This window comes from Bubalus kerabau, chromosome 20 (assembly GCF_029407905.1).
Source record: "Bubalus kerabau isolate K-KA32 ecotype Philippines breed swamp buffalo chromosome 20, PCC_UOA_SB_1v2, whole genome shotgun sequence".
In the NCBI taxonomy this organism is placed as follows: domain Eukaryota; kingdom Metazoa; phylum Chordata; class Mammalia; order Artiodactyla; family Bovidae; genus Bubalus; species Bubalus kerabau.
In genome coordinates, this window is record NC_073643.1 from 51,830,678 (window position 1) to 51,953,319 (window position 122,642).

Consider the following 122,642-nt stretch of genomic DNA (forward strand, 5'->3'; position numbering starts at 1 on the left):
GTTCCTAACAGGCCACAGATCAGTGTCAGTCCTAGGCCTGGAGGTTGGGGAACCCTGCTGTAAGCAACTAAAAGCAACTATACACACGTGCGGTTGGGGCAAATTATAAACAAGATACAAAAAGACCCCCCCCCAAACAAAAGACCAAAAAACCAACTGCCACACCACCACAAGGGGGTGGGCTGACCACCTAAGCCACCCCTACTGCCTGAACCATGGATCTGACCCTACCTCACCCCATTTAAGGAACCAACTCACCCCTCCTGCCCTCCTCCCCCACCCCCCCAACCGCAAGCAAGCGAAAGCACCTGTTGCTTGCTGGGCACCTGTGGCTTATTTTCACTCCCTTGTTCTGCAGCATGAGCCCAGCGAACCCTTTGCCTGAATTTCTCATCTGGCCTCTTATCAACTTCTATTGATTCAAGAGTCCAAGAACCTGGGTCGGCAACACTAAGACCAGCAATTGTCTGCTGGGGCCATTCCAGCTTTGGCTGAAAATGTGTTTATTGCATTAGTACAGTCGGCCTGCCCCACCCCACCCACCCACCCAGCCTGTTCACAGCTTTCTGCTCATTGCCCAAAGAGGCGGTCCTTCTCCCAGGGTGGGCATTCCAGGCACCACTCCCACCCAAGTACCCGGGGAACCCTGCTTCTCTGCCTCCTCCCGACCAGCCGGACCCTGTGCCCAGCCTAGGCCGCCCCTATCGGGGTTACATTCAAGGGTTATCCTCTTGTTAATAAATAAGCCAGCATGGCTGCCCCTTGGCCAGGGCCTGTCGGTCGGTGTCTTCCCTCCACCAGGAAACGCCGGGCCCCTAGCCGTCTCCCAGGGTCTGTGCGCCCCCTCTCCCTCCTGCAGCCTCCTCCCCAGTCCCCAGCGTGGGGACGGCCAAGTCACCAGTCCGCTGCGCTGCGCGGGCCCCGCTCAGCCCGCAGCTCTGGGGCGTGTGTCCTCCGGTTGCGGCCCTTTCTCCGTGACTCAGGGACCTGTGGGCGCGGCGCGGGCTGAGGGCGACACATTCGCAGGGAGTTCGCACCACCGCCGCCGGGCTCCACCAGCTGCAGAAAGTCCCGGTACCAGAGCTTGGGGCCCGGCGGGGCGACGGGCGCAGTATCCTCGGTCCGGGCCAGTCTTTCAGCCTGTGCTGCACTCAGCACGTGCAGGGCCAGGCGACGCAGTGGCTGCGAAAAGCCCTGCTCCACCGCTGCACACAGGTACACGCCGGAGTCCCCACGCCGCAGCCCGCGCAGCAGCAATCCCCTCCTCGTGCGCTCAGCTCGTTCCTCCGCAGGCACCTGCTGATAGATCAGCGGGAGGCGAGGAATTTAAGGAACGGGCGGGGGCGGGGCTTATCTGCACGTGAGGGCGGGTTGGAGAGTTCAGTGGGCGGGGCAAGGGCGGGGCTTCTCTCCGATGGGGCGGGGATGTCAGGCGCCTAGTTAGAGGAATGGGGCCTCACCTGGATGCCGAGTGCGGGCCCCAGTTGGGCGTTAGGGGTCTGATTGGGTTGAGACTCACTGGGCGGGGCTGGATCGCATGTAGACGTGCGGAGCGGGCCAAGGGCCTCATTAATCACTTTCTGGACGTTAGGGTTGGAACAGGGCCTGTTTGGGGAGGGGGTGGGGGGAGGCTCACCTGAGTGTAGGCCGACTCCCCCGCGCGCTGGAAGGTCCACTCCACGTGCGCCTGCAGCGAGCGGGCCTCACACTCCAGGAAGGCGCTACCTCCCTCCACACCCAGCACCTTCTGCTCCAGCAGCACAGGGTGGGATGAGTCTGGGGGCAAAGGGAATGTCAGATTCAGACAAAGCAGGACAGGGTGGGGCAGTCTTTAAGCGCTGAGGGATGAGAGCAGCTGAGACACTCACCCCCGGAACACAGTATGCTGGGGTCACCGTTCCTTACGTCCTGCCGTCGGAACCGCCTGGGGATCGGGGACATTAGAGCCTCCGTGAGTGCGTCTTTTAGCCAGGGATGGATAAAGACTCCCTCCAGGCAGCACGTCCTTGACCCTGCTCACCTCTTGGCACTGGGCTGGAAGCGAGTGCACTTGGCCCCATCCCAGGCACAGTAGGGGTCACGTGCCAGGCAGCATTCGGCACAGGCACGGCCGTGGGAAGCACAGCGGTGCAACGGGATCTGGGCCACCCCGCTGCGAGAGGCTACGTACAGTTGGTGCTAGGGGAATAAGGCTCCAGGCTGACCGAGGGAGGCCCAGTGCCAACCTCCCATAGGTCAGGGATCCCTTCCCCCCATTTGACAAAAGGGAACACTGGGGTCTCAAGTCACAGAGCCTGTCCTTGAAATGGAAATTGGGGCTTATCATCACCAAAAGAATGGGAGTGGGGGCACCTGGGAACACTTTGGGTCCATTCCACCCCCAAGCACTCTGGTCACTTACCCTCTTAGAGGAGATTTGCATGCTGGTGACAGCAGCTGAGTCCTGAGAAGGAGGAGGGGCTCTGGGATCATGGCTCCATGGGGTGAGGGTCCCCCAGGCAGTGGGGGCTAGGCCTCACCTCAAACATGTGTAATTCCTCCAGGAGCAGCCCCTCAGCATTTGGCCAGCCGCCCTTGGGGACGGAGATCACCTTCAGCACTGTGCCTGCATCTGTAGGGATGAGAAGAGGGGGTGACTCCTTGTGCCCTCTGACAGCTAGGGCCAGGGGTCTCCTTGCTTCTGATGCCTCCACCCGCAGCACGGCTGGAGAGGTGAAGAATGTGGGTTGAAGCAATCAGAGCAGCATCCAGAAGGAGATGGGGGACACAGCCCCAGGAAACATATGGAAATGGGTCTGAACACAGGGAAATTCCACTAACAGGCCAAAGAGCCTGCGCTGGGTTTTGTAGGTGGTCATGGCAGGACCCTGACCTGTGCCGATGAAGAGGACGTCGTAGTATCCATCAGCAGCTGCGACACGGTCTGCAGTGATCTGGGTGAAGGTGTACCCGGCACCCACTTGTTGGAAGAGAGGGCGCCCGCCGATGGGCAGGACCGAATTGTACATGAGGGGGTGGTTCCGGGCAAACTGGATGACATCATCAGGAAAGTCCTTGGTGGAACTGAAGGTGCCAAAAGTCTTGCTGGGGCACTGGGAGGTGGGGAGGAGGCAAGACAAGGAAGTGGATAAGAAGGCCGGGTGGGCAGCCCTCCACAAGAGACCACCCAGAACTTGGAGTGTGTATGAGGGGGTGGGTATTGGACAGAGCCCTGCCCTGGCAATCTGAGGGGGAATTATGACCTTCCCCTGAGGAACCCTGTCTGATGAAGAGGATGTTTTCCCAACCATTAAAAAAACAAAAAAAGGAAGAAATCACATTCACCAAGAAGACCCCAGGCCAAGTCCTCCACCCTGCATTAACTGGGTTGTGGAGGCAGTCTCTGGGCTACGCACCATGCCAGGTCGGGGGTAGGGGACACGTCCCTGGTAGGACACCCACTGGTGCATGGGCCCCTCCTTGTGTGCAAAGGGTCCCAGGAAGGCCCGGCGTACATCATTCATGCTGTACACGCACACGGCAGAACCCTGGAAGATGCTGCTGCAGGTGAAGATGTCAGTGGAGCGAAGGGCTCCAGTGGAGCCTGGGCCATCCTGCCCACTGCCTCCCACACCTCACCTGGATGTGGAGAAGACAGCATAGAGCAGCGGGGTCCAGCGATCTCGCGAGGACAACAGGAACACGTCCTCTGTAGGGAAGGGACCACGCTGGGGGAGGGTGCAGAGCCAGGCTCCAGGGTCTGTGCCCCTGTGTTCACTGCCCCCACCCCATCCTCCACTCCTGCTGCTTACGGAGCTGGTCATAGTTCGTATCGCCCTCGGCACCGGGCACCGAGCACACCAGCCGCGCCTTCAGGAAAGTTGTCCACTTGTTGACCAGGCTGCGCTGGCCACCCACGTCGTTCTGCAGGGGCCAGTAGGAGGGGATGAGGGTGAGGCCCTGACAGGCAAAGGGGCGGTGGCAGAACCTCTGAATGTGGCCCAGGAAGGCCTCACCCTGCAGATCTGGCCAACGCGGGACACAGACAGGCGTCCCAGTGCCGGCGTGGCCTCCACCGCAGACTCACGGAAGAAGAAGTAGATCTTGTCATCATCTGGGTTCTCACTCTCCGGGATCCAAAAGACCTTGATAAACTTGGGCTCTGGCCACAGCAGGAGGCGAGGGGTCACTGAGGTCCTGCCTGGCCCTGCCTCCCCTTCTCTTTAAGCCAGCATAAGCCCTCAGGGCAGCCGCTGACCACCCCAACTCCAGAAGCAAGTTCGACGGGCTCCCCAGGACAGAATCAAGATGAGGGCCTGTGAGTCAAGAAGCAGCCACGAGAGGGCAGCAGAGACCGTGGCTACCTGGGCTCACAGGCAGGTGACCTTGGCCAGTAGCGGGCCTCTCACCCCTCCCCTGGCAGTTCTCCATGCCAGTGCACCAAGAAAGGAGCGATCCTGGGTATCTGGGTTTTGCCTTCACTTATGAATCTTCCTCTGTAGCGGGAAGTAGATGCCCTGACTCCTGCTTCAAATACTCCGCTGGGTCCCCTCACTCAGAATAAGGTACTCTGGCCCTACCCTTTCCTCACAGGGCAGGCCCCTTATCATTGCTCCCTTCATGAGTCTGTTCCTTGGCTTGTTCCTGTCCCCAGGGCCTTTGCACTCGTCATTCCCTCTGCCTGGAATGCTCTTCCCGAAATCCTGCTGTGTTCTGGGAATTAGCTCATTCCTCTTTTCGGCAGAGTGGCTTCCTGTCCCCAACCCTCCCACTCCCACCACCACCACTCCCACCTCGTCTCCTCTCCCCTTCTCTGTTCTCTCACTGTATATCCTGGCCATTGGAACTGATCTTATCATGCATTCGTTTTGAGGTCTGAACTCAAAGAGGGCCTGGGTCACACCTATCTGGTCTCGCCCTCTGACCCAGTGCCCAGTGCAGGGCTTGACCCAGGATAGGCATCTGGAAAGCAGGTGCCTTACTCAGCACCTGCTCTGTTGGAGATGAGGGCCCCCTCCCAACAGTCCCCACCCCCAGCCTTTCACCGTTGAGCCAGCGGGAGTCGTGCGGCTCTGTCCGGAGACTTGGACGCTGGCCCAGGCTGCGGAAGATGGTGAAGTCCCGGCCCATGAGGTCCGCAGCTACCCCCGAGTACAGCTCTTCCCCTGTAGATATGGCAAGGCTGCTGAGCAAAGCCAAAGGTTCCTATGGCAGGTTGGGGGACCTCTGGGGGCTCTTGGGAAATCAGTGAGGCTATGGGGAATCCCTGGGACTCTAGGGAGGGTCTTGGGACTTTACAAGATGCTAGAGTCTCTAGGGGGTGGTGCAGGTTTCAGGAGCTCTTCTGGGGTCCCAGCCTCTGGACTCACCCACCAGCACGGAGGCAGCCCGATGCCTGGGGTCATAAGGACTCTTGCCTTTGCCATCCTCCAGCCTTCGAGGGTCCAGCCGGAGCATGGGCTCCTGGGAGGCAGCAGGGAGTTACTAGTACAGGCCCTTCCTCCTTCCTTACTCTCCCTACCTCCCTCCCTGACCAGCTCCAGCCTTACCTCCAGCCGCTGGCCCACCTCCACAAATGCACAGATTGGGTGGAAGGCCCCTGTGCCACAGGCCAGCAAGTGGGTATGGTTGTAGGCATGGAGCAACTTCACGAAGTTCATGCACTCGGTCTAGCACGCAGGCAGGCAGGGTCAGGAACAAGGAGGCATCCCTCAGGGAGGTGGCCTGAAGGGGTCCCCACTCGCCAGCGGTGCCCCCACCCCTTCTTCCTCGGTGTATCAGCCCAGGCAAGTACTAACGTGGGCGACACGGACCCGGATGCCCTTGGTGACAAGCCCGGCCCTCCCACCTCTCCCCAGAATGGGTTCAGGGGAAGCAGAGGCCTGCATTGTCCCCCATGACTCAGAGGCCCCCAAGAAGAATCACATGAGCCCCCACCCTGACTCACTACCTCCGGACTTCAGCCACCTCGACCCTCTTGCCCCCAATCCCAGCCAGAACAGGCGGCCCTCTGTTTCAGCACTGCCCATCGCTAGAGTGAGGGGCAGACCCGCCCCACTCCCACCCGGGCAGCCAACACTCACGCCAATGTCCTTCCCAGCCCAGTTGCACTCCTCTCGCCATTCCACACGGGCCGGCCAGGCCAGCTATGGGGAGGGTGGGAAAAGGCGAACACAGGGCCCGGTCTCTAAGCTGAGGGTGTCCACTCAGGGGACCCAACCTCCCCGGGGCTCTTTCCTGGGGGCCTGGTGCTGAGGCTGGGTGGTGGTGGGGTTTCTGGCACCTTCTTGGCCCTCTTGCTAATGTTGTCCAGGCTGAGGGAGGCCACGTGGTTCTCGGCGCCCACAAACAGGCGCCCACGTTCCTCATCGAGCAGCAGCGCTTCATAGCAGCAGGTCCTCTCCAGCCTGAAGGTCCGGAGACCGTGCCGGGCCTGGAGCTCTGTGGGGTGGGGACACTGAGGATTCGCCAGTCATGCTAGAAGCTTCCTCCAGGCCAAGGTTGTACATGTGACCTGGCCCACACACAGGTGGATTTACATGCGTGTGAGTTTACAACTCAGGAGGACAGGCCCACCCAGGTGCCGGCCAAGCTGCCAGAGTGGGCAGTGCAGCGCCCCCACCCCAACCCCATGGGGGAAGCAGGTGGAGCTTCCAGGGCGTGCTCAGACAAGCAGTGTCTCCAGGCGGGTGCACAGGGAGGCAAGGGTTCTGGGATATGGCTGCATATTGGGACAGCCAGAACCCCAACCCCAAAATCAGGCTGAGGGTTCTCTGCCACCAGCCAGGGTTCAGTATGATGTCGCAGCCTAGTCACCACCCTGTGTAGAGGGGGTGTGGGAAGGCGGCTCTGATGCTCCCCCCCACCCACCTCAACCTTCCTGGGAGCAGGGGATGGAGCAGAGGCAGGATCTGTTGCCATGGGGACAGAAGGGGTCTTCCTGGGAAAGCATGAGGAGAATGTGGGTAGAGAGCTTGGGGACCGAAGCCAGGAGAGGGTTAACTGGAGATGGCCTGAGCGTGCCCCCCAATCCGGGGCTGGGTGGTGCACACACAAGGGTAACAGCAAACACAGTGCCCCCTACCCACCCTGGGCCCCTCTCCTTGCCCACCCTGAGCTGGGGCCTCCCAGCCAGGTGCACCTACCTTGGAAGGAGAGGCGGAGGCGTGGGGTGCTGGGGGCAGCACCCCCCAGCCCTGCCGCCCAGAGCAGAGCCAGGCCCGGGATCATGGCGGCAGCCTCGGCCCGCCCCATCCCCGCGGCTCAGGGAGCTCAGGGTTCAGCGGGCGCGTGTGGAGGAGCCTTGAGCCTCCCTGGACTCTGCCCCGGGATCTGGAGGAGAAGGAGTTGCAGCAAGGGGCGAGGGCGGGAGGCTGGGGTGGGGGGGAGTCCCCAGGGATCAGATTACAGCCCCTAGGGAAAGAGGCTGGGGGGTCGCATTCCACTTCCGAGCCCTCCTCTCCCTCGCAGGGTGCCCTGTCTGGCCACAATCACAGACACACCCACGCTGGGCACACCCTCGGGGTCAACCCCACACTGGCAGGCGCCCGCCCCACCACGTCACCCTCGCCAGGAACCCGCCCTCCTGCATACACACCCACAGGCATTAATTCACCGAGCCAGTGCGCCTACTTCATGCCAGCCAGGGACTGGGGCTAGGGGCATTGGGGCACACAGGCAAGGTCCTCCCTGCAGGAGGAGGCAGAGGACCAACGAGGATTCGGGTTGCTTGCAGTCCCTATAGAGGTGCCAAGTGCAACGAGCAAAACGAGCTGGTCATGGGTATGAGTGTAACAAGAGGGGGTCATGCCTCTGGAGGAGGCTGTGCACCCACGGGTCCTCAGAGAGACAGAGGCACCTTTGGAGCAGGAGCTGATGGTGTGGGTGCCTGTGAGCATGAATGTGCTTCTGTGGGTCCTTTGTATAGCTGTATTGGGCATCTATGTATTGTGTGTCTGCATGCATATCTGCGGATACCTATGTGAGACCATCTGGCATATGTGCTGTATTGTACACATAGGTGTGATATGCATGTGCGTGCACACACATGGCATTGTACGTATGTGTACGCAGGATGTACATATCGGGGTGTATGTGTGTGTATGCAGGATGTACATATCAGGGGTGTACACCTTGAAAGCATGTATATGTGTCGCACGTGTGTATATGGATGTGTGTGCAAGTGTACGCATCTCTCTGGACATGCAGGTGAGCAAATATAACTGCAGCATCCATCATCGCTTCAACTCTGAGACACCCCGGAAGCCCACTTCTCAGAGGGAGAAGCTAGCTGGGAGACCTGGGCCTGGCCGGGCAGGGCAGACACCTCAGTTCCTGATTCGGGAGCTGCGCTCACTTGGACCCAGCAGCCCCAGCTTTGCGCTGGACCTCTCTCTCCCCACCCCAGAGGGCGGGAGGGGCCGATCACACCCAGAAATGCTGTGATCTCAGACTTCAGACCCAAGAGGAATCAAGTGGGGAGAGCCAAGGGCCTGGGGCAGCCTCTCACCCCCTAGCTCGGGGGAGCTGTCCTTCCCTCTCCAGCCTCTGGCGTCTCCCTCAGCCTCTCCATCCCATCTTTGCCTTCAACGGTTTCTCCATCTTTGAGCCCCACCACTTCTGTGAGCCAGATTTCTTCTTCCCTGGACCCCTCACATGGGACCAGGCTCTGGCTGCAGTGCCCACCCTCCTTCCCAGAAGCTGGCTGGGCAGGTGCCGGGCACAGTAGCCCTGGCACGAGGCAAGGTCCTGGGGCACGATCAAGCGAGGGGTGCAGCTGCTGGAGCACGTTTGTTCCAAACCGCACTCCCCAAACCACCCCCCCTAGCTCCGCCACCGCTTCCAGACCCCTCCCACCCCAGGACTCCCACCTCCCTCCTTCCTTCCACTGACACTTGCCACTGCCTCTTCTAGGCCCAGGAGGTCTGCGGCATCTCAGGACGCCAGGCTGCCTCCCGACACTCCACCGAGAGCTCCGGCAGCGGCGGCTCCTCACCCCGCTGCCTCTTCTCACCCTGGAGAAGGTCGGAGAAGCCAAGGGGCCCCGGGCACCCTCTGACGGCTCCTTTAAGGAGCAGCCCCCGCCCCCACCAAGCCAGCTGCGCCCGCCCCGCCGTCAAGTTTATGGGGCGGGTCGGGTGACTGGGCAGGCAGCCGGGACCGGCTGGAGTTGGTGGCCTGGCCAGAGTGGAGCGGGCACGAGGGAGGGGCGGGCAGGGCCGACCCCTCCCCTGTGGGGCTTCACGGCTAGAGGATGCCCCACACAGAGGTCCTGGAAGGTGGGCATGCCGTCCGGGCAAATGAGGAAGAAGCAATAGAGACCTCGTAGCCCCGGGCAGAGCTGTGCAGCCGGCAGAGGGAACGGGCAGACAGGGCACACCCAGGGACTCAGTTCTTTCACCTGTCTGTCCCTCCACAGCCTGGGAGCTGGCGGGGAATGAGGGGGCTCAGCTGCCACCTGGGTCCCCAGGAGTCTGCTAAGAAGGGCTGGTCAGGAAAGGGGTCCTCAAGTCGGGAGATCTGATGGACCCCGAAGACCCAGCCCCCATCCTTTCACAGGGCTTGGGTGACTTAGTACTTCTGCCACCTGGCTGGCAGCGGCCCTGACTACGGCCAGTGTTGGGTGGGAGAAGAGGCCTGGAGGGGCAGGCTGACAGCAGGAGACAAGTCTGACTTTGGCACTGGTCAGAGACCGGTCCTGACCAGTGGTCCCACGTCTGTGTTGGAAGGTGAGGGGCATTCTATGTCACGTCTATGGACTGTCTTTCTTCCAAGGGTGTAGGTGGCAGGCAAGGTCTGCCTCACCAGAGTGAGATACCCCAGGGGGCTTCAAGGATAGGACGGAGCTTCTCAACACCTCAACTGGTAAGGGTCTGGCCTTGGCCTAAAGGTGACTCTGGGGGACACACCCTGTTGATACTGCCAGGGGTACTTCCTTGGAGGAGCTGAATGTCGACCATGGCCAAGGGGGTCCTCAGGTCCACCGGGGTAAACATGCCATGGCTTGAGGGTGGGCGTCTTCCACCCCTCAGTTCCCTCAAAATGCATCCTCTTACATTTTCCCCAAGGCTGACTGGCAGCTCCCCGGGGCTCTTCAAGGGAGGCCATGGCTCTCTGGTGCATCTCCTGCGAGTTCCTGGAGTGGAGGTGTCTGTGCCCAGCCAGGTTGGGGAGGGACCTGCCTCTCTTAGCTGAGCCTCATGCCTGGTGTCTCTGGCCTGGTCTCGCTGGCTGGTTGGCAGTGAAGGGTGGGCATCCGTGGGACAACCAGGGGCCTTCAGGAGGGGGAGTGGGGGGACACAGCCCTGCCTGAGCCCCAGGACTTCCAGCTCGTGGCCTCTCTCCCTCCTCCCAGGCTCTTTTGCTTTGGGTCTGGGCAGCCTCCTCTGGCCCCATGCAAGCAAACAAAATTCTTTGGCTGTTTACAATTTTCCACCCAAGCAGCCAAGATCAGCAAGTGCCTTTGAGGGCCCCACCCAACCCCACGGTGCCCCCTACCTGACCCCATTGCGTTTAGTTCTTCAGGCCCAGGGTCCCAGGCTCTATGTCATGCCCCTCCCCCAATAACCCAGAGTCCATACTGGATAATGAGACCAGGATCCCCCCACCCCACCCCCTGCACCATCTTTCCAACATCCTGGGACTCAACCCCCAGCCAAAAGGACCAGGCTGTCCCCCGGTCCACGTGAGTCCTTGGCATTGCCTTCCAGCTTCCAGATGTCCCCGGAGCAGGGAGATCCCCAGGGGTGAGAGCTCAGGTTGTCCCCATCCCCACAAGGTCTCTTTTCTGCTTCTCAGTCCTGAGTCCCAGAGTATGCAGACCCTGGGGAGGGACTTCATGGAGCCAGCTCTCTAGGGTTAGTGGGTCACACTGGGCTCTGGAAGTCCCCAAGGATTCTGGATTCACGCAGCCTGGGCCTGGATCTCAACAGAGCTGAACCAACCAGGGGAGGCAGCGTGGGTGCCTGGTGCTGCCTGTCAGCAGTATAGCCTGCTAGGGCCTTGGTTTTTCCTTCTGGAAATAACTGGATTGTCGTGCCAAATGCCAGCACCTGCCTCCACAGTCCTCACTCTCAGCTGGGCGTGCCCCTTGCACCCTGCCTGGACTCGGTGGTGGTGTGACTGGGCTGGGGTGGGACATCCATTTATGGAAGACTGCAGCCAACCCTCTCGGTGCCCAGCCTGGGCTGGGTTGAGCCTTGGCTCCGCACTCACACCTGCTTTAGCCATCAGGGCTGGTGGCTCCAACCGCTGGCTCGACCTTTCCCTCTTCTGGCCACGTGGGGACTAGGACGTGCTACCCGGAGGAGGACTTTAGGCAAGGGGGGATAAGCGGTGGAAATCGGGCCCTGGAGAGCCCAACTGAGGCCTGACTTCCTGACACTCTGCTAGCCACGCCAGGGGATCTCCCGGGAAGGTCTGTCTGGCATTGCCCTCACCCACCCCCAGCCTGGTGTCCAAGCTCCCAGAGGAACCCCTGTTGGCCCACCTTTTCGGGAAGATGAGCTCCTCCCCTCCTTGCCTTCTGAGGGCCATGTCAGAGCCGAGGTGGAGGGGTTGAGGGAGGGGCCGCTGGGAAGCCTGGGCCTCTGGCTGGGGCCCTACCCCTATCCGCTCCGCCCCTGCCCTCCGCCTCCTGCACATTCCTCCCTGGCTGAGGTCAGCCCCTCCGGGACGGGGGAGCTCCCCCCAACCAGCCACATCACAGCTCCTCACTCACTTCTGTTTTCTTCGTTGCCCAGCAGGGGGGAGAGGGGGTGGGGAGAGAGACGAGGGGCCTTGGGGGTGGGGCCTCCCTCTCTCCTCCTCCTCCATAACCCGGGGGAGGAGGTGCCAGGAATGTGGCAGGGTTGACTCCGGTGGCACCCAGCCCTCATTAACATACATTAACATAAATGCTACCTTCCCTCCCTTGGCTTGGGAGCTGGGCAGGGCAGGGGGCGTGGGGTGGGAGAGGCCTCCAGGGAGCACCAGATGGGGGCTCAGGCTGTTACAGGAGGGTGGACCAGAGCCTGTCCCAGGAATCCACCCCTATAGTAGCCGGGGAGGTGACTGGGTTGAATTCTGATTCTGCAGCTCACCAGCTGTGTGTCCCTAGGGGGAGATTGAACCTTTCAGTCCCCTCTCCACGCTTGTCCCGCGGTATTAAAGGGTGGGCCAGGCAGGTCTGGCACTCGGTAGGGTACACAGGTGCGCACTCTGGCTGCCATCTCAGCGCTGGGCATCCTGTGGCATGCAAGCCCGTGGGCCTCGAGGGAGACTCACCACTGCCTCTTCCAGCCCAGCTTCACCGGGCCCTCTCTCTGGCTTGACTCCTCTCCTGTCTCCTTCTGTCCCCTTTCTTCCCTTACCCACACCCCCAGCCCCCAGGACAGCACTCTGACCCTCCCCAGCTGCCTAGGATTCCTTAGTCTTCCTCCAGGAGTCTCCAACCCACCCCCAGCAGTGCTGAGAAGCCCACACGCTCCGCCCTCCAGAAAGCCCCAAGTCAGAGAGGCCTCTGTCTCCTTTAAGACAGAACAAGGCCCCACCTCCTTCCCCTGCAGCTTGAAGCCTGACCCCTTCACCTGGGGGTGGTCCCCATGGTCTTTCTGCCAGATCTCCTCCCAGTGCCTCCCCTCTGCAGTTACTCTGCTTCTCGAGCTCCTCCAGCTTGGGGACATCCAGGCTCTTAACCAGGGATTCACACAGCCCTCCCTGGCTCAGCCCTGGCTAACCCTGCCAGAACTTCAGCTACCCCATTTCTGGGAGGTGACAGCTGCTTCTTTGCCAGGACTTAGCTTAGGCTGTGCCCTCTGCCCTCCCCTTTGCCACCTGCTGGACTTTTCCTCATTACTCACTACCCACCTTTCTCCGTGAAGCCCCGGATGCTTGTAACACCAGGTCCGGGCCACTCTGCAAGGCTTTAGGATCCCCAGCTGCCACTATCACTTGGGAAGCCACCAGGCACAGGGAAGCAAGAGATAGAGGAAGTGCCTGCAGGAAGCCCTGCCACGTTCCTGGGCCTGCTGAGCCTGGGTGAGGATGGGGGGTTGATGGAGAAGAGAGACTTCAGGTCCCTTCAGGCATCAGCCACTCAGGCCTTGACTCCCTCCACCCACAATGAGGTCAGAAAACAGGATAAATACCAAGGAATGTACAACTGATTTTTCTCTTAAAAAAGATCACCTGTGAGGCTGCATCTCCTGCAAGGGGGGGAATCAAAGCGGGGAAAAGAAAGAGAGCCATAGCCTTGACCTCTGACCCCCTAACACTAGTGCCCATCGCTGTGTGGTTAATGGAGGCGCTGTCTGGCTGGCAGCCAGGGACATACTTGCTGTCACACTGCTGCACACAGACCTCAGCTGACTTGAGGCTCTCCTTGGGGGCATGCAGGCTTCCCTTGTGGCTCAGCTGGTAAAGAATCCGCCTGCAATGCAGAAGACCTGGATTCGATCCCTGGGTTGGGAAGATCCCCTGGAGAAGGGAACAGATACCTACTCCAATATTCTGGCCTGGAGAGTTCCATGGACTGTATCGTCCATGGGGTCACAGAGACACGACTGAGCGACTTTCACTTTCACTTTTTCACTTTGGAGGCGTGTTAGGACCTGGCTTCCCCTCTCCGTGTTCAAGGGGGGTTGGGGGAATGCACAGCCCCACGGCAAGGATGAGGTCCCCTGGGATCTCTTTTAGGGCAACAGACCCAAGGATTGAGGTCAGTTGTATGGGAGTGGGCCAGGACCCAAAAGTCAGCCAAGAGATGTTGCCGCCCTGTCCCTGACACCCCAGGGCAACCAGGGTCTGGCTGGCCATGCCACAGGCCAGGGAGCTGGAGTCAGGACTTGTATTCTCCAGCCTTAATAGCTGGCTTGGCACTCTGGGTGGGGAGTGGGGGGATGATTCTGAGGGGAGTAGGATTTTCTGGAGGAAATCAGGAGCAGCTCTGGGGCTTCCCTGAACACGGCCAAGGGGTTATTCTAGGTCTTGGAAGCTCCTGCAGCCTCAGAGGCTCCAGTTCTAATGGGGCCTCCTCCCCTTTCTGCTCCTGGCATCTGGGCCTCCACCCACCTGCTGGGGGTGAGGGCTCCAGCCCAGGGGAGTTGGGAAGTGACTGCAGGCCTGGACTGGCTTCTCCCACAGGGTCTCCCTACATCCTTCAGACCTCTCTGACTCTCACAGCTTGTCTCTCTCTTCCCAGCTGTTTCCCCACCCACCCCATCAAAAAATGGGTTAAAAATAGTCTGCTACCACATCAGTAGTCTGAGCAACTATTTGGAATGGGACAGGCCCGCTGGGTGGTGGATGAGCCTTGTGGCAGTCCCCACTGACTGGAGACAGTCTGTGTCATACTGGGATCCATGGCTTGGTCTGGGAGCAGAAGCCTGGGTCCTCTGCCTGTCTAAAGGTCCTGAGCCTCATAGATGTAGCTGCCTATGGGTGGGGCCAGGAAGATGGGCTTTCTAAGGCTGGGAGAACTCCCGAAGACACACTGCCAAGGAGCACTGAATCTCTGGTTCTCCTTGCCCAGGGATGTAGGGTGGTTGGGGTCCAGTCCCGGACAGCTCTGGGTAATGGGGGGAATCCCTTGGAGTCAACTTTAGGGAGTCCCTCCTGTTGAGGTATAGGACACCTGGGATGTATCATTCCCTGCCTACCGCCCCCCATGGCTGGGAATTTCCCAACCACTAAAGACAAGGATGAATTGAGAGGCTGCCCCCGGCAGTGCTGGGACAATGGAGCCTTATGCTCTCAAAATCTGAGCAGGGGTAGGAGGACCAAGGGCAGGTGGGGGCCCAGCTGCCTGCACCCAGGGAAGCACTGCTTGCCAGGACCCCACCCAGACCCACTGCCAAGCCGGGTACAAGGGGATCCTGGCTAGAATCCTGCATGGCCCACTCAGGGAGGGAGACATTGGGTTCATCAGGCAGACAATGCCAGCTCCTGAATGGTTCCTCTGTGCAGGGTTCCCCCTCAGGATGAAAGGAACTATCTCTGGCTCCCGTTTCCTGCTGGGCGGATATCAGGGCATCGGAACTCGCACTGCACCCCACCCGCTCATCTGGGGTTCAGCGAGGTCCAGGGCTGACTGCTGAAGGCAAGGGATCCAGGCTTGGGCGTGGGATTCTGTTCTAGTCAGTTGGTGCTCCCTAGCCCTCAGAGACAGGGATAACAGGAAAGGCCCGAGGGACCGGGGAGGGGTTGGGGGGTGCCGCTGAACTCCTTCCGAGGGGGGCGGCCACAGCTTCTCATCGCCTGCCAGGACTCAGGGGCCCGGAGGCCGAGAGGGGACTGGCAGGTGTGCGGAGGCGGGTCCCCGGCCCTATCCTCCCACCCGCCCCGCCCTCCCCGCCTCGGAGGCGCCGACCCCGGCCCGGGCCGCTTTGTCCCGCCGCCGCCCTACAAAGCTGCCTTTGTGGCCCGCGGCCTCCGCAGGACCCGATGACGTCAGCCTCCGTGACCAGCCCGGCGGGGCCAAGCACGGACTGCCGCGCCCTCTGGCGGCCGAAGGTGGAAGAGCTCGTCTACGAGCCCCGCCCGACAGAGGCGGGCCTTTCATCGACCCACGGACTAAGCAGTCTCCCGGCTCCGCGGTGGTCCAGGGCGGAAAAAGTCTAGGGACCTTGCCTGGCTCTCGGGGCTCACCCACAGCCACTGTGGGTCACAGTCACCGTCATCTGCCGCTCCCTCCTCCAGCAACGCACGGGCACTTCCCATAGCTTCATGAAAGCCTCTGAGACTCACTGGACACTCCTCCTGCTCCCAGTGTGGAAGAATCCCTTAGGAAATGAGCTCCTTAAGAAATCGGCCCCACTATTCCAGAAGGCTGCTCCGGACCCACGACTGCAGAGGCGCTAGGGGTCAAGGGGGAGACCTAGAGGCCCCAACACGTTAAGATGACTAGTCCAAGTGGGAAACTGAAGCGATGGGTACTGGGCCTCAGTATGACCTGGCAGTTGAGTACCCAGGGCCTTGCCATCAGTGAGGACCCAGGGCCAGACCACTACCACCTTAGCACATCTAAGCCGGGGTCTCTGCTGCAGGAGAGAAGAATGCCAAGAAGGTCTTGGAATCTTTTTTTTTTTTTCTTTCTACGTTTTATTATTTCAAACCAGGTGAACAATTCCATAAAACATGTGAAAAAAGCAAGGAAGTGTTCAACGCTGAAGGACCCGGGCCTGGGGCGAGGGCATGAGGGGCATGGCCCCTCAGCAGGCAGCGGCGGTTCCTAGGTTAGCGCTAAGGAGCTACATTTAGGTTAATGGAGCCAGGGCCCAGGGCCACTGGGGTGGGGCCCTCAGTGATGTTGGCAGTTGTCTGGAACAGCCCTTGGAACCCAATTCTGTGGAGGGCAGGGTCAGGCTGCCACCCGCACAGGGGGCAACCAGCAGAGGGATGGGTGTAAACACGTAGACACACTCAAGGCACGGAATCACCGGAAAGGGGCTGGGTGGGTGCTGGTCAGGATCTGACAGTTTTAAATAGTTTTTTCTAAAAAGTTTTCTAGGTTTGCAGTTTTCTCTTTTTTTTTCCCCCTTTGACTTTCTTTTTTTTTTAATAAAAAAAAAAAAAAAGCTACGAGAATGAGCAAGTGGACTGTGGTCTTCAGGAATGGTGGCGTCTCACGCTTCTTGTGCTTTTTCCTTTGGGGCCTCCAAGTGCCTTGGGGCGGGGTTGGGGGGGGCAGGCTGTGGGGGTGGGCAGGAGGCTCCCTGTAAACATTTGGACTCGGGTTGGGTCAGGGGCTGGTGTTGGGCGAAGCCAGGGGTCCCAGGCTGGAGAAGTGGGTGCCCCTCCAAACACAGGCCGTGGGAGACTCAGCATGGGCTCCCCTCCCCCATCACAGAACAAAACAATGGTTAAAACCAGAATGGAGGCCAGAAGCGGCTATGGGCACTCCCTGCACCTGGGACAAGGGCAGGCTTCAAACAGGGAGGCCTGTGGCAGCCCCTCCCCCAAGTCTCTGGAGCTGAGGGTGGGACTGCGGGGAGCCAAGAACAGAGAGGAAAGAAGGGGAAAAGCGGCCAGGGGACAGGCGGGGAGCGTGGTCCTCTTGCCCCCATCTTCCTCAGGGGCTGGGGTAGCAGAGTCGGCGGTGGCCCTGGAGGTGGGGGACAGTCAGGGCGTGGGTCGGGAGGGAGGTAGCCAGTGTGGGTCTCTGTGCCCGCCTCCCTAGACGATGACCCTTCTCCAGTTTCCCCACCCACTTGTTACCAGGGACATGGTGGCCGATGTGTGTTGCTGGGTTACACACACACTGTAACCCCTGTTCAAGAATGAATGGGAGGGGAGACTGGAGCTCTGGGAGAGCCCTCCCCACCCACCACTCCCAGGGCTGGTGAGGCCAGCCTCAGCCCCGGACCCTCAGCTGGGTCCAAGGGAAAGATGGCAGGGGTGAGCACGGAGCTGGTCGTGCTGAGTGGAGGGCGGCTGGGCCCCTTCTGTCATCTCGATCCTTCAGGCCAGGCCGGTGGCCTTGTGGGTGGGAACGTGAGTTTTCGCCAAGGAAAATGGGGACAGCCCTCCAGTTCTATCCCAGGACACAGCCCGGTGCTTCTACTGTCTGGACCGCTGGGCCTCCCTGTGCCCCGTCCTCAGTGCCCTACCCTGTCACCCTCCCGACTCAACACCCTGCACCCCCCATGCCCCGCGCCCTGGTCTTTCCCAGGGTCCGAGCTCGCCACCCCCTGCTGGACGCTCTGGCCCTCCCTGGCCCTTGGCCGGGCTCAGTGGCCCTCCCTGGCCCTCCCGGCCCGCCCCCCGGCTCACCATCCTGCCAGGCCCCGCTGCCCCTCAGAAGAGGCCGCAGTCCTTCAGGTTGTTCTTGATGATGACGTCGGTGACGGCGTCGAACACGAACTGCACGTTCTTGGTGTCGGTGGCGCACGTGAAGTGCGTGTAGATCTCCTTGGTGTCCTTGCGCTTGTTCAGGTCCTCGAACTTGCTCTGGATGTAGCTGGCTGCCTCGTCGTACTTGTTGGCCCCTGGGGGGGTAGGCAAAATGGTGAGGACTCATGCTACGTGTGCGGCAGGTGGGCCCACCCCACAAGTCCAGAGAGGGTTCTGTGCGTGTGAACCAATAAGCCTGGATGTGTGACAACGGTGAGAGTGCACAGGCACATGAGTGTGCAAAGAGGGGCACCTGATTGTGTGAGGGACGATGCCCAGTGACATGTATGGGGTACATGCCCGAGTGTGTTAAAAAGGGCCCTGGGGTGTACAGACACAAGTGTGTAAGCTGTGTGTGAGTGTCCCACAGTTTACCCTCCTGTCCAGTGGGGGGCGCCCGTGGGCCACCTGGTCACCACCAGCTCCTCCCCAGAGGCCCAGACCCCACACCTGTATACTCAGGGAAGCAGATGGTCAGGGGGCTGTGTATGATCTTCTCCTCGAACAGGTCCTTCTTGTTGAGGAAGAGGATGATGGACGTGTCCGTGAACCACTTGTTGTTGCAGATACTGTCAAACAGCTTCATGCTCTCGTGCATGCGGTTCTGGGGGCAGGACAGCGCTTTCAGCACCAGCCACCCCCGACCCCTCACCCCGCCCTCCCTTCCCCGTGGTCCCTGGGCCTCTCACCATCTCCTCGTCCTCGGCTAGCACCAGGTCATAGGCGCTCAAAGCTACACAGAAGATGATGGCTGTGACGCCCTCAAAACAGTGAATCCACTTCTTTCGCTCCGACCGCTGACCGCCCACGTCAAACATCCTGCGGACACAGCGCCTTAGCTCCAGAAAAGGGAGTTCTGGGAGAAGCTCCCTGCCCCATTTCAGATTGACCGACTGAGGACAGAGGCCTGCTCAGGGTAAGGCAGCTGGCTCCATGGTATCACCCACACTGGCCCACTTTCCCCCGGTTCTGGCCCAGCGGAGTGAGTGAGGCTGGTCAGCAGGGCAGGTGGCTGCCACATGGGGCAGGGTCAGCAGAGGCTGTGAGCTGCTGGCCACTACACAGCCTTAAGGAACTCAGTGTGGGGCTGGGGGATCCCAGATGAACCCTCTTTCCCAGCACAGCCCTCAGCAGACCCCGATGTGAGGATCTCTCCCCGTCACCCCCAAGGCTGGCTGCTCCTGACCCTGCTCCCTAGCCCACAAGCTCGCTCACTTGAAGTGTAGGTCTTTGAAGGTGAAGTGCGTCTCCACGATGCCCGTGGTCTTCACTCGAGTCCGCAGCACGTCCTGCTGCGTAGGGATGTAGTCGCTCTGGGCGATGCGCTCCAGGTCGTTCAGGTAGCTGCAAAGAGGTATGGGGGCGGGGGGGCATCAGTGGGGGCCAACTGGCTCCTTGCCCTTCCATCCCTTTATTTCTCAGGCATAGCTTCTGACTCTTTATTATTTATTTTTAACTGAAGGATAATAGCTTTATAGTACGGAGAAGGCAATAGCACCCCACTCCAGTACTCTTGCCTGGAGAATCCCATGGACGGAGGAACCTGATGGGCTGCAGCCCATGGGGTCGCGAAGAGTTGGACACGACTGGGCAACTTCACTTTCACTTTTCACTTTCATGCACTGGAGAAGGAAATGGCACCCCACTCCAGTGTTCTTGCCTGGAGAATCCCAGGGACGGGGGAGCCTGGTGGGCCGCCGTCTATGGGGTCGCACAGAGTCGGACACGACTGAAGCGACTTAGCAGCAGCAGTAGCAGCAGCTTTATAGTATCATGTTGGTTTCTACCAAACATCAACATGAATCAGCCATAGGTTTACCCGTGTCCCCTCCCACTTAACATCCCTCCCACCTCCCTCCCCATCCCACCCCTCTAGGTTGTTACCGAGCCCCCAGGTTTGAGTTCCCTGGGGTCTTACAGCAAATTCCCATTGGCTCTCTATTTTACATAGGCCCCTGACTCTTAACCCTTGCCTGCATTGCATTCACCGCTCAGCCAAGGGGCAACTCTTGAGGCCAGCCAGCCAAGCCCCAGCACCCAGGTCGGAGGCAGGCCTGCCCCACACAGGATCCAGGGTGGTGGAGTTGCAGGAGAGGGTGGTGGGAGAGGGCAAATTAGTCCTTTGGTGAGGGATGCAGGATGCTAATCGGCGCAATTACGGCACCCGCCGCAGAGCAGCCTGGCATGTCCCCTGACGCGGGGCTGGACAGGTTGAGGCCTGCCAGGCCCAGTGGGCTCTCTGCCCAGCGCCCAGTAAAATTTGGGCTCCTCAGGGGAAGGGCATAACCACTTGCTTGGCAGGGGTCCCAGGGGCTCCCCACTACCAGCTCTCTTAATTAGTATTAATGCCGCCCTGGCCTAGCCCTGAGACTAGCTCAGCTGCCTGCCTCAATATCCTTGCTGTGCCCTCAGGGTTCGGGTCCAGGCCTCCCAGTCACTGCCCAGGACCGATGTCTTGCTCTCGGGGCAGGGCTGCTGGGGCCAGCTCTTGGCTCCCCCACCGGCAGCTAGGCCAGAGGGAAATGACTTCAGAGACGCAGAGACCGAAAAGAAAAACAGGAAGGGCTATGGGGAACTGTGACGCATGTGCTGTGACCTGCAAACTCTACCCCGCGCCCTATGGAGAGCCTCCAGCCTCATGGTGAATTCCACACCAGTTCTTCCCTTGTCTGCTACCAGGGGGCTCACCCCAGGGACCCAGTGCCCCACGGCAGCCTTGTAGGATTGCTGCGAGGAGGGGCTGGAGGACCCCTGGACCCTGGAGTGTTCCAATCTGCTCCCCACCCCTGGGTGATTTCATTGTAGCATAAACCTGCCTGGGAGGGCAGGGCCCATGTTTACTGCTGAATCCCCACACCCAGAACAGCACTGGGCACGCAGTGGGTGCTTAATGTCTGGGGAATGAAGGACAGGGATGATACAGGAGTGGGAAGGGGCCAGAGGGTGGTCATAACCAGGCCCTCCTTGAGTATCCCACACCCTGAGATGACAGGGGTTGATAGGAGCCATCCATCCCTGCAGGCAAGACCCCAAAGCTCTGCTGGCACTGAGAGCTTTTGACTTCTGGGAGTAAACCCCCCAGCCCCTCCACCCCACCGTGTGTGGCTGTGACTCCGCAGCTCCTATGGGGGGCGTGCTCTCACAAGGGCATTCAGGCCGCTGCAGGGAGGGTGGGAGGCTGTCCACGTGACTAGGGCAAGGCTCAGAAATCATGGCCAGGCGAGACCGGCCTCCCACCCAGCTTCGGGGAGGTCCAACAACCCCTCTCTGGGTGGGCTCAGGATGGGAAGTGCAGTGAGAGTGGGAAAGCTGCTCAGAGGGACTGCCTTAGGCAGAAGTAGGAGGCGGGAGGTGAGAGTACAGGGCCCGCAGCCTATCTGGGGGCCCATCCAGAGCCCGTGGATGTCCCCCCACATCCTTCTTCCAGGCCAAACCCCAAACCACCAAGACCCTGGCTGACAGCGCAGAGACTCGTCCTATCTTTCTGAGGGTGCTCAGGCCCTCTGGCTCAGGCTATAGTCCAGGTCTCCCCCTCCTCCACTGCCAGCCCGGCCCCGTGGAGGGAGTACTCACTAGGCGGCAGAGTCGTTGAGCTGGTACTCCCGCGAGCGGCCAAAGCAGGCCTGCACCCCGTGGTCAGCCCAGAGTCTCCGGATGACGCCGGACAGATCCTCAGGCAGCACGCCCTGCTCCTCAGCCGTGCACGACAGTGCGAACAGCTGCCTGGCGTCATCCTGGGCACAGCGGTGAGCGGTCAGTGCGTTGCAGGAGCACAAGGCCACCCCACCGGTCAGAGGCAGGGAGGAGGCCTCCGGAATGGGGCCCAGACTGGGGTGTTCTCAGCTCCCCCGGCACAAGGCTTGCCCTGAAGTGTTATGGGAGGCAGGCAGGGGTTGGGGAGTCCACATACCGCGCGGGAGGGGTCGGCAAAGTCAATCTGCAGATTGCCCATGGCTTTGACAATGGCCATGATGGACTGGATGGTGTTGCTGTAGACGACCGCCCGGTACTGTCGGCACTCCTCCTCCGAGTAGCCATCCTCGTGGATGATCCTGGCAGCCAGGGGGCCGGGGTTAGGGTGTACCGGGCACGGGGACCCCCACATGGGCGTCTGGAGCTACGGGGGCCTGCAGTAGCTACTTCAGACAGGAGGAGACTGCCTCTGAACCACTGGGGAGCAGAGGATGAATGTGGCCTCTGGCAAAGTGCTGGGCCCATCCCTGGGGGCAGTACAGACCCCGAGGAAGAAGACGGGAAACCAAGGTTTGCCATCCGTCTCCCCACACACAGCACTTACTTCATCTGCTTGACAATGGTGCTCTTCCCTGACTCCCCAGCACCTGGAACAAAGGACACAGTGGGTCAGGAAGCAGGGCCAGGGGGGACACAGAGGCCAGCAAGTAGTGGCCCGGCCATGTGGCCAGGGAGGCAGGACCCATCCTTTCCATCAGGTGCAGATGGAAGCAGTCAGGCCTGGTGGGCAGCAGAGCTACCAGGGGTGCGGCTGGCAGGGCCACGAGGGTGAAGGCAACCTAGGCCACCCAGACCCCATGGAGGACTCACTGCAGGCCCTGGCTTCCCACAAGGTTTGTTGCTCAACATGGCTCCCCACTGCCCTGGCTGAGTCCAGGGGCTTTGGCTGAAGACCTGAGGCTCAGCAGTCACCCTGTCGTTCTTGCACACGCAGGCTCGCCACTCCACGGCCAGTGCTCCCCAACGTGGCACTGGGTCATAGCTGGCAGAGGAGCCCTGCTTACTCTTCTCCCTACACCGTGAGCCGCAGCTGCCATGGGGCCTGGATCCGGGCATGGCATCATACCCCTGCCTTCCAGCCAAGGCCCAGCACCCTGCCTGCTGGGCCGAGGTCTACCCTAAGCAGGTAAGACACCAGGACCTGGGGGACAGGCAGTGTCACATACACACATGCACTGACTCATGATGCTTCTTCTCCAGCCTGGCAAAGCCCTATCCTGTATTTCTCTTCGACCAGTGCTGAGGAATTTGCTGCCACTCTCTCTGGTGACTGTCAGGGCAGCCCCACAAAACAGGTACTATTTCTCCCATTTTACAGATGCAGACACTGAGGCTCAGAAAAGTCTTGGCCCAAGACCATGTAGCCAGGATTCAGAAGAGCAAGGAGGTATGTAGGATGATGAGGCCTGACCTGCCCAGCCCTACTCAAAATGTGGCTCAGATCTTGCAGGACAATGTCTTGGGTTTGTTTTTTTTTAAACAAACAGCTTCCCGGGCTCCATCCCAGACACAAAGCCAGATCTCAAGGGGTGCAGCCCAGAAACCTGCATTCCCCAGGGAGTGTGTGCAGGGAAGTATGAGACCAGGAAGGCCACTTCTCTCCTGGCTAGGGGTGGGGACAGGGCCTTACTGCTTCCCTTTTGCCGAGCGCACCTCACCTGGGCCCAGCTTTCTCCCAGCCTTTGCCCAGACTGCACCCTCTGCTCTGCCCCAGCACTGTCAGGCACTACCTCTTGCCAACTCCAGTTCTTTGCCAAGGAGTTCTCTCTGCCGGGCATACCTGCCCAGTGTCCCACCTACACGTGTCCCAGCCCTCCTGATCACTGTGGTGGGTCTGTCCCTCTGACCAGCTCAGCAGGGTGGGTGGTGGGGTCTGTGGGGGAAGTCACCTTTGGGAACTCTCGGCCCCCGTATATCCCTCAGGGATGGTTAAGAACCTCAGAGGATGAGGGGGCTAACACACAAACTGCCATGAGCAGCGTGAATGTCAGCAATGATGATCTCAGCACGGCCGTGAATCATGCCCCCTACATGTCAGTCACTATTCTAAGACTATCCCGTTCGCTAGGTGGTCTCACAGCAAGCCCCGGGTGTAAGTCAGCTTTACCCTCATCTCCACCTCACAAATGAGTAAACTGGAGGATTTCCCTGGCGGTCCAGTGGTTTAAAACTCCACGCTTCCAATGCAGGGGGCATGGGTTTGAACCCTGGTCGGGGAACTAAGGTTCCATATGCTGTGGGACACGGCCAAAACATTTTTTTAAAAAAAGGTGGTGGGGGGGGAAACTGAGAGACACTGCTGTCATGGTTACAGCCCCTCTGCATGTGGCCCACCTTGCCTCCTAGCACTGTCCCATGTGCCCAGGGAGCTTCAGGTCCGAGTCTCCACACTGCCCTCCAAGCAGCATTAGACCCTGCTTGCCAACTCCGGGTCTTTGCCCACCTGCATCCATCCTACCTCCCACCCCAGATCCACACTGACCAAGAGAAACTGAGGTGTGGCTTGCGGCCACAAGCCAGGAGCCTCTGTGAGGAGGCTTCACAAATGCCGCCCGGAATCACTGGGCTTCTCTGACCATCCCAGGCCTGCTTCCCAGGATCGGGGAGCGCTGCAGGGGGAGCAGCACAAATAGGCAGGCTCTGGGCAGGCTGGGGTGTGAACTCCTCTACTGGTCTGACCCCTGGACACTGGAGGCCCCAGGCCTAGTGTATTTCCCCGGGGCGTGGGCTGTGGTCAGGGGCAGCATTCCTCTCCATAGGGCTGGCAGGGGAACGGCCAGGACAGGACCCCTCACTTAACACTCCCCACCTCTGGAGTGGGCCCAAGGGGAGAGGGCCTGAGAAGGCCCAGTGGTAACGCCGAATCACGGAGGCTCTTCCCCCAAGGCCCAGAACATCCACGGGGCAGGGGGGACAGCGCTGGACTGGGTCACCACGAATGAGGGCCAGGTGACACCTGGTTGTCCTTCCCAACTAGTCACTTGCTCCCAGAGAGCAGGAGGGAGGGTGGACAGCCTGGGGCAAAGACCCAGGAGCTTCGAGTCCCAGCCAGGACTGGGGGCCCAGTGTAGGAGCGGAGGCCGAGGGCATGAAGTGATGGGTCACATCGATCACGCTGTCCTCAGGTGATCCGAGACTCAGAGTGGGCAGCTCTCCGGGGCACAGGGGACCTCAGGTGGGGGTGATTTGGGGACCACTGTGCACCTGAGGCATCAGTCTCCTTGTCTAGTCCTGTGATTACTCTCTTGGTAAAAGGCGTGGACCACTCCGTGACTCTGCCCAGAGATAAGGACGCCAGCACAAACTTGCTTTGCATCGGATTTTCCTAGCAGCAGTGGACCGGGCAGACCTTGAGGGCCCTTTCCCTGTCCCCCTTGAGCTTCAGTCTCGCTTCTTCTCCCTTCGAAGAATAGGACATAGTCTTTGCCCCCAGCAAGGGACAGATAGACAAAGTCACAGAGCCCCCATCCTTGGACCCAGAACAGTCCCTTTGTCTTTCCCACAGCTGTGACTCAAAGAGGGAAGGAGTTAAGTGGCAGGACAAGGACGTGGTGCTGGCAGCCAAGCAGAGAGCAGGGGAGAACACCAGGACAGAATCACAGGTGTGGCCCAGGAGGAGCTACAGTGGATCATGGGGGTTGGGGGCAGAGTTGGGTGGAGCCATGGGCTCTATCCAGTTGGACACCCTGATTCTCAGGCAGCCCACAAGCGAGGTGTCCTAGAAGTTCCGTTTCCATTGGCGCCTGATGATGCTTCCCTATTAGATAGGCTGGCACTTGGCCCGGAATTTGCTTGTACCTTGCTGATCCCAGGCACCCAGTTCTGCCCATCCAGCCCTGCACCTTGCCTTCAGAGAAGGGGACGTCACTAGCTCTATCCAGATTGCTGTAGAGGTGCTGGGGTTGGGGGTGGGGGATTCAGCCAGAAGAAGGCAGCAGGAGTCTTGTACCCACGGTGGGCCCACCAGGCGCTCCTTTCTCCAGCTGAGTGGGACCAGAGGGACCTACAGAGGATCCCTGCAGTGCCCTCAGTGTTCCCACTGGGCCATACCTCTTCCCACCACCAAGGAAGAAGCCTCTGCAGCCCTTGCCCCGGGGCGCAGCTGCAGGGCCCCCAGCGGGCAGGCGGTAATCGCCAAGATGTGCAGGGTAACAGTGGCTGCCCTGCACTGGAACATCTGCTTCCACTCTGGGAGCCCTGGGCCCCAGCCGAGGAGGGAAGAGACGGGGGCGGGGGGGTGGGGACGGGAAGAACGGCTCCACCTGCCTGAACGAGGCCGGCAGGGCCTCTGCGGGCAAGACAGGGCCCCCGGTCCAATGGCATGATGCTGATCCCAAGCCCCTGCATCGAGTTTCTGTTGTAGTCTATGTTGAAGCCTCTACCTCCCAGACCTGGCTTTGTCCTGCTGGGAGGCCCTGACTTGCCGCTTTCCTCTCTGGCCCCACGTTCCCTTCTGCAGAAGCCGCAAAGCCTTAAAAGGCCAGCCAGCCCATGTCACGTTTTCAGCTCCTCTCCCAGAGGGAGGTCCAGACCTACCACAGCCCTGGTGCCCACCTCGATCCTCCCCGAGATCTCCAAAAACGGCTGCCTGATCCTGCCCTGGCTCTGGCACCTCATCTGTGCAACAGGATACCACGAGTATCTCATCCTAGGAGACGGGTGAGTGCCCGGCACACGGCGAGTGTTGAGATCAAAGTTATTATCGCTGTTTTCTTTTACCCTTCAGAAGAGGACAGAGTTCCCCAAACCTCTCATTTCCTGCAACCCAGTGACCACGCTGCATAGGTCACTGCAACCACAGCGTGCAGAGGAGCCTGCCGCGGCCATCTCATTTTGAAGGCGTTGCTGATGCTTTCAGACAAAAGCACAGCCCAGGGCAGTGACCAGGGGTTTGAGAGGCTGACTCAGCAGTGGTGGTGGTTCCCTGCTGGGACTTGTGTAACCTGGGACTGGAGTCAGAGCCACGCACTCCTTTGCTGGCTTTCTGCTCTCAGTTCGTCACTTCCCCTCCACACAACCTGGCACTCCTACCCGGGCAGGGTACTCCTTCCCGCCCAGCATGGCTCACTGCAGACACCGCTCCCTGGCTCTCTCTGCATCCTGAAGGCTGGGGAGCAGGGCTCCCTGCAGACGCCCTCGAGCTGGTGGGCTCCCCAGGAACATGTGGGGCCGGGGCAAGCTGCCAGCTGACGTGGCAGGCCTGAAGGCAGAGATTCTCAGAAGCAGCCGTGGCTCGGACCACAGGGTAGACGTGGGGAGCAGCCCAGCTCAAACCCACAGCCGGGGCCCGCCCCCCACTGCGGCCCTCCCAACACAGCTCCCCGCCCCCATCACTGGCCTACCCTGGTGGGCCGCTGGGGGAAAGTCGGGATGCACCCTGGGAAGCCCACCCCAAAGGCGGCCCTGGCACCACCTCCCACTCTCATCTCAGGAAGGTGCCACGTCTCCAGACTCCAGCCCAGCCCGCCGTTTCTGGGCTCCCCCTGCTGCCGCCCCGCCCCGCCCCGCTCCGCCCCTGCAGCCTTAGGGTCCCCGGCCCGCCACCACCAGGGGGAGCCCGGCGGCCAGGGACCCAGTGGAGGAGGTGGGGGTTGGGCGGCGCAGAGGAGCGTTTGTTTCTGGAAAGCGGCGGCGGCAGCGAGGGGCAGCTGGGGGAGGTGCCTCACCCACGGCCCCCTCCCGAGCCTGGGAAGCCCTCGGCCAGCAGAGACTCGGCACACAAGGGAACAATGGGGACGGCGGAGGGCCCCACCAGACAAAGGCCCTCCAAGCCCCGCCCCTGGCGTCTCTTCCTTCCTCCAGGTGCTGCGCTTCACTCCCTCCAAGGAGGCTCGGCAGGGGGCTGGCATGGGGGTGGGGGGAGGGTCTTGGACGGACCCCGTGTGACACCCCCACCCACATGTGTGACCTCGCCTTCCTCCAGGTGCCCCAGCAAAGCCGGAACCTCCCTCCCTCCAGTCTCTGCCGCTTGGGAAGCCTCCAGCGGCTTCCTGACGCCCATCAGGGCAGCACTAAGGACCAGGGCCTGGCCAAGTCTTTGCTCTTCGGTGCAAAGGAAACAGGCCTCAGATTCTCCCAGGCACGGAGAGGGATTTTCCAGGGCAGGGCTGTGTCTCCTGCAGTGGGGCCCTGCCCACCGTAGAAAGGGAAACTGAGGCACTGGGTAAGGAAGGCCACGCTGGAGGAGAGGAGGCCCTGAGACCTGCTCCTCACTGGCCACTGAGGCTGCATCCGGGTTTCACCCTCCACTGCCAGGCACTGCTAGATGGGGCCCAGGTGGTACACGGAGCCAGGCCATTTGGCACAGCCCTCTTCCTGATGCTTCTTCACTGGAGGAAATCACCTTGCTCTTTTCAAAGAGTCTGAATCACTGTGGTAGACCTGGGGTGAGATGCCCATGTCTGGGCCTCATGTCCCCATCTGCAAAATGTACTCCTTAACGAGTGTGCCAGGCGCAACGCCCGCCTTGAACAGCCTCCTTTGGGTCTTCACACCCACCCCAAACTCCACCCGGGGTCCAGCCCAAGTGGGCAGTTTGTGTGCCCACAAGCCAGGAGCCAGGCTTGAGAAGCGTGACGTCACGGGACCCAGCACTGGGCACAGAGAGGGGCGGCCAGCCTCAGGTCACACAGTGAGGAAGGTGGGGGAGAGGGCACTCTGGGACCTGGAGTCTGGACTGGCCATGAGGATACCACGTTTGTTCAGCTTTGTGTTTGGCCTTGATGCTTCTGCCGCTTCTGTTCTTGTTCTCTCCTAGGTCCTTTAGACTCCGCAGTTCCCTAGGGCCTGGCCTGACAAGCCAGAGCAGAACCCTGGGAACTCCACGGGGAAGGGCAAGGCAACTGAACTTTGGATTTCGGAGGCCAAGAAGGATGAGGGCCAGCTGTGGTCTTCCCATGCTGTGGCCAGCCCACACCATGGACACATGAGTCGCCATACAGGAGCCCACCGCAGCCTTTGCTCTTAGTGGGGACCCTCAGCAGGACCACTCTTCCCTTCTCCTCATCTGGATAAGCCTCAGTCTCCAGACCAGGCTCAGGGCCCCCCACACCGCACCCTGACAGCCTCCGAGCTTCCTCAGGCTGGGACTTAGTCCTCTTAAGCCAAGGGGTTGTGGGAGGCACAAACATGTTAGGGGAAAAGCAAAACACTAAGATGCCTGAGTGTTCCTGTGAGGGGACACAGGCTAGGAGGGGAAGTGGGAAGCAAAAATAGGGGCACCTCTATTAGGACGAGGTCACCCCATGGCCACACAGCAGATTTCTGGCTTTAAGCAGGAAAAAGATTCACGCACAGTCTTGGGTCCCACTATCTAGAATAGATGGTCCCCTTAGAGTCCCCTAAAAGAAGAATCGAGGCCCTCAGGCATATGCAGGACACAAGTACACCCAAAGCATCTGCCTGTCACCCTGACTGAGCAATACTTGCCAACTGGGCACAGACTCCTGTGGGGTGACAACAGTTGGGGACAGGTGCTCAGAGTCACCACCTGGGTTGTCCTTTGGTATCTCCACTTACTGGGTAAGTCACATGATGTTCCCGACCCTCAGTTTCTGCATCAGTGAAATGGGTATGTCAGTCCCAGTTCCACAGGGTTAAACACGAAGAGACCAGCCCTATGCAATGGTCACAGCTCAATCCAAGGCACCTACTATTATCACCGGAGGGGAAACTGAGGCCCAGTGAAGGCACCCACTACCCAGGCCCAGTGGGTAGTGGCGTGGGGGAAATCCTTAGGCTGGATCAAGGGCCCTTCTGTCTACCTCCAGGCAGGGGAAACCCAGAGTGAGCTAATCCCAGGGCTCCTGCTCCATTTCCGGGCATTCATCTGGGCCTGCAGCCGGCCTTCCGGCTTTGGAGGGCAATGGCTGCTCGGGAACATGGGAGCAGCCCTCTGCTTTCCTGCTGCCCCCCCACCCCACCCCGCCGGCGTCCCTCTCCCAGCCACCACTTCCTGTGGTCAAAGGAGGGGCCTGGAATCCTTCTCAGAGGCACCACCTTCTCTGAGATCCTGGGCCCAGTGGCCACTGGGGCAGGACAAGGGACAGAACTGTCTGGATTGACTCCAACCCGGGGACTACCAGAAGGGGCAGCCCACGGGGGCCCCGCACAGGTGGGGCTCACCTTCTAAAGCCCCCCGCGTTGACCTGCCTCACACTCCCCACCCCAGTGCACAGTGTAAGCGGCTCTCTGGCCTCTTCCTCTTTTGGGCTCCTCCTCCTCCAGCTTCTTCCTCCTTTTCCTCTGGTGTGGACACCACTTCCCCGAGTGGCCCAGCCCTGCCGTGCAGACTTCACCACCCCTCCTCCAACCCTGGGACTCGGTACCCGCTGCCATCAATACACGCCCCCCGCCCCCCCCTCCACCAAACCGGAGATTCTGAGGCTGTAGTAGCCTTGGCACCCCAGGGTTCTCTGAGCCACAAGGACACCCTTCTCAGCACAAACCTTGTATGATCCCACCTTTAGGCTTTGGCTCAAACGGGCCTGGCATTTACTGCCAAGCCTTGAAAGTGTACACAGGAGGCCAACACTGAAGGGCCAGCCCAGGTTAGAGAATGTGTGGCTGCTATTCCAGGGAGACTATTCCCCCAGCTACCAAGATGATCAGAGCCCCAAGGTGCAGCCTAAGGGTGAGGGTGGAGTGTTTGGGGTTTAGTAAGAACAAGAGCTCAGGGGAGAGAGGCTGGGTGGGGCTGGGCAGAGGAGCCCCACCCTGCACCTGTGGCTGACGGAGAAGCTGTCTGCGAGTATCAGGTACTAGGCCATCATCAGGGGGGCCCAGTCCTTTGCCCTCCCAGGGCCTTCTGAGGCAGGGCACATCAGTGGTGGCCTGCCAGAACCCGTTAACCCCTTTCCTCCACTGACCTTTTAGGTTAGGACTCCTGCCCCCGAGATAGTGGGAAGATGAGATTAGAAGCTGGCCTGGGTCCTGCCTTGGAGACAGTACTCAGGCTCTGGGTTGGACTGTCTCATCCTCTGCTGGGGATGTGGGAGGCCAAGTCCTTGGTCCCTCAGATGCTAAGAGCTTAAGTGGACAAAGCTTCCTCCATCCTGTTCCTGCCTAAAGAATGGGTGGCTTTTAGAGATGGAGACAGAGAGCCAGGGATGGAGATCAAGGACAGGGTGTACAGGACCTGTGTGCCCCCGCCTGTGGCCCAAGCTGCTGCAAGTGCCAGCCCTTGCACCGCTGGAGCCTGGGACCTCGCTGGGATCCCATCAGGTCCCACCCCCAGCACTACCTGCGGTCACTTGCTGGGTTGCTGTTAGCAGGATTAGGATATCTATGATGCTAGCCAATGACCCTGCAGCTCAGGCCAGCCCAGGGCCAACCCAAAGAGGCCCTTGACTGTGCCAGTCCCCATCTGGCAGCACAGGCTCCAGCTCAAGCACAGTGGGTGGCTCAACGCCGCCTCAGGGTCTGGCATGGAAGCCTGAGCTCCCCAGCTGGCCTCACTTCCACCTCCAGCCACAGGGCCAGGCATTCCCTCTGTCCCCACCACCTGCTCTGCTCTCTGTCTTGGGGTGCTCCAACCCCCACCCCTCCTGGGATGTCTTCAGCTGAGCTCCAGGGTCACTTCCTTTGCAAAACTGCCCCATTCACCCAGTCTCCCAGCTCAGGGGTAGCCCCTGAAGGACCCAGCTTCACTCCTATCCTAGAGGTACAACTGCTTTCGTTGGCTGCACCAACACTGGGGTCACAGGCAGGGGCTGAGCCCAGGGGGACTGGGAAGGCAGAGGGGGAGTCAGAAACGGTTTAGACCCCCTACTCACTCCCTAGCTTGGGAACCCCAGCAGTGAGGCTACTGACTCCCGAAGACAAAGCCTGGCCTCGCCTGGGGGAGGGGTGGGAAGAAGAGACTCACAGGCTCAAGCTGCCCCGCCCCCCATTCAAGTGCTAATGAGCTCCAGCCGGATGGCGGGAGGGATAGAAGGTGGTGGGGCGAACAGGGAAGCTGGAGGCCGGCCTGGGTACCAGCCCACTTGGTACCCCAGGGCCCTGCCACACCCCCAACCCTAAGCCCCCCCAGGAAGGTAGCTCAGCCCCCAGAGATTGGGCGCAAGGTCCCCAGGGCAGTGGGTCACTCCAGATACCACCAAATACCTACAAGTCTCAACCTCTCACTTGCTGAGAGCAGCGGCCCAAGGGCAAGGGTCAGGGTTCCCAGGGCCTCCATACTAAGGCTAGGCAGCCTGAGCTGGGGAGATTCCTCCCCATCAAACTCTCAGCTCTGCAGGAGTCAGCGGGGTGGGGGTGGGGGGGGGTCCCTCTCCTGTTCTCACACCCACAGGTCTTGGTGTACCATCCCCACAACACGTATGGCTGCAGGCAGGCACCCCATCCCAGGTTGTGGATGGAGAGCAGAGCATCTACCAGGATTTCACCTGTAGCTGGGGTTCTCAGCCGGTGCACTAGGTGGAGCAGGGATCTGAACCTAGGTTTGTGTGATGCCCTCAGGAGGGTGAGCCCTCCTCCCCTCCAGGCCAGGCCTTCCTACTTCAGAACCCTTGCTGAGTGGGTCCCTCTGCCCCCAGTGCCTGACCCTGGCAAATACTGCTAATTTTTCAAGCCAACTCAGAGGACCCCTTCCCAGGAAGGACTACTCCCCCACCCCCAAAATTCACCCGCAACACTAGACTCTACCCATTACCCAGCCAGCCAGGATCCCAGGCTAGCCCTTCCCACTAACTCCTGCTACACCAAGCCCCAAGCAACAGCTTGAGAATTCCATATCCCTGTTCAGGGATGTGTGCAAATAGTTTCATTCTTTCCACACACACTTAATAGGCATCTACGGTGTGCCAGGCCCCTTGTGAGAGACAGAAAGGACTAACATCACAAAACTCCCTTCCTTTCATTTGATAAATCTCACTGAGCCCCTCAATGTCCAGTTTCCACACGGGCCAGGCCAAGAACTCCCACAGTACTGTTCTGGTCTGAGCCCCATGGCTGTGGGGCAGCTCCAGCCCTAAGAGCTAGACAGGCTCTACTGCAGCAGCAGAGAGAGCAGGCCTGCAACAGTCTCCAAACAGTCTGAGCTAAAAGGAAGAATGCAAAGCCGGTTTTCCCACATGAATAGCTAGAGTCCCTACTATGTGATCTGCAAGGAGTGGATAAGGACTGTCTCTGCAGCCTGGCTCAGTCGGCAAAGGATCTGCCTCGGATGCCGGAGACCTGAGTTGGATCCTTGAGTGGGGAAGATCCCCTGCAGAAGGAAATGGTATTCTTGCTTAGAGAATTCCATGGACAGAGGCAACTGGTGGCCCGCAGCCCATGGACTTGCAAAGAGTCAGACACGACTGAGTGACTGAGCATGCACTGAGGTGCCAGCAGAGCGTGATGAGACCACAAGGAAACAGCTTGAATTCCCTCAGTCTCTCCTTGAGTCCTGGTCATTGGCCTTACATAGTCCTTGCCACCTGCCCATGATATGGCAGGCAATGGCTCACTGATCGCTATCTTACTCCTCCATCTACCCATGTCCAAGACCAAGTTCACACCAGTAGCGCTTCTTTCATTCAACAAACAGACAACAGTTCCCAGGCTCCATGCTTGGCATAGAAGGCTCACAAATGAACAGGACACAGTCCTGCTCCAGTCGTGGGGGAGGGCAGCTGTGACACAGACAAATACCTCGCTCTAATGGAGTGGCATGGGGGTGGGGGGGTGAGAGGAGGTGCTTTACCAGCCTTCGAGAAGGGGGTCAGGAAGGATCCTGGGAGGTGATCCCTGGGCAGAGTCTTGAAGAACAATCAAGTAGGAGTGAAATGGGGGGAAAGTACATCAAGTGAAGGGAACAGATGCCAAGTCCCTGGGGCAAGAGGAAACTGTTGTATTTATACCATGAAGCCTTCCTGGAGCCATCTCTCCTTTCTCTGTAGACTGCCCACAAAAGCTCAAACAAATCAGTCACCCCTAAACACACACTCTGGCTTACTTTACCCAAAGTGCCCACGCCGAGGCCCCAGATTCTACCAGGGGATAGCTGGTCAATCAAGCTGAACTGGGTGGGGGTGGGGGTATCTCTGAAGTAGAGCTGGTATCAGCAGCCCTGCTCCCCCAACCCAGCTGCCAGGGAACACCCTCTCCCCAGTGTGTACCACATCTGCCTTTGCCCCGGCGACGGACAGTGACTATGCCCGCCGGCTGGCAGAGCTACCCAGGACAGGAAGGAGCCAGTATGCGGGTGGGGCAGCAGGCGTGGTTGGGCTGGGAGGGAAGGCTGGCAACTGCCCAGCCCGAGTCCCGTTGCCTGGACAGAGTCTTTCCGCTACGTGGGACAGGCGCCCAGCTCTCTGAAGCTTCCTCAGCTGGGCTCCCATCACCTTCCCTGTAACTGGACAGGCAAAGGACAGCCAGCCGGGACCCTTCTCCAGGCAGTCTGGACAGACTGAGTCCTCAATTTCAGGCAAAGTTTGGTCTCCCAGCCCCTTACAGTGAGTGCGTCCTCTGCAGGGTCTTAGCCCCCACTCCCTATCCTGGGCATGGCACTCCTCTGGCCCAAACTCAGGAAGCCCATTTCACAGTGGAAGCAAAGGCCAGAAGGACAGGATGCTGAGACGGACTTCCCAGCCTACAAAGTTTCGAGCATTTCTAGGATACCCTGTACCCCTGGTTGCTGCCAGCTTAGTATGAGAGGGGTTGCCAGTCCCAAAACCTGAGCCGGGCTCCAAGACTGGTGGGATGGAGTCAGCATAGAGAACCAGGCCAGGGGCCCTGTGTGCCCCAGCCCCACATCTCTTCGGGCACCATCGTAAATGTGATTGGCCTGGGAAGGGGCTGGCTAGTGACCCCCTGGCTGGGCACTGGGAGGCAGCAATATCCGAAGCACCCTTCCCAGGCCCAGCGGGCAGCATCGATGGGCATTCCGCCGCGTCGACACCCACTCGCTGCCGCTGCCGCACTCGCAGCAGAGACAGGAAGAGGCAAGCGCCCAACGCAAAACAGCCCAGGAGGCTGGGCCGCCGCCCCTTCCCGCCCCTTCTCTTCCTCCCCGCAGCGGCAGCGGATGCCATTTTGAAACCTCCGGGGCTGTGCCCCTGAGGCCAGGCCCCCAGGGACAGTCAACAGATGGGCCGAGGACGGAAAACACGCTGTCCCCTCGGCCACACGCTCAGCATGAAAAGCCCCACTTTTCGCAGCCTGGGGACCCCAGAGCAGCTCCGGGGCTGAGGGGCCACACCCCCCCACATCCGTAGTCCAGCCCCCAACACTGCCGCGAGAGCCTCCTTTCCCACTAGGTTTGAACTCCACCCCACCCCCAATCAGGCTGCCACTGGGCGCACCACACCTGCTCCCAATGAGAGGCTGGACTGGGGCAACTACCAGGCCCCCAGCCCCTGCACAAGTCCACTTCAGATGCCCACCCCCTAGCAGGCCCCCCACTACTCAACCAACTAGTCCACCACTCCCCCCTCGCAGGGCCTCAAGGTCCGATAGGCCCACCCACTCTCAGAAGCCACATCCTAGGCCTTTGGGCCCAGAAAGGGTGCGGGAAGCCCAGCAGCCGTCAGCGGCTCTCCTTGGCCCGCCCGCCCGCCGGGGGCAGCAATATGTCGGCTGTCTCACCACTTCCACTTCCCCCCACCCCTCAAGCAGCCACCATCTTTCCTGGCCTTGGAGCCGACGCAACCCAAACTCCTCCACACTCCCTCCTAACCCCAGATCCCCGCCTCGCTGGCCCAGACAGGGCTTAGAAACTGGGAAACAGATAGCCAGCAGAACTCCCGGGGCAGCTTGAGGCCTGGTCCCCTCCCCCAACATGACCAGCGGAGCCCTTAGGGGGTCTGGAGCCAGTCCTTTCAGTCCAGCCCACCTGGTGCAGGAGGCGGGTGGGGAAATCTGGAGAAGGCTAGTGTGGGAGAGAAATTAAGAGCAGGGGAGCAGAGGGTTTGAGAGATGCATGCAAAGAGGGAGCTGGTGGGCCAGATGCCAGGAGCAGGGGTCTCTAAGGGTTTGGGGGCTCTGACTGGAAGGTGATCTCCTAAGCAGTCATTCCACTTGAGAGGTGCAAACCAAAATTCCACCTGAGAAGTCCCTTGGGATCAAGGTGCACAGGTGGAGGATACAGGGTCCAGAGTAGCGATGGGGCACAGAATGGGAAGGAGGGAGGGAGTGGGGGCCTGGGAGGGGCCCTGGAGATACTCAGGCCCAATAGGAATAAGGGGAGAAGTGAGGGAACAGGTGGTGCCTGAAGGTGGGGGCCGAATGGGATGGTAGGGGGTTGGGTAAAGTCTAGGGAAGTATGGAAAGACAGGCAGGGGGCTCTGAGGGTCTGTCAGGTTGGACAGTAAGAGTGGGCGGTCAAGCAGAGTTCTGGGCAGCGGGTGTTGGGGCACTGGTGGCTGTACTTGGGGTTTGGGCTCTGGGATGAGTTGAAGATGGGACCTATGGGCTACGGATCAGAAGTCTCGGCCAACCCAGAGTTTTGATCCATTTTTTTTTGTTATGTCCTTGCCGGGCGGGTCTAGGGGGTTCAAGTCCAGGTGTGGGGATCCAGGCTGAGTCTGGGAGTTCGAAGCCCTAGTCCTCAGGCCAAAGCTGGGGATTTGGGCGGGGAATCGAGGGGTCCCAGCGTAGGGCGCGGCCTCACCCAAGAGCAGCAACTTCACCTCCCGCGCCGCCTTCTCGCCGTCTTCCCGCAGGTTTTTGTCGATCATCTTGGAGCGCTCGGCCGCCGCCTTGTCCTCGGCGCTCACGGTGCAGCCCATCCCGCCGTCCGCCGGCCCGGCCGCTGCCCGGCCCCCACAAGGCCCCGGCCCGGCTCGGCCCCGCCCGACCCCACTCCGCTCACGCCGCCGGCCCTCAGCGGGTAGCTCCCGAGTCGGCAGTTCCGAGCGTCTGCGGGCGGTGCCTTCCAGGCCGCCGCGCACCGACGGCAGGGCGGGCCGGGGGTGGGGCCGGAGCGAGTCAGGCCTGGGACTGGGCCGGGGCAGGGCCGGAGGCGGGACCACAGGAGATCTGGGGCCGCTGATTGGCTCGAGGGCGGAACGAAGGCGAAGTTAGGCTCAGCCCAAGCTCGGCCCGGGCTGGAGGCGGAGCCACGCCGAGGGAGAGCTGCAGGGGTTGAGCCTAGCCCAGAAGGACTGGGCGGAGGGCGGGCTGCAGGCGGGGCCGGGCTCCGATTGGGTGCGGAGCGCCCGGAGCCCCGTTGCTCGACGGCGGGGGCGGGCAGATCTCGTAGCCTGAGGACCGGGATCCGGTGCACCTCAGGGGCCGAGCAGGAACCAGTCCTCTGAGTTGGGCGAGCAGAGAAGGCGTGTCTTAAAGTTAATGAACCCAATAAACTTGTCTCGGGATCCACAGAATCCCGGAGGCTCTCCGGACTGCTTTCTTCTTCTTAAAGCGGTTTTGACCCCCACCTCTGTCTTTTGAAGTTAAAAAAGAAAAAATTCTATTGCCACCTCAATGCCTTTGCCCAGGCTGTCTCCCTCAGTTGGGGGTAACTTCTCTAACCATCCAAGAGTTATCTTTCTCTGATCCTCTAGAAGGGAGCCATTCATCAGGGAGCCATTCTGGGCTCCAACCTGGGACCCAGCAACCATGAACAAGGAAGAGAAAGAGAAAAAGGTGCCACCAGACTTCTGGAAACATAAGTGGCCATGATCTTATGGCCTGTCATTACTGGACAGTGGCTGCAATCCCATGGCTGGACAAAGGTGGGTGGGGGGGGGGGGCCAGGTAGCAGCATTTCTAGCAGGACATTTCAGTCTTTCTGACTCTCTTCTCCATAAGAAGCCCACAGCCCTGACCTCTATTGGACCGTTAAAAAGTCTGCCAAGGGTTACCCAGGAAGGTGTCCTGTGTGTCTTGAGCTGGGGAGGGCCCAGTCCAAAGACGAGGAAAGTCCACGAAGCCAGGAAGCGAGCTGGCCAGCAATGGTTGGCCACCCACAGTCCCCTGTTAAGCACAGACTCCCTCCTTACCACCTTGACACACATCTTGTTTCCGCTCCCAGTTCTCAAGCTGTCCGCTCTCCCTGGAATGTCTGGGTATCCCTATTTGAATGGCTCCCCTGTTGAGGAAGCATTGGCCTGTAAATCCTCAAATGGTTCCCCCAGGACTCTCTCCCGCCTGGAATCAAAGCTCAGGCAGGCCCTGCTACAAGCACGCAGCAAACCTGTTGAAAACACACAATACCCACCCAGGGACACAGACGTTCTGAGATACACTCTATACATCCATACATAGGCTCAACCTCCAAAATGCTTTAAATCCACAGAACACATTGTAAACATGGATACACACAGTCGAGAACACAGCCTGTCCACAAAGGCTACAAACCCAGCTCCAAGGCAGGCCTCTTCCCCCAACAGCCCCGCCCCTCACTTGAGAGCTGATCCTCCCTCCTCAGGCCTCCCCAGCCTGCTCCTAGCAACAGCCAACAGCTCTTGCAGTTGCCAGGCAACAGGAGAACCTGTCAGCCCCTGGGAGGCCAGGCTCACCAGAGGTGGGCAGACACAGACCCCAATCAATGGAGGCCAGGCAGGACAGGGCCACTGGGAGGCATGGCCCCCTCGCCCCAAGTCAGTTCCTGTGGTATTTGTACCAGTTAGTCCCTCCTTCCAAGTGCTCTTCCTAGAGTCCAGCGACCCCTACATCCAGTGCTCCTGGCTGCTCCCTCCCTGTCTCCATGAGGGCCCCAGGGCTACTGGAAAGAAGCCTCCCTTTGCTCCTCCCGTCACATACCACTCCTGGGGCTCAGAACCCCACAGCACCATCTCCAGCCCAGCTTCTCCCTGAATCACCAGCCCCATGTTCACCACTGCTCTGAAGCCCAGTCATTTCAAGTACCCCCAATAATCCCTATTCCTGGGCTTTCCACCTTGTGGCCTGTTGACCAGCCAGAGCCATGATCCTTCCTCTACATCCCTACATCCTGTCAGTTTCTTCCCTTCCTTTCCTCCTTAACTCCCACTCAAATATGGCCCCATTGTTCCTTATTCTAGGCCTCCAGCCTTCTCCCTGGCTCTCCAGTTTCCTCTACATGGCAGTCAAGGGAATCCTGCTCAAAGAAGCCACATCACCGTCTTGCACACAAACCTTCTGTGGCTCCCCAGTACCCTGAGGATAAACCCCATGCACATTGCTTTGGACCATGCAGGGGCAGAAGCCCAACAGTGGTGGCTGACAGCAAGGACTCTCTGAGCAGCAGTCTGCAAACTGGCTGGCTGCATATGACTCTGGACACGTATCAGAAACTCCTTGGGTCTCAAGTCTTTTTATCAGTAAAATGGACCTAACAGTCATAGCTACCCATTGTACTGGCAGAGATCAGGGCTAAGGGAAGAAATGTAGGTAAATGTTCAGAATGGGCATGGTACATGGAATGCCCTCAGTATGGGTGACTTGCTATAACAGTAATTTCTGCCAGGCCCTGTAGGGGCTGTCCACCAGCAAGGCCCACATCATCTCCCTCCATCTGTGACACCCTAGCACTCCAGCCATCTGACTTGCCTTGCTCTCCCCACCCTCTTGCATGTCCTCCTTTATCCCTTCCTCCATTTCCCTCCTCCCTATCTTTCATTCCCTGGCTGTAAACTGGGCATCTCTGACTCCTATTGTCCTGGGGCTTCCCCTCCCCCAACAGATCCTACCATGCCTGGTGGTGAGTCTCTCCCCCAACTCAGATCTCTGATTCCAGACCCCTTACAGCTTAATCCTTGGGGCTGGTAGGTAAATCTTTGTTAAATGAAATGAATGAATCACATAAACTTTAATTCACCCTTTCCAGGGGTTCCCCCACCCTGGAGCAGGGAGAAGTGTTAACAATTAATCCTGCTGTTGCTATAAAAAAAATATGCCATAGCTGTTTGTGGAGAGAGGGGAGAAATTCAAGGTACCTAGGAAGGTTGGGAAGCCTTCTTGGTGGAGGTGGTGTGGGCAGTGTTAGAGGGAGATCACTGAAGGAAGAGGGAACAGGGACTGGGAAGCGGGGCTTCAGGAAGAGGTAGGGAGAAAATCGAGGGTCAGAGCTAGAGAAACATCTGGCTTTGCAGCTGAGGTCACTGAGACCCAGAAGGGGTCGGGACCCATCCATGGTCATCCAGTGAGGGACATACAGGCATGCTGCTTCCTTCACACTTGGGAACCCAGGAGTTCTTTTATCCTTTCATGAGACACTGTTCTGGGGGCAGAGGATGGTTGCCCAGCCGGGGCCTCCTAGGCACCAGAGGAGCCAGGACTTGTCTCTCTGCGCTGCACGTTGCTCCAGCAGCCCCTGAACTAGACTGTAAGGGACAGCGAAATGACATTCAGCAGAGATGAGGACAGCGCCCCAGCTGGAATGAAGGGCCAGCTACCGGCTCCCTCGGAGAGCTAGGACAGCCTTGGGGCTCACCACAGGCCACAGAGCAGCTCTTCTGTCCTGAGTTCCTGTCATGTACCAGGCTGAACAGGGTGAGGAATGGAGACCCCCTTAGTGGGCCGTGACACACCAGCCCACGGGCTCCAGGAAGGGGAAGCTGCCAGTACTTCCCCAAAGGCAGTTTTGTGGTAGGCGTGTCTGCCTCCAGCCCAGAGTCCAGGAACAGGCAGAACCCCATAGGGATGCCGAGTCCAGGATTCTGGCCACCCCACCTCCATGGCTCACAGATGGCAGGGAGTCGCCAGCAAGACTCTGTACCATTAAATCGCAGCTTTACAGATAAAGAGTCTCAGCGACTTCTGCCTGTAGATCTCAGTGGCCCGGGCTGGTTCGACTTGACTTCTGCCTGTAGATCTCAGTGGCCCGGGCTGGTTCCCTCCCTGCAGCCCTTGGCCAGGCTCCACCTCCTGGTACACCCCCGGCACTTCCTCTTTCCTGCTTCTGAGCCCAGCAGCACTTCTGAGATTGGAGTCAGCCACCTCGTCCTCTCTGCCCCTTTCTTCCAAACCTCCATTCCCAGGCTTCTCTTCCCTCCCCCCAGAGAAACAATCCCAAGCCTGGCAGGTCTTGGGGTCCAGGGTCCCCCTCCTTCAACTGGCTTTGGTGCCTGGAGAACTCAGGCCCCCAGCACTCCATACCAAAAAGTTGCTTGATAGGCTAGGGGATTCCACCTGATCCAGGGGCAGGAGGCTCTCAGAGGAGGAGTCATTCATTCAAAAACTGTGTGCTAAGAACCTGATGGTGAAGGAGGCAGCTGGAAGTCTGCCCTTCAGGAGCACACGCCAAACATGTCAACAGAGAAATGAACTCCAGGGTTTCGGAGGAACTCAGCAGGGGACACGAGAGCCACTGGGAAGTGTATGTATGAGGAACAGTAATTTGTTCCCAAGGAGGGGAACTCTGAATGATGAGAAGGGACCAAGCATGTGACAAGCTAAGAGAAGAGGGTGATAGGCAGGCAGAAGCAACAGCAAAGACACTGGGGCAGGGCGGGAAGGGCCTGGGTGTTCCTGGAACCGAAAGGCCAGCCTGGCCAGAGCAAGAGGGTCTGTGGTGTGAGAGAGGGCAGCCACGAGGCATCAGTGAGGTGAAGTGCAAGCAGGGAGTTCCCAAGTGCCTAAGAGATGCTGAGGCAGGACTGTATATGAACCTGCAGCAGATTCCAGCATCTCCAAGCCAGTGACTCATGTCTGGCCCTGAAAATCCGACTTATCTTGGCATTCACAGGGTGCTGCTGATACGACTGGGGGAGAACTGTCCAGGGTATCCAGGCAGCCCTCAAGGCTCTGGGTCCAGGACTGAGTTGAGACCCCCCTCCATATCCTTGAAGAGCTCCTGTCCAACTTGCCCCTGTGTCTGCCACCTACACAGCCTCTAAAGGTCACCTCCCCTGAGAAACCCAGGATCCTTAAGAGGGCCTGGGAAATGTTAATCAGCCTTATCCCCAGGAGCCACTCCTCTGCTCGCCTTGTTGCCTTGCCTTCCCTGTCAGTGCTATCCAAAGGCTGGGGCTAGAAGCTTCTCCCGTGACTCGTTAGGGCCTTCATTAGCACCGCTTCCTGGAATTTAATTTAATGAAGGATCAAAAACAGCCCTAATGAAGGTGATGCAACAGCAAGCAGCCTGTGAGGTGCCTCCAAGGCCGAGCCACCAAGGCTCAGGAGCTTCTTGTAGGTGGACCAGCAGTAGAGGGGGAAGAGGAACGGGACCTGTTCTGGGAGAGATGCTGGTCACTGGGCCCTGAGAGCCTGGGACATTGCTCTGCAGAACTGCAAGGAGCAAATGCTGCCCTGAAGCCAACTAGACAAAGTTAGAGGAACGAGCCTGGTTGAGGATAGCTACAGGCTGTTGGAGAAAAACTTCTGAGATGCTCTGGGCCAACACAGGCCCAGCTGTGGGCTAATGCCAGCAGAGAGTAAGGACAGGTCAGGTTATCAGAGCCATAGGGCAGGAAGACGTTCAAATTTCATTCCAAATGTGATGAAAACAACTGGAGGTTTTTAGGGAATTCCCTGGTTGTCCAGTGGTTAGGAGGTAGTACTTTCACTGCTGGGGCCCAGGTTCAATTCCTGGTCAGGGAACTAAGATCCCACGAGCAGTGCAAGCCTAAAACACAAACAAACAAACAAACAAAACCCAAAAACAATTGGAGGATTTTTCGGAATGGGTGACATGATCTGCTATTTTAAAGTTCCCCATGGGGGACTTCCCTGGTGGCTCAGTGGTAAAGAATCTGCCTGCCAATGCGGGGGACACAGGTTTGATCCTTGGTCCAGGCAGATTCCACATACTGCGAGACAACTAAGCCCATGAGCCACGACTACAAAGCCTGTGCTCTACAACAAGAGAAGCCACCTTATTGAGAAGCTGGCAAAATGCAACTAGAGAAAGCCCATGCAGCTACGAAGACCCAGCACAGACAAAAACAAATAAAATTATTTTTAAAAATAAAGTTCTTTCTGGCTGCTGTGGACAAGAGAGAAAGTAGGAAAGAAGGCATGGGGTGGCCACCATGTGGTGCAGGAGATGAGGGTGATGGAGTGAAACCTATGGAGACAGGATTGTCCCACATCCTCTAGGAGAGGGTAGCTGGGGACGTGGTGGTGGTGGGGGGGGTGGCCGGGCACATATAACTGGGCTGAGCTAGTTTCCTCCAGCAGGTTTGGGCTGACTAGTCCCCTTTCAGTCCTCTCCACAGGCTTGGCCTCTTCTCCAAACGGACATTGCTCCAACATTTAAAGAAAATCTGCTGAAAGTGTTCCCCAGCCGCCTCTAGCTGCTTCCCCAGCTCTGAGCACCTTTCTACTCCACTGCTGGAAAGCCTTCCTTGCCCTGTCCTCAGGTCTTGGGCAGCGCCAAGCCTCCCAGGAGCTCCAGGATTGTATTTCACAAGGGAAAAGGCTGGAGGCTTAGGTGGGGGCCAAGAGCTACCAAGGGTGCAGCCTTGCAGATCAGAGCCGTCCCTCGGCTTTGGCCTCCTGACGCTGTTCCCCGCCCCGATCCCCGCAACACTGCCTGCCCTCGGCCCACCACGGCTTCCTCGCACACTTCCCTCTCCCTCTTATTGACAACGTTCCCCAAGTTTCGGAACCCAAACCCCCCAGAGTCCCTGCGCACCCCTATCTCCCACACCCCGCCCCCCACTTCCCCGCCTCCGGTGCGAGCTGAAGCCGGAAGCGGCCCCGGAGCGCCCCGCCCCGCACCTTCCGGGGCTTCTCGAGGCGGGAATGCGGGGTTTGGGCGGCGCCAGGGACCGAGCACGGCTTCGCGGGACAGCGGCGCCCTCTAGCGGGTCTCTAGCGCAACGCGGGAGACGAGGCTGGCCTAGGGCCCCCACCTCCCAGCGGTCTTCTAGTCTTCTGACTGCCGCCCGCGCCAGCAGCATTTCTGCCTTCCAGTTTCGTTCTGCCTCCAGCCCTGAACCTCTGCCTCCGTCGATATCTGCCCACTCGGTGGCCAGCAAGGCTCTCTCTCCATAGGGCAGCAGCCATTCGGCGTCTTCTTGCTCAGAGCCGTCCGTGGAGCCGCTAGGCCCTCACCTAGCTCTGACCCCAGCCCTCCCCGCCTGCCTCCAGCCTTAGCCGCCCAGCCACAGAATGTGCCACGACACGTGTGCCTTGCTTCTTCTGGTCCCGCCTTCTTCATCCCCTGCATTCTAGAACGCTCTCTAACCTCCATCTCCCAAGTTCAGAGCAAAGATTAGAAGCTGATTTTGGTTGATTATCCTGGTGGGCATGTCCCTGCTTCCCGCGGCCGGGGTGACTCAGTGCCCATACATAAACTAAGCCGGGGGCCGCGTGCGGGTGCGATTTGGGGGCTCCGGGTGCCTTGATGAGCTTGACCCCAGGAGAGATGTGGACAGGATAAGGAGACGAACTGGGTGATGCTTGGTGGGGCTCTCAGAACGCACGGTTAAGGGTGAGTCTGGGACTCCAGCCCCTTCCTCTGCGCCAGGAACCCCTCCAAGGTCAGGCAACTCATGGGGAAAGGGACCAAGGCCTGGTTCCCTAAGGACCTGGCCAAGCGTGAGAGTGGCAGCTTACTCACTTGCCCAAGATGCCCAGTGTTGAATGAATGAAGCCCCCACCCCTCCCTTGGCCGGCCCGAAGCCTTCTTGCTTGCGTCCTTCCCATGCGCCAGCCAGGATTTTTTCTTGGACAGCCTTGGAACCTCAGGGCTCCCTGAACAGCTGCAGCTGAGCGTCCCCACCACCAGGTTCTGTAATGTATGGGCTGTCACCGCACAGCCCACACTCTGGCCGTTGACCGCCAGGGGGCAGCAGAGACCGCCTTGTATGGACATGCTGGGCTGGGAGTCGATGGATGTTGGGGGTTAAACTTAATCCAGTCCCAGGACCGGCTGCGCGTGGCAGGGCAGGTTTGCAGCCTAGTATGGTTTTGAAAGCCGTTTGTTCTTTCCGATATTTCCTACGTTTTCTTTATAAGTAGCATGCAGTCTATTATTACTGTTCCACGATTAAAAAAAAAAAAAAAAAAAAGGCAACCCGCTCCAGTATTCTTGCCTGGAGAATCCCATGGACAGGGGAGCCTGACGGGCTGCAGTCCATGGGGTCGCAAAGAGTCAGACGCGACTGAGCAGCAGCAACGATGTTTGAAAGTTAGTCGGTTGCTGGATGACTTTAAAGGAAGTCAAGGCTGAGACCTGAGTGAGTCTTCTGGGTCCCTCCATATGCTCCTTGTGGGGGCTTCCCAGGTGGCCCAGTGGTAAAGAATCCACCTGCCAATGCAGGAGATGCAAGAGACACGGGTTTCATACACAGGTCGGGAGTAGGATCCCTTGGAGTAGGAACTGGCAAACCTGCTCCAGTATTCTTGCCTGGAAAATTCCATAGACAGAGGAGTCTGGTGGGCTACAAGAGCCTGGTGGTCGCAAAAGTCAGACACAATTGAGGAACTAAGCACATGTATTTGTTCCTCGAGGTCCCTGGCTTCATCTTGGACCCAGGATGCTCCTTGTTAGCAGCGCTTGGCTTGGCCACGCTGCGTGCCCCTGATGCCACTGTCCGATCTCCATGTGCTGTTTTCCAGGGCTCTGGCCCAGAAGTCCTTCCGTTGCCTCCAACCCACCACCCTGCCAGCTTCTTCCCATCTCATACCCTCAATAACTGCTGCTTCTTCCCAGTCTTCCTTAAACGTCTCTGTCAGCCCTGCTCCTCTAAGTTCACACAAATTGTCTACGGTTGTTATTTCCAGGTCCTACCTCTCCTTCCTCTATGCTTTCCAGAAAGGCTTGCCTTTCCCTCCACAAAAAAATTCCTGGTCAAGGTCCTTAGTGACCTGCACATTGCTGGACCCACTGGTCTGTGCTTCACCCTCAACTCCACGAGCAGCGGACGCTTGCCTGTCTCTCGGGAGCCTGTACTCTCCTGGGTTTCCTCCCATCTCCTGGCTGCTCCCACCAGCTTCTTTGCAGGTTTCACCTCATCTCTCCTACCTCCCGACAGAGAAATGTTCCAGGGCTCAGTCCCTACCGCTCCCCTCCTCCTTCCAAACCCAGACTGTCCCCATCACATCTAGAACCCTGGCTTCAAGCACCAATCCACCCTCTTTGCCTCCCAGAGCCAAGGCTTCAGTACAGGTCACTCTACTGAACCTGAGTCACACACCTTAGCATAAAAATGGCATTTCCACTTTGATGTCCAGTCAGTGTTTTAAACTTTTCATGGGCAAAACTGATCTCTCTCCCAAGACTCCCGTTCTTCTAGCCTCCCTCAGCACATACAGTAGAAGCTTGGAGTCGCCCTGGACTTGTCTCTGCCCTTCCCCTCATACACACGTACCCAAGCCATCAGGGAACCCTGCCATCTCTACCTTCCGGACATGCCCGGCTTCTCACCCTAACTGTGCCCCTACCTGGGCTGAGACACCTGCCATGCATGTCTGGAACATCTGTAACAGCCCTTGTCCCTGTCACCCTTTTGGCTCCCTGCCCTCACCCCAGAGTCTAGTCTAAATGCAGCAGCCAGAATAATCCATTTGAAACTTAGAGCTGCTACTGAGTCAGATCCTGCCCCCTCCTCTGTTCAGGACCTGGCCTTGGTTTTCACCTTTTCTAGAGAAAAATCCGAAGGTGGCTGACAAGGTCCCACAACATCCCCTCCGTAGCCACCACTGTCTCTTCTGCCCCCCTTCACCTCACTCAGCGTTAGTCTCCATGGCTTCCTGGCTGCCCCTCTCCCATGCCAGGCACATTCTGCCTCAGGGCTTTGCACTGGCTGATCCTCCTAGCTGGAATGTTCCCTGCAGACATCTGCATGGCTTCCTCCCTCTCCAAGCTCTGATCAAAGGTGCCTTTCTCAGTGAGGCCCACCTGATCCATCTCCTAACCTTTTTTTTTTTTGGCCACACTGCATAATATTCATGATCTTAGTTCCCCAACCAGGGATTGAACCTGTGTCCCCTGCATTGGGAGTGTGGAATCTTAACCACTGGACTGCCAGGGAAGTTCCCCAACCCTTGTTCTTCATTGCCCTTACCACGCCATCTTTACTCCCTGTACTACTGATCATCTTTTTACAAATGATATAACTTAACTGATTATGTTTCATGTTTCTGGTCTGAATCTAATCCCCCACCTAGAATATAAGTTCAAGAAAGGCAGGGGTCTTCACTTTGTTCATTGCTGTATGTACAGGTGCTGGAAGAGTGCCTGGCACATAGGGAATCTTAACAAATACTTGTCGAATGAATGAACAGTGGATTCTTTTTCAGTTGTTAGGCGCATCTGTGCATGCGCACACGGGCAAGAAGGGTGCAGGCAGAGGCAGCTGCTGGTCAGGGAGACCAAGGCCCACGCTTTGGCCCTTTTTCCTGGTCTGTATCATCTTGTTTTCCTGCTGCAAGCAGTCATAAAGAAAGCGGTGGAAAGAAATATAGACGACCTTTGTGCTGCTCTAATTTTTTTTGGCCGTGCTTCATGGCTTGTGGGATCTTAGTTCCCCGACCAAGGACCACGAAATGAACCCGGGTCCTCAGCAGTGAGAGCACGGAGTCCTAACCACTGGGCCGCCAGGGAATTCCTGCTAATTTGTTAACATTTCAGATTAAAAACAATTTTTTTTCAGAGCAATTCTAAAAAGCAAGAAAGAAGAAAAATGTCCTGAGAAATTCTTCCAAACACATAAAAGTGCTTAGTGATGGCCAAGGCCCAGCAGACCCATCCTCACAGAGGCTGAATGGCTTAGAACTTGACAGCCAGGGCTAAAGAGGTCCTCATTTGCAATCCATCTTGTGGGCACCCGACTTTTGGACATAGTGTAGTGGCCATAGTGCCTGCCCCCTTCCCCCTGGAGCCACTGCCCACCCATCAGTCTGGAGGAGACCTTGCTGGGCAGGCAGAGATGGCCTCCAATGGGCCAGAGTCCTTGGTCCACCCCATATGTGTATATGTGGGTGAGTGTGTAAGGGTGGTGGGTGGGAGGGCTGGGTGGAGCTACTGATCTGAGAGGCCTGGAGCCAGACCTGGGGTTCTTAAGGGATTCCAGGCGGTCCTGTGGCTGCTCTGGCCTGCAACCTTCTTTGGATGGAAGGAGTGAGACAAGACTCCCAGGGTCTGTCAGCAGGATGGACCCTGGCCTTTATTGCCTCCTACTCCCCAGGAGCCCAGGGTCTTGGGCAGGGCTATGGCCCCAGCAGACGAGGAAGAAGCCAGACATTCCCATGCAGAGGGTAGCCCTGCTCACTGGGGGCACTCAGGGCTGCAGCCACCTCTAGGCCAGTGTCCAGTTTTTTCCTGGGGCCACGGGGCTCCTGGGTGAGTCCCCAGGCTGGAGTCAGGTGCCCGGGACTGATGAGAACCAGACTCAGGAAGCCCCCCTCTGATCAGCTGGCACTGCCGTGGGCCTAGCAGCTACCGACTTGAGGAAGTTCTTTCTTCAGGGGTTTCTCAGGCTGGCAGCTGCCTTGCCAGTTCAAACTGGATTTTTCCTGCTGCCCCTTTCCCCGGCCGCCTAGCCGGGTACGGGGTCTTTCCTAATGAGGGTTTGATGCCAAGGCCTGGGCAGCTCCATCCTGCTGGGTCCCAGCTGATTCAGGCAATGGGCAGCTTCCCAGCCAGCCCCCTGTTCCAGGCTGGGGCACCTGGGGCCACTGTATCCCTGGAACTCTTGCCCTGCCTTGGACTCCCCCTCTCAGAATTCAGGCCCCACATACAGGCACTTGCTAACCCACCTTTATTCGCAGCAGGTTTTACTAGTAATAAAAGATCCAGACAGGGCCCAGGATCCCAGGACTTTTGTCCCCAGATGCAAGCCATTGACAGAGGGTTGACATGGCAGCCAGGGAGGGTAGGGGGCCCTTCTGCGGGGCTTCTGCAGGGCTCAGCTGCCCCCAGCTCAGACCCTCCCTGAAGCTGCTGAGGATGCGCCTCACGTTGCCTCCTTCCGGAGGCCTCTCTCTGTCCCATTTCCTGGGGCCTCATTAATTCCTCCCCACCTCACCCCGTGAGAAAGCAGGTCTGTGCTAAGCCTGGCCCAGGCCCAGCACTGGGTCTCAGCATGCTGCTGCTTGGTTTGGGAGGCAGGGGATGGGGTGGGGTAGGGGACTCACCCTGTCCCACACTCATCCCAGGGAAACAGGCAGGGTGGGCTTCCATCAGCATCCATGTCCCAGCTCCCACCCACCTTCCAGGAACCCAGGCACCCTGGAGATCAAGAACATAAAGCACAGCTGGTCTTATGTATAATATTTATAAAAGGGGGCTGCTAGCTTCTCCACCCCTGCCCCAGACTGGCCCCTAGGGTCTTTGGTTCCCAGGGGCAGAGACACTCTGGGCCCTAGCCTCTTTCTTCTCCCAGCAGTGGAATGTGAACTGTGGCCTAGGCTTGGGGTGGGGGGGAGTCCCAGCCTCCCCAGGACTGGCAAAGGGCCAGAGAAGAGGTCCCTTGGGGGTGCCCATGCCCACCTCAATTGAAAACCAAGTTCTGGCCTCAGGGATAGGGTGAGGCCAGCGCAGGGGTTGCAGGGGTCAGGGGGGTGTCTGCTCCTGGGGCAGGGGGGAACGGGCAAAGAGAACTAGATTATCCAAGGGCCTGAGCCCCAGTGCCTGAAAGGGGCCTCAGGGACAGAAGGAGGAAAGGCAAGTGGGCTGAGGGAGATGAGGCCCCAGGGTGCAGACCATGGCCCGGCAGCAAGGTGGGGGGTGACTGCAGGCTGATTCAGCTCTGCGCACCCTCTACAGGCTGTGGAACCTGAGGGGGCAGCCACTGGGCCTCAGTCTATGCACCTGTGCAAAGAGGATAAGGGGCTTGGGTGGGATCTGAGGCAACAGGAAGGGAGCAGGGGTCCAGCCCCACCCTGCTCCCAGCTCAGGAAGCCCCTGCAGCCCAGGAGCTCAGTGGGGTAGTGGCCCGAGGGCCTTGGTCCTGGTGCTAACAAACTGGGCAGGGCCAGATGCCAGTGCCCAGCATGCCTTTCTCCTCCCCCCTGCCGACTGGCCACTAGGTGGGAGCAGGGACTGAGGAGTCTGGGCAGGAGGACGAGGACGAGGAGACAGGAGATGCGGGGGTCATCCTAGTGGCTCCCTCCGTGCCGACTGGTGCCCGAGACCCAGTCCATGATGATGAAGCTCAGGCTCATGGTCATCAGCAAGATGCCAAGTGCAGCAAAACAAAGAGCCTGTGGGGTCAGAAGTCAGGGTCAGGCCTGAGGTCAGGGCAGACCCCCTCAGCCTCACACCAGCCCACCGACCTCCAGGCCCTTCGCACCAGGATTTTGGGGGTAGACCTTGCAGGTTCCTTCTCAGTGGGTATGATGCGAAAGTAGAAAATAGCTGGGAAGATGAAGATGAGGCACGGGGCAGATGTGGCACCTGCAAAGACATGGCCACTGTTGGCTCCTCACAGAGGATGAGATAGTTGGATGGCTTCACTGACTCAGTGGACACGACCTTGAGCAAACTCTGGGAGACAATGAAGGACAGGGAAGCCTGGCGTGCTGCAGTCCATGGGTTCGCAAAGAGTTGGACACGACTGAGCGACCGAAGATCACGACTGCTGGTTCACTTCCACCTACTGGCTAAAGTTCAGGGCGGGACACTTCAATGAGATCAAACATTCCTTGATGAGGGAGTCTCAACATGAAACTCCACTTGAGAACTCTGCCTGATTCTGGAAAGTCCGTCAGCCCCTCCCCTTTTTCTCCATCCACCAGGATAGAAGGCTAGGGCTTTTGGTATCTGAAGACTCTGTCAGTGAAAGATAGCAAAAAGACAGGCCAAGAGATAGAGACAAAGCTTTGAGGATATTGGGCTGCTGGATACAGCTATTCCTGAAGGCATTTCAATCAGCTGAGCCCATGCATTACTTTATGCTTAATTCATTTTGAGCCAGATTTCAGACATATAGAACCAAGAGTCTTGTCTATGATATAAATGCTACTCAGTCCCCAGGTGAGTGTGTTGGTCCTTGCAGAGTTGAAGAGTCAGCCTCCTGAGTTGAGTCACCCCAAAGATGTCAGAATTGTTTGATCTTCCCGCTCAGAGCTCCAACTGGGACAGTTGGACAAAAGCCCAAATCTAGAGTTCCATGATCCTGGGGCTGAATCAAGGCTCTCTGCTTAATAGCTATATGGCTCTCCCTTAATCACTGTACACTTCCTCATATGTGGGGTGGGGAAAAGGCCTGATGAGATCCTTTGTGGAGGCCCCTTGACCCCTGGGCTCCACCCCATCCCCCAACACCACCAGCAAGGGTAACTGACCCGGTGGTTCTGAGCCCTCAAAATGGATTAAGAGACCCTGAAGAACAAATCTCAGATGGGAGGCCAAGCTGTCTGTGCACATGGCAGGCAGCCATCTCTTAAATGTAGGGTATGAGCTCAGGAATCTGCCAGGGTTTGCAGAGAGGAACTTGCCTGGGGCAGTACCCTGCCTCCATTCACAGGAGGGCCAGACCCCTTACCGATGACCCCGAAGATGCCCAGGATGTTGGGGGCAAAGATGACCAGCAGGTTGATACACGTGAGCAGGACAACAGCAATGAGCACGTGGCGCAGCCAGCTGAACTCGCGGTTGGGAAACAGAATCTGCTGGAGGGCGCGGCGTACCTGGGAAGCGGTGCGGGGAGAGTCATCAATCTGTCAACTGCCTCGGTCCACCCCCGCCACCCCGCCATGGGCCTGGCCACGTGCACATTGGCTCACCGGGAACAGAACGATGGGCACTGTGAGTGTGACTGCCGTCAGCACAGCCACGCGCACGCACAGGATCAGCACATCAAACGGGTCCACCTTGCTGTAGGTGTGCAGCAGCTCGGACTCTACCCCGTCTGCGGCAGGCAGGGAGGGTGGTCAGCAGGAGGTCCAGGGAGGGGGCTGGGCTCTGAGCCTGGGTTGACCCTGACACTGTGGGGAGTGGCAACCGACTCACCTCCACAGCCGCAGGGCACAGACAGGCATCACAGACCTAATGAGCGCCTATAGTACGCAGGGTGCTGTGGCCACTGGCCAGCCCCTTGCCCCCCAGCCTGGCCTCTGCCTCTGCCCCCCATGGTCCAGCCATACCGTAGAAGGTGAGGTAGCCGAAGAGGGCAGCCAGGAAGTACATGACATACATGACGGCGATGGAGAGGTTGGAGATCCGCTGCATCTTCCTCTTGGAGGGGCTATGGGGCAGCAGGGGAGGGGACTGGTGCCAAGCTGGGCAATACTGGGAAACCCCCGGGTGTCCTGGGGGCTCTCTCTGGCAACACACTCTCACCATCTGGTAGCTCAGGGAGCCTCCTTCTCGCCCCCGGTCACCCCTCTGGCAGCCACAGAGACCTTGGATAAAATGACTTGGCTCCTAACATTCCTCCCTGCTTAGGACCACCTCCATTCACTCCAGGGAGAAGAAGCACCTTCCCGTCTCCCATACGTGGATACCTACTCCTTGAGCTCCGTGTAGATGGGCAGCACCTCAGGGTGGCAGACAAAGGCAAAAGCCATGATGGGGATGGTGTATGCCGTCTGAAGAAACACAGATTCTGTGTCAGGACAGGCCACCCCCCTCACTAGTCCTACACTCTCCCCAGGCCTACACTCTCCCCAGGCCTGCTGCCCCTCCCCTGGCCTGCTGCAACCTGAGTGTTTAGCGTGAAGTAACTTGGGGTGCAGAATGCCCCGGCCTCCATCTTGGCCTGCAGCCCTGCCTCGTCTTTGTCGATCTCCATGAGGCTGACGTTGCTTGTCACGTTGGTCACATTGGGGGACAGCGGGCAGGGCACGTGGAACTTTTTGTAGATGACCTAGGTGGGTGGTGGAGAGGGGGCAGGGAGAGGATGAGGGCATCAGGGCCAGGCAGGGGTCCTGGGAAGTCACTGTGAAGCCACGTGCAGATCCGGACGTTTGGAGCTGCCCTCCTGACCCAGGCTGCCCAGAAAGACCTGCCCCCTCCCTGAACCCGGGTGGAGGGTGACTCACTGCAATTAGGAAGAACATCATGCAGCTGAGGGAGAAGCCGCTGGAGTAGCCCAGGTAGCCTGCCAGGTGGGGGAGTGGGCATGTGAGTCGGAGGGGCCCTCCCATGCCTGCCCCAGGCCCCAGGCCCCAGGCCCTGGCGCTGCCACACTCACCGAGCTGCCGCATCAGGGCTAGGGGCAGAATGACAACGACGGAGACCAGGATCACCAGGTAGTTCCCATTCGTGTACCAGTCCCTGCAGGGGCAAAGTGGGGAGCCGAGGTTACAGTGGCGCGGCTGCCTCGCCTTCAGTCGGGGTCACCACTGAGCGACGCCACGCAGCAACCTCTGAAGAAGACTTGTCCCCACCTCCGAGTCTCCCTTTCCCCATCTGCAAAATGGGCCCACTCCCAGCATTCTCCGGGGCAGGGTGAGGACTAGCACACGCAGCTCCCGCTTGGTAACCATCACGGTTACAGTCACTGTGGCTGTTTTTCCCAGGGCGCACAGATCTGGGTCCAGCCTGCCCAGGAAGTAGCCCTAAGGGGGTGGGATGAAAAAACCTGGGTCTGGGGAGGTGGTGAGGCATTTTCCATGGGGGTCTCAGGGACTTGCCAACCACCTGAGCTCCTTGTGGTGGCCCCAGGACCAGGACCTTCATCCTACGTCATCTGGCCCACGCCCTCAATAGACAGTGGGCATAGGGATGAGGAAAGAGACCCTCCTTCCAGGGCAAGTCCAAAGGCCAACTCCACAGGAGAGGCCCCCAGGGCCTGGGCACCGAATCCTGGCTGTTTGTTTCCACCCGGAGCTGCTCACAGCCACACGGCCCCTCTGCCTGCTGGGGCTGTGTTTCCAAGGGCAGGACCTGGCTTTCTTCTCTGTTCTTACCCACAAAACATGGCTATGCCATCAGTACTGGCTAAACTGATGATAGGCAACTGGGACACTGTGGGCTTAATTTCTTGGTTGGGGTGAGGTGGGGGGAAGCTAACACCCAAGCCATGGTCAGGAATAGCAGGAGCTTAGAGCTAAGCCCGAGGTTCTCAGGTCCTCCGTGCTCATGGCTTGGTCCAGGGCTAGGCGGGGCCAGCTTGCTCAGCCTCACCCCACCTCCCAGCCCCACATGGCTCTCCTGGGAAGGTTCCCTGAGGTGAATGTTAGCTTTTCTAGCAGCTCTCTGTCCCCTACTCCACCCTGGCTTGTCTCTCCCACTAATCCAGCCTGAGCTCTGCTAGTGGCGGGCAGGGAGGGGTAGCCCAGAGCCTCCCACCCTCACCCAGCCCCGCCCCACCCTGGGGCTCACGAGGTCCAATCCTCCAGGTTCAGGAAGGTCTGTATGACAAGGGGCAGCTCGGACTTGATGATGTACAGGTAGCTGGACATGGCTGTGGGGAGAAGGGCAGGTCAGCCAAACCTGCTAGCCTTCAGCCTGCCCACTGCCCACTGTCGCCCCGTCCATCAGCTTCACCTCCGATGTTCTGCAGTGTGATGGCCAGGGCGGCCGCCAGCTTTCCTGGGGTCCCAAAGGCACGGTAGCCCAGCTGCTCATAGGCACGGATGCCTGTGGGGTCAGGGAACCATGACAGTCAGAAGAGCTCTCCCCAGCCCACTCCTCCCTGCTACAGGCCAAATTTGGGGCTCACCCACGATCCCTGAGGACTTGAGTAGCAGATGAATGGAGTAGCTGGACAGCAAGGCGACAGCTGTCAACAGGAACCTGGGGAAGGTGGATAAAAAGAGACTACTGGGGCTCTCCTGGCAAGCAGGGGATGATGAGCTCTGGGGAGGGGCTGGATGTGCGGGGTCCACAACCCAGGTGTCTGGACCCCCAACATATGTGGATGCAAACTTGACAGTCCCCAGGGGTGGCGAACACCACCCAGGTTGACCCAGGGTGGTCAGGACTCAAAAGAAACCCTCTGAGCACCACCTCTCACTGATATCTCGGAACAAAGATATTTTCCATTTAGGCTGCAGGGCAGAACTCCCAGGTAAGGACACGTGTACCCACATACGGCCTGGCCACTGGATTCATCCATCACGTGTTAAATGTGGTAGGACAGACTCAGGCCTGTTTGGCTGGCCCCGTGTCATCATCTCAGCAGGTTTACCAGGAAATGAGGTATATTTGTCTGGCCGGGGCTGTTTTGTTTTTTTTCCAGCTGTGGTTTGGGGTGAGTGTAAGTGCCCATCCACTGCAGCCTAGGTCTTGGGATAGGAAACTGACAGGTCCTGGGAGGTCAGGGTTGGTGGCCTGTTTGGGGCTCTTGTCTTTAGAAGGTTTGCTGAGGACACTCACAGGAAAAGGATGATGCCCGTGTTGGCCATGGCATAGGCGAGCCCCAGGATGCCACTGCCCATGATGGCATTGCTGAGGTTGAACACAGACATCCCGAATGACGTCTTCCCCTCGAACTGCAGGCACCAGAGTGAGACGGGAGGATGGGGTGAGTCAGCGAGGTGCAGAGGGCAAGCCAACGTTCCCTCCCTCACTGTCCCTCGGCCTCCCGGTGCGCCTCATCACTGCTCCCATGGCCCTGAGGCCCCGACTGCAGCCCCTGCTCACGTCGGTGAAGTGTGGCTCCTTGCTGGGGCTTTTTGGTAGGAAGCCTTCGCCCTCAACACAGCTCCGTCCAGGCCCCTCGACCCTGCAGGCACAGGCCAGGGCACGCAGCTCAGCTCTAGCCTCTTGCCCGCACCCCACTGACCCTGCCCTGCCATGTGCCACGATGGGGTCTGGCGCTCACCTCTGGCCGCCAGCTGTGGGGGTGGTGACTGGGAGGAGACCCTCCAAGTGCTTGCCATTGGGCACCAACTCCACCATCTCCGTCTGCAGAGGTGCCTCCATGGCTCTGGGACCACCGCCACAGGAACACCAGCCCGCACACTGATGCTGTCGGACGTCTACAAAGCAGACAGTCCTGGTTATCCCCGCTCCTTGGGCTCGCGGCCCAGACTCCCACGGGAAGGCTGCTCTCTAGCACACCTCCCAGTTCACAGAGGACAGAATCGCTCGCGTCTGCCTGCTGTGTCCCTGGAAGCTGCCATTGCAGGGCAGAGCTCGCACCCCCGAGCCCTCCAGGCCACCCTGAGAGGACACCTCAGCCAGTACCTAGCACTTCCCCCTCCCACCACGGCCACATAGACATAGCGGCCCAGGCAAGTCTTTTGGGGGCCTTGCTTTTACCATCTGTGAAGTAAGGGTCAGCTGCATGACCTGACTTGCCACAGCCCGAGGGTGCTGAGTCCCAGGCCTCCAGGCCCCTCTCTAGGGGTGGGCCCTGGACTGACTCCCCCGCCCTGACATTAATACCGGGAGACGGTTTCCTGTGCCCTATGTGCCAGGGGCCTCCTAGCCAACCTAGAATGGCACTGCCCGACGGCTGGAGGCCTCGGGACAGGGCGAGGGCTGTGGGCCCTGTTCCCAGCTGCCCGGCGGGCTTTGCTGGCAGCCAGAACAAAAGGTCCTCTGTGGGCTGAGAGCTGGCGCTGGGAACGGCAGGCGCAGAGACTACCCCCCCGGAGTCAGGAGGCCTGAGGCGGTGCTGGGTGGCTGGACACCTGGGCCCTGCCTGCTCGGCTGCAAAGTGCCCTCGTGGCCTTCCAGGAAATGGGAGCCCCCAGAGCCCAGTTTTCTGGGCCACACAGACCTCACCCTCCACACAGCCCTGGCCTCAGGGCCATGTTCTTTCAAGCCTCTCCTCCCCTGCTGGGGAAGCCCCCACCATCAGGTGCCCACCCTTTGAGCAGACTCCCCACCTCCTGGAGCCCCAGGTCAGGAACTCAGGGCCTTGGCCAGCTGTAGATGGGCCTGGACCACTGGATCAGTCTTCCCTTCCCTGTGCTCTTCTGGACCTCAAAGGGATCCCCTCCTCCCCCTGCCCAACTCTGCCCGTTGCCCAGACAACTCACTGGCTCCTCTCCCATCACTGGGGCTGGGAGCCACCTACCCCATGTCTAGAAGGTACCTGGGCATAATGCCCCCAAGCATCTCTAAGGACATCCTGAAGGCCAGACAGAAGGCCAGGGCAGAGACCAGGGAGGCTGCAGCACTGCCAGGCAGGTCAGCCAGAGCCTAGTCTTGACTAGTCCCTCTGCCTGGGAACCCAGCATCCCGCTCCAAATCCCCCAGATCCTGATGGTGTCAAGTGCGCTCTTAAAGCTAGAGTACCAGGGGTCTCAGACTCAGCATTCAGGGCTGGGAGGGGGGGAGGGGAGACTAAGCTCAGGACTCAAGCCTCAGGCCACAGGCCCTAGTGTCCTTGGGGCAGCAACCACATGGAGTTGACCAAAGGACCTCTTTGTGATTGCCCCATGCAGCCCCAAGGCAGAGTTCTGATCCTAGGTACCTCAGTCCTGAAGACCCCATACCTGGCACCCTTGGACCACTTACCCTGGCTCTCCTTCCTCTGATGCTGGCAGCTATATCTTTCTCTCCTGGCCACATAGGACCATGACAATTTGAGCATCTCTTCTCATGCCCTCTTCCCATGGACCAGAGTCCCCCAGGTTGGCCTGTCCTCTTCATGCCCCTGCCCTGAGCCTCACTGAGAGCACCCCTCCAAGGACACCCACACCTGATCTCCAGAGTCACTCCAGAGTGCCCCCCGGCTCTCAGCTGGGGTTACCCTTGCCGGGCCTCCTGCCTTGGGCAGGCTGGGACAGGCCCTCAGGGTGTGCTGAGTCGGCAGATTGGACAAAACACTCTTCTCTGCCTTAATATTCTTCCCTAGCAGCCAAGCACTGCCTCCAGGGAGACCATAGCGCCTGGCACGGTCATGGCCAAGGTGCCCGAGGCCCTCGATTCAGGTTCCCCATCCCCTCGGCAGGACCTGAGGCCTAGACTTTCAGGTCCTGCCTAGTACTCATGATCAGTCAGTGCTGAGTCACAGGCTGGCCTGAGATCCCAGAGAGGACACAGAATACCCTTCCTCAAGTGGCTTCCAGTCTGGAAGGGACAAACTCCCCACCCCCCATCCCCTACCCAATGGCTCCTGCTGTAACGGAGCCACATAGTGCTGGGATTCAAAAAAGGAGAGAGAGGCATCAAGGAAGGCTTCCTGGAGGAAGAGGTGAGGGAGCCAGTTCTGAAATTCCAGCAAGAGCCCTCAAGGTGTGGAAACAGGAAAGAGCAGCTCAAGCAACGTGCACAGCATGGATGGGCAAAGGCCTCGAGGCAGGCTGTGAGGATAGTATGAAGGTTCTGTGGCCATAGACAAGCCTGACAGGGCCTTGAAGTTGAGGTCAAGGAGGCTGGATTTCAGTTAAGGCAGGACTACGGGCTGGAGGTGGAGGCAGGGTAGAATTAGCACTGGCCGACATGTGGACCCTGAACCATTCCCTGAGGCTGGCAGCCCATTTTTGACTGTTCCCATCTCTCAGGCCTGCCACGTCCCCAGGCCTCTTTGCTTCAGACATCTGGGTAGACTCAGGAGTTAGCCCTGCCTGAGGAAAGCAGCCAGGAGATTCTGAGCCACTGCAGAGAAAGCCCAGGGCGGACACTCTGGGTCTGCGGCCTGACCTGGCCCTGCCTCACAGTAGGATCATGGACAAACTATTCCTCACTCAGGACCTCAGTGTCCTCCTGCCCTCCGGGGGTTCTGTGAGGCTTGACCAAAGGTGGGGACAGAGTGAGGCGCCTCCCAGAGGACTTTGCCCCTAGAGCAGACCACAGGCCCCCAGAGAGGGGTCAGGCTCTTGGGTGGGGAGATCACGGCAGCCTTGAGCAGATCATCAGAACGGCAGCCGTCATGGGTGTAGCATGAGTTCAAGCAGTAAATCGATGGTACAGGCCACTGCCCTGGGGCCTGTTTGCTCTGTTGGGAGATAAGGGCCGAAGTGGAGCGGGGAGCCGGGGGCCAGAAGCCACCGGGATCGCACAGCAGGTAACGTCCGCCCACACAGACATCACAGGGTGAGAATTCGTCAGGTACACCTCCTCGGCAGGCGTTGAGTTTGGCTAATTAAAGATTTCAAAATCCAGGCCACCGTGGGGCCACTGCTTGCGTCAGCCGCTATGGGAAGCATGTCTCTCTGCCCTCATCCAGGTCCTGGGAGTCACCAGGGCTCTGAGCCCGGTTTTCCTCCCCCATGCGCAGGGACACAAGTGGGTCTGCAGCTTAGCTACAGGGAGAATCCACACTGTACTTCTTCCCTCAGTCCGGTGGCCGCATGCGCTGGTGGAGGCACTGAACCCACGGAGCTGGCTGCCATGGCCCCCCGGTTCCTTGAGCCTGGACGGCCCCCACCTCAGCTCAGATCTCAGGGCAGAGGCAGCAGGCCTGGCTTAAGGCTCCACTGTGCTCATCCCTGGGGGCTCAGGGGTGACGGCTGCCCCCAGTTCTAGCTCATGGGTCCTTACAACTTTCCTCATTGGCTGAGAGAAGATGCCCCTCCCAGCCTAGTGTCCACCTGCTTCTCCAGGCTTCAGAAGGAAAACAACCTCCTCAGACCAGACATTAGTCAACAGAGAAACTGGGTTTGCTGGACACATGTGGACTGTATGCTCTCAAGGCACAGCCACGGCGATTGGTGTGAAGCCGACTGCTGAGGTCAGGGGTCTAGGGACAGGCCATGTGGGAGGATGTTTAGAACAGGAGAGGATGCTTAAAAAAAAAAAAAAAGTACTTTGCCCCTCCTCGAGACGCACAACTCCAGGTTTTGACCTCAGCGGATCCAGTGGTCCATCTACTACTCCCTCATTGTCAACAACACTGAGTAAGTGACCAATGTGTGGCTAACCCCCGGCTGGAACTGAGGGGGTGGCAGACAGGAGGGGCCACATCCAGGGGAAGGCAAGTGGTGCAGAACAGCCATGTGCTGGCCACACCAACCCTCACTCTCTAGCTCCTTGGCCCCGTGCTTCTGTGTCTGGGTATCCGGAACCACCTAGGAGGATCTGAGGGCCCCTGCTGGGGCCGGAAGTTGGACTTCCCTGTGACAGGGTACACTTTCTAAACACTTAACAGATGCTTACCCTTGGGCCTATCCCCAGACACCTAGGCCTCCCCTCTTGCCTAACCCTGAACCCTCCTTGCTCAGGTTGCCCCCCAACCCAGTGGAAGCTGTGGTCAGAATCTCTTGGCTCAAGACTCAGCCAAGGCCAGCAGCAGCCCCCTTCCCCCCACTGCCAGCCTGCTGAGAAGGACGTGCAGCCCGAGGCTCAGCTGAAGCAAAGGACAGGACATCACGTGCCTGTGGCCCCCCCAGAGGCAGGGGAGACCCCGAGCCAGCCAGCCCATCCTCCTCCCTGCTGACCCGGAATCCCCTGGAGGCGGCCAAATATTTGGACAGCCGGATTTCTGGCCCCAAAGAAAGCTGGAGCCGGAGCCTGGGGCAGCTCAGGACTCATTGGAGACCCTGATGGGGAGGGGTGGGCGGCAAAAGACAAGATCAGCCTGGAGGAGAGGCACCATCCAATGTCAGGAAGAAGCAGAGAGAGTTGGAGGAAGGGAAGAGAGAGGGAGAAAACACACGCACACATGATATCTGTGCTCATGCAAACAGATCCAGACCAAGAGACAGACAGAGGTGGGGGAGATAAGAAACACAGATGGACCCAGAGGGACACAAGGGCGTCCCTGGTGGCTCAGATGGCAGAGAATCTGCCTGCAATGCAGGAGACCTGAGTTTGACTCCTGGGTCAGGAAGATCCCCTGGAGAAGGGAATGGCTACCCACCTAGTATTCTTACCTGGAGAATTCCATAGACCGAAGAGCCTGGTGGGCTACTGTCCATGGGGTCACAAAAGAGTCAGACATGACTGGGCGACTAACACACACACACGCATACACACAGAGGGATACAAAAAGAAAAAAATACACAGAGAGACAGATGTGTAGACATTCAGACAGGAAGACAGACAACCAGACAAGTGAGAGACGGATTGACAGAGGTGGCCAATCAGTTAGAGATAGCTAGATGTAGAAACAGACAGAGAGCCGGAATTACCAGACAGAGTGCCCCAGAAGGAGCAAGAAGTGGGCGGTGCCAGAGGCCCAGATGAGGGGCAGCAGGTCCAGTGGGACACCACAGCATCTCTGGATTCTTATGAGGGCAGGTTATGCCCTCATTAGCCAGGTGGAGACATTCAGAGGATGGGGCCACAGGCCAGGACGAGCTAGAAAACTCAGAGCCCCCAAGTCCAGCACCCACGGCTTGTGTACCCGCACAATAGGAAAGCTACAAGAGAGAACTGTCAGTTGGAATGACCCCATCCTCAGCAGCCACGCACGTGTGTAGACGTGCCGGCTGAGAGGCTGTGTACAGGACGTGGCCCGCAGAGCGGAAATTCAAATCCAAGCCACCCCAGGCCACAGGCCGGAAAGCCCCTCCTGCCCTGCAGCTGGTCCTTCCCTTTGGCCCCCAGTAACCCTGCCTGGTCCTCTAAAGAGCCCCCACCCTGCATCAGTCTTCTTATCCAGAGTCAAAGTCCAGCCCTCCACCCACCTGACAGTGTGCAGGGGGCACACAGTAGGCACTCAGTAAATATGAAATGAACAAAATGGGTTCAAAGTCTTTGGCAAGCCTCCAGGCCATCTCACCTGCTCCAGGTGGCATCTGGTTCCCCAGCCATGTCTGCCTGAGAACATCCCCCTGCAGCGCCCCTCACCTAGTAGGGTACAGGCTGCAAACCCACCCCAGCTTTCTGTGTGCACAGATGCCACAACTGTACCTTTCTTGCAGCCAACCGTTCCCCTAAAACAGTTCCCGCCTCAAACTGAGTGCCTGCCCCCTACCCAGCCCAGACTTTCAGGGTGCGCTCAGTTCAGCTCAAAAAACTTTCCCTGCCCCAACCCAAGCACCATAAACCACCTGGTCTGTCCTATTGCACTTCAATTTCTCCATCTCTGCAGGGCTCCAAGGCTACTTGGGTTTCCCTGGTGGCTCAGTGGTAAAGAATCTGCCTGTCAACACAGGAGATGCGGGTTCAATCCCAGGGTCAGGAAGATCCCCTGGAGAAGGGTATGGCAACCCACTCCAGTATTCTTACCTGGGAAATCCCATGGACGGAGGAGCCAAGCAGGCTACAGTCCATGGGGTTGCAAAAGAGTCAGACATGACTTAGCAACTAAACAACAACAACCAAGGCTACTTGCTAGGGAGCCTGCATTGGGACAGGAGCAACCAGCTCTCAAGATCTTGCCACTTGGAGCCTCATGGGGGGTGTTTGTGACATGGTCCCACAGAACCAGTACTGAACCAAAGGTGGATTGAAAAGCCAGTGAGGATAGGGCTCTATGAGCCCAGGCAGAATAAAATTCGGAGACATATAGCTCAACCTCAAGGAGCCAGAGATTCTCCTTCCTGATTACAAGTATTCCAGGCCTCTTGGAGATGTGCCAGGTCTGGCCTCATCTACCCCTGATTTTCCCCACCTTTGGCTCTTCCTACAGGAAGCCTTCCATGATTGTGCAGAGCCTCCCCTTCTCAAAGTGGACCTGTCTTTGGATCCCACCAGCTTTCTATGCTCCAGACTGAGAACCTCTGAGGGATTTGCTTCCCTTCCAGAAGGAAGTGAGCCCCCATGCCAGACTGTGCATTAAAGACGAAGGGCTTCTTTCAGGGCCAGCCAGAGGCCCAAGGCAGTCATGGAAGGAAGGACAGGATTGGCAGGCTGAAGGAAGGATGGGTCTGGGTCGAGGTGTCCCCCATGGTGCGAAGAGCTTTCACGTAGTCCCCCTCAGACCTGTCCCAGAGCATATACCTGGACTCAAGGCTCAGGTGACTGTGGTGGGGGTGGGGAGGCGGGTGGAGAGGGTGACTTCCCATAAGCCCCTCCCCTGGACTCTCCACCGGGTGTAAACAAACGCACGCACTTGCTGTGGCCAATCGAAGGGGCCAGTCGGGCTAGGGCGGGCTCCTGCGAACCTAGTCCCAGTCCTTCCCCTCCGCCCCTGCGCCGCTGCCAGCTCTCACACCTCGGTCCCAGTGCGCGTGGCGGGGAGGAGCGCAGACGAAGCCCCGCCTTCAGTCCGAGGAGCCACACTCGCCCAGTGCCCGCCGTGCCCGCTGGCGTGGCTGCAAATGGCATGGGCTCTGGGGCCAACGTGTGTCCCGTAGCCCCTCAGGAAGCCTGGCCGGATCTGCCCTCAAGCCCCTGCCTAAGGCAGCAGGATAAATATACCCTGACGCCCGCCTTGCCAGCCAGGCCGATTTGCTTGTCAGGGCGCCCGACGGGGCAGCGCTTCAGGGCCTGCTCCCGGGCCCTCTTAGGCCCCCCTCTGGGACCCTCTCGAGCCCGTCCCCGTGGGCCGTGCCTCAGCAAGCCCACGGCGCGCCACCCCAGCCCCTGACAAGGCGTCCCGTGACCCTGGCTCCGGGTACCGCCGACCCCGCCGGCCCTGCGAGAGGCCCCGGGACGACGAGGTGCCCCTCCCGGACACCAGCTCAAGCTGGGAGCTGGCGGGTCCCCAGAGCCTGCAGCTCTCCGGGCTTTGGTTTCCCGGAGGCTGGGGCGCCTGCCCGGAGCCAGGGCGGGTGAGGGGACCTGCCCGGAGTCCAGATCCGGACGCGAAAGTGGACAGTAGGGTTCCGCCCGCCCGGTGCCCCTAGGAGGGGGTCGGCGCCCCCAGCGGTACCTGGCCTCGCGGGAGGGGACGCGCGGTGCTCCGCTCGAGTCGGTGCTGTCCGCTCTGCCCACGGCGGAGCTCGGCGGCGCGGGATGAAGGGCGCCCAGCCCCGCCCCCGGCCCGCCCCCGGCCCTCCAATCCTGGGCGGCCCGCGGGAGGAGGGGCCGGTCGGGAGAGAGGCGGGGGCCCTCGGCAGGCCTGGAGCAAAGGGGAAGCCCTTAGGTAGGACAGCAGCTGCTCCGAAAGGGGCTCAGGGGCGTCTTGTTGGGAGAATGCTTTCGTCCAGGACAGAGTCTCTCTAAGGTCTCCGAGTGCCCCCTTAACCCCTGAAGTGCTCTGCCCTCACTTCCCTTGAGCCAGAAGGGGCTTTTCAGCCAAGAGTAATGGCAACAGAGCCATGCTTAACCTCAGCGAAAGGTGCTTTGAATGGGGGACTTTCAGACATCACTTAGGCAAAAGATATCTTTTCTGCCGGCCTCACCCTTCTCAAGCAGAGGCGGGATAGGGTGAGGACAGGGACTCTGCATCAGTTCTGTCCTCACTGCAGATAAGTGAAAGAGACTGAGGGTAGAGTGAGGACTGGGGTGGAACAAGGCTTGGCTCCTGTTGATCCTTGCCTGTGTCTCCCTGGCCATGCCCCCACCCCTACTTCCTTATTTCTGAAGAGTAGGAGACAGCTGTGTCTGCCCATGGGAAGTGTGGTCTGGGACTTGGTGCCTTGGCGGAAAGGGTTTCAGGGTGGTCCTGGTGTTCCTGGCTGAGGGCTCCTAATCCCATCCTTGCCTGCTTCTTAGCCAAAGCCTTAGTGCTCAGAGGTGCATGGTGGGTGTTAAGTCCCACCCCCCCCCCCACCCCAGGCGTAACCAGCAGTAAACTGGGGAAGGCCCTAACCTGGGGAGTGAGCTGGAGGGGGTACGGTACGTTCGCCGAACAGCTGTCTCTCGCTTCTCAGCCACTAGCTCTGATCCGATTAATCCATGGCCTCTGCTGTTCCTAGCCAAGCTGGATGTCTCTGTGTCAAGTCCGTCCCCCTCCCTGGTATTGGGGAGAATGCCCTCAGAAGACAGGCCTCACCCCTTCCCTGCCCTGGGTTGGGAGTCAGGACTCCAGGATTCTCTTCCTACTGACTCACAGCACCACCACAGCCAAGCCCTAGTGTACCTCAGTTTCCCTCTGTGTCACAAGGAGATAGCTGTCTTTTCCCCTGGCCTGAAGGAAGCTGTGAATCAAGGACAGAGGACTCAGCTTTGGCTGGGAAGGCCAGGGGGCTGGGTGGACTAAAGAGAAAGGCATTGGGATGGTGGCAATCCTTGAAAACCTCAAACCATCTAAACTGCCTCCCTGCTGAGGGCTGCAAAACAGGAAGGGACTGGCTGTCCCTCTTAATCTGGGGCTGATGTAATCCCCAGATCACAGCTTACTTTGGTCCTGAGAGACCCTAAAACTCACCATCTGAGGGGCTTTAGGACTGCCCGTGGGACAGAGTCAAATAGGAGAGGTGCTGACCAGGGTCTCAGTTCTGCCCCACCCCCCCCAACCTCCACACATCCTGGGTGCTCACAGAAGCCATCTGCCAAGGACTGGGTGCTCCTATTGGCAGTTCCTGAGGAGCCAGGTCTGGCTTCAAGGTCACCGGCATGTGGGTGTTGGGGTCCTCAATCCAGTCTGGAGGGAGCCGGGGCCAGCTGGGCTGGACTGCTGTGAGAGGCCCCAGGGCGGCATGGTGTGGGGTCCCTGGGCCAGGCCAGTTGTGGCCCAGCTGGGGGAGGAGCTGCCTGTTTGTTGATGCTAGGCCTGGGCCCCAGCCAGGGCAAACACAGCTCAGAGGCCTTTCCTGCCACCTGCCGAATATCCCAGCCCAGCTTGAGGTGGCCGGACAGCTGGCAGTCTTCATGGGGCTCCGAGAGGTACCAGGCACCTTCTCCCAGAGGCTGGAGGGAATGTCCATTCACGCAGCTGCAATGCTGGGGGCAGCCACCTGGAGTGGAAGATGGGGGGGAGCTTTATCTCAACCTGTGGCCCAGCCCCCTACCTTCGAGCCCCCATCTCCAGAAACTGACACACAGCCCCAAGAAACTGCCAGATATATGAGGCAGAACGTAGGGTCCCAGGATCACTCAGACTCTTCTTCCAGGATCCTGGCAGCCCTTTGCTCTGCTCTTCCCTCTTTAGTCATATGTTCTCAGCCTCCAGCTAGGCAGCCTCCTCTCAGCTTGCCAGCACATCCCATGGCATGTTGGCTACACAGCATCCCAAGACTCTCTTCTACCATGAGGCTCCATTTTCATCTTCAACCCAGTCCTCTTCAGAGCCTAGCATCTGTATCCACTGATTCCTCCGACACATTGCAGGCACCTGCCTCACACCCAGACAGCCTCCCTGACACCCTCCCGACCTGCTCCTCTTCCCAGCTGGCCTCTTCACTTCCCCCACTGCCCAGCTGGCCAAGCTCTTTCCTCCTGTTCCAAGAACATGCCAGCCTTCACTTCCCTGTACCTCTGCAGTCCTGGTTCCCCATCCTGTCCCACATCCTTGGCAAACTCTCGCTTGTCCCTCAGTAGCCAAATGAAGGATCACCTCTGAGCCCCCAGAAAGAGCCAGCTCTTTCTTCCTACACCGACTGCAGCAGCTCTTGCCGCCCCACCACACAGCTGCAGCCCAGTGTCTCCAAGCACTCTGTGTGGGTCCTTGAGGCAGGAAAGCTCCTGCCAGGTTAGAGCGTGCAGATCAGGAAAAGCCTGAAGGAGAAGCAATCTGTGGGCTTGGCTCTGCCAAGGGGAAGAAAGACACCTGCCAGTGTGGGGAAGAGAGGGCATGGTGGACAGAAGGAACAGCTTAGCCACGGGAACCGTGAATGAGTATGAGATTAGCACTGATAGGCGGGAGGCTGTGTGCAGGGCGAGACCCTTGGCCTGGAGTCACGTCGGGGGCTTTCAAGGCCTTAGAGGAGAGGGTGGTTTTCACCTCCACATCCCGGGGTTGAGGACCCACACTTACAGCTCCTGACAACACTCTGCCCAGCTTGGTGTCTGGGAGGCTCCCCTTTGGTCCCAAGCAGGGGGTTAGGGCTGTGGAAGTCTAGAATGGACCCATAGGCAAACCCTCCTGTCTGGTTCTCCCCTGGCCTTCATCCACAGAGCTCGTGACCTTCTGGCTAGAGCCTGTCCCCACAGCCCTGGAGGGCCCCCCTCTCTCCCCCGAGACCTGGCCCCCAGCTTCTTTGGCCACTGAAGCGGCTTAATGAGCCCAGATCACGTGGGCCCCCCATGCCTGTGGGGAGGGCCCAAGCCCCCAGTGGCCACCCGACCAGGCCCTGACGTCAGCAGCATTAACCGTTCACCAGGCCTGTTTAATCTCTGTTCCATGGCTGCGCCAGGTTCGCCCCGCCAGAGTCCGAGTCGAAGGCCGTGAAGGCCCCCAGGGGCACCTTGGCGTTGAGGTCAGCGGGGATGGTGGTGGCTGGAGGTGCGCATAATAAACGCCCCCTGCCTATAAGATGAGGGTGGGGCCACATGTTGACTCTGGACCAGCTCTCTGATCTTCTGCCCTGGACTGTGAATCAGGCACTGGGCATCCATTGATCCTGCTCGCTAGGGTATAATTTACACTGGTGTGGTAAGTGGGGCTGAGGAGGCTTCCATCCGGGAGACTTGCCCCTCTCCCTCCACTTGATGGCCATGAACAGGGCAGCTGGAGGCCAGGCAGAGTCTCCAGTCTGTGGGATCCAAGAATATTGGCTCAGAATCCTAGCCCCTAGGGTCAGAGCCTGGAGTGTGGGGTCCAGCACCTCCATGGTATTGGCCTCTTCTCTGTCTCTTGCCAAGGAAGCCTGGGTAGCTCATCACCTTTCTTCTGAGACAAGGTGGCTAGGCAGACTTCCCCATGAGCCCAGCTCTCCGGACAGCTTTCTCTGTCTCAAGCCTGCCTCCTCCAGCCTTTCAAAGCTTTCTGTCTTCCGCCTTGCCCCTCCCCATGAAATCCTGCCATCACCCTCCCCTGCCTCACCTCACTCCAGTAAATTGTTTGGGCAGAGAGTCCTTAGCAGGGATGAGCAGCCCAGCTCAGCCAGGCCCCAAACCACCCAGTGGGATCCTGAAACACTGACCCGAGCCCCATCCTCCCCCTCAGGCCTCTGAGCAGCACCAGAATGGCTGCCCACACGTGTCCTGGGCTCCCTAACTTATCCGGTGTCCCTGCACCTCCACCCCATGCTCAGGCCTGCACACGCTCACTCTCCCCTTCTAGCCCCACGCAGGCTCACTGTGCCACTTCCGCCTGGACACTGAGGACGCTGCCCGCATGCTGCCTTCTGCCCAGTCCCAAGGATCTGTCTGACTCCTGGATCTCTCCCCCAAGTGGCCACAGGTCCAGAAAACTCAGTCCTCTCAACACTCCTTTGCAGCCCCAGCTTAGTGGGGGCATCACATGCACTTGATCACTGTACAAATTCAGACCCTTGTCACTGAGTCCCACTCCTTGAAGATGTTGGTCCTATGGAGTAATGACATAAATCTCTTCCTCATGGAGCCTCCCAGCCCCACTCCTCTCATCCCCCCATGCCTAGCCTCCAGGAAAAATGTGTGTCCCTATACACATGCTTTTATGAAAATTTTTATGATTATTTTTTCCAGAAACAGATTTGGAAAATAGTATTGATGATTTTACTCCCATTAAAGCCAAGAATGTGAAAGTGATAGTTGCTCAGTCATGTCCAACTCTTTGCAATCCCATGGACTGTAGCCCGCCAGGCTTCTCTGTCCATGGGATTCTGCAAGCAAGAATAGTGGTGGGTTGCCATGATCCGGGTCTCCTCTATATAACACTATAAATACTGTTTTAAGTATAAATAAAATACTTAAGCTTAAAGTAGGACTTTCCAGGTGGTGCTAGTGGTAAAGAACCCACCTGCCAATGTAGGAGACATAGATGCAGGTTCAATCCCTGGATTGCGACATAAGAGACGCAGGTTTGATCTCTGGGTCGGGAAGATCCCCTGGAGGAGGACATGGCAACCCACTCCAGCATTCTTGCCAGGAGAATCCCATGGACAGAGGAGCCTGGTGGGTTACAGCCCATAGGGTCGCAAAGAGTCAGACACGACTGAAGCAACTTAGCACGCGTGCACAAGCTTAAAGTAATGCTGTGAATTTTAATATGCTTACTTTTGACTTATTTGATGTTTCTTCAACTACTTTAATGTTCCGTAAAAAAAAAATTAACCTTTAAAACTACATGAAAACATATATGATAGGAGTGGACATTTTTCCTTTTGCTTTGGGGTCCAATATGGTCCCGCCAGGCTCTCTTGGATCTTGTCTTGATAAAAAATTTTGATATTCTGTTCATTATGGATTTTTGCAGGTAATTTTGATTTTTGAAAGTACTGCATTAGTATTTATCTTGATTACTGAGTTTTTTTGGCACCACCTTAAGCTTTACATCTGAGGTGAGTGCCTCATTTGCTTCACCCTAATCTCAGCCCTGTGATTATATCCTAGCTTCAAGGGCTTCCTGGACCCATCGGCTTCTGGAGGAAGCACAGGCCCTTGGTCTGTCCTTGGTGGCACCTGTCCAGCCTTCCTGCTGCTGCTTCTTCCATCTTCCCTTTCCTTCCCTGCTCCTGCTCCACGCAACTCCTGTGACCCAAAAGCCCACATTCCTGGGCCATTTACACCCTACTGTCCATGCCAGAATGAGCTTCCACCTCACAACCCCTTCTTGATCCAAGATTGTCCTTGTGAACACTTCCCATGGCCCCTTTACCCCCTCAATCCCTCTCAGGACACCCAAATTGATCCCATGCCCCCAAGAGTGCCCCCTGCCACGTCAGGTCAGCTGCTTCTTTCTGGAAAGAACCATCTCCCCACTCACGTCCAGTCCAGCACTTGGCATTGAATAAATGTGCATGATTCATGATCATTAACTCTCCCCATCCCCCCAAGAAAGGACAACCAGGGCCTGACGCAAAGGTTTATTGCTAAGTTTGTGTATCTAGCTGAAGGGAGTGCAAATTATGCCCTGGACTTGTTAGACGGATGTTCTTTGCCCTTGACTACAGCACGGGCTACGGCCCATGGGCATCAGCAAGGACCAGGTACTTGATGAGGAAGTGGGGAGCAGGAGTAAGGGGACATGGGCTTTTGTCCCTGATGGTTCAGGCATGACTTTTTTTTTTCCTACCAGGGCCCTGATGGGAAGGGTGAGAAAAGCTGCTGGCAGGGACAAGGGGGTCACATGGATTTGCTTTTGACCCTACCTGAGGCAGACCCCTCTGGGCACAATCTGGGCTTCCTTCCGGTCTCAAATCCTCTGCCTGGGGCTGATCGATGGGACCTGGACTCTGCTCCCAGCCACCCCTCAGGACAGTGTGACCATTGGCCACAACTGGTGTCAACAGTACCCTCCCTCGACAGAGTGGCTGACCTAGAGTGCCGTGGGCTGGAGGGGAGTAGGACATGACTCTGGTGTCCAAGGACAGTGTGAGCAGAGCCTCCGGGGGGAGGGGTTAGGGTACGGGAAGTTTCCAGCTTGAGTCTCTTCCTGCTACCAGGAGCCCCCAGGCTTGCCCTGACTCACTAAGTCGTCTCCATACAAGCTGCACAGGCCAGAGCTGGCTTGAACTTTGGACTCCTGAATCTGCTGGGCAGGGCAGTCACTGGCCACTGGGCAGATGGGCATCAGACCCTGTCACATGGAGGTGGTAAGGCTAGAATGGGCTGATGGTAAGCAGAAGGCTTGCTCAGAGGAGGGCTCCATGCCTGCCCCCTGCCCTTCATAAAGCTCTGGGAGGGAGGGCTGTTTGCTGAACCCAGACTCACCAGGTGAGTAATGGGCCTCCTGGGGCAGAAGAGAGGCAGGAGATTGGTCAGTAGAGGTACTGCTGAGTCACCGTGAGCTGTAGCTGCCCCAAGTCCTGCTTGCTCCTAGCTGAAGCTGGCTGTGGTAGGTCTGGGAGGCCAGTGCAGCCAGGCCGTGAAGGGCAGTGCTGGGGTGGCTGGGGGCATTGGACTCTCGGAGACCTGGGAATCCTGGGAGCCACGAGGGAGGGTTATAGGGCCTCAAGGCTAGCAGGGTTTAGGGCTTTGAGTGTGTGGCTGGTGGGGCCACAGGCTGGAGCCCAGGAGTCCTGGGGGACTGATAGGGTCATGTGCATTGGGGCTACAAGGTGTCAAGGGCTGCAGGGTCTCAGGGACGCATGAGCTCAGGCACCTGCGAAGAGAAGGAACAGAGTCAGCATCCATAACAGATGGAGTCATATGGAGATGGGCGTGGAAGCAGTGCCCTGAGTGACTGGGGCGGAGTCAAAAGAGAGCTAGTGGGTGGGGCTTGTGAGCCAGGGGCGGGGCCTATGGCCGTAGGGGTGGAGCCTGAGGAGCTAGAGTGGGACCCGGAAGCGGAAGGGTCAGAAAGTCCGGGGACCAGACGCCAGGCAGTGGAGTGGATCTGGAAAGCTGGGGAGGGGCCTGCAGATGGGATGGGGAGCTGGGGATGAGGCCCCTGGGGTGTACTGAGATCAAGAGGCAAGACAGAGGAGCATCCCGGCCCGCAGGGGAGCCACCTCAGAAGAGCCCGCAGTCTTTGAGGTTCTCCTTGATGATGATGTCGGTGACAGCGTCGAAGACAAACTTGACGTTCTGCGTGTCGGTGGCGCATGTCATGTGGGAATAGATCTCCTTCACGTCGCGTCGCATGTTGAGCTCAAGGAATTGCACCTTGATGTAATTGCCGGCGTCCTCATACGTGTTGGGCCCTGGCAGGGGAGGGGTGGGGGGCTCTCAGTCCCTGCTACGAAGCCTCCTCGTGGCGGCGGGAGGAGTTCAGGCCGAGAGAGTGGCTTTGGAGCGCTGCCCGGTGGCAGGCCAAGGCTCTCACCGTTGTAGTCCGGAAAGCAGATGCTAAGGTGAGCCTTTTTGATCTTCTCCGAGAAGACGTCCTTCTTGTTGAGGAAGAGCACGATGGACGTGGTGGCGAAGTAGCGGTGGTTGCAGATACTGTTGAACAGGTGCAGGCTCTCGTGCATGCGGTTCTGAGGAGGACAAAGGCTGTCGGGCACCGGGGGACAGGGGTCGCCACCCCCCTCCACCTGACTGCGACTGACTGGCCGACCCCAGCCTGCTCTCTGGGCTCCGGGCCCCCACTCAGACAGCTCCAAGACTGTCTCCTCCTTCTCCTGCCACTCGCCCACCCTCCCTTCATCTCCTGATGAGGAGGCTGCCTCGTCTCCTCCTTCAGAGGGCTCTGGGACAAACATCCTCTCTCAGATGCTCCCCGCGCCCGCGCACAGCGCCGTCTCCTCTTTCTCCTCTCCTCCTCCCCGCTCAATCGCACGGCCTGGCTGGACACTCACCACTTCGTCGTCTTCCACCAGCACCATGTCGTAGGCGCTCAGCGCCGCGATGAAGATGATGCAGGTCACCCCCTCGAAGCAGTGGATCCACTTCTTGCGCTCTGAGCGCTGCCCGCCCACATCGAACATCCTGCGGGGCCATGAGGACCGGAAACCTGTGTATCAAGTCTCCCGAAGACGCCCACAGGCATCCCCTGGCTTCCTAATGCTGGCTGGGAAGCACCCAGATGGGCCTGGCATCCGGAGGGGCCAGACTTCTCAGCTGGTGGGGTGTTGGAGAAGTGGCAGGTCTCTAGAAGGGCTGGGACCTCTGCGACCAACAGGCCTCTGGCAGTGAACTTGGGGGAAGGCCTCCCCACTCCAGAGCAGGAGTCAGGGCTCAGTGTCCTACCGAAAGTTGAGGTCCTTGAAGGAGAACTGCGTCTCAATGATACCCGTGGTCTTGACACGGGAGCGCAGCACATCCTGTTCAGTGGGCACGTAGCCTGGGGTTACCAGGCGCTCCAGGTCTGAGAGATAGCTGTGGGAGATATGGGATGTGGGTAGGGTTGGGTGGAGGGGTGTGCCAGGGCCCTGCCTGTCCCCCACCCCTGCGCCTGGCCTGTGCTCTCACTAGCCAGCAGAGTCGTTGAGCTGGTACTCTGAGGCTCGGTCGAAACAGGCCTGGATACCGGAGTCCTTCCACAGCCGCTGGATGATGTCTGACATCTCCTTGGGCATCGTACCCTCCTCGATGGTGTCTGCCATGTGCATCAGCTTCCGGGCGTCGTCCTGAGGGCAGGGGAGTGGTTGGTGGTAACCAGGGGCTGGGGCTCAGCCTCTGAATCCCCAGATACCCTGTTCAGCTAGTCTCTTGGCACACCTGGCGCGCAGAGTCTCCGTACTGGATGTTGAGCGTGGTCATGGCGCGCACGATGGCCAGGATGGACTGTAGCGTGTTGCCATAGATGATGGCAATGAATTCAAGACACTCTTCCAGTGAGTACCCGTCCTGGTGGATAATCCTACAGCCACGGGAGCCAGGTCAGCACCTCTTGGGTGGGTTGGGGATCAGACCTCCAGGGCGCGCCCAACCCCAGGGCTTCAGGTAGGGAAGGGGCACCGCCCACCCCCAGGGCCTCAGATAGGGTAGGGGCACTCACTTCATCTGCTTGACAATGGTACTCTTCCCGGATTCACCGGCACCTGGATTGGAATGGAAACCCTGCCTCAGAGATGCGCAGACCGCACTGTCCCCTCTATCCCACCTGTTTCCCTACCACACTCCCAAAATAAGGTCCTAATGCCCCGGCAGCAAAACCTAAATGTCAGGAGTGACCAAAGGGGGCTGACGAGGCGAATGGACAACCTCAACTCTGTCCTGGAGCCTCCAACACCTGGTAGGCTGTCTTATTTTTCGGAGGCCAAAAATAAAGAAACCTTGAGCTCCACCTTGTGGACGATTCTGGTACTACATGCATGGGATTATTTGAGCCAGGTCAACCCCTGCTTTTCCACCTGGGATGGAAGGGAGTGTCCCCAAGAGGCTCAGAGGGAATTAGCACGTTTTGCTGGGGGAGAAGACAGAGCTGACAGTCCTTCTGAGCCTGCTCGTGTGTGGGTGTCAGGCACAGTTAATGGGATTTTGGCTTAGCCTGTCTTCCCTGGGGTACTCTGGTTTGGTCTCTCTACACACATTCACCTGTCTGGCTGAACCCTGGACAGCCTGGGTGAAGCCTGAGGTGCCTTCTCAAAGTAGTTCCTTCCCTCGGTGGTGGCGGCAGGAGGAAGTACTAGATCAGTCCTATCTCCCCTCACTACCCATGGGACCAAGGACATGGCTTTATCTATTCTCCGCTGGGCCTTAGTAGCCCTCTACATCTTTCACCTGTCCTGCAGGTCTGCCAGCAATAAAGCTCTGGAAACTGAGGGCCACTGTGTGTGGACCTGGGAGGTCCTGGAAGCTACCTACTCTCAGGAGGACTGTGACCTTCTCCTTCCCAAGGGAGCAGCCTTGTGGTGCTTCCGAGGCCCCTGGTTTCTGAGCCCTGCTCAGCAGACCCATCAAGCTAAAGGCTGGGGTTTGAGGGAACATAGCCAGGGCAAAAGTGGGCCTTGAACACATCTCTAAAAAAAGTGTGATTGGCACACACATCTTGGGAGGGGAGGTTGCCTGAGGTTTGAGCCCTCCAGAAAGGGTTTCTGTGGGATACCTAACCTTAGGGAGCCAAAAGTATCACCCATCAGACCTGGTCTTGCTTGGCCTGGCCTCCACTCTGTTGCTAGGCTGTAGGCTCATTCTGTTTCCCAAATCACACCTGCTTCACAGAAGGGCCACCTGCCTGCCCCCAGGCCTCTGACTGGCAGATGTGGCCCCTCCTCAGCCCACCCCCTTACCCAGAAGCAGCAGTTTCACGGTTCGAGCATCTTTCTCAGCATCTTCTTTCAGCTTCTTTTCCAGCTCCCTTGAGTGCTTCTCCTCAGCGCTGGCCCCAGCCCCCATGGTCCTGGCAGGAGGTGAAGGAGGAGGGCCGTGAGTTGGTTCTTCCGGATGGAGGGGTTCCCCAGAGCCAGGCTCAGGCTAGCCTCTGGCCTCCCCGGACACCCTTCTGACCCCAGAACTGGAAATCCAATGGCTGTCTACAGATCTGTGCAGGGCCTGGTGGGGCTGCTTAGTAGGATTTGGGGGTTGTTGGTATCTAAGAGCCAATCAGAGACAAGGACAGGTGAATCCAGCTCAGCCCCCAGCCCTCCTAATCAGGCTGGCATGGCCCCAATCCCTCACCTGCTGACTCTGCACCCCACTCTTTGCCGCTCCCCAAACCCTCTGGAAGGGACCCTGGAGTCCTAGTCCAGCCCCTGCTCCAAAGCAGGGGTACAAGTTCTGCGGGGTTCAGGCTCAAAAAGGGGAAGAGAGGGCCTCAGTTCTGGGGGTGGGGGTAATGAGGGGTGGGCCTGGGAGCAGAGAGGAGAAGGATAAGCCTGCAAGGAGCACCTGCCCACTGCCTAGTACTGGGCTCAGCACTGCTCCTTGCCGAGCTCACACCAGCCTGGCAGATGCACCACATCACTGCACCGATGAGGAAGTGGAGGCTCAGAGGATCACACGGCAGGAGGTGGTTGAGAAGGGCCGGTGACTCTAGGCCAGGGTTCCATGCTTAATAGGGAGTCAAGAAGGAAAGGTGGACATTGCATTTGCCCTGTACCAAGGGCTGGATCCAACCTGGGTGAGGCCTCTACCTGCCTCCATGATTCCAACAGACTTGGGTGGGTGTGCATGTATCCTGTACTGGTGTCAAGCAAGACAATGACATATGTTTGTCTGTGTATACTTGCGTGTAAACATGTGCCTGTGCTTTCATGAGTACAAGTGTATGTCTATGCTTGCTTGTTTGTGTACCATGTGTGTGTGTGCATGGATGCTTTTGTGCACTTCTCATGTGCATGTTTATATGTGTACTTTGCTATGCTTATGTGGGTTAATGTTGCATGTGTGTGAATGTATAAGTGCATGCACAGGTGAAATGCGTGTGTGTGGATTTGCCTGTGTGCACGTACATTTATGCACGTGTCTGCCTGTATGTGTGCACACTTGCATGTGCGTGTACCCATAAACTTGAGGTCAGCAGTCTGACCTGCAGAGGTGGCCAGGCTCTTCCAGGGAACATCTTGCAGGCCTGTTATCAGATGGGAACAGAGTCCCAGAGCAGGTCTGGCATTCCCAGGGGAGGAGCGGATGAGCCCCACTCCTCTTCTGTCCCTTGTGGGTGCTCTGGGACCTGTCAGGGATATCTCCAGGGCATGCCTGCCTCAGCTTAGGGGTTAGATGTCTGTGTGGGGTTCAGACGGGACAGGATGTGCTCCTAAGTGGAAGTGGTTCAGCTGAGCATGTAGTGTTGAGTTGCAGCCTCTGGAGTTTTGCCACCTCCCATGAGAAGACTCAGATCCTGGGCTCTCAGCCCCCTCCTGGCTGAACTCCCCAGAAAACTTGCTGCCTTAGCACTCAACTCTTGCGGACGCAAGGCTGCCAGGGCCCCATATTCTGAGCATTGAGACTGTCCCTAGTGTTGGGCAAGCTGAACAGGCACATGTAAATCAATGAAGTTAGAACACTCTCACACCACACACAAAAATAAACTCAAAGTCGCTTAAACACTTAAATGTAAGACAGGACATCATCAAACACCTAGAAGGGAATGTATGCAAAGCAGTCTGACATAAATCGTACCAGTATTTTCTCAGGTCAGTCTCCCAAGGCAATAGAAATAAAAGCAAAAATGAACAAATGGGACCTAATCAAACTTAAAAGCTTTTGCACCTCAAAGGAAACCATAAACAAAATGAAAAGACAACCTAAGGAATGGGAGAAAATATTTGCAAATGATGACTGACAAGGTCTTAATTTCCAAAATATGCAAAAAGCTGATGCAACTCAACAACAAAAAAACAAATAATCCAATCAAAACATGGGCAGAAGAACTAGACATTTCTCCAAAGAAGACATACAGATGGCTGACATACGTATGAAAAAATGCTCAACATTGTTAATTACTACAGAAATGCAAATTAAAACTACAATGAGGTACCATTTCACACTCATCAGAACGGCCATCATTAAGAAGTCTATAAATAATGAATGCTGGACAGAGTGGAAGAAAAGGTAACCCTCCTACACTGTTGGGGGGCATGCAAGTTGGTAGAGCCACTAGGGAGAACAGTATGGAGGTTCCTCAAAAAACTAAAAACAGAGTTGCCATATGATCCAGCAATCCCACTCCCAGGCATACATCTGTAGAAAACTGTAATTCAAAAAGATACATGCACCCATATATTCATAGCAGCACTATTCACAATGGCCAAGACGCAACCTAGACATCCATCAACAGAAGAATGGATACAGAAGACGTGGCACAAAAACACACTGGAATACTACTCAGCCACAAAAATAAATGAAATAATGCCATTTGCAGCAGCACAGATGGAACTAGAGCTTATAACACGAAATGAAGCAAGTCAGAAAGAGAAAGGCAAATACCGTATGATACCACTTATATGTGGAATCTAAAATATGACACAAGTGAACTTTTACAAAACAGAAACAGACTCACAGACATAGAGAACAGACTGTGGTTGCTAAGGGGGAGTGGTGTGGGAGAGGGATGGAGTGGCAGTTTGGGATTAGCAGATGCAAACTATTATATATAGGATGCATAAACAGTAAGGTCCTACTGTATACCACGGGGAACTAAACTCAATACTTTTTGATAAACCATAACAGAAAAGAATATTTTAAAAGAATGTATAAATATATGTATAACTGAAGCACTTTGCTGTACAGCAGAAATTAACACATTATAAATCAACTATACTTGAATTAAAAAATTCACACACACACACACACACAACACACACGGACCCTAAACATGTAGGAAGTAGACACTGGTTCTGTGAGCTGGGAGCTGGTGGCTTCAACATCTGCCCTGCTGGGTGAGGGGAGATCCATTCAGGAGCAATAGATTATTTGCGCCACTTCAACTTTTAGGTTCCATTTGTCTTCTACCCCACCACCATGCTGCAAGTGGGCCCTGGGAGTCTCTGCAGCCTGTACACTGCCCAGGGGGTTGGGGTGGTACAGGGGCCCAGGTGTGTGAAACCAACAAAAGCCTGCTTTCTACATATTGGCTTTGCTTAAAGTGGGACTCTTTCACTGCCTCCTTGTCCCCACCTGGCTCCCCTTGCCTGCCAGGTATGGCCCTGAACCCTGCTGGATCCCTGAGCCTCCCTAGCTAGTGGCTTCCCAGGTGGCTCAGTGGTAAAGAATCCACTTGCCAATGCAGGAGATACAGGTTCAATCCCTAGCTCAGGAAGATCCCCTGGAGAAGGAAATGGCAACCCACTCCAGTATTCTTGCCTGAAAAATCCCATAGACAGAGGAGCCTGGCGGGCTATAGCCCATAGGATTGCAAAGAGAGTCAGACATGACTGAACATGCATGCACATCAAGGCTTGACTCATTAACTTTGGCCCAGGGCCCCCAGCCCCACTTCCTCCTCTCCAGCAGATCCCCACTTATCCTGGTCTTCCCTGCCTCTGGACATTTGCTTGTGCTGGGCCCTCTGCTAAGAGCTGGCTGGAAGGAGACAGGAAGAATGGGAATTTTGTTGATTCTCGGGCCAGGGGCAGCTGTGCTGTGAAGGCTGTGGCTTTGTCTTGCCAATTCTGAGTCCTGAGTTCCTGGCAAAACACAAAGCCAGGTGAGAAAGCAGTGTGAGTGAACGATCAAGCGGCTGAATGAATGACTGAAAGCTGAACTTGCAAAGGAGACCGTGGGGGAACTGGTGGTCAAGCTACATTAGTGGAGAACAGAATCTGGGTGTGGGCTGAACTCCCACCCTCCCTCCTGCGCCAAGGAGAACACCAAAGTCCAGTCCCAGAGCCAGTGTTTATTAGCAAGATGGAACCCAAAGGCAGGTGCAGCCGGGCAGCAGAAGGCTGCCAGGAGCCCCCACCCCACTACCCAACTGCCCCCCAGAGCTATTTACACCCATCATCTGAAGTGGTGGGCAGAAGGGAGCCCTGGGGAGCCCCTGCAGGCCCCAGGCCTCTGCCATGGCCCTTTCCCCCCTCAGTGCTACCTGAGCCTGGCCCCTCTGCTGTTCTCCCAGCCCCCGAGTCACAGTGGCACAGAAAAAGCGAAGAGGAGGTAGAGAGGCCAGGCAGGGTGGGAAGGAGGGGCCGGAGGGGCTGCCCCACCCAGGCAGGGCTCCTCTTCTTCTATCCCCAATAAATAGAGAATAAATACCCAGGAAAGGGCTGGCCTTGACTGAGTGCCCCTCTCCCAGGCAGGCGCTGGCATCCTGTGCCACCCCCTTCTTCCCTTCTCTGAGTGCATCTGAGCCCCCGCCCCCCACCCCCAGTCTCCAAAGCAGTCCTCGCCTCCACGTGCATGCCAACAGCACAGGCTGATGGAACACACTGGCACAGGTGTGTGTACAGTCCGTGCTCTATCCAGGTAGAGCCTGCTCGCTGCCCGTGTCCTGTTGATCCCGCCGGTGGCTGTCGAGCAGATAGACCCCCAGGTGAGCCTGGGGACTGTGGTCCTGGCCTGACCCGGCCAACTGGCTGTGCCTGGTTAGGTGGGCTCCGTTTTCTGCTGTCTCTGACCAGCTTGGGTCTAAGTTCTGGACGATGCTGCCGTTGAGGCAGGTTATTTACAACCCACCAATAAATACTGTCTTTGCAGGGGCAGGGTGTATATAGAATATAGATATTTTTTTATATATATATATATATATATATATCTTTTATATTAAAAGGAACAAGGGCTAGAGGCTGGCCCATTGCAGGGCTCAGACAGCAGGCCTCATGTGTCCGGCGGGTGGTGGCGGCGGTTCCGGGGTTTTTTCTGGTCCTGGGGTTTAGGAGGCCTGGGTGCCCCTGGGGCCTCCCTGGGACTGGGGGGCACGTGGCGCCAGTAGCCCTGGCAGTACTGGTGGATGAGGCCCACTTCTGGCTGGGCCAGCAGCTGGGCCAGCTCTTGGTAACGGGGCTTTGGGGGGCCGGTGCCCGGGGGTGGTGGAATGCTCGCAGCTGGCGGTGGAATGCTCGCAGCTGGCGGTGGGAAGAGGGCCGTACGGATGTCTTCCTGGCCCAGGACATGCAGCTGCACCCGTGTGATGATGTGCTTGAAGTTGTTCTCGGTGGCTGTACAGGAGTAGAGGCCGCTATCGCCAGACTGCAGGGCGCGGAGCAGCAAGCCCTGTTCAGTGCGCAGGAAGCGGTCGTCCGTGTGGACCTGTAGGGGCAGGGGGTGGAACTCAGGGACTGCAGGACCACCCTGCTGTCCCCACCAGATCAGACCACCTTTGTGGCCACCCCATGGAGGGACACCCATCTGGAATTTCCATGGAGCAAGAAAAACCCACAGGAAGTGTCCATATGACATCTGAATGGCATATGACACTGCCATTTCTGGAGGAATGACCATAAAGGGAGTCTATACAATGAGGGAATTCTGGAGCATACATACAATTTCTATTTAATGAGAATAAACGGATGTTGGGGCACCCTCCTAGAATTTCTGTTTAAGAAGGGACTGCCTAGAAGCTATTTCCATAATAGGAGGGCTACCCAATAGAATTTCCAGATGCTGGAACTCATCCACGTGACAGTTCCATACAGAGAGGTACACTGCCAATCAAGTACACATGTGGAACTCTCACATAAAAAGGCATGCCTACAAATAGTTTCCATGTAATATGGAAACCCCCCAGGGTTTCCATATAACTGGATTCACCCAAATGATTTCCACACAGGGAAGGGTGCTTGGAAGGACTTTCTTAGAATGAGGGCTGCCCCATTCTTGGTTCCTATACCACGCTTCACCCACGTGGAATTTCTACTGTATGAGGGATGCCCCATCCACGGCAAGGACCATGGGGCACAGGAAGTCACCTCGCGGCGCCGGTCACTGGGATCTCGCTGGAACAGCCACTTCACAGTAGCCTGGGGCGAGCGGGGCTGGCACTCAAGGAAGGCTGTGCTCCCTGCCACACCGTACTGCACAGACTCCACGGCGTTCTTATTGGCTGCAGAGCAAGAGGGTGCCACGTGAGAGCAGCACTGCCTCTGGGCAGACCGTGGGCTGGCAGGGGGCACACACAGCCACACACACCCCCACACACACAGGCAGGGCTGTGCCCTCAGGCATCCACTCCTGGAGGGGGTGGCCAGGGACATCCCTTCTCCAAAACCCCTCACCTCCACGGACCATGGGAGGGTCTGTGCAGCATGGGCCCCGTGAGCGGCTCTGCGGGCCGCATGGTGGTAATGAGACACAGCATACTCACCGTTGGAATTGAACCCACGGCACTGCCGGATGGGGTTCCCGTGCCGGACATCCTGCCGGCGGCTCCGCCTGGATGAAGACAACTCCTAAAGAAGTATTCTCAAGAAAGCTTGTCCCCCCAACTCCCCACCACCAGGTCTCTAGAACCCCAAAACTCCAGGCTACTAGAATGCCTCACCCACAGAGACCCCCCCAGGGCAATATCACATCCATCTCTAGACCCCCAGGACAGAGCCTTTTAGTCAGAATTCCCAAGGTCTCAGGGTCTGCACCTCTTAGAGGACGCTGTGTAGCGGGAACAGGCTTGGCCATCCCAGGCGCAGTAGGGGTCCCGGGCGAGGCAGCAGTCGGCACAGGCGGCCCCGTATGCCTGGCAGCGGTGCAGGCTCAGCTGTGTGACGCCCACGGCTGAGGCCACGTACAGTTGTTGCTGTGGGTAGGGGTAGGGGCTTGTCAGTTCCCTCTTGGCAGCCAGCTTTCCTTAGGAGCCAGCTGAGCTGGGCTCCTCCTCTTCCTGTTCGGTGCCTCAATATCCCCCATCTCTCTTTACCATGGGCTTGACCCCAAGGGGAGGTGGGCTCCATGCCCACTCCCAGCCCACCTCGCCTAAACTCACCCTCTTAGAAGAGATGGTCATGGTCTTAACAGGTGCTGGGTCCTAGAAGAAAACAGGCGTTAGCGTGCAACCCTAGGGACCCCCCTTCCTGTCCTGACCTGGAGGTCTGAGGTTAGGAGGTGGCACCGAGGGCAGCTGTGGTGAGCGGGACAGGCCCGGGTGGTGTCACACCCACCTTGAAGACCTCGACCTCCTCTAGCATGAGCTCCTCCATCTCCTGGTCGTCCTTAGGCAGCACGATGACCTTCTGCACTGTCCCGCGGTCTGGAACGGGCCGGGCAGGGCCTCAGCGGGGCTGAGGGTGCTGGGAAAGGGGCACCAGCCTCAGCCCCTTCCCCCACCAGGGCCCAGACCCCCCCAGGGGCAGTGGAGTGGGCGTGCTCTATGCCAAGGTGGAAGAGCAGCCCGCAGATGAGGGGAAGAGGTCTAAGGGGGCTGGCCCTGCATAAGGAGGGTGCCACAGCTAGAGTCTGCCCCTCTGCCCCCAGACCCTCGTTTGGGAAGCTGAGAACAGGATGCAGGATGCGTTCCCCTGGGTTGAAAACTACTGGGACAGCGGTGAACGTGGTCTGCATGTGCACACGAGAGCATGTGTGTACTTGGACCCGGGTGTCCTAGAAGTGCCTGCCTGTCTTCCCTCTTCCTGCCCAAACATGGGTCCCCAGGCACCCTGGGTCCCCGTTCTCCGGCCACCAGGGACGAGGATGGGAATGGGGTTTCCCCACCCCCATTCTCAGTTATCCTGGTAATAGAGGGCTCCATAGGATGAAGGAGGTGGCAGGGGTGACAGGGACAACCTTGTAGCAACCCCCTAGGAGGTCAGGGCCCAGCCCTGTGGGTCAGCACCCTCCACCCAGCGGGCCCAGTGTGGGAGGGGCTGGGAGCAGCAGTGGGTACCTGTGCCCAGGAAAAGCACCTCATAGCGCCCGTCGGCTGCGTCCACCTGGTCCACGGCCACAGTGGTGAGACGGTAGGGCGCGCCTGTGCGGACCACCAGGGGCCGCCGCTGCAGAGGGTAGATGGCCTGGTACATGAGCGGGTGGCTGCGCATGAAGTTGATGACTTCATCAGGGTAGTCCTTGGTGGACTTCATGGATGGCGTGAAGGTTCCGCCAGGGCACTGCAGGCAGGTGATGAGTGTCAGGCCCAGCCCGCCCAGGGCCCGCCGGGCCCATTCGCTCCAGAAGAGGTCTCTCCTGTCTGTGCCCACCTGCTGTCTCCCCCTGCTCCGCTTCTCAGAGCTGCCCCTCATCTGGGCTTCTGCCCTCCACCCAACCTCTCTGCAGGTCCTGCTCCAGCTGAGGTCCCAAGGTCTCACCCGGCCAGGTCCCATGGCCATCTCCCCAGCTCACGTGCCATGACCTTGTGGCAGCCATCTGGCAGAGCTGACCATGGCCTTTCCAGGTCCTCATCCCCACCCACTTGTCTGCTTCCTCAGACTGCTCTTCCAGACCCCTGTCCCCCGCTCCACCCCCTGCTCAGCGGGAGCTCCTGCCCCAGCCTAGCCATGTGATCGGATCATGATGTGTTCCTGCTTCCACTCCTGCGGTGGCCCCATCACACCAAGATCAGGTGGGTCGCCTCCCTGCAGGGGCTCCTGCCCACCCCCCCACCTCCAGCCTGCCTTGAAGACTTCCCCCACGATTTTTAGCTCCCCAACAACCCCTGCCCCTGCCCCCAGAGGGTGCACCCTGCCACACCCAGCCACCGTCTCTGTTTCAGGATCCTAGCTGGCTTCTTTCACAGCCTGACACTGTTTGTAAACGGTGGAGTTTTCTTTTTAACTTCAACTTTATAGCGGGTGAATGGGGAGTTTATACGTGTGTGTGGTCCACCCTTCCCCCCGCCCGCCACTTGGCTATGAGTGTCACAATGGTGGGGCCCACGTCTGCCAAGGGCCTGACCCAGCAGAGGTCTCGTAGAAAGAGAGGAAGGGGAAAGGCAGGCTGAGTGGGGTCCTCACCGTGCCGGGCCGTGGGTAGGGCATCTTCCCTGAGAAGGGCATCCACTGGTAGTTGGGGCCCTCCTTGTGGGCAAAGGGTCCATTGAAGACCATGCGGATGTCAGCCATGGAGTAGACACACACGGCAGAGCCTCGGAACACAGAGCTGCGGGCAGGGCAGGCTGCTGCTGCGGGTGGGGCAGACCCTTGGCCCAGGACCCCTCCCCAGCCTGCTTTCGCCCACAGCTCCCCACCAGGATGGGGTGCTCCACAAGTCATAGCCCCTCAAACTGCCACCCCCTGCTACTGCTGGCCCTGTCCCCAGCCTCACCCCGAGGAGGTGAAGACAGCGTAGATGACTGGGTTCCTCACATCCTGGGTCTGCTGGACAAACACATCCTCTGGGGATAGAAAGAGAGGGGGCTGGGAGCGTACCCTGGCCAGGAGCCCCAGAGCCCTGCCCGCTCCAGGGAGGGGACACACCAAGCTTTCCTGACCACCCATCTGGCCGCCCTCCCCTGCAGTGGCCACTGGCCCCACCCGGGTGCTCACGGAGCTCGTCGAAGTGGGTCTCGATGCCATCCTCGCCTGGCACAGAGCAGACCAGCCTTGCCTTCAGGAATGTGCTCCACTTGTTGACCAGGCAGCAGTGGCCGCCATCATCATTCTGGTGGGGGTGGGCAGGCGCTGAGTCAGATCAGCTTGCTCACCCCCAAGACCCCGCCAAAGCCGGGCTGACGAGCCAGGACTGGGCCTGGGCAGGGGGCAGCAAAGGGGCTTCGTACCAGGCAGATCCGCCCAATGCGGGCGTACACGGCAGGGCTCTGCGGCGCCTCTATGGACCGCTCACGGAAGAAGAAGTAGAGCTTGTCGTCGTTGCGCTCGGCACTGTCAGGGATGAGCTCGGCGTGGATGAAAGAAGGGTCTGCAGGCGGGCAGGAGTCAGCAGGCAGGGCCCTCCTCAGACAAGGTTTCCTGCCCAGGCTAGGTGCAGGAACACCCCCAACCCTTCCCTTAACCCGGGATAAGAAACCACCCTTGCCCTAGCCAGTCAAGGGCCCCCAGATTTTCCAGGAGTGTTGCCTTAGGGTCTCCGTGCAGCACCCCAGACACGCTGCCCACCGGAGCTGTCGCAGGCTGTTCTCACCATTGAGCCACCGAGAATTGTACTGATCCGTGCGCATGGCCGTCTGCTTGCCAAGGGTGCGGAAGATGGCTGCGTCCGTGCCCATGAAGTCGATGTACACGCCTGCATAGAGCTCCTCATCTGCAGGTGGGCCAGTGAGTCAGGGGGACAGTGCACAGCTCAGGTAGCCTCCGGGGCAGGGGCCCGTCTCCCCCGCTCAGGTTCTCCCAGGCAGTCGTGCCACCAGTGGGGCGCTGGGGACTGTTTTGACGACTGGTTCTGGGAGGACTGGGATTGGTCGCAGTTGACTGATAAGCAGCCAGAGCCAATATCTGTGGTGTAAATGCTCCCACTATGGCTGATTTCAAGCCATTACCATGAATCACCGAGCAGAGTGGGGAAGAGCTGCTCAAACCAGTGGACAGTATTTCTCACGGATATTCACAGAAGATGTAAATAATCTCAAGAGTATAGATAATAATAAAACGTAGTAAAATAATTAGGAAGTAATGAGTTTGGAGTATCTTTACCTTTGTCTTTTACAGTAATTTAATTGTAAGCTTATATAATTGAATTTTTAATAATATCTGTGTTTAATAGCTGGCCCACAAAATACCTGAACATTTAACAGAAAATCTGAAGTGCTCTGGCTCCAGCACACCATTCCAAGGGTGCTCCTCTAAGGTCCTCCCAGTAGGTCTGATCTTCCCCCATTGGACTCCCTGGTCTGGATCCTGCCATCCAGCTAGGAGACCTTCTTACCAAGATGGGGGAAGATAAAGCCCACCCACTGCCTTTCCCAGGCCTGGAGGTGGCACGCTGCCCAGCAGCTGCTGAGAGGCACACTCGCTGGGCAGCCAGAAAACAGGCTGAGTGCAGGGACCTGGGTCAGCACGGGGCTTGCCCGACCTGGGGGTAGGGGGCTGCAGCTGCTCCTGAGGCCCCAGGCAGGACTCCTTCTCAGAGAACCTTCTCCCAACTTCCCCAGACACCTGGCCAGACCAGAAACCAACTCTCCCAGTCAGTCTCTGGGCCAACACCCTCCATTGGTGCTGCTTTGTGGGCCTCTCCTGGTCTCCCAGACAATCTAAGGCACACTCTGGGACCAGCCCTCATACAGGCCTCAGTGCAGACCCCGCTTGTCTTTTCCCAGGGAGGCTGCAGTCTGGAGGGCTCTGATCTTCGCATGGACCCCAATGTGGATTTCAGGGTAGAATCTGGCCCCCCGGGCCTATCCCCACCCCACCCCCCACCCCCATCCAAGGGGCTGGATGGAGGCTTATGCCACCTCGTCTCTGCCCCTCAGCTACTGGGGTCTGGTCTGTACCCTTCCCCTTGCCAAGAGAGGCCACACTGAGGGGGGCGGGTTTCAGACACGGCAATCTCACAGTCTCTTCCCTGGGATAAGTGCTGGAGCCATGCTCCCTGCTCCAGAGGCAGAGGTCACACCTTTTGGCCACAGAACCGGGGTGGGGTGAGGGCACTCACTGATGAGGGCTGAGGCTGTGTCCAGCTTGGGGTCGTAGGGACACTTGCCCTTCCCTGACTCGAGCTTCTCAGGCTCCAGGTAGAAGACGTAATCCTGCAGGGCAGAGAGGGGCGCAGCGTCGTCCAGGCTGTCCCACAGCCAGGGAAGGTGAGGGTCCCCAGGCTCCCAGGGTGACAGTGAGCCCCCAGGGGAACCCTGAAGCCACCCTGCTTCCCTCCCCAGATCTCACTGGGTTTTAACTCCATCTGGCTAGGTCTCCCAGGGCACGGCCGTGCTGTGGGCTCCCAAGAAGTTGCTTCCTGGTCCAGGTCTCAGATAAGACCTGGACATCACAGGTCTCAAAGGACTCTGGTTTGGGGACCATGAGAGGGGCATGGGGTGGGCTTATGGGGGCTTCAGCCCCTCCATGCCAACTGGTTCAGGGAGACTCTGCCCAGGGCCCCCCAGTGGGCCACAGAGGCACACCTCTCTGGGCTGTGGCTGCCAGTCTCAGGCCACAGAAGGGCTGACGACCTGACCAGGGCAGGGGGACTGGCCAAGGGCCTGGGGTCCTGCCCTTTGCCGTCAGGTCCCACCAGGCCCGAGGGCTCTGAGGTTATTGTGCTGCTGGGTTTTGAGCCCTACCTGTAGTCCTTGGGACAGACTAATAGAGCAGGGCCTTTTCCCTGCCCCTCAGCAGAGCCCCCAGCCCCACACATCTCTGTGGGGAGCTGGGAGTTGAGGGGTCTAGCCCGGACCACGTGGAATTCACAAAGCCCCCCAAACCTCCCAGCCCATCCCTGCAGATGCTAGGAGGCAGGCTGGTAGAGGCACTGGGACCAGGACAAGCTCACAAGGTTAAGGGAGGGAGAAGAGACAGGCAAGAGGCAGGAAGAAGGCGCAGCAGGGGGCAGGGATGGTGATGGGAAGGTGCACACAGGCCTGCTTCCAGTTCCACTCTGCACACACACGGGGCTGCACACAAAGCTCGGCACGCGCCACAGCCAACACACGGAACCCATTGTTCACACCCTGGGAGCGCACACACACAGTCTGAGCGGCCCCACCTTTCAGCACTCCCTGCCACAGACACACCAGCTCAAGTGACCACTTGCTCTGTCACTCACCGGCAGCCTCTGCCCCCCTGCCCGCCCCTGCCCAGCCCCGGCCTCCCCCAGCCCCGGCCCCCAGTGCCCCCTCCCTCCAGTGCCCCCCAGCCCAGCCTTGTCCCAGGTCAAGCCTAGTAGAAACACAGTTCTGCCCCTTCCACCCCGGGCATGGGGGTATGCAGGACACCTGCATTAATGCACGACCAGGGAGGCCTGGGGCACGGACCCCTGAGAGCTACGTCAGGCTGAACACACGCGCCATATTCCCGCACTGGGTGCTGAGTAAGGTGTGGGCTGGAGAGTGCCCTACGCGTGCCCACGCGTATGTTGGTATGTGCTCACACATGTCTACACACGTGTTCTGAGGGTGGAGGGATGGCTGTCCCCAGGGCTCCTGTCTTCCCCAACTGGTGACTTCATGATTTCTTGTCACACTGAGGCTGACACGAGTCCAACTGGGAATGCCTTCAGAGCCTGAGGGCACTGCAGGGAAAGGGGTGGGAGGGGGCACACAGGTAGACAGAAAACCCTGGGGAGGCTGGCCTGGGGTGTGGGCTCCTGGCTGGAAGGTCAGGCCCGGGGTGAGTTCGGTGCTGAGGCAGTACTGGCTGGCAAGGGCCTGGAGGGATGAGGCCCACCTGGCGTGGGGCTGTGGGCGTCGGGTAGAGGGCGCCATCGGTGGCTCTGCTGCCTCGGCCTCTGACCACCTGCATCTGGGTCCAGGGCGTGGCCTGAGAAGACGAGGAACATGGGTTAGAGCCAGGGGTGGCAGGGGCTGGGGGAGCGGGCTTGGGCTGCCAGCCTCTCACACCACACATGCCAGGGACACACACAGGCGCACCTGGGCCCCCTGAGCTCACACATGGCTCACCGCCGTGAGGACACGTCCACACAGCTGGGGCACACCTGCACACACCCATGCCCCTTCAGTCCAGTCGCTCTCACACACACTCTACAAGGTCACACCAGCTCACACGCATGCCCACATGGAAATGGAGCGGGGTAGAAGCGGGCGAGCGGGTGGGCAGAGCTGAGGAAGGGGCAGCTCTCCCCCAGGCCGTGCGGCAGAAGCTGACCCAGGCGTCCAGCCTCCTAATGCTGAGGCCCCCGCCAGGCCCTCTGGGTTGGCTGCAGGGGGCACCGTCCACAGGCAAAGCCAAGAGAACTGCTGCCAGGTATGGAGTGAGTGCTTACTACACGCCAGGTACAGTGCTAAGTGCTCTGAGAGCATCAGCTCACTGCCGCCTCCTCACACCGACCTGTGAGAAAGGCAGCTATAAGCCCCGTTTTCAGGTGCGGAAACGGAGGCTCTGAGAGGTGGAAGAAGTCACTCACCCACGGCCACAGGGCCAGGAGGTAGCAGGGCTGGGGCTCAGGCCCATGCTCCCGTCAGAACCCTGGAAGGCAGCTCCCAGTGGGGGAGGCATCGGGCCTGGGGCGGGGCGGGGCTTACCTCCGCGCGGCGGCCACGGTTTACATAGGCGCACACGGGGTTGTAGGCTCCGGTGCCACACACGTACAGGTGTGTTCGGTTCCAGGGCTGGATGAGCCTGACGAAGTTCCCGCACTCACCCTGGGGCCGGAGGGAAAGCCAAGGAGATGCCCCAGATGCCTGCCAGGCCCCATGCCTTCCTGGGGTCCCCGTGCCCCCTGCCCTCCCCACCCCAGCCCACCCGTGGACCCCACTGCACTCACGTTGCCATCCTTGCCTGAGAGCACACACTCTTCAATGCGCTGTGGGGTGGCTGCCCAGTGGATCTGCCAGAGAAGGGGATCAGAGGGCCTGCCGGCAGGGGCCCCCCACCCTGGGGGCCCACGTCCCCCCACATCCCCCTGCCCCACATCTGGCCTGGCCCTTACAATGAGGGGCTCGCGGTTGATGTCATGCAGGTCCAGGGATAGCACGTAGTCCTTGCTGCCCACATACATGCGGTCGTGGTCCTCGTCCTTGAACAGGATTCGGTAGTCGCTTGTGTTGAGAAGGAAGTTGAAGAAGTGGGCGGTGCCTGTGGCCTTAAGCTCTGTGGGCGGAGGGTAGGGCAGCAGTGGGCACCTGGAGGCCAGCCAGCATCCCCTCGACAGAGGCGGTAACCCCGCCCCACAGTTATCTTAGCCCTCTGCTTCCCCTGCAGAGCCTACTTGGTAACCTCTTGAGTTCCTGACATTCTCGGAGGAGAAAATGGGACGACGGGTGGGCAAGCCAGGGAAGGGGCCACACCCAAAGCTGGGGCCCTGATTCATCAGCAGCCCAGCCAGTCTCCAGGTCCCAGTGAAAGCGCAGTGGGCGCAGGCCAGGGCACGTGATGGCATCAAAGACTCTGCTCAGGTGGGGGTTAATGCTCCCACGCTCAGGGTGGGGCCAGCTTCCCACAGGGGCCTAAAAGGGTTAATGAACAGGGGGGTGGGGGTGGGGGCAGGTGCATCAAGGGAAGCCGGAAGACGCTGGCACAGAGCCGGGGCACCCAGTCCTCACCCCAGCTGCCAACAAGGCTGGGGGCAAAGCGGGCACACACAAGGTCCCCACCGTGTTGGAAGCAGGTTAGCCAGGACACTGGAAAGCCTTGCTGGAAGCAAACTGCCCAAGATATCTTGGGCTTCCCCCAGGCCCCATGGGGTAGCTGATGGTGGAACCCTCAGGCCACTTCCTGGAACCAGCCAGGAAGTCCTTCCCAGGAAAGAGGCCTGCCCTCTAGAGTTGCAGCACCCCTGGAGGCTGGGAGTAGCATCCATCTGAGGCCTCAGTTTCCCTTCCATGTGGCCCGCTGACCCCACAGGCTGCTGGGGGAAAGCCCTCCTTTCTGAGGATGAAAGATAGGAGAGAACTTGGCTAGTGATACGCCAACGACAGGATTCCAGGAAACTTGGGAACCTTCCTCCTCTGGGAGAGGGAGTTCCAAGGGGTCCCTGTGGCAGGCTCCTCCTCCACCCACCCCCAGCTATTTTCAGCTCCACCAGAGAGGAGTTGATTGTAACCAGGGTGATGGATATTCACCAGCACAGGAGACTTGAGATGGCGGCACACAGAACCAACAGTACGCATGGATGTGCCCAGCCCAGGTATATACACCTGTACATATCGGTCCTACACCACATGAGGCACCCAAGGGAGATCAAACATGTGCAATCTCCCTGCCCCACAGCTGGTGACCCATTTCACAGGTGGGGCAATCGAGGGAGAGACCTGGAGAGGGGGAAGAGCTGGGATCTGAGGTCCTCCTCAAGGTGGAACCAGCAGGGGGCTCCCTCCCATTAGCCCGGGCTGCCTTCTACTTGGGGCAGTTGTCTCTAACTGGCCTGGCTGACCCTGACCCCCCGCTGTGCTCTGGAGAGCTGGGAAGGGGGCTGGAGAGGCTGAGCCTGAGAGCAGCTCTGAATGGGAGCTTCAGGATGTGCTGAGATGGGCGTGTGAGGCGGGCCAGGAGCCAGGGGACTCCCACAGCAGACCCGGAGGCCACGTCCGAGGTCGTGCCCTGCCCAGACCTGACTATGGCAACAAGAGAATACAGGTGATGACCTTGGCCCACCGCTGGGACGCAGGGACGCCAAGGGATCAAAGGGCCGATCCCTGCCTGGCTTCGGCCTCGTTGGCGGTGCCTCTGAAGTCCTGGGCAGGGCAGCCTGGGCACCTGTCCTGCACCTGTTGTTGGGCCACTCGGAGTCCCCTGCCTGGCCACCCAGCCATCGTAACAACAGGAAAGTAAACACTCCCTCACCCCCAGGGCCAGGAAGTGGCCAGAGAGGAAGTGGGGCTGCCAGCGGAGCCCCCCCAGGCTGGGACAGCCCGCCAGGGGTTATTTATACCCTGGCTGGGGGCATGGCCTTGACAGTGCCCTTATCCATCCTGCTGGGCTAGGGGGCATTTGGGGGGCAACAGGGGGAAGGGAGGCAAGGCTCAAGTGGGCACCTTCAGACACAGGGATCTACGGTTGGAGGGAATTTCAAATACCTAGCCCCAGGGATACAATCGGCTATAATCCCTACATCCCTGCCCAGCCCCGTGGGCCCCTATAATCTGAGCCCTCCCACTCTACAGTGCCAGGACCCCTCAAGTTTTCCAAATCCCCCTCTCAAGTTCAAAGTGCTGCGAGGACAGAGAAGAGGGCCATTCAGCAGTGAGGAAACAGACCTACAGGAGGAGCAGGAGGCTTGTTGACCTGACCCTTCCTCACTCCCTCCGGGTCCCCGTCCTGTGGGTAGAGATGGGAGTGGAGGGAGCCTCTCACTTAGTCATCCCGTGTCTGTCACGAGCAAAGCCCTGTGCTCACAGCATCCAGTTTACAGATGACAGGCAGAGCAGGAAAGTGACACATCGGAGTGCGCAGAGCGCGGGATTCCCGCCCAGGTCCACGGCCTTTTGGACTGAAGGAGGGGGCAGCTCTGGCAGAGCCCATCCTGGTGGTGGTGGTGGGGACTGCCTGCCAGGAGGGCCAGGGCTGGAAGGTGACTCGTCCTCCACTTACAGGGCACATGACTCAGGACCCTCGGGACCCCTCCCAGTGACCACGGGATATGGCGTCAATGGCTCTGTTGTCACAGGATGTGATGTTTTGGTCACTGTGGAAACAGGCGGGTGTGGGGAACCCCCATAAGGCTGTATAGAGTAGGGAAGGGGTGGGACAGGGGCCAGGAATCTTTGGCCCTGCCATGGGCTCCTGGCATGGGCTTCAGGAGCCCAGTTGGGGTCACTGAGTGCTCATTTCCTGCAAGCCAGATTGTAGTAAAGAATTACAACAGGGGTCCCTGTGACAGCCCTGCAGCCCCAGCTCCAGACAGGAAGACTGAGGCCCAGGGGAGAGTGGCGCTCACCTTAGGTCACCAGGCAAGGACTGAAACTAGTATCCTGTCCCCACCTCCCCTCTGCCACAGGGTGAAAGAACAGGGGGTCTTCACTCCTCCAAGAAGTGCGGCTGAAGGCAGGTGGTGGCTGAGTAGTCCTGGGCATCCTGCTCTGACACCTGCAGCGTCAGCAGGCCTAGAGCCTAGGGCTGCCAGCTCCACTGAGGGGCAGGGACTTGGGCCCAGGGCACCTGGGGGCCTAAGCAGGCATGGGTGTGCGAGGAGGAGCTGACATGGACCCAGGCTGCTCACGTCCTCAGGCCAGTCCCCACCTCTGCTCCACTTGTTCCAGGCCCAGCTCTGATAGCAGGGGTGTCACCCCGCTGCCTCAACCCCAGGAAAATACAGACGGAGGGGCCAGGGCACAACCAGCCCAATCCAAGGCTCTGCGGGTGCCAGGGATTCAAGTCTGGATGAGCTCTCATTTTGAGGAGAGAGGGTGGTGTGCCTGGATGATGCTCCAGGGACGAGCTCCCCACCCCCAGGCCCTCTTGCAGGCTGGGCACAGGCTGGGTGGGGTAACATCCGGGAAGGCTTTTCCCGTCATCGGGAAGGAAGAGCCTTTTCTGGCATCGGCCACCTCATTTCCGCAGCCGTTCCCAGCCTTGACAGTCTCCCATGGCCATTAGACACTTGGGGTCCTGGCCCAGAACGGCCTGGCAAAGGTCCATGGGCAGGAACTTTCTCAGCATACAGGAGCCTAATCCTGGGGGGGGGGTCTCTGTTTCCTCCTCTCTGGGAAGCACTTGATGCCTCACTTGAAAGGAGGAGGTGGGCGAGGACAGTGCTGAGGGGGCGTGTCTGCAGCCCTCACCCGCAGACCCCGAGTGGGCGGCCCCCGACCCCTGCTGCCCGTCTCTAGGACACCAGGTCTGTCGCCAGTGAGGCAGGGGCTGCTGCAAGAGGGGGGTCTTGGAGCAGAGATGGGTACCCCACCCCCTTGGTTACAGCCCTACAAAGCCGCAGGCCTTGACTGACAGTGTCACCTCCGGGGCTGTGCATGGGTACTGCGAGCTGATGGACAGGTCCTGGAGCCCAGCCCTGACCTCTGACTTCATGTGGGCTGGGGCAGCCCTAATTCCTAAGATGAAGAGAAATGAGGCGGAGGGTGAGGGGCAGGGGTGCGCCAGGGTCTCTGTTAGGTCTCTATCCTCCAGTCCTTCTGAGGAGGGAAACCAAGATGGAAAAGGAGATGGGGGCAGGAGCAGAAGGGGCAGGGTCCCTCCTGGACACCCTCATGGGCGCTGGGCAGGGGTGGCCCCCAGCCCCTTCATCACTCCCCCAAGCTGTGAGGGGCCCCAGAGGAAGGCCTAGGGGCTGGGCTGGCCCCCTGGCTCCCAGCCTAATCCTCTTTTAATGAGCGGCCAGCCGGAAGGCCTCAGCCCCTGGCCGCAGCCTTGCAACCCTGGAGCTCCAGCCAGGCTGAGCAGGGGGCAGGGCAGCCCTAAAGCCTTTGCAGGCATCTTTCTCCCTGCTCAGCACCCCACCTCCCACATACCTCAGTGCCAGGGTCCTGGCATCTGCAGGGATACACCGGGGTGACATGTGCCTTGTGCTAATTCTCTCCTAGGCACGTACCATTTATTCAGGTCCAGGTCCCACATGGGGCTGAGCAGGGACGTCACCTTTGATTCAGGGGCTGATTCCCCCAGTCCCTTCCCTCCGCCACCCCTCGGGATGTTCTAGATGGGAACCCCCTAGAAGCCAGACCCAGAGGTTTGCCTAGGGCTTAAGCTGTCTGCTTCCTGGGATGGGGGGCAGGCTCTAGGTTCCTCTGGCCCCAAGCCCATCAAACTCTTCCCTCTCCAGTCCCATCTCTGCATCAGGCTGTCCAGAGCAGAGACCCACAGGCCTCCCTAGGAGCCATCCATACTTGCCCCTCTTCTCCCTAGGCAGGTGAGCCAGGTCGGTGCCAACAAAACCAATTACAGCAGCTCTCACCCAATTAGCAACTAATTATGGCCTCGTAGTCCATTCAACATAATTAACATGTAAATGACTCCGCGTGTTTATATTCAATAACGGCTCTGATTGAATTTAATTTAAAAGTCTGAACTGGGGACCCTGTTACCGTATTTTACCACTTAGAGCTGTCACTTCCTGGGAATGTCAGCTTCTCCAGGGGAGAGGGACCCAAGGCCACAGTGGACAGTGGAGGGACAGGCACCAAGACAGTGGCCGAGCCCTGGAGAGGGTGGAGATGGTTGTAGTCCCTGGCTCCCTGACATGCCTATCCCAGGGATATGGGGAGGTAGTAAGATCAGACCTTGATGGGACCCTCAGGATAGGAAATCCTCTGGAACAAGGGGCCCCTTCTCAAGAGCTACTGTAAACACTGCAGCTGTTCAGTAAACACCAAGCTGGAGCAGCCCAGCTGGGCTAAACTCTGCTGCGGGCTCCCCTCCCATTTTGGGGGCAAAGGGCTGGAGGCTGGGGCCCGGCAGGCCCAGGCATGCTGTTCCCACGCCCGTTCCGCCCCAGCGCCCACCTGCCCCGCCCAGGAGAAGACAGGCTGGGGGCACAGCTCATCCCGACCCAGGAAAAACCAGCAGGTGGGAAGTGGCAGCAAGGTCACCCTCTGGCACACACAGGAGGAGAGCAGAGGTTGGCCCTACATCTCTCCCCGAGAAGGATGTCCAATGACTTTCAACCATTGTGTCCTAGCTGGTAGGGGGCCCTCCATCTAGGTGCCTCCATTGAACCTTGCCCAGCCCCAGGCCCACATGGTGCCTGATTGTTCTAGGTCTGGGCTGGTGGCTCCAGCGGCCAGGACATCCTACCTGGACCCAAATGGTGTGCCTAGGAGGACACCTTTGGCATCTGTGGGCCAGGCAAAGTTCAGAGCTCGAGCCCAGCCTGGAAAAGACAGTGTGGTCAAGGAGGCAGGCTTGAAGGAGCAGGGTAGTCCCCAAGCCTGGGGTGGGAGGAGAGGGCCTGAGCCAGGCAAGCAGCTCACACTGGAATGTGCCCCCAAGAAGTGGGAAGTGAGTGGGAAGAGGGGCGGGTCCTGAGGGGAGGGTGTTACCCATCCCTTTCTCAGGTGGGGAGAGTGGATCAGAGCCTCCAGTTCCGCAGGCCTAGGGGCCCACCCCTCCTCCCACATTCCAGACCTGGCCCGGAAGCCCCTCACTCCTTACTCCACCTCCTCCTCCCCTCTGTGACTGCAAAAGACAACAAACTCTCCATGGCTCATTTACTCTGATAAATCAACCAGATGGACAGGCCAGGATAGGACCAAAAGGCTGGTGAGTGTCAAGACCCTCCCCCTGCCCTGGGCCCCGCCCCCATCTCTGCCCTCTTCAGACTCCTGGAGTCCGTCCCTGCAGCCCCATTCACCCACCCAGAGGTTCCCAGGGTATCCCAGATCATCTTAGCTCCCTCCCCAGTATTCCGGTGGGGAAACTGAGGCATAATCACACAGGCAGCAGTGTGCTCAGGGTCAGCCCTGGGGCATATGGAGGGGCTGTGTCAGGAGTCCAGCAGGACTCAGCTGGTCACCAGTCCAGAAGGGCAGTGAGTACTCTACATAGGCCTGGTGCTGGGACTTGGAGAGTGCTGAGCAAAATGACAGCATGGGCAGCCTTGGGTAGAGGAGCCCGGAGTGCCACCCATTCTATCCCGGATGCCGCAGGAGCCCACGAGGCCCCCGCATTCTAGCAGCTGCTCTGCAGTTATAGTGTAAGACCGACAGGAGCCACCAACGCGGGCTGACCAGCAGGTCCACACGGTGGACTCTGCTCCTGGAAGGAAATGAGGGCATCAGCACAGAGCCCTAAATGGGAAGAAACAAGGTTCTTGGCCGGGTGCAGAGACCTGAGAGGAAAGAGCATGTCCGGGTAGGAAGCCAAGCAGGGTTCATGGTGGTGACGGAGGAGATGGAGGCAAGAGGGGACCAGGGGGCAGGAAGGAAGGAAGAAGACTGGGGGGAGGGGAGTGGAGCCAAGGCCTTTTGCCCCAAAGGCCTCCTGGTCCCTGGAGGGGCTGTTACTTTGGGACCGTCCCTGCCCTGCAGAGATGCGGCAGATGGGCAATACTTGCCGGCAGTCCCAGCAGGAACAGCACAAGTCAGCCTAACTGGGCCTCCCCTGGCCACCGGCCGGCCTCCTGGAACCTAGGCCAGCAGCCACCGCCCAGACCCCATTCTTTGTCGGGTCAGGATCAGTGATCAGGGTCTGGAGCCCAGGAGGCCTCCACCCTCTCCCTGGGGCTGCTTGGCAAGCTGGGGGGGCGGGGGCCTGCAGGCCTGCCAAGCTCAGGCACCCACGTGAGCTGGGCTTTGGATTCAGATCGGAGCCTTCTGGCATCCAGGCCTCTGGCAAAGGCCCTCTTGCTATTTCTAAGAAAAATGCAGCAGGAATCTTCTCTGCTTCTCCAAAGCTCCAAGGGCTCTCTTGAGGCGGGGCTCAGATTCCCAGGACAGCGCCAGGTCAGGCCAAGCAAACACACTCTCGGCCCAGTTGTGTAGATGCCCAAGTGAGCAGTCCAGGTCTGGTCACCCCAAGCACAAGCTGTAGGAGCCAGAACAGTGCTCAGGGTGGGGGTGGGGATGGGGGGGGTCACTGCAGCTGATCATGGGCACCATGATCATGGGCACGAACCAGACTGTGGCGCCCATCTCTGGAGAGACCCCCCCAGGGCACCCCCTCCCCAAATGCACTGTCTTTCCCCCAGTATGTATGTGGTACCTCTGCCATGAAAGAAAGAGCTTAAAAACCAAACCCAAAAGGGAGAAAACGCAAACTCTATATCCTACCACCGAGAGTGAGCCCCATCCAGCATCTTGCCCTTTCCCCAAGTGCTGCACCACACACACCGCCTCTGCTTCTGTTCTTCCAGAAATCTCCCTTCCCCTGGTGGAGATAAAGCTTCCTCCAAAATGCCTGTCCAGATGCTCACGGCAGAAGGCCTCCTCCTCCTGACCCCACTCCACCCACAGGGCTCAGGGCGTCTTTTGCAGCCTTTTCCAGACACTGTCTGCTTCACCACAGGGTAGAAATCTACAGGGAGAGGTGAGGCGGTGCAGACTCCTTGGGCATCCCCAGGACTAGCCCTCACCTGTCTGCCAACCTCAGAGTAGCTCCTAGTTTCTGAGACTTCCTTTCACCAGAGCCACAACGGTGTACACAAAGTTAATACTCAAAACACAATGAGGTCAGCATCATTTTTTATCCCCATTTTACAGATGAGGCAGCAGGACACAGAGGGACTTCACTATGCAAGGTCTACCCACGGCCAGGATGCAAGCTGGGCAGCTTGAGACTTCCGGATGCTGCTTCCACGGGACCACTGCCATCCTCACCTTACATGGAGAAACCAGGGGTGGGAAAGCTTAGGCTACCCGTCTGAGATCACACAGCTGAGAAGGTAGGAAGGGGTCTGTCTGCCTTCCAGGCCAGCCCTCTCAACCAGCACAGCATCACCTCTGCATTCTACCAAATGTAAGTGCCCTGCTCTGCCTGACCTGGGGGAGGAGATGGAGGTCTCCCAGTTGTCAGGGAGACCCACAGCTTTGGAGACATCCCTCTGGATCCCCCACCACCTCTGGAGGGGTCACGGGGTTGGAGGTGCGCATACACAGGTGCAGACAGCCAGGAGCCCACTTTGAGGCCGCTGCCTCCCAAGCCACAGGGTAAAAGATGCCTTTATGGGCCAGGATGAGATTTTTATCTTGGTGGTTTCTCTTTAAATTCTTTACGATTACGAAGCAGCGGGGGCTGCCAAGGAACATGATTTACTCCTTGAGCATGCACCAGCTCCTCACTCTGTGCCAAGAGAAGCTGGAGCCAGGGAGGGAGGGGCAGGCGTCGTGCCAGGCACCCAGAGACAAGGCCTGTGCTGCGGAGGCCCAGCCAGCGGCGGTCCCATCTGAAGCTTGGCGGGACCTGGAAGGACCACAGCTGAGGCCCTCGGCCCTAGCCTGGCTGACCCCGGCAGGGCCTCGGGCAGGTTCTCAGCAAGCATAAGGACCTGCCCTGCTCTCTCTGACGACGATCCATGGCCAGCTGAGGGGCAGCCAACCAGCCCCCCAGGACCTCCCAACTCCCCAAGTGGCCACTTCGAAGGTCCATCTCAGGAGAGGGGGTAGCTCCCATTTCCAGGAAAATTGAGGTCCCAGATGCAGGGATCTGGGCTCAAGTTCGTGCTTTGGGTCTTCCTTCCTCCCCTGTCTGGCTCATCCTGGAATACTTAGCCCTCCCCAATTTGTGACCGCCAAGTTTCACTGTAACTGTCTAAGCCATCTACCCAGCTTTCTGGTGCCACCCCTGGCCTCCAAGCTCCTTCTCACCCTTCCTTTTCAATCTCAAGCTCTAAGCCTGCTTGGCTGGCCAGGGAGCCCCTAGGGGGCAAGGGAGGGTCCTTAAGCTCCCCAGGCCTGCCCACCCCTGCTCAGTCAGGGCAGCTAAGATGAGGCTTGCTAGAGACACTTCCACTTCAGTCCGTATTCACCCCATACTCACTCTCCCTTGGGCGAAGTAAACGGACTGTGACCCTTCCTAACCTCCAATCTCCTCATTTCCTAATAAGGAGGCCTGGTGACTCTCGTTCAGCCACACACAAATGATGTAAGTGGTGGCCTTGTTCTGGGCCATTTACCCCAAAGACTCAGAGGCTGGGCTGATGTGGGCTGGGGGGCGGTGATCAGCACCCACCTGTTCACCCGCCACCTACAGAATGTCCTTCCCACCGGCCAAGCCAGATACGCCCAGTCTGAGAAGGCTGAACCCCAGGGCTGCTCTGGATGTCGGAGCTCTTTCCTCTCCTGGACTCTGTTTTTCCTTCTCTGAAGGGAGACAGCTTCCCAGGGGACTCTGATCAGTGGAGGGGCTGGGGTGACGGACAGCTGGATTCATAGGAAAGGAGCAAACCCAGATGCTGTTTCTCCAGTGGGAGAGAGCACAAGAAGCCTGCCCAGTGCGAACCCAGTGCTTTCCTTGGGAAGTAAGCCTGGACAGGCTACGGGCGGCACAGCAGGGTCCTCAAGGCTTAGCCCGAGCTCGTGGGAGATGGCTGGGCCTGCCTCCCCAGCCTCAGTCTTGGGACAGGCTCGGGCATCAGGCGGAGCCACATTCCATCTGAGTCTGGCTCCTGAGTGACCAGGAAAGCCTCTGGGTCTGATTCCTCACAGGAAACCCAGGCAGCCCTCCTCCCCAGGTCTTGGTGGGACTACCACTTGGTTATCATCATGGGTACCTACTGTTATTTCTATTATTTTAATCTTTCCTGACCTCCCCTGGCAAGGTGACCTTCCACTCCATCTCCCGACTCCTGCCTCAGTTTCTCAGTAGCCTGGCCACCTCATGTCATCACAAGACCCCTTTCCCTCTCTAAACACCTCTTGACCTCAAGTCCTGGCCAAAGCCAGCCCAGGCAGGAGCTGTGTCTTGTGGGGGTGGCTTCCTGGGAAAAAGTAAACATTCCCTAGGCTGAACAAAGGAGCTGGCAGGACCTTCACACCTCCCTCTGCAGTGGGAGGTGATACCCCAGGGCTTGGACAATCTTACGGTAGGGGAAGGAGGGTATTTTTTCCTGCCAGACTTGGCCAGTGACTCTGGGGTTAAGAGGACTCCAGGCCCAGGCAAGGATAGATGGAAGAAAGAAGGTCCTGCTGGCCAGGTCACTAGTTCTAAGCATCCATGAGCACTCAAAGAATGCCTCTCCTGCTCCGGAAAACCTTCCCCATTTGACCCTCATTTCTGCATGACCCTGGCTGTGCTTCTGGTGGGACAGGACAGGAGATGGGCCATTGGAATCCTCCTGCTTCGACTGGGCCCCTTCTTACACCCTCTCCAGGCTTTCGGCCTGGCTGGGGTGCCCAGGCTGATGGGCAGGCAGCAAGCCCAAGCCTGGCCCAGTTCCTGCCTTTGTTCCTTTATCTGTCCTGGGCAGCGTGGCCCCCCTCACACCAGCACCTCTGGCTTATTAGAGGGTCTGGGCTGACTGGGCTGGAACTAGCATCTCCCAACTGCCCAAGGAGGGGAGGGGATGTGCCTAGGCCAAATTCCCGAGGTCTGGTAGGCCAGCGGCTTTCACTTATCCACAGATGGAGAAGCTGAGGCACGGAGCCGCCGTGACCGTCAGGGCTCCTAACAGCAGCCCTCTCTGTGCCCCTTGGGTATATGCAGCAGGAGGCTGTCCCCCCAGCCTTAGACACAGCCAGGCCAGGACCCCCAGGTTCCGTAGATGTCAGTCTCCATTCTCACTCCACAAATGCTCACTGAGGGCCTACCCACCACCGAGGGCCGCGCCATAGGTATGTCCTGGCTGAGACCATCCAACATGACAGGGGAGAAGGGTGCCTGGGGCCTGGTGCACAGTAAGTGCTGGGCTCCCAGGAGGCATGGGCCAACTGGGTGTCCACTGTCTTTTCAGCCACTTTGTCTGGGAGTGCCCCACCCTGTTCACTGCACAGTCCCAAGTACTCAGCACAGGGCCTGGCACATGGCAGGGACTCAAGTATCTACTAAACTAAGTGGCATCCATGCATAGAAGTAGGACAGGAGATCAAGTGGGAGACAGAAAGGTCATTCAGGACAGAGAAACCTGCGTGTGCAAAGGCACAGAGGCCCAGGGGTGGGGTGGCCCCAGGCAGCCTCCAGCCCCGCCCCAGGCTCCACAACAGTCAGAGCCACAGGCTGGCTGCCAGCGCGCTGGGCTTTTAGTCAGTGCGGGTGTCGGCTTCAGAGCTAATTGAGAGGGAATCGACCTGACCAATGTGAGCGTCAGGCGTCGGCAAGACCAGGACACCAGGGTTCTATTTCTGGCCTTGCCTCTGCCTCCTGCCTGACCTTGGCTCTGCCCTTATCTGAGCCTCAGTTTCTCTCTCTGGAAAACAGGAACAAAATCTTTTGTCCCTTTGCTCCTGCAGGTCCAAGAAGGTTTAAAAGGAGCGTCCAGAGACCCTCCTTCTGTCTCGTTCTCATAGGTCTCCGAGATGATGACAAATACCCAGAGTGGATGTCTGGGCTCCAGGATTCCAAAGGTCTGGAAACCAAGTCATCCTCCCAGCTCCTGTTGGGTGGGGGTGGGGGGGTGCTCTATTTTCCCTACCAGCACCCTGGGTTGGGAAGGGAATAAGAGGAGGATGGGACCCCTTCAATATTTATTAATATGCTCTGAGAACTTCCACCAGGGAATGGTAGCAGTATCAGTGGAATGAATATCTCACCTTCCCAGGCCTAGGAGAGGGGTTGTTTTTTACGACCCAAAACGATCGATTCTTTTGCCCATTTCTCAGGCCCTGCGTAGGACTCCTCCCTCCCTAGGCACACTCTCAGAAATTCACTCCCCACTCCCCCCATCAAGTTGCAGGAATGATATGGGGGCCAAGAGAGGGGTTCTTCTAGGGGACATGGGAACATGGTGAGGAGGGGCTGGGCCTCATCAAGCCTGAGGAAGGAAAGGCTGGCCCAGCCACTCACCCTAGCAAGTATACCTGGAAATCTAGTCAGCCAGGGCTGAGTTGGCCCCACCCAGGACAGGCAGCTGAATAAAGTCACTCTGGGTCAGAGGGCCAAGGCTGAAAACTCAGCAGTGACCCCAGGTCCCCCAGGTATAGTCGCTATCTCTTTTCTCAGGCCAAGGGTAGACTCTTTAGATCACATCTTTGAGTTAGTGGCTAGTGAGTGAGCCACTGGTATGTCTGAGGATGTGGGCCGCATGTATTCACCGGCCTAGCTGGTTAGCTGCAAAGGTGATGGAGCTGGACCAGCGGCTCACTCTGCACACCCCAACTCATCATTAAAACCTTCCACTGTGTGTGTGCGTGCTAAGTTGCTTCAGTCGTGTCCAACTCTTTGAGACCCTAGGGACTGTAGCCCGCCATGCTCCTTGGTCCATGGGATTCTCCAGGCAAGAATACTGGAGTGGGTTGCCATGCCCTCCTCCAGGGGATCTTCCCAACCCAGGGATCAAACTCACATCTCCTGCGGTTCCTGCATTGCAGGCGGATTCTTTATGGCTGAGCCAACCAGGGAAGCCCAAAAACCTTCCGGTGATTTCAGGCAAAGTGCTCACTGGGGATCTCGGGCCTGTCATAACAGCACATGTTCTCCCTGAACTCACCAGGGGCCCTAGACTCCTCCAGTCACAGCACAAGAGCACCCTCCCCAATTCCTAGAAGCACCTCCCACCTAGAGACCCCTAGGATGGTTACTCAAGCACATCACACCCCAGAGGAGCAGGTCCTGTTCCTCTAGCTTTTGGAGGCCTCAGTGTCTGTCCGACTGTCTGATCAATCAGGCAGGGCAGGACCAGTGGCAGGGAAGGGCTTCTGCAAGCACAAATCTGAAAGATGTGACACCTCTGTCTCCCCCAGTCATCGCATGGACAGACACCCTGCAGACTTGAGCCCAGAGACCATACATTCTGGCTCTAGAAGCAGTCCAGACTCAGGACCCTTCTCTAAATGTCTAAGTAGTCCAGTCTCTAGCTTTTCCCAGCAAGTCACCTCCTCCCACAACCCCTACAAACCACCCAGTGTGACCCATGTGGCTGTACAATTTGTTCTTTCTTGCTTTGACCTCTCCTCTCTCTCCTTTGCAACAGGACAAAATGCTCTGGACAGGGGGATGCCAGGGAACTGCAAGGAAGCCTCTTACCTTTATATGAGAGCCGGATCCGGGGCATGGCTGGGAGGTAGTCCTGGCCGGGGGCGGCTGGCCAGGCCCCAGTGAGCAGGGAAGCCCAGAGGAGGAGACCAGCGACAGGCATTGTGGAAGGGGCCTAGGGCCCAGGGGTCAGGCAGCTGTCTATACACCTGGGAGGAGGAACAAGGTTGAAATATGTGAGGCAGAGCAAGGTATCCTGTCCGACCAACATTTTCTTGTGTAATTCTGTCAAAGGTACCTCAGTTTCCCTACCTGAACAACTAGGGTGATAGGTACCTCTGTGCTCACACCCTCAGCCTGGGGCCATGAATACCATAACGTGAAAATCTCATATACTTTCCTGTCCCTAACAATGGGTCTGAAGACCAAGCAACTGGGTGCAGCCTAGGGTCAACAGGGCTAACAGGGGCCAGTGGACCTTTCCCAACCCTTCCCCAACCACAGCTTCCAGACTTCCGTTCACAGGACTCAGCTCAAGGAGGTGATCTTACATCCTTCTCCAGTTTCCATGCATCCACCCCCCAACCAAATGGGCTGTTCCTTCCTCTCCCACTTCAGGGAATGGGGGAAGAGATGGGTCCAGTCCTGCAGGCTCCAGCCAAATCTCTCCTCTCAGTAAAGGGAAACCTGAGCCTGATGATTTGAGTTGGGAGCAGGAGAGAGTGGAGGATAAGTGAGAAACACATAGATGGCCTGGAGAGAGAGACGGCAGCCAGAACAGGAAAGGCAAAGAACAGCAGGGTCTACTTCTATTGAAATCACAGCAGGAGGGATCCAGGTCAGACATACAGAAGGACTTCCTGCCCGTGAAACTTCCAGCTCTGCCTACAGAGACCAAAGAAGGGGAGCTAGAGTGGCCAGCAGGCCAGGGGCAGGGTCTGAGCCAGCCTCAGTGTCCCCGGCAGAGCTCTGATACAAACCTCCAGCAGGCCCAAGTTTCCACACAATGTTTTTCAAATATTGTCTCCCCAGGCAGGCTGGCTGTTGGGTAAACGCAGCCCAGCACCAGTTGTCAGAACATATTGCTCCCTCCCGGCGAAAATCAGCGCCAACTTCCCAACACCCCCCAACCCAGATGCACTGTGGGTGGGGGCAACAATGACAATGTGAGCCCCACCCCCTAGAACTGCCAGGTCTATTTCCTTCTCTCATGGGACACAGGGACCCTAGGCCCATTTCTAGGACTCTGGGGTGGGGAGGGGAGGGTGAGGGGTATTGTGATCTGTTAATCCCTTGCCCTGGCTGGCATCCACTGAGGCAAGGCTCCACATCAGGACCGTCCAGTCCCACTCGACAGACCCTGATGTCCTCCCGGGACCCACCTCCCCTGAGCCCTTGTCTCTCCTGGCAAGCAAACCACTGGTGATTCCTCGGACAGGAAGTGCAGCTTCAAGTGGCCTGACCCATTCCCCATGTGGTGCTCTCTGCGGACACACCCTCTCCGGGGTGCCTGCAGTACCTCTCAGGTTCCATCAAAACCTCCCATCACAGGTGCTAGGGAGGCTAGCTGAGGGAGGGGAGAATCAGAACTAGCCGCGCCCCCTGTCCGCTGGGGCACAAAGCTGGAGCTGACTGAATAGCAGGCCCTGATTGCGGGGGGTGGGGGGGTGGGAGAAAGGGCTGTGCAGTTACCGGCACCCTCAGGTGCACCTGGGAGGCCCCCTCTAACAGCTGTGGATATACACACATCCAAACTTGCATGCCTGCACTAGTCCTTACAAGCATATATATATATATATATATATATATATATTTGTTCAAGAACTCGACCTGCTAGTGGGGTGGGGCTCAGGAAGTGGGGAGACGCTGCTCTAGCTCTCTCTAGCTCTCTCTCGGGGAGGGCTAGATGCAGGCTGAGTCCCTTGGAGAGCTTTGATCCGAGGTATCAGGGGGCTGGGGTGACTCGCCTCCCCTCCTCCCTGTGACCTCATTTCTCCTACATCCATTTTCATGGTGACAAGGTCAGGGTCACCAAGGACGGTGTTGGAGTCCCCCCAAGGAGTCCAGGAACCTGGAGGGTCTGCTCTACTGGGCCCCTACAGGGACCTCCCACAATGCTTTGGCCTTTTAAAGGGGTGAACCGGGGATGTTCAAATCTGTTGGGGCCTCAGGCTCAAGTCTAGGCCCCCCTCTTTGGTAGCTTGGGGGATGGAGGAGAGGAGGAGAAGGAAGGAGGAGGAGAAAGAGGAGGACAGAGATAGGGATGGGGCAGGCATTTCCACAGTTGCTTCTCCCCTGCCAGCCCCTGGATGCACTCCACTCAGCCCCAGTCCCAGAGCAGGCCCTGGAGCAGTCGGGTCCAGCCCAGGTGGGTGGACAGAGAAGGAACAGCCGCCACCACCTGGGAGCCCACCAGGAGGAGAGCAGAGAAGGAAGGAAAGAAGGCTGGCGGGAGGGAGCAAGGGAGGGAGGCAGGCGGGAGGGAGGAGGAGAAAGGGAGGAGAGAGGGAGGGACGGAGGAGAGACGCTGGAACAAAGAACCGAGGAGCTGGGGCTGGCAAGGGGCGCAGGGAGGGGCGGCCAGACGAGGGGGTCCGGAGGCACCTGGGGGTGGAGCAGGGGGCTGGGAGGTCACATTGTCCAGCCTGATCCAGACTTCTTGGGATTGGAGGGGTGGGGGGCGCGGGTAGGGGGGTGGACAGCCTGCCTCAGGGAAGGAAGGTTGGCTCCTGCGAGCTGAGAACTGGATGGAAATGCTGCGGGGGGGACATGATGGAAAAATTATTAACAGCACCCCACCCCCCATCTAGCTCCTCCGACACCCTCCTCCAGCAGGCCAGAGCTTCTTCCCGACTCCTTGGCTTCCCCCTCCCCCAACACCCTATGGACCAGGAAGCAGAGACACCCCAGCACGGCTGGTGTTGAAAACCCCTCTTTCGTGGTCAGAGTTTCCCAGTCAAGGTCACCTGGGCTTGGCTCCATCTTCCCCCTCAAGGTGTGCCTAGAGCAGCAGGGGGCTGAGGCTAGGTTCCCTCCTCTCCCCAACCCCCGCACTTCCGGGCCTGGCTCCTTCAGAACTGAGGGGCAGCAGCAGGGGGGAGCATGCCCAGTGTCCTCACCCTCCAGGACACCTTACCCCAAGGGTCCGGGCACGCTCCCTGTGCAGCCTGGGAAAAGGCTCCATCTCCATTCAACCCCCGGGAATGGCATGAACCTACCAACCTCTGGGTGCAGTTTCTCTATCTCTGCAATTAGAACAGGGGCTTCTGGGACACAGTCTGGATGAACTGATGAGGACAAGAACCCCCAATCTCCAGAGCCGACACATTAGCGCTTTAGGTTCACACCCCACCTCCCCCAGGTGTTCATGGGCTGGTGTTCATAACACAGTTATCTCAAGAATCAGAAGTTATTTATCCAGGCAGGCCTGCAGCCCTAGCTCCAGCTGAGCCCTCCTGGGCCACCTTGACACTCTCTGGTCCCACCTGCTCTAGGCAAGTCCACCAAGCTCCTACTTTCCCCTGCCCACTCCACCACTTGGGCCCCAGCCTGACCAGATTGGGGTGGAGGGGGGGCTTGATGCAGGCTCTCCTAGCTCACTTACTACCCACATACAGCAGGGCCCCTAATCCAAGCAAAATGCCCTTCTGGAAGGTAGACACGGACTAGCAGCTGGGGGTCGGGGGGCTGGCACAGGGCTGGGAGAAAAGCCTTGGGGCTGGCTGTCCTGCCCCGGCTGATATTGGAGACCCTCCACGAGGGGGCTGCCAGGGTAGCGCTTTCCTTCCAGCAGACGATCCCCAGATTCCGACACTGAGACAGGGCAGGGGTACCTACTAGGGAAGAGAGCTGCCTAAGGCGTTAGTGGGAGAGCTCAGCCAGGGGAAGGGGCATCAGGTCTCCAGCTATAGCAACAAGGAGGAGTATGGGAGCACCCACCCACCCAGAACCTCTCGGAGAAAAAGTTGCTTTGCACACTGGTGACCCCGCAGGCCACATCCTTCACACATCTCCACGTCGTTTCGATGTTGAGGGTCCGGGCAGCCCTGACAGGTACAGCGCCCACTCTAGTCCTGTCGTCCTCGCGTCCGCGGGAAGCCCCCTGCCTCTCCGAGCCCCGCGCCCCAGACACTTCCGCAGAGTTGCAGTGCCGCGGGTCCCAGAGGGATCGCGGGGTGGCCCGGCCGCCTGCCCGCTCCCTCCCGGTTCCCGCCGCACTCACCTCTTCCACGGCGGCGGGGCCTGGGCTCCCGAGTGGCGGCGGCGGCGGCAGCAGAGCGGCTCCCGGTTGGGCCGGTCCGCGCTAGCGGCCCCCCGGGGCCATGGCCCTGCCCGCGCCCTCTCGCTGCTGTGCCTGAGCCGGGGTCGGCGCCGCGGCCCCGGCTTAACGGGGTCTGCTGGCTTTGGGCGCGTCAGCAGTCGAGGCCCCGGACCCCATCCCGGGCCATGGGAAGGCTCAGGGGCGCTCGGGGCCGCCTCCCCCCGGGTGGGCTGCGGGCGCCCCCTGGCCGGCGCGCCGAGGGCGCATTCCCCGGCGCGGGGCGCGGGCGACAGCGCGCGCTCGGCTTCGGGGCGCTGCGCTCTGTTTGGCCCACAGGCACTGTGCTCGCCTGGTCTCTGGAGTGGGGCCGGGCGGCCGCGCTGGGTTGCGCCCGGGGCTCACCGGGCCGCGGCCGTTCGCTCGCTGGCTCGCTCTCTCTGGTCTCGCGGCCGCCGGCGGGACGGGGCGCTCGGAGCCGCGCGGGGAGCGCCGGCAATTGGCCGCCCGTGGGCGACATTTGCATAGTGCGGCCCCGCCCCGCCCGCCCCGCCCGGCCCCACCCCCAGGGCGGGACCCGCCCGGCCGCCGTCCCGCCCCCGCTCCACCTGTCCGCGGGGTGGGCTCGTGCTTCCAGGCGGTGGGGCAGCCCGCGCCCGGTAAGGCTAACCTGCACCCTGCGCCCCCGCCCTGGCTTCGCGGGCGGCGCCCCCGCCCCGCCCCGGCTTTGTCTCTCCGTGGATACACCGCGCACACCGCGCCTGGTGTTTACCCGGGCACTCAACTCCCTGGCGGGAAGGGCAGGCGCGCCAGAGAGCAAGAGGCTGCGCTCACCTGCGCACCCCCTGCCGTGTCCGTCCTTCCCACTCGCTGCCCGCCACGCCTGGCCTCGCGTGAGCCCCGCAGCTCAGGACCCAGGACTGCCCGGGCCGCTCAGCAGGTGGCAGTGCAGCCCCTGGGACGGCTGACACTGCTGGACCTGTCCTCCACCTCCAGCCCAGGCCAGGTCAGCCTTACAGCTCCATCCAACAGCTCTAGGGCTCCCTGTGATCTCCCCAGCAGCCAGCCCTATTTCAAGCCAGTAGCTCCACGGACCCACCCCTTATATTTCCACATCCCAGAAAAGCCAGCTAGGGGCTCCTGAAAGCGACATTTGCTTTCAAGTGGATTCCTGAGGGCTGCAGACTTCAGGGCTCTGCAACTGAGCTTCGGGCCCACCTTGATCCCAGGAAGGGACCTTCCACCCAACCTAACGCGATGGCCAAGGCCATGGCCTCACCAGCCAGGACCACAGACTCAGCCCTGCCCCATGCACTTTGACAAGGTCCCAATGGGCATGGGCCTCTTTTTCCTCTCCCTTGTCCCTCTTCCCCTATTCCCTCCCCTTTCTCCTCTTCTCTCTTTTCTATTCTTTCTTTTCCCCTCCTTTCCCCACTCCTTGTGTGTGTTTAGTCCTGTCCCACTCTTTGTGACCCCGTGGACTGTAGCCCATAGCCCGCCAGGTTCCTCTGTCCGTGAGATTCTCCAGGCAAGAATACTGGAGTAGGTTGCCTTTCCCTTCTCCAGGGGATCTTCTTGACCCAGGGATAGAACCCAGGTCTCCCGCATTGCAGGCAGATAGATTCTTCACCATCTGAGCCACCAGGGAAGCTGTTTTCCCCTCCTTCCTCTCCCCCTATTTTTCCTTGTCTGCTTCCTCCTCACTCTCTTCGCCTTTTTCTCTTCCTCCTCTCCCTTCTCTTCCTGGCTAACCCCCCACCCAAGACATCTCTCACTCTGACCTATTGGCTGGTTGACTGCAAATGTAGGTTGTTAGGTATGTTAGGGATGCTGCTGAGGGTCTCCTGACTCGGACTTAGACTTGGACGGCTGGCTCGCATGCTCCAAGCGGAGGCTGGCCACTGGATGTGAGCAAACACCAGCCTGCAGATACAGTGGCTGGAGTGACAGCGCCTGTGCATCTCTCACCGTCATGCCTCATTTAAAAACACCGTGTCAATCATTCCTCCTCATTTCCCCCTTCTCCGTATGAGGGTCACCCTGGAGGTCACTGCCACTGCACCACCATTTTACCAGTGCAGCCTGTGCCACCATCGCTGCTGAGGGTTTCCAGAGCCATCCCTTCCACCACCATCCCGGAGCTCCCTGGCCACCTCTGTCACCACTACCAGCATGATCATCATCCTGGTCATTAAAGCAGACCTGTGGCAACTTGGCAAAAACGACTCCAGGGTGCTGAGCTGGGAAGGAAAGAGACTCAGCTGATTTATCCGTGGAACACCTCTCAGACACACACAGGCCTCTCAGCACACGGAGGCCTTTGGTGGCAGTGGTATCGGAGGAAGGGGACAGCAGAAGAGAAGAGAGTTAGAGCTAGGCTTGGCTACACATAGTGGAATGATGCCAGTTCTCTTGTAATGACTGTGAGAAGGTTGAATAATCAATAGAAATCAAAACAATCATAGTTGCAGCAGTGAATCCATACTGCACCCTTGTCCTGTTGTGTATCATGCTGGGATGAGCACTTTGTATCACTATATATGTTATTATATATATAAAATAGGTATTATTGGGAGGAACATTGTAGCCTACGGTGATTTTGTCTCCAGTTTCAGGGGACCCCTTGAAACCAGCCTGATGCCTGACCAGGAAGCCCTGCATGCCATTCACAATCCCACTGAGAAGCAAGTCCTGCTGCCCCACTGTACAGCTGAGGAAGAGGAGACCAGGAGAAGCGGACTGAGGCCTGTAACCACCAGCTGTGGTGTGAGAAAGGCAGCATTTTCCGGAGCTACGGGAAGGCTCCAGGAGAGAAGCGCCAGGCCACGGGGCCCACATGGAGCCAAGGGCCTGCAGACCAGTGTTGTGGGGGCTGGCAATGAGCGCTAGAGCCATACGTGGCACTTAGGGACTTCAATAAATCTTTATTGAATGAATAAGAGGGCAAATCCCTGTAACACCAGATCCAAGACAGAACATGAGCCAAGAGGCCAGGAGCCAACTCCCTGCCTGCTACCCAGCTCCTCTGGACTGGCTGCCCCAACCCGACACTCTCACAGCCACCCTGAGTCCTTCTGTCTTTCTGTCTCAGTGCTACTCAGCTGTGCCAGCTCCACCTGAGAGCCACCCAGGATGCCCCATGGGGCCACCTGAACAGAGGCCAGGCCAGGCTGACCCTTGCCTGGCCTCTGTCCCTCCTTCCTCTGTCGACACCCAGACCCCAGGCATGCCCAGTCCCTATGGCCCACACTAGTGCTGCTCTGGACATGCAAGGTGGTAGGAAGTTCAGAGATGTTAAGCCAGGTCTGGTTCCCCACCTTGACCGATTCTCTGGGGTTCCCATCCTGGAGCAGTGCCCTCTCCCTTCCTACATGAGGACAGGCCCTTGGGGTGACATCCTGGCTGTTCAGCCTTGGGCTCAGCTTCCCAGAGCTCCTGAGGTCCCACAGAGACTGACAGTGAGGGCTACAATTGAGAAAGAATTGGCCCCCTTTGTCCCAGTCACCACCACCCATGGGGATAGTGCTGGTAACAGGCAGGAGAGCTTTGAAGGTCTCCCCCAGACACCCCCAGCCTTCAGCCTGGCCCAGCCTTTGTTTCTGGCAGTGCTCATGCCTGTTTAGTTTCCTTCTTGCTCTTCCAGGCTGTGCTGTTGGGGGCTGAAGTGCAGCCCTGGGCCCCCTGCTGCCTGTCTAACCTCTGTCTACACTATTTGCCTCTATCTGGCCTCCACTGTGGGTAAACTTGAGAAAACTTGCCCTCTTGGTCCTTGCATCTGGAAGGCTGGACAAGGCAGGCCTGGGCCTCAGGGACCGGCCATGCCCCCTTCACGAAGGTGGCCCACTAAACCATCACTCTCTCCTCTGCCTGGGTCTCCGGGGAACCTGTTTCCCGGGCCTAGCCGGCTGAGCAAGCCTTGGCCCGCCCAGCCCTAGCGTTGCTGGCTCAGGTTTCCCCACTTTCTGGTTTTCTCATCTCCTCTGCCCCAGGCGCTGCCTGCTTTCTGGCCCAGCCCCCACCCGCCCGGAACTGGATCCCAGAGAGGAGGAGTGATGGAAAGGGGGCCCCCAGGAGGGGGTACAAGGCCGTGCTTGCTGCACCGGGAAGGGGGCGGGCGGTGAGGAGTCACCCACGCCTGGCTCAGCCTTCTGCCCAGCCTGCCCCAGGGGCTGGCTCCAAGCCGATCAAAAGCTGGAACGACTCACCTCCCTGGCTGCTCCCCAAAGCTGCCTCTAGGCCTTTTCTGCTGTTGTCCCCTCTGCTAGGAATGCTCTTCAGTACCAGTGTAAGCCCTGTGTATCCTCTAGCCCAGAGCCTGTGGCCACCTCCATCACCCTCCACACACTGTCCCTTTCTGCACAAGGGGCCAGGCTCCCTTCTTGAGGCAGCTTCATCCTCCCCTTCCACTCTGCAGGCCTCCCAGGCCTCTTTGAAGAGTTCTGCCCTTGCTCTCGTCTCTGGGTCTTCGCACATGCTGATCCCCTGTGCTGGAATGTCTTTCCTATTTCCTCCTAGATCCTGTAGGCCTCTGGGAAGACACGACCTCCCAGGAAGCCAGTCCTAATGTTTGGGTCAGAAGGTTTTTTAGACCCTAGGGGTCCTGCAAGTCCATCCAGAGACCGAGACACCCAGGTCTGTCTGTGTTCTGGCTGGGCCCCACAGAGACTCATCAGCCACTGCTTCTCGTGTGCATTCAGAGTGAACAAAAGAGGGAGTCATGGGATCTGAGTTGCCCATACTCATCTCATCCCATGTTTGTATTACTCTGTGTGTGTGTTTGTATTTTGAGGGAGGTGGGGGTCGGGTGAGCCTAAGCTTGGCTGGCTGCCAAGTGACCCATGACCATCAGCCAGCCTGAGCATATCCTGTTTAGATAGAGGCCAGACAGCCATCCCTTACCCAATCGGGCCTGCCCAGCCCTTGCTGGGGAGCCCAGGTCCTGGGCCTAGAGCTCAATCCTTATCTGCTCCAGAAAAGAATCTTTACTAAGAACTGAGATGGGAATTCTGCATTTCCCCTGCCTCCATGGTGCAGGGCGTTTTTCTGGGTGGCTGGGCCCAGGATTATTTATGGTTGGGCAGCCCCCACCACTGGGTAGAGGTGGGGGGTGCGGAGTGTGGCTGAAAAGACCTTGGATCCGGAGTCACTCCTTGGTTTTGCTCAGCTCAGTTGAGACAGTCCTATCCTTCTAGCTGCTCAGGCCAAAAAGTCTTTGAATCAGCCTGGACTCTCACCTCTCCATCTAGACCTTTCAACTTCACCTTTAAAATATATAAAATGTCAGGTGACCACTTCCTACCTTCTCCCTGGCCGCCAGCTCTGCAGCCACCACCTCCGCGGCCAATCTCGCCTCTGGCCTGACAGGGACAGGAGCCAGCTTAATGGGCTCCCTACCTCTGCTCTTGCCTCCTGCTAACCAGCCAGGATTCGGAGAAGCTCTGTTAAAATGGAAGCCAGGGCCTGTCTCTCTCTTGACCAAAGTTCTCAATGGCTCCTACTTCCTTGAGAGTCAAAGCCAAGTCCTTGCAGTGGCTGTCTCCCCAGCCCCCCTCCTCATCTCTGACTCACGTCCTCCTGCTCTTGGCTACGGCCTCCTCTCTCTCTTCCTCTCACACCAGGCACATTTCAATGACCATTCCCTTAACCAACAAAGGTCCGTCTAGTCAGAGCTATGGCTTTTCCAGTAGTCATGTATGGATATGAGAGTTGGGCTATAAAGAAAGCTGAGTGCTGAAGAATAGATGCTCTTGAACTGTGGTGTTGAAGAAGACTCTTGAGAGTCCCTTGGACTGCAAGGAGATCCAACCAGTCCATCCTAAAGGAAATCAGTCCTGAATATTCACTGGAAGGACAGATGCTGAAGCTGAAACTCCAATACTTTGTCCACCTGATGCAAAGAACCGACTTATTGGAAAAGACCCTGATGCTGGGAAAGATTGAAGACGAGAGGAGAAGGGGATGACAGAGGATGAGATGGTTGGATGGCATCACCGATGCGATGGACATGAGTTTGAGTAAACTCCGGGAGTTGGTGATGGACGGGGGAAGACTAGTGTGCTGCGATTCATGGGGTTTCAAAAAGTTGGACACAACTGAGCAACTGAACTGACTTAACCTGGATGATCTTCCTGCAGGCATCCCCCTGCTTCTCCCTTACCTCCTTCAGATTTTTGTTCAGATAGTCCCTGTCACGAGTAGTATCTGTCACCACCACCTCAATGCGCTTGACTTTCCCTTCCCTTCCTCTCTTTTTCTCCTCCTTTACTTCTTTTTTTTTTTTTTTGCTTATTGTTTATTGTCCATTTCTCTACCCCTGGTAGACTATCAGCATCAAGAGGGTAGGAATTGTTCTATTTGCTTTTCCCCCAGCACCCAGAACAGAGACTGGTATATAGCATTATCACTGAATGAAAGAAGGGCTCTGCCCAGGGCCCCTCTGCACTCTGGCCAGGGGCTGGGCGCTGCTTCCTACCCTGATCTTTGGGCCTCTGCTCCCACTCCCTGAAGCTGCGGACAGCGCAGGTATGGGTGCCCATGTGCTGCTTCTTCCTCCACGGAAGAAAGGGTCTAAGGAGAGAGTGTCTCCAGCTACGGCCCCAGAGACTCAAGGTCAACTTTGCCTTGGCTTTAAAGACAGTGAAAATCTAGTTGTGAGCACCCCCCACCCCCTCCCGGCCAGGGGCAGGCATAGTCCTTCAGGCAGAGGTGTGTCTCAGAGCTAGGGGAGACCAGGGCAGGCCCCCAACCAAGCTAAGTGCGCTGGGCTCTGATCCTGTGGGTTTCTGGCTGCCTCCCAGGCCCACATCTGCTGCACACATCCCCTTCCATGTGTCTGTGTGGCCACAGTCCTGGGGGAGGGGGGCCCAGGGAGGGTCCTGCAGCCAGGCCTGCAAGCAGAGATCTGGACTTACTTAGTTCCAAATGACTGGGGAATGTCCCTTCCGTGACAGCCGCGGCATGGCCTCCCCTGGTCCCTCGTTGCCAGCAGGGAAATGGGGCCCAGATAAGGCAACCCCCTGAAGCAGGAGGGGCTGGTGGGCAGACCCTGGGCACCCTGCCATCCTGGTCCTCCTCCCTTAGCCTGGATTCAGGCCTTCCCTGAGGAAGGGCTACAATACGAGGCCACTGTCCTTAGTCTCAGACCAGAGATCTAAGGCCAGAGTATCCCATCTGGGTCTCCATCCCTCAGGAGCCAGGAAATGGAGGATCTTGGCCAGCACCATCGCCTATTCTGGGCTGTAAGGCATCTGGGGCACAGCAGCATTGGGACTGGCCAAGGAGGAAGGCTCCATGCACAGAATCTCCCCATTACAGCCCATGGCCTCTTGCCTTAGAGGAGTGTCAGGAAGCAGGGCGGATGCCAGGCAGTGGGGAGCTGGGACTGCCCGGGCCAACCTAGTGCCTGCTAAGCACTCCATCCAGAATGATGAACCTCCCTGCTCCACATGTGGTTGGCAGGGCAGTGAAGCCAAGCCTACGCCCCCTGCCCTGGGACAGGGTGCCATCCTGTCCTGTGAGGGTTTAATTTCCGAACATAACTGGGTGGAGTGGACCCCTTGGCCTTACCTGGCCTCTGAACCTGCATCCAGGAATCAGGGGCTCCACTTGTGCTATCTGTGGAGTCTTAGAAAGGATGAGGGCCTCTAGCTCACATTGGTCAGAACATCACTGTGCACCCATTTCACAGAAGGGAATACCGAATTCTTGAGGAGCAGGAACCTGGGCAACCTTGTCTGGGGATTCCAAACTAGGGTCCCCTTGAATGTTGGGGTGTAGCCTCTGATTGAGGAAAGACTAGGACTGGCCTGAGGGTAATGAGGGCAGTAGAGTCTGATTTAAGATTTTACAGGATTCCTCTGGCTTCTGGGGGCCAGAAAGGGAGCTGTGAGCATCAAGCGAGAGGACAGGAACCTGGGTAGATCACTAGGAGCGCTGCTGGGGATGCTCAGCTCAGCCAGGGTCCCCTCACTTTTCCCTTTTGTGTATGAGATCTGACCCAGACTTTTGGAATGGGGAAAGTGGCTTCCTTCCTAGCCTTATACACCTCCACATGTGGCCTGGCTGGCCGGGCTCCCTGCCCCGCTCCCCTGAGACAGTGGTTTAAGCTTTAATCCGAGGACAAGTTTCAGCAAAGCTCATGTTTGCCGCGGAAGGAGCAGGGACCAACCTAGATGGAGGGATAAGGTGGGAGGGGGATTTGGAGGGAGGGAAGGGGCAGGGCCTGCCTAGGGAGAGATCAGAAATCCACACTCCACCCTCTGGCAGGCCTGCCTCCAGCACCTCCAGACTATTCCTGCCACTTAGAGCGATGCATTCAGGTGTCCACAGCCTGTCTGAACACCTACTGTGTGCTGCATCTACATCAGTCACATCCACTCAGCTCACAGGGAAGGGTCTCTGGGCCCAAGCTGTACTCTTCAGGCAGCAGTCCTGGTCAGGTCCTGTCTCCCCAGGATACTGGTCAGGGGCACAGAGGGGCATTTCCTCCTCAAAAGGAGGTCGCTGCCGGGAGGCCGGGAGCAGGAGCTCCGCCCATGGCAGCTGCCCTCTCTTCCCCCTTCCCAGTTGCTGGTCTCCTCACAATCCCTGGGGGAAAACTGGGGTCCCCAGCTTGCCCGACCCCTTGTCCTCTCCTAAGTACCCGCAATTCCTGTCCTTGAGCCCAAGTTGCCCCGACTTCTCTTTGTCCCATTCCTCACTGCAGCCCTTCTGCTCCCCCAACCATGAGGCAGCCTTCTCCCCACTCCTCTCTGTGCACCCAGCCCCTGCCTGCGGGAGAGGAGGCACGCAGAGAGCTGGGTGGCTGGAACAAGGAAGAAATTCCAGCACACATTCTGCAGGCAGAGCCAGCTACGTGGGTAGGGCTGGTCTGTAGTTCCCAGATTCAAATACTGTCTCCCCAAAAAGGCCCCCCAACTGCCCAGCTAGTCGCTGTCCCCTGAACTCTTAGGAGACAACCTCTCTACCTTGTGTCTTGGTCAAATGTCACATATTCATTCTGCAGGTATCACGTGTGTCCTGCCTCAAATTCCATGAAATTCCCAAAACCAAAACTTGAATTTTCCACTCATCTTCAACTATTCACATAGCACTTGCATTATATTTGGGCTTCCCTGGTGGCTCAGACAGTACAGAATCTGTCTACAATGCAGGAGACAGAGGTTCAGTCCCTGGGTTGGGAAGATTCTCTGGAGAAGGAAATGGCCATCCACTCCAGAATTCTTGCCTGGAGAATCCCACGGACAGAGGAGCCTGGCGGTCTCCAGTCCATGGGGTCACAAAGAGTCGGACACAACTGAGCGACTAACCAACTGCCAGGCCATGGAGGCTAATGTCTCCAACATCTCATACTCACTCTGGACCATTAACTTCAGACGGTCTGGTGGATTCTCCTCTGAGCTGAGGGTGCAGTTCTGGGAGGATGGACAAAATGGGTCAGACTGGGCTTCCCTGGTGGTACAGTGGATAAGAATCTGCCTGCCAATGCAGGAGACTCAAGTTTGATTCCTGATGCTGGAAGATCTCACATGCCAAGGAGCAGCTAAGCCTGTGAGCCGCGATGACTGAAACTGCTCTGTAACAAGAGAAGCCACCGTAATGAGAAGTCCGCACACGGCAACTAGAGTAGCCCCAGCTTGCCACAACTAGAGAAAAGCCCACGCAGCAACGAAGACCCAGCACAGCCAAAAAGTGGGTCAGGCTGCCACTGAGCCCCTGCCCATTGGGTGAGTAAGCTCCCAAATCCCAGCTTCCCATGTTGATTCTCCACCCCAGTGTGGGTTGAAGTTTTAACAAAATTGTCCCCAAGGAGTGGTGGTGGTAGTTTAGTCACTAAACCACTCTTGCGACCCCATGAACTGTAGCCTGCCAGGCTCCCCTGTCCATGGGATTTTCCAGGCAAGAATACTGGAATGGGTTGTCATTTCCTACTCCAGGAGATCTTCCCCACCCAGGGATTGAACCTGGATTTCCTGCATTGCAAGCAGAATCTTTACCTACTGAGCAACAAAATTGTCCCCAAGGAGTGGTAGGCTAGGGTTATAGGCTTGGGGTTGAGAAAAAGGGGCCACCTCAGGAGACCCTAAAGGCACAGAGTTTGGGGGATCAAGTTCCTGCAGGGCCCAGGCCTGCTCTGGACCCTACACCTTGGAGAGGCCCCCTGAGTGCTGGGAGATGGGTCTCAGATAGGAAATGAGAAACACGAGTCTCACAGAAGTGTGGAGACTGGTGTGCAGCCTGGGTGGTGGCAGAGGCTGTGCAGCTCTGGCCTTGCTCTCCGAGCAGCCACCGGGGCTCCCATGGACATGGGAACACGGGCAGGCGCAGCCAGGGACACTGAGCTCTTTGATCTTACCGGGCCTCGCTCTGCCTACCCAACCATCAGGGCCAGCAAGGCTGAGGCCGCAGTACGAGTGCGCGCAAGTGTGGGAAGGTCTCCACGGGGCCCCATCAAGGACCCTCTGACTCCAAGCCTAGCTGCCTGAGGGTCTGACCCACCCGTGGCCCACGTACATTCATTTGCTTATTCTCTGGAGACCAGTTTCCTCATCTGGAAAATGAGAGCTAGTCTCTCATCTCAGGGTGCTGGGAGGATGAAAGGAGCCACTACGAGCGGATTGCTGGGAGCAGCATCTGGTATGTAGGGCATTCTCTGCCTATGTTACCTTTTCTATGACTCACTGCTTCTCTCCAGCGGATGCCAGAGAGACCCAGGGGCATGAGGGCTTACCTGAACTCCTCTGCCATGGGCTGGAGTCCCAGGAGAGAGTGGGGACCCTTTTCAGCCAGCAGAAGGGACTCCATATCCAGCCACTGCCTCAGTGCCTCAGACATCCAGGACCTACAGGGCGGCACACAGGATTGCCCCACTGGAGCCTCTACCAGCAAAGGCAACCACACCATCCTCCCAGGGAGAGGCCTGCATGCCGGCTGTCAAGGGAATGCGGTGATAGCACAGGAGGGACTCCCAGGTCACACACCTGCTTCCCTCTAGGCCAGCCCCACTCTGGCCCTGACCGCAGTGTCCAGCCCACAGTTTCTGCAAACATCTATGACTCGGGAGCTCTCGGGGTCAGCAAGGTGACGCGGCCCCAGACAGCTCGGAGATTGGCCAGGGGATATCCAAGCGGGTGTGTATACGCGGAGGGCTGAGAGAGTGACTCAGGAATGGCCACACAGAGGAAGTGACAGTGTCACTGGGCCTTAAAGAACCAATCAGAGATCTCCCAGCTTGAAGGATGAAGGAACAACTTGGGCAAGAGGCTGGAGGCATGACCTGTCAAGGTGTCCTGGAGGCCAGATCACGGGGCTGTCTCGAGCAGAATCAGTGTCGGAGTCTATTAGAGATGCGTGTTGGTGCAGGGGATAGGAGAAGTGGCAGAGGAGCTTCATTTTGACCCTTGCAAGAGCCAGGAAGGCCCTCGCTGAGCTCAGCAGAGGCAGAGTAAGGGCAGATGTGGACCGGGAACAATCCCTGGGGAGCTGTCAATCAGAGGAAGAGGCCCAGTGACAGGACACCAGGCAGCCCAGACAGCTGGTGAGCTAGTCAGAGGGGAAGCAGAGGTGCAGGGAACCAGGTCAGCTCTTCACAAGGAGCTGGGGTGGGGGGCTCCTGTTGACCTCCAGCCTGCAGACCTTTCTGCCCCTGAGCATAGTCTATTGGTAGATTTGTGTTAGCTTTGCTGGAGAGACAGGCTACCTCCTCTGGAGAAGATGCTGTTTTCATTACTCATGGGCAGCTGGGAGGCTTGGAGACGTGTGGGAGGGCAAAGGTCACAGGTGCGTCCCTATTGTATCTTCTACACACCTGGCTGCCATTCAAGGACACCCCAAGATGACCCTTGGGCTTGGGCAGGACCCCACCTGTTTCCAAGGAGGTCTGGGCTACTTCTCAGAAACCTTGCCCCACTTACGTTTCTTCACACATGGTAAGACTGCAGCCCAGAGGAAGAGTGCCTCACACAAGCGGCTGAGGGCTAAGCCCTCCGTGGTGTTCATCGGCCTTCCTCCCAGGCCCCCATAAATGAGAATTCCTAGCAGAGAGTGGGCTCCGACTGGCTTCCAGAGCTCTCAGAGCCTCTCTACCCTCCTTGCTCTCTCCCCTCACCAGGGGCCGCAAGCTTAGCAGAACCTCCCTATCCAGGGCGCTGCTCCTGGAGGGCTCCAGACTGTCTGCTTTTCCCTGAAAATACCTGCCACCCTCCCCCGGCCTGCATCCTGTGGGCACCCCTGCCTGACCACCACTCTGCCAGCCCTGTCTGGGGACTCTGATGGGTTGTGGCTCCTCCAAGGACTTCTTCAGGAAGTAAATGCCTGAACCAGGGCAAGGAGGGATGGGGAGGGGTGGGGAGAGAGGCCCAAGTGGGGTGGCAGGGCAGGGACCACAGGAAGACACCCAGCCTCAGTCTCCCCAGGGGTTGCCCAGGGTGCTGGGTGGCAGGCCAGGCTTTTGGCTGCCCTGCCCCCACCAGCTGTGGGGCTGCCGGCAGCTCAGAGGCCCCTTTGTCCCTTATCTTCTCTGCCTCCTAGGTGGCAGTATCCAGATAAACATCCCATTTGGGGCTGAAATTCCAGCCAGGCTGCCCACTTCCCCACCTGGGGGTCTGAGACCTGCCAGCTGCACACCTTCCCCAGGACCCCCTCCCCCATCTGCACACTGGGACTTGCACCCCACCCCACCCCCCACCATTCAGCCAAGCAGAGACGTGACTCACACACACACACTCACTCTGTGGGCCACTTTGAGGCCCCTCCCCTTCCCCCATTTCCACCCCGCATAGCTGGAGTGGGGAGGTGTGCGAAGGAGCCCCAGACCTGAAGCTGAAGAGCTGACCCCTGTGTGATCCCCCAAAGACCCCCCCAGGCAACCCCAAGACACAGGCACATCCCTGAGCTTCCTGGACCACCCCTCTCAGGGACTCAGTCTCCATCTCCCAGCCCCACTCAGCTTCTCTTCTTCCCTGTCTCCCCCCTCCCCCCTCATTAAGCCTCCTAAACCCGCCAGCTCCCTGAAGCAGGAAATTGCATTCTGCCAAGATTAAATGGACTTGAACGCCCTGCCTCTGCCCGAGAGGGAGGGGAGCTGAAAGGAGCCAAGTTTGCTGGGGGTGGGGGCCCTAAGTTGGGGAGGGGGATCCCATAGTTGGGGGCGCTCTTTCAGGATGGGATGGGGGCTGCCTGAAGGGCAGAGGGGAGACGACAGGGACTGCAGGAAGGCAGGGGGTCAGGGTGCTGGCCTCTTCTTCTGGCTGCAGTGGGAACCAGACGCCGCAGAGAGAGGAAGCCACTCTGTGGGGGTGGGGGTGTGTTCCCATTAGGTAGGGGAAGGGGTGGGTAATAGAAAAGGGGGCAGGGGGAGGGGGCGGGAGGAATGGTGATTGGGAGGTGAGAGGGGATGCCTGTCAGGTTGAGATCCGACCTACAGGAAATGGAAAATGAACCTTTGGGGATGCACGCACTGCTTTTTGAAGTACCCAGAGGGAGGGGCTGGCACATCTCCCCCCACACACACACCCCCACCCTCCACCCCCAGCCCAAGATCTCATAGCAAGGATAGGCAGGTCGGTTAGGGACCCCTGTGTGCCCTCAGGTCCCTGGGGAGCCCGGTGTGCAGTCCTACAGGTACCCAGGACCCCAGAGCCCCTGCCCCTGCACTATCTGGAAGTCCCCCATCTGGAGACAGAGAGCACTGGCAGACCTTCCCAGGAAAGATGCTAGAAGGTCCATATGCCCCCTACCCCCAGTCCTAGGCAGCAGGCGAAGTGGGGGCTGAAGCCTCGTGAGGGGTGCCAGGCAGGAGCGTCCAGATACTGTGTCCCCAGCAGCCCCACAGCCTGTAGATGGGGCTTGTGGGAGGGGCCATGCCAGTCCCCTCTTTCCCTAGGTAGGCAGGAGCAGGGACAGTTGGACTACGGGTGGGCCTCCCATGGGCAGCTCCCACTAGGGGCCCAGTCCAGCTCTGAGTCTGGGTCAGGCCTTCAGAACTGGATCGGGCCATGCGGGCTGGAGGAGCAGGAAGAACTGCTGGTCTAAGCTGGCTCAGGCATTATTCCTGGGACCACCCATCCCACAGTCATGACCATGGGCAGCAATGTTTTCTGAGCACCCGCTGTGTGCCAGCCTGTGCTTGGCACTGGGGCAGTGGTGGACACTAGGAAGGACAGCCAAGCTTGACTGGTGTAATGGCGGGGAAAGGATGGCCATGGGCAGGGTCTTCCTGGAGCGCAGCAGAGGCCATTCATGTGCCAGGAAGAGAAGACAGGCTGTCTGAGGAGGGCCTGGGAGAGCTTCAGCCCGGCTGATCGTGGGCAGGCAGCAGTTAGCCATGGGGCTGAGGGGTGGGAGGTCCGTGTGGTCATCAAGCAGGACTGATGGGACAAAGGCAGCTGCAGGACTCTCATGAGCTCCAGGGTGGGGCTGGGGGCCCTGCCTCCCCACCGCCACCACCTCTAGCCCTGCCCTACTCAGGGCTGTTTATTCAGATGCTGGTGCCCATTTCAGGCAACCTGAGCTGGGCAGATGGTTTCCTAGGAAGGACTCTGACTCCTGGCTCCAGTCTGGCGGCTGGTGAAAAATGGGCTTCACCTGTCCAGATGTGGGGCAACTGACCCCGTGTCCCTGGGAGGTGGGGCAGGTGTCTGCCTGGCTAGTGCATCGGGGTGGGGGGTCACCCTGGCAGGCCCTGGGAAAGACAAACCAGTCGCTGGGAAGGGAGTGCCTGCTGGGAAAGAACGAAATAAGGCTGAAGGGATAAGTAACCCCACAGTCTGCTCCCCAGTGTTCCTGGCCAGAACGTCCCTGGTCACTTCCTGGTTGGGTTCTCTGTCTCCGGTCAGATGCATGGAGCCAGTTTCCCAGGAGATCTGAGTTGGCCTGTCCTTCAGGTCAGTGAGAGCCAGTGACCCGAGGCCCTGCCACTGCCTGAGGCTGACTTCGTGTCCCCAGGCTATCCGTCGTTGTGAACAAGAGGTGCCCCCTGCAGTCCCCCAGCAACCTCCCCAGAGACCTGTCTCAGGGAAAGCCAAATCAGACCGCTCCAGCTCTGAGGGGGTTATTCCTGGGTCCTGACACGCCTCCCCTCCCAGTCAGGTCTGCAGTTTCAGGACCATGGGACCTGGCCAGCTCAGCAGCCCGGGGACCTCTCCTCAAAGAAGATGGCCTAGTCCCACCTCCTGGGGATCCCCAGTCTCCTGTGTCCCTCATCACAGGTCCAGCCACTCTAGGGGGTCAGCCCTATCCTCCCTGTCTGCAGGACTGTGAGCTCTGGGAGGATGGAAACCACATCCGTCTCAGTCACACTTGGTCCCCAGGTCCTGGGAGCCCTGGGTAACAGTGCAGTCAACCAGTTAGCCACGAGGTACAGCTGCATTTCCAACGCTTTAAGGCAAACTCATTCATTGCCTCACACACAGACCAGCCCCGTGGTGAGCCCCTCTCTTTCATGGGCCCCAATGTGGTGGTGGTGGGGCGGGGTATAGACATTAGGCAGGTATGGTTTCTGCCTGTTCAGAGCTTGGAATCTTCCTGGAAGACAGGCCTGGGACTGAGGAAATAGGTGCCACGACCCTGGGTCCCCAAAGAAACCCAGAGAAGCCCGAGGTGAATGGGCTGTCAGAGCATTAGGAGACCAGGAGGGCTAGGAGGAGAGCATTAGGAGACCAGGAGGGCCAGGAGGTTGGGGCTCAGGGGTGCCTCCTGTACGGGCTCCGTGGAAAGCTCTGTCAGCAGGTGGGTGGGTTGGGAGGGCTTCTCAGCTTCTAATCTCTAGCCTGCTCAGCCAGCAGTGGGGACCTGCCTCAATGACACTCGCTGCCCCTCACACTGCCAGCTCTGACCTGCTCCCTGCCCCCATGGCTGGATCGCCTAAACAGCTGACAGGACAATTCATATCCTCAGCAATCACCCCTTAGCAACCACCCCTAACCCCTATACTCAGACAGCCGTAGCTCCATGCAAAGGGAACTGAACTCCACTCCCCTACCAGAAGGCCTATTCAACCACCCTTTCCTGTTGACCAGGCCTGCCAAGCCTGGCCTGGGCTGAAAGCCCTGCCCTGGCCTTCTGAGTAAATGTCCCCATCCCAGTACCCTTGCCCTACAACACTGGCCCTGCTCCCAGCTCCCAAGGCTGTGCAGATGGTGAGCTGTGGAATTTCAGACAGGTCTGCTGTCTCTGAACCTTTGGGGTCTCCTGCTCTAGAGCAGCGATGCTCACCCCGACAGCTTGCAGGTGGCTGGCAGGAGAAGAAGATGGGGCTGGTATATCCCACAGGCTATAAATAGTTGCTGGCATTTCCTCAGCTTCTCTTTCAAATACCCTCTGGGGAGTCAGGCTTCTAGGCCCAGATTCCTGGTTCTAAAGCCCCAGGGACCCCTTTCCACTGAGGCAGGGCAATTTGGGGCCTTTTGATGTTCAGGCATCACGCTGGTCCAGGCATACCATCTCTGGAGCGTGAGGCCTGGTCCCTGCCTGATATGAGTACACAGGATATAGGGGACAGGGTGCTGCCTCTGACCCTAGAGATGGTGCCTAGAAACTAGGCCATCAGGTATCCTGGGTGGGGTGGTTTCTATTCCCATGCCACTGACACCCATCTTGCCCTGCTGGTCCCCCTCTCACCCACACCCCTCCT

The 122,642-nt window shown here is 58.5% G+C and overlaps 5 protein-coding genes and 1 non-coding gene across 14 annotated transcripts; 1 reads left to right on the top strand and 5 right to left on the bottom strand.

Moving 5' to 3' along the window:
- Window positions 1–552: 552 nt before the first annotated feature.
- On the bottom strand, window positions 553–11,729 carry SEMA3B (semaphorin 3B). 6 transcript variants are annotated; one of them, XM_055557966.1, is made up of 18 exons: window positions 11,468–11,729; window positions 7,125–7,311; window positions 6,263–6,420; window positions 6,063–6,125; window positions 5,529–5,648; window positions 5,349–5,442; window positions 5,025–5,144; window positions 3,996–4,141; window positions 3,792–3,903; window positions 3,619–3,688; window positions 3,396–3,540; window positions 2,873–3,092; window positions 2,520–2,611; window positions 2,402–2,443; window positions 2,021–2,178; window positions 1,869–1,924; window positions 1,637–1,776; window positions 553–1,299 (listed from the first exon to the last, which is right to left on the bottom strand). In XM_055557966.1, exons 2-18 carry the CDS (start codon window positions 7,231–7,233, stop codon window positions 895–897), a joined length of 2,250 nt encoding a protein of 749 aa, XP_055413941.1. In that variant the 5' UTR covers window positions 7,234–7,311; window positions 11,468–11,729; the 3' UTR covers window positions 553–894. The 6 variants fall into 6 exon arrangements, with proteins under 6 accessions (XP_055413941.1, XP_055413944.1, XP_055413943.1 ...); XM_055557969.1 differs by lacking the exon at window positions 11,468–11,729 and adding an exon at window positions 8,872–10,445 and having other exon boundaries at window positions 553–1,296; window positions 3,396–3,537; XM_055557968.1 differs by lacking the exon at window positions 11,468–11,729 and adding an exon at window positions 8,872–10,445 and having other exon boundaries at window positions 3,396–3,537.
- Window positions 11,730–16,032: 4,303 nt separating this feature from the next.
- On the bottom strand, window positions 16,033–36,439 carry GNAI2 (G protein subunit alpha i2). Its single transcript, XM_055557566.1, has 9 exons — window positions 36,194–36,439; window positions 22,145–22,187; window positions 21,758–21,899; window positions 21,421–21,581; window positions 19,063–19,191; window positions 18,537–18,666; window positions 18,298–18,451; window positions 17,728–17,942; window positions 16,033–17,059 (listed from the first exon to the last, which is right to left on the bottom strand). Exons 1-8 carry the CDS (start codon window positions 36,309–36,311, stop codon window positions 17,752–17,754), a joined length of 1,068 nt encoding a protein of 355 aa, XP_055413541.1. The 5' UTR covers window positions 36,312–36,439; the 3' UTR covers window positions 16,033–17,059; window positions 17,728–17,751.
- Window positions 36,440–41,976: 5,537 nt separating this feature from the next.
- Window positions 41,977–42,048, top strand: TRNAE-UUC (transfer RNA glutamic acid (anticodon UUC)). The gene has a single exon. It is a non-coding gene; the product is annotated as a tRNA-Glu (tRNA).
- Window positions 42,049–48,014: 5,966 nt separating this feature from the next.
- Window positions 48,015–63,017, bottom strand: SLC38A3 (solute carrier family 38 member 3). 2 transcript variants are annotated; one of them, XM_055557251.1, is made up of 16 exons: window positions 62,946–63,017; window positions 55,113–55,269; window positions 54,932–55,013; window positions 54,665–54,780; window positions 54,009–54,082; window positions 53,834–53,926; window positions 53,669–53,750; window positions 52,536–52,618; window positions 52,384–52,442; window positions 52,044–52,208; window positions 51,851–51,930; window positions 51,487–51,587; window positions 51,127–51,251; window positions 50,886–51,030; window positions 49,692–49,795; window positions 48,015–49,602 (listed from the first exon to the last, which is right to left on the bottom strand). In XM_055557251.1, exons 2-16 carry the CDS (start codon window positions 55,211–55,213, stop codon window positions 49,498–49,500), a joined length of 1,515 nt encoding a protein of 504 aa, XP_055413226.1. In that variant the 5' UTR covers window positions 55,214–55,269; window positions 62,946–63,017; the 3' UTR covers window positions 48,015–49,497. The 2 variants fall into 2 exon arrangements, with proteins under 2 accessions (XP_055413226.1, XP_055413227.1); XM_055557252.1 differs by lacking the exons at window positions 54,932–55,013; window positions 62,946–63,017 and having other exon boundaries at window positions 55,113–55,222.
- Window positions 63,018–70,112: 7,095 nt separating this feature from the next.
- Window positions 70,113–73,765, bottom strand: GNAT1 (G protein subunit alpha transducin 1). The gene is made up of 8 exons (XM_055557684.1): window positions 73,660–73,765; window positions 72,426–72,468; window positions 72,146–72,287; window positions 71,897–72,054; window positions 71,675–71,803; window positions 71,284–71,413; window positions 70,809–70,962; window positions 70,113–70,686 (listed from the first exon to the last, which is right to left on the bottom strand). The coding sequence occupies exons 1-8, from the start codon at window positions 73,763–73,765 to the stop codon at window positions 70,496–70,498; spliced, it is 1,053 nt and encodes a 350-aa protein (XP_055413659.1). The 3' UTR covers window positions 70,113–70,495.
- A 3,927-nt stretch (window positions 73,766–77,692) lies between these two features.
- Window positions 77,693–106,452, bottom strand: SEMA3F (semaphorin 3F). Of its 3 annotated transcripts, XM_055557931.1 has the most exons (19): window positions 105,977–106,452; window positions 101,806–101,963; window positions 88,232–88,392; window positions 88,067–88,129; window positions 87,825–87,944; window positions 87,010–87,102; window positions 85,283–85,376; window positions 83,816–83,935; window positions 83,454–83,593; window positions 83,221–83,335; window positions 83,000–83,069; window positions 82,690–82,834; window positions 81,624–81,846; window positions 80,902–80,990; window positions 80,727–80,768; window positions 80,383–80,540; window positions 80,112–80,179; window positions 79,717–79,850; window positions 77,693–79,057 (listed from the first exon to the last, which is right to left on the bottom strand). In XM_055557931.1, the coding sequence occupies exons 2-19, from the start codon at window positions 101,915–101,917 to the stop codon at window positions 78,626–78,628; spliced, it is 2,379 nt and encodes a 792-aa protein (XP_055413906.1). In that variant the 5' UTR covers window positions 101,918–101,963; window positions 105,977–106,452; the 3' UTR covers window positions 77,693–78,625. The 3 variants fall into 3 exon arrangements, with proteins under 3 accessions (XP_055413906.1, XP_055413907.1, XP_055413908.1); XM_055557932.1 differs by lacking the exon at window positions 87,010–87,102; XM_055557933.1 differs by lacking the exons at window positions 87,825–87,944; window positions 88,067–88,129; window positions 88,232–88,392; window positions 101,806–101,963; window positions 105,977–106,452 and adding an exon at window positions 87,566–87,818.
- Window positions 106,453–122,642: the final 16,190 nt, after the last annotated feature.

Bases quoted from the DNA above. Each gene is read 5' to 3' on its own strand.
- SEMA3B (XM_055557966.1), bottom strand. From the start codon at position 7,233: ATGGGGCGGGCCGAGGCTGCCGCCATGATCCCGGGCCTGGCTCTGCTC. The intron at 2,444-2,519 runs GTGAGGCCTAGC...CCTCCTTCTCAG, and splicing joins AGGAATTACACATGTTTGAG to GACTCAGCTGCTGTCACCAG. The intron at 1,925-2,020 runs GTGAGCAGGGTC...CCCGATCCCCAG, and splicing joins TTCCAGCCCAGTGCCAAGAG to GCGGTTCCGACGGCAGGACG.
- GNAI2 (XM_055557566.1), bottom strand. From the start codon at position 36,311: ATGGGCTGCACCGTGAGCGCCGAGGACAAGGCGGCGGCCGAGCGCTCC. The intron at 21,582-21,757 runs GTATGTGGACTC...CGCTGTGCCCAG, and splicing joins TTGCCGACCCCTCCCGCGCG to GATGACGCCAGGCAGCTGTT. The intron at 18,452-18,536 runs GTGAGAGGCCCA...TCCTGCCCCCAG, and splicing joins TAGCCGAGGACGAGGAGATG to AACCGCATGCACGAGAGCAT.
- SLC38A3 (XM_055557251.1), bottom strand. From the start codon at position 55,213: ATGGAGGCACCTCTGCAGACGGAGATGGTGGAGTTGGTGCCCAATGGC. The intron at 54,781-54,931 runs GTGAGCAGGGGC...TGGTGCCTGCAG, and splicing joins AGGAGCCACACTTCACCGAC to TTCGAGGGGAAGACGTCATT. The intron at 49,796-50,885 runs GTAAGGGGTCTG...ATGTCTTTGCAG, and splicing joins GGGCATCTTCGGGGTCATCG to GTGCCACATCTGCCCCGTGC.
- GNAT1 (XM_055557684.1), bottom strand. From the start codon at position 73,765: ATGGGGGCTGGGGCCAGCGCTGAGGAGAAGCACTCAAGGGAGCTGGAA. The intron at 71,414-71,674 runs GTAGGACACTGA...ATGGCCCCGCAG, and splicing joins TTCAAGGACCTCAACTTTCG to GATGTTCGATGTGGGCGGGC. The intron at 70,687-70,808 runs GTGAGAGCCTTG...CTCCCCTGCCAG, and splicing joins CTGCTTTCCGGACTACAACG to GGCCCAACACGTATGAGGAC.
- SEMA3F (XM_055557931.1), bottom strand. From the start codon at position 101,917: ATGCCTGTCGCTGGTCTCCTCCTCTGGGCTTCCCTGCTCACTGGGGCC. The intron at 87,945-88,066 runs GTGAGTGCAGTG...CTCCGGCCCCAG, and splicing joins TCTCAGGCAAGGATGGCAAC to GGTGAGTGCGGGAACTTCGT. The intron at 81,847-82,689 runs GTGAGGACCCCA...ACCTGCCTGCAG, and splicing joins CCTACCCACGGCCCGGCACG to TGCCCTGGCGGAACCTTCAC.